General features: G+C 42.2%; 3 protein-coding genes across 3 annotated transcripts; 2 read left to right on the top strand and 1 right to left on the bottom strand.

Moving 5' to 3' along the window:
• The first annotated feature begins 10772 nt into the window (after positions 1-10772).
• LAMA4 (laminin subunit alpha 4) lies at positions 10773-90124 on the top strand. Its single transcript, XM_028723210.2, has 38 exons — positions 10773-11416; positions 31921-32022; positions 33844-33968; positions 37025-37105; positions 38221-38435; positions 41174-41269; positions 42838-42989; positions 52130-52240; positions 56190-56301; positions 57419-57586; positions 58408-58601; positions 59577-59693; positions 60295-60443; positions 61630-61771; positions 62966-63062; positions 64153-64266; positions 65159-65344; positions 66817-66956; positions 68856-69029; positions 69585-69727; positions 70857-71019; positions 71234-71361; positions 72120-72291; positions 73173-73304; positions 73923-74065; positions 74644-74782; positions 76274-76411; positions 77700-77833; positions 78810-78971; positions 80666-80819; positions 82129-82319; positions 82530-82719; positions 82967-83122; positions 83578-83737; positions 84539-84669; positions 86298-86391; positions 87407-87526; positions 88540-90124. Exons 1-38 carry the CDS (start codon positions 11216-11218, stop codon positions 88683-88685), a joined length of 5472 nt encoding a protein of 1823 aa, XP_028579043.2. The 5' UTR covers positions 10773-11215; the 3' UTR covers positions 88686-90124.
• A 1885-nt stretch (positions 90125-92009) lies between these two features.
• TUBE1 (tubulin epsilon 1) lies at positions 92010-104664 on the top strand. Its single transcript, XM_028723206.2, has 12 exons — positions 92010-92549; positions 92661-92734; positions 94269-94321; positions 95245-95296; positions 96587-96702; positions 99133-99254; positions 100324-100511; positions 100775-100950; positions 101490-101630; positions 101891-102031; positions 103465-103639; positions 104104-104664. Exons 1-12 carry the CDS (start codon positions 92525-92527, stop codon positions 104260-104262), a joined length of 1422 nt encoding a protein of 473 aa, XP_028579039.2. The 5' UTR covers positions 92010-92524; the 3' UTR covers positions 104263-104664.
• Positions 104665-105538: 874 nt separating this feature from the next.
• CCN6 (cellular communication network factor 6) lies at positions 105539-115406 on the bottom strand. The gene is made up of 7 exons (XM_028723209.2): positions 114969-115406; positions 113703-114134; positions 112987-113050; positions 110240-110525; positions 109380-109619; positions 107393-107586; positions 105539-106413 (listed from the first exon to the last, which is right to left on the bottom strand). Exons 2-7 carry the CDS (start codon positions 113768-113770, stop codon positions 106132-106134), a joined length of 1134 nt encoding a protein of 377 aa, XP_028579042.2. The 5' UTR covers positions 113771-114134; positions 114969-115406; the 3' UTR covers positions 105539-106131.
• Positions 115407-134186: the final 18780 nt, after the last annotated feature.

The following is a 134186-nucleotide window of genomic DNA, read 5'->3' on the forward strand; positions in this document are numbered from 1 at the left end:
ATCCATCTATCTCGAGAAACAATGGAGTGCACCTCCAGGGATGAATTGAAACCACGATACCACTTTATATTTTTATGGGGAAATAATTTCAAAGTGTTCTACATCACACTGAAACATCAAATAAAGCAATACAGAACAAAACATTAATGATGAAATTCAATTGTATACATTCAGAGCAGCATAATAAACAGGAAACTAAAATACTATCTTAAAGATTTCAAAATAAAACATTACAAGCAAGGTCAACAACAGAATGCTCATTTAACACAGCAAAGTTAACAAAATAAATATCTTAAACATTCCAAAAGAAAATATTACTAAAGGAAGTCAGATATAAAATGCACATTTAAAACAGCATAATTAACAAGAGAATAAAATATTATGAGCATAGAATATATCTGCTGCTGTTGCTGCCAATCCTGCCAATTGTGGTTCATAGCGGACAGTGGCTGGGGAAGCTCAGGCTTGATGACTTAGGTCTGCCCAAAGACGTAGCCAAATAGTATGCAAATATGTATTATATTAGCAGAAACTGTGTATTATACCAGTGCTACTCAAAGTAGTGGTCCACAGGCCGGTACCAGTCAGTGAGCCATCAGCTGCTGATTCCCAGGAACTCCACAACAGCCCACGTAGGGTGAGCTGCTTCAGGGATCAAATGCGGTCCCAGTCCCTGGCACACTGGGAAGGGGGGCAGAACTGTCAGTCCACCACATCAGATAGCTTGAGAAGCACTGTATTTGACAAATTTCATATAAACATGCATTGATTTGGAGAAATTTGCTCTAAAATACTGGTGAGTTTGCATAAGGTAAGAATTTTCATTTAAAAAAATCAAACCGATTGGGAAATGTGAACTAATGAAAAAATGAAAAACTGAAAAAAAATGAGAAGCCATGAGAAACTAAAATTGGCAGTTTCTCCCAGCTCTCGGGGCAGCAGGTCCAAATGCTCTTGTCTTGGGGTGTGGGCCTTTGGCAGTTGCTCGGCCATGAAGGCATGCAACATTTCAACGGGGGAATTATTTTAGCCTCAGCCTGGCACAGTTAGCTGCACATGAGGATTAGGAAATTATGAATGCACTGTCAGAGGAGGATGTGGTCGAATGATCTCAGAGAGAGTGAAGATATTTGCAGTGGAACTATAGAGATGGAGAGCATAATTGTACAATGATTTTGTTCTATTTATGTCTCCCCAATTCCTCAAAGCCAGTTTGCTGCATGGGGAGGGGGAACCACAGTGTATGTTCAAACATAAAATACGTGGCAGTATTTCTTTAACATTCACTTGACCTTCTAAACCCCCGGATGCCCTGTACTATACAAGCATAAACATTTATACAGGGTGTATATAAAACCTCCGCCTGTATGAATCTTCTTGGGCTTAGGGAGAATAAAACTTGCAAATAGTTAAAGTGAACAAATTTTCTTTTATTGGAACCATAGTTATAATAGAGTGATCGCTCAAGAAGAACGAAACACAAAAATAATTTGTTTAAAACATAATGAAATATTCTCTCCAAGTCCAAGGAGAAAATTAGGCACTTCTTGCTTGCAAACTTTGTAGTCAGCTAGTCCAAAAATTTCTCTCATCCATCATTGTGTTGGGTGCTTCCAAGTTGCTTCTGGGTTTTGCCGCCACTTCGCGTATGTGCAGAAGCGCTCTGCACACTTCGCATGTGCGCAGAAGTGGCAACTCTGTATACGGACTGTTCGGGGTAAGTACAGACCCCCCAGGACAAATTACTTTTATATCCAGAGGGTCCACTGTACTTCATGTGAGGGTGGGATAAATTGGGCCTCTAAATCTAGGGGGCCTCGCCAGCCTGCCATCTCCCCAGTGCCGCAGTCTCCCCTCTCCCAAAATTGCAAACCCAAGACTTCATGCAAGGGCAGGGCAACTCAGGCCCAGCAACTATGAGACTCAGGGCTAGCCAGTGGGGCCCAATTTGAAGCAGCGGGGCACAGCTTGATTTTTTTAAATTTTATTTTTTGTAGGGCCCCAGTTCACAGCCATAGTCTGCAAAATCTCATAGATATAAATAAAATCCATCTAGATTGCCCTGGTGTGGGGGCCCCCTTAGGAGCGGCCCGTGTGGCCCAATTGTTCCAATTGCCTTAAGGTCAGCCCTGATGAGTCTGTGCAGGGGTTGGACTGACAAGCTCAGCACCTTCTAGGTCCCTGGTGTCACTATTCAGAGTACAGACTCAAGGACTTTTAATGGAAATAGGGGGGGCACTTATTGGAAATCAGTTTTGTCACCTCCCTGCCAAACCCCGGGGACAATGAGCCTAGCCACCTTTTATTCACAGTCACATAAGCACTACACTACAGCATGGCCATAAAGCTGTACGTTCAACCGCTGAAATACACACCCAATATGTAGCAATGGAGATTTATGTTACTGCTTTATGAATGAACACTGTGTTTTATTAATGGACTCTGTATTTTTGGAATTACCTAAGAGCTACCAATAGGGAGCTCTAGAATCTGACAGCTAACCATTGGGTACTACCAAACAGCGACCCCTATTGCTGAAAGCAGATAACCAGCAGAAAATGCTTCAGCTCAGCCTTTGCACTGTTGACTGAACACCCCCTGCTGTGCGGATAATGTTATTTATCAAATGAACTATTCAACCTTCAGTCCTTCAAGTTCTCTGAGTCTACCAATTTTTAAATTATTTATAGCATAATAGCCATTTTCAGTGATCTAAAGAAAACTCATCAGCATTGTGTTTTTAAATGCTAGGCTCAATGAGCTGTTTTCTGTATACTATAAGAACAATAACTATAACTATAATTTATATAACTATAATTATTATTATTACTTATTATTATTATTTCCCCAGCCACTCTGTTGCTTTCATTTTCCCCATGAGACATAACCATATAGACCTGCATCTTATAAATGATTTCCCACCCATCTTTCAGTTTTTGTAACACAACAGATGCACTACATCACTGTCCACACTTCCTTTTCCCTTACCGTCTCACGATCATAACTTTGAGAACTCTTGCCAATGTGCAGATGTGCCTTCCCCCCCCCCAGTAAAAAATAACTCATAGAGTTGGAAGGGAGCCCTGAGGATCATCTAGTTCAATCCCCTATGTAATGCAGGAATACGCAGCTGTCCCATATGGAGATCAAATCATCGTCATCGTCATCCTGGGGATGTTCATCAGACTCAAGATAAACAAAAACAAGCCATGTTTTCAGGGCATTGCAGGGAGAGAATGAGCCATAGCTGTGAAAGAAAGAGAAAAACTAGCTTGGTATTCAAAGCATAAACCAAACTGGCCAAATGCCAAAAGTTCACAGTGCAAAGGATTAGAGATGTCAGGGCAAAAACACTGTCATATGGAAAAGGGCAATCAAACAAAGCATCCAAAAGAAGATCAGAAAGAAAGAAAAAAGTAGAACATGTGCTCATGTTTGTTTATTTGCTTGCTTCTTGAGAACTCCAAATATTGCAGCGGGGGGCAGTATTTATTTCATCCAGCTGGATCATTCTACATCATTAATCCCAGCATCTCCCACAGCAGCCGGACCAAATGGTGAAAGTAATACAATCTTGTATGAAAGAACAAGGATAGCAGAAGAAGGAAGTAAGAAGAGAAAATGTTATTTCCCAAGAGTGTTGGCCTAAGCTGTTGGACACATTCCACCCCTAGTTAACTCGAGGACATCCCAATCGCTCCAAAAAGTTGCAGCGTATTCCAAGCCCCTGAGCAAGAATGCTCTTGTCTGGAAAATGGACCTTTGCAGTAATGTTTGGCCCTTTTTCTTTCCTACCTTCCTGAAACATTTCCCCATGGTGCTATATAGTGCTAAAGGGCCCAAGCAATACTTTGCTCTAGCTGTTATCTACTGTAGTTATTTGGTAGCCATTTCATGGACAATCTAAGCTATGAGGAAACACCGGACACTCCAATAGAGTTCTACTATGTATATGGAAGGGACGCGGGTGGCGCTGTGGGTAAAACCTCAGCGCCTAGGACTTGCCGATCGCATGGTTGGCGGTTCGAATCCCCACGGCGGGGTGTGCTCCCGTCGTTCGGTCCCAGCGCCTGCCAACCTAGCAGTTCGAAAGCACCCCCGAGTGCAAGTAGATAAATAGGGACCGCTTACCAGCGGGAAGGTAAACGGCGTTCCGTGTGCTGCGCTGGCTCGCCAGATGCAGCTTGTCACGCTGGCCACGTGACCCGGAAGTGTCTGCTGACAGCGCTGGCTCCCGGCCTCTAGAGTGAGATGAGCGCACAACCCTAGAGTCTGGCAAGACTGGCCCGTACGGGCAGGGGTACCTTTACCTTTACCTTTATGTATATGGAAGATGCCAAACTGCATGTTACAGGAATCACACCCTAACCACAATAATTTCTTAGCCATAATATCTGGAACCTCCTGGTTCAGAAGCACTATATTTCTGAATGCCAGTTGCCTGGAATAAAGAGAGGGTGGCCATCACCTCTATGCCTGCTTGTGACCTTCCAGATGCATCTGTTTAGTACAAAAAAAAAAGTTGGGCTAGATAAACTATGCTATATCTGGGGGCAGGGTATGTGGGGAACACCACTGGAGTGATCCCCACCCACTGGAGCTCAGTGGGGGCTGCGCTGTGCTGCTTGCCCGGCCACACAGTGGGGAACCCTACCAGCCAACTCGGCCGACGCTGCCCTGTTTTAAGGGGTGCACTCATGGCACCCTGTGAGCCCAGTGCTCTTTGCGATACTCGCAAAAGCAGTGAAGAGCTGGCAGGGCACATGCCTGTTGCATCCTTCTCACTCAGAGGGCAGCTTCAGAAGGATGCAACAGCTCACGACACCCTGCCAACCTCGAGGACTGGCAGGGCATTGTGAGGAATGTGCCTCCCCAAAAAAAACTGGGACCAGGTTGAAGGCCCCCCGAGCCCTGACCACGGTATACCTCCTGGAGCAGGAAGTCCCATTGCCTGAGCCAACCACATTCCCAGTGCACATACCCCACTTGGCACTATGTTAGATTCCAATCAAAGTTTCAATTTCTATGTTTTTATCATGGTTATAAGTGAGCTAGAAACTGCCCTGTATAAGGTGACTAACAATGGAATAAGAATTTAGGATGTGCCACTTTTAAGCTGCCCTGAGATCCTTTTGGATGTAGGAAGAAGGTGGGAGTAAAAAATATAAAATTAAATAAACAGTAGCCACTGAATTTTCTAGGGCCTGATTTGACATACAATACAACTAGTAGATAAGTCCAAGGTAATAACTGGCAAAGGTAATAACTGGCAAAGCTCTTTGCTTCGGAACAGAGAACAGCATCATACACAAACTCGCCATTCTCTGTGTGACTTGACTCTGCAGTCTCCTTTTCCTCACAATGCTTCCCAGAGGTATTAATTACTGTTACTGTGGATCATGTGAACTGGAAACCGACAAAAATCATCCACCCACCCAATCTGGCAATAGAAGTCTGAAAGATGCCTGATTGTTGCTTTGCTGCCAGTTCTCAGCAACCTCTTTCCTAGCACTCAGAAACAGCCCTTGTCTTGTCGAACTTCCTCTCTGTTCCTCATATAGGGCCAGCCTACTGATAGACATCTTACAGGGAACATTTTTATTATTGTGTCCCCTTTCGTTCTTCTCACTTTGTAACATGACCTTCCGTGTTTTAAGATCTTATAAGGCTGCAAATATATAGTTGGCCGGGCAAGGAGCTATCAAATGCAATCTTTGCTCCACTTTCCCTAAGTTTTTTTCTTGTTCCAATATTTTTCTAAGCACTTTTCTTTTTCTAAAGATAGTGCTCTAATAGCTTTTATGTTTTGCCCTCTTGAAATAGATCTTGCTTCTTAAAAGCAGTATTAAATGAAGCTCTTAGTGTGCATGTGCTTGATGGTTGCAATAGAGACTTGCCTTTCAACCCTTCCTATCTTTTTCCCCAGACACATGCTGTGATCAAGGAAACCAAGAAGAAAATGGGTATCTCATGCCACAGTTTGCAGGATCCACATGTAGAATGGCACTGCAAATTGCTGGCAAACTGAAAGAGAATTCGAGGAGCAGCGTATGGCCAGTTTCTTTCTTCTTCTTCTTCTTCTTCTTCTTATTATTATTATTATTATTATTATTGCATTTATATCCAACCTTTCCTCCAAGAGCTCAAGATGGCATACATGGTTCTCCCGCTTTCCCTTTCATCCACACAACACCCCTGTGAGGTATGTTAGGCTGAGAGACAGTGAGTGGCCCAAGGTCAACCCACAAGATTTGACTCCTGGTGTCCCAGGTCCTGGAAGGGAAGAAGAGATGGGATGAAATTGTGAGAGAGCTTTGGAGGAGACATGGAGAATGGAAAAGGGCATATGTGATATGCCCTGTCCTGCCTAGATATGCTAAGGCTTGAACCTGGGACCTTTGCATGCAAATCAGGTGTTCTATCACTGGCTACACAAGTGCAACCAAACAAGGCTATAAGACCCTCCCGAATAGGCGGTTCCCAGGGAAGGTGCTCTCCGTTTCCACACAAGGCAAGAAGGGCTTCAGAATGTGTCACAAAACACAAGGGAGCTTATAATAGCTTTCAAAACATCAAAAGACATACCAACAATATGAAGACAACAATCTGTATGCATTGATTGAAAAATGAGTCTGTAGAAGGCAGTGAATGCACTTTATGGCATGTGTCGAGAACATGTTGCAGAAGGCCCTCGCAATAAAACACACGCACACACTTCATGTCCAAGACATTCTACAGCCTGAAGCAGAGCTCATTGCCTTTCACATTCCACCTGTGGAAGCTAACTGGACTAGTGACTGAATTTTTGTTCAGCTATGGCAAAGAGGTAACATATTATACTCAAGGGCAGCAGCTTAGTGTAAGGGGCACAGGGCAGGCTATGTGGTAGTCACAGCTCTAACCTCCAACTTGCTCACCAACAACCAGCATCCGCCACCTGAGACAAGTACGTCATTCTGAGGTAGAGTGGGCCAGGCCAGGACATTTTGCCTCCTGTGCCATGGGTGCAGTGCACCCTCTCCACCACACGGGGCACACCTGTGTTGATGATGGAGTGCGCCCAAAGCAGCAAAGGCAGTGGCAGGGGCAGAGCAGCACACCTGCTCAGATATGCCACCTGAGGTGACCACCTCACCTCGCATCATGGGTGGCAGGTGGCCCTGAACTCATCAAAACCAGTTTCTTTTGAAACTGGATATCCACACAAACATTCAGAAACTGAAAATCAGAATGAAAACTCTCTTCCTTCTAATTCAGATCACAGTCCAGACTGTGTTAAGAGTGGCCACCTGACTAGTGTTTTGCCAGCCTGTCAGTTTTACCATTGTCTAGGGTAGTTCTTAGCTCAGGGTGGTGAAACAGCCAGAAAACCTGGTCAGTGTAAGCATTTCCCTTTCCCTCTTTGCCTTACAGATTAGTGGTGTGACAGCAGCAGAGAAAAAGACCACCCAGAGTCCAGGCATTCCCTCTCCCTTTTCAAGGAAATATGAAGCTGCCTTATACGGAGTCAGGCCATTGGTCTATCTAGCTCACTATTGTCAGCACTGGCTGATAGCAGCTCTTCAAGGTTTCAGGTAGCCCTTCCTGGAGATCCTTACAACCCCCCTCCAACCAGCCTTCAGCCTTGGAAGGGTTAGAATTGCTCTATAAACCAACATTAAAAAAATTCAAAGCATTAATGTCAAAATTCAAGGTAGCAGCTAACCATATGTTTATTTTTGTTGAAATTAAATATTAAGTTTTTAAAGAGCATGTAAAGCAGTAGTGTCATGAACTGGCAGGACAAGGAAGAAGAGGATTCCAGCAAGGGGTGTAGCTGGGACTGGGACACACTGGGGGTGGGGAAGGAGAGGTTGGTGGCGGGGGTGGTGGAAGATGATGAGGGGATTGGGGGTTAATGCACAGGAACCAGAGCAGCAGGACCCATCACCAGAGCCAGATGAGCCCCTTTCCCCATGAACACAGTGGGCTCTGGGGCATAGGGAGCAGTAATAATAATAATAATAATAATTTATTATTTATACCCCGCCCATCTGGCTGGGCCTCCCCAGCCACTCTGGGCGGCTTCCATAAAAACCAAAAATACAGTAAAATCACATGTTAAAAACTTCCCTGAACAGGGCTGCCTTAAGATGTCTTCTGAATGTTAGGTAGTTGTTTATCGCTTTGACATCTGCTGGAAGGGCGTTCCACAGGGCGGGCGCCACTACCGAGAAGGCCCTCTGCCTGGTTCCCTGTAGCTTTGCTTCTCGCAATGAGGGAACCGCCAGAAGGCCCTCGGCGCTGGACCTCAGCGTCCGGGCAGAATGATGGGGGTGGAGACGCTCCTTCAGGTATACTGGACCGAGGCCGTTTAGGGCTTTAAAGGTCAGCACCAACACTTTGAATTGTGCTCGGAAACGTACTGGGAGCCAATGCAGGTCTTTCAAGACCGGTGTTATATGGTCTCGGCGGCCGCCCCCAGTCACCAGTCTAGCTGCCGCATTCTGGATTAATTGTAGTTTCCGAGTCACCTTCAAAGGTAGCCCCACGTAGAGTGCATTGCAGTAGTCCAAGCGGGAGATAACCAGAGCATGCACCACTCTGGCGAGACAGTCCGCAGGCAGATAGGGTCTCAGCCTACGTACCAGATGGAGCTGGTAAACAGCTGCCCTGGACACAGATTTGACCTGTGCCTCCATGGACAGCTGTGAGTCCAAAATGACTCCCAGGCTGCGCACCTGGTCCTTCAGGGGCACAGTTACCCCATTCAGGACCAGGGAATCCTCCACACCTGCCCGCCTCCTGTCCCCAAAAACAGTACTTCTGTCTTGTCAGGATTCAATCTCAATCTGTTAGCCGCCATCCATCCAGTGAGAGGGGTGCTCTAGGAGGCTGAGGCAGGCAAGGGCCCACAGTCCAAACCCTAGCTGGGGATGTGGGGTTTGGCCATCTCTGGGAGTAGCTTGTGATTCCTCTGCTGGAGGAGGCTTGGAACATGTGAGAGTCACATGACTCATCAAGCGCAGGTGCTGCAATCAGCATGCAGAGTATAAAAAGGTGGTGCTGTGGGTTAAACCACAGAGCCTAAGACTTGCCAGTCAGAAGGTCGGCGGTTCGAATCCCCGCGACGGGGTGAGCTCCCGTTGCTTGGTCCCTGCTCCTGCCAACCTAGCAGTTCGAAAGCATGTCAAAGTGCAAGTAGATAAATAGGTAGCGTGCCAGCGGGAAGGTAAACGGCGTTTCCGTGCACTGCTCTGGTTTGCCAGAAGTGGCTTAGTCATGCTGGCCACATGACCCGGAAGCTCCCTCGGCCAATAAAACGAGATGAGCGCCGCAACCCCAGAGTCAGCCACGACTGGACCCAATGGTCTGGGGTCCCTTTACCTTTACCTTAGAGCTAAGGAGCTGTGTCTGCTCAGCTGCTCATGTTGATGGACCTCAGCTTGGATGCTCCAGGGTCTGTGTGGGACTGTGCTTCAGTTTGGACATGTGGATTAACCCCAGACTGGGGACTTGACATATTGACTTGCCGCCAAGTAGGCCAGGAGTTCAGGACAAGTAGCCAGGTAAGACAACAATGTACTAGCCAAGTTAAAAGGTGGATTGAATCATTTTCACCTGGAGATGGCATTTCACAACTGGCATAGAGAAGGTCCAATCCACATTCCCCATTTGCCTAGTCTCAGTAGATGTGGGTAAAGGACCTTGGGCAGTTTCATATGGGAGTAAGTGATTCTCGAGTTACCCTTATTCCAAGCTGTTTTCTAGGTCAACATCAGCACTTGTCACTGAACCTGGAAACAGGGTGCCACTTAACCTGTTACAGAACTGACAAGATATATAGCTACTGCACTTTGAATCACCTGAAATTTCTGATAAATTTTCAAGGGCAGTCCCATGTGCAGCACACTGCAGTAGTCAAGCATGGCTGTTACCTGGGGCATGGGTGACAATGGTCACTTACAGGGTTGTTGGAAGGATGTCTGGGCAAAATCCTATCTCTCCCTCAAACATCTTTGCATGATAGCATTACACCTATAGGCAGTATCTTTACAGTGCTGCTTGGTCAGAGAGTGGGAGAGGACACCTGATCTACAGCACTAAACTGATTAGGGGAGGGGAGAAAGGCTTTGGGGATAATCAGAAGGGAGAAAAAGATCCAGGTAGGAACTGGAATGCTTAAAGGAAAAGGTGACAACCCTGCTTAAGAGCCTTGGAAACATTAGTCCACATGCTGATGTCAAGAGACTTTACAGGGTCCATTCCAACCAGTATAGTTGGCAGGCGTCTATACACTAAGAGCCTTGTTTCAGGGACCTCACAAAGCATCTCTTGAAGAGGAAAACAAGTTGGTCTTTGTAAATAAAAGTTCATGCATTTGCGTAATGAAGTCCCTTTCCAAAACAGTGCTGAATGATACTCTTTTTCTTTTTCTTTTTGCGAGCAGACATGATGATGAGGAGTGGGGCTGAGGAGAATTAGGACGGCTAATTAACTGTGTTCAGCTGCACATTTCCCCGCAAAGTATGGTCTTACGATTCTCGTGAACCTGATCCTTTGGTCAAAAGAAAAGGCGCTTCAACTCCTCCCAACATTTAGAATGCCTAGAATCTCTTCTGCCTGTTGAGACTGCAAACATGTTATTTTTTAATTCCCGTTTTCTGTGACTGAAAGTGCTTTAAAACATTACGAGAGACCATCTGAATCGGGAAGCTTCTTATTAATTAAATCCTGATTGTGGGGCTTGGCAGTAGGAAGAGAGGAAGCAGTCTGACCCGTTGTGTGTGTGTGTGAATGGCAAAGTTTGAGTGGGTGGCGAGGAAGGTGGAAAAGGAGTGATGATAATAACAACTTGAAGGAAGCCAGAGCTTTGAATGCAGCCTCAGTCTGTATCCTGACAGAGTGAAGATAAGGTGGCAGCACAGCTCATGGTGCTTTCCTGGAATACAATCCGCATTTTGACACTCTCTGTTTAAGCACTGCCCATCTGTATGTTATTCAGCCGGAGCCTCTAGGGAGACAGAGGAGCTACAGGCACGGAAAGGCAGCGAGCGAAAGCAAAGGCACTCCTTTTAATAAGGATCTGCTGAAGAGCTGCCTTAGAAGTGCCACCTCTGGAAGCTGGAAGTTAAAACAACTGAGGCGCCACTAAACCAAAGGGTGTGCGATTAAAGCAGGAGCAGAAATCAGTGCTCGGAAGCTGCAGAATCACTGCTGGATGTGAGGGGAGGAGATGGCTTTGATCTTGGCCTGGCCCCTGGTTTCTCCTCTCTTCTTCTGCCTGGGATATCTCTCCCTCAGCTCTGCCTCAACGGAGGGCAACATTTTTCATGCTGACATTGAAGGCAGCTCAGCGGTCGGCAGCCAAGAAGAGACCCTTATCAGAGGGCAGCAACAATCTGTATCTTTTCGAAGTTGGCCGCATTTTGCTGAGGTAGAGTAACTCTTCTGTCTGTTGACCTTTCTCCTTCTTTGTACTGTTTCCAGCACTCCCCCTCCCCTAACCCCTTTGTGTTTTTATAGTGCCTCCATTTGGCTCAAGCGAATGTAATCCACTGGGTGTTTTGAAGTGGGAATGTGGAGTTTTCAGGATTTAAGGCATTTCAAGGGAAACTCTAAAATATGCCCTCCCCCCCCCCCCGTCCAAAATGTACATGTCACGCTGCCTTCTTTGAATAGGCTGCTGTATTATAAAGTCATGTTCAGTTGCTTGGATTTCATGCAAGAGCAGTAGAACGAGTCTGTCCCCCCAAAGCAGAGTTTCAGGTGGATAGATTTATCAGTGCACATTTTAAAAACCTGCTACTTTTTTTTGAGATTTTAATGCCTTTGGGTATCCAGAAAGGAGGAGCTTTTATGGGGGTGGGCAGCATGTGACAGGAGGGGGGCACTCTCAAACACAGTGTCTACAGAGTCTGGGGTGTATTTCAGTGCTTTTGACTGTGCTGATGGGCATGTGTCAATCCCATTCATTTCAGTGTGAAATCATTGATCTATGTCTGTCCGGGCCCACCAATCCTGAAAGTCCCTCTCATGTCTAATCTTGTAGTGTAGGAAAGGTGTGTGTTTTTCTGGATTCTCAGCTCACTTCTCTGCAAATCAGTACTGCTTAAGAAGTCCTTGCATGATAGGAAGCTGGTTGCCAACCTATCAGAAATGCTGTGGCAGTGGATTTTATTGTTTTGCCAGGGGTTGGACTAAATATCCTTTTGAACCCATTTCAATTCTATGTTTCTGTGATCACCACATCCTGCGATCTCTCGGGGACATAGGAGCTCTGGTTATGCACACTTTTCCTTCTACGAGTAAAAGTGTACACTGTATATGCACAAAGTGATACATGTTCACTGTTGCATGTACTCGGTGTGAATTAGGAGCCCTGAATGTATGGGAGTCCTGTACGCACAAACCAATATTTGTATTAGGGTCTATGATTTTAAATAAACATGTTACTTGTAGGAGCATCCCCATGAGATGAAAGCCTAATGAGGGAAATGGCCACAAATCCTGTTGGCTTCAGCAGAATGTTTATGCCTCTGTTAGGGTGCCATACAGGATCCTATAGTTCCTGCAAGAAATCTATATGAAAAAATATGTGCAGCTGGAACTGTTTGTTGACTTGTAAGTAGCTACCACAGAATTCCATGGGGTTTCCTTCTAAGTTAGCGATGGAAAGCAAGCAGCTGAGGAAACACCTGCAGAAATGAAATGAAAAGAGAAGCTTAAAACGCTTTTGACTTTGCCAGAAACAATGGCAATACTTTAGTGATATTTAAAAACAAAAAACAGAAAATGTTGAAGGTGCTCTTACTCTCATGTTTGTGTACACACATACACACTTAAAGGATTATCTAATGTGTCCATGCGGACCTTCCAGCGCATCAATGTGGTTAGAGAAGTGCTGTGCATGGGCACCAGGAAGACATATTAGGCTGGCAAACATGGGAAACAGGGCCTTGTCAGTGATGGCACTTACAGAACTCCTTCCCTCAGGAAATGGGATCAGCTCTGTCCCCATTGTCATTTGTGTTACTTTTTCAGATTGCTTTTAATTGGCAGTGCAGATTAGGTTGCTATTTGTTTCTTAGTAGCCCTATCTTTAATCTTTGTGCAGGAATGGAATGGAATGGAATTGTTATGATTGCTATGATTTTACTGTTTTTTATTTGTTTTAATGGTGTATATGTTTTAAACTAGTTTTTATCAGGTTTTTGTATGGGAAAGTACGTATTATACAAGGTAGATAGCAAATCCATGCACCAACACAACAGATATTGTTGGTGTAATGGATTCCCGCCCACCCCCCAGGCATCCTGCTTGGCAGGATTTCTGCTTGGCAGGGGGTTGGACTCGATGGCCCTTGTGGTCTATTCCAACTCTGTGATCCTATGATTCTATGATTCTATCCCTCACAAAAAAAATATATACTCTGGAGGGTATAGGGACCTTCCAGAGCAGAATTTTGGTAGAGGTGTGCAGTGGTGGAGAGAGGGACAAGAGGTCTAGTCAGCTGCTGTTGGAAGCCACCTATATCAGCTCCCCAAAAGGGTGCTATCTCGATTCTTTTGGACTCCAACTCCCATCAGCATCCGATCAGCATGGTCAATGGTCAAGGGTGATGGCAGGTATAGCCCATCTAGAAACACCATATAATACCCTATATAATAAATACATCATTTGTTTTCTTGAAATCTTAGATAGTTGGAACTCATTGGTTTGGTAGCAGCTGAACAGAACTATGTTGAAAAAACAAGAATTACAAACAAGAGAGCAGCATGACATGAGGTTATGGAATGGGAGTAAGTACCTCCTGTGGAGGTGACTCAATGTAGCAGGCAAATTAAGCCACATAAGGTCATGGGAAAGGAAGGAGTGTGTATCTTGGCGCCAGATCTTGGAAATGAGCAGAGATTAACACAGCAATGTGAATATCACAGTAATGTTCCAGTTACTAGCACTACTACACATAACACTACTGATAAATGAACAGCAGTCTTGGTTGAAGCTCAACATTTTTGGTATTTAATTCATATATAGCATTTTTTGCCTTTCCTCCAAGGAGCTTCAGCATGCATGGTTCTTCTGAGGTAGGTTAGGCTGTGAGATGGTGACTGGGCCAAGGTCACCCAATGAGCATCATGCCTGAGTGGGAATTTGAACCTGGCTCTCGCTGCTCCTAATCCAGCACTCTGACCACTATGCCACACTGGCACGTATAGCTGAATCAAGATTCAACTAAGGGTGAATTTATTAAAAACAAAACTGTCATTCTATTATTCCATCAGGATTTCCTTCCAGTGTGTTCTGATATGTTGATCTCAATAAATATGCCTGTCAATCAAAATCACTCAAAGCTTACCATTTTTGGGTGTGTGGTAAGATATGGTTAACTAGAAAGTAGCCCTGTTCAGGTGCTGGTGTTCCCTCAGAGTTCCAGCTCATGGCAACAGCCTGTGTGCAGGCTTCCCTCTCTTCAGACCTTCTGCCAGTACTTGGACAAGCTAAGGTAGGGGTCAGCCTAGGGTGCAGTGCCAAGGGCAAAGTTAGCACCTATGACACTGCTATGGCTCTCCATGCAATTTGAATCATGTGGGCACTGACTTCAGGATCAGGCTAGAGTTGATAAGGCTAGCCTTAGTCATTTGTAACTTGGAGTAAGGAGTTAGCGATGTAAGGAGAGAGCGATTTCCATCCCACCTTGTGTTTGTTGCAATCAGCACTGTTTCTTTTCCTCTGCAGTTTGGCTTCCACTAAAACATATGTAATTCATCTCACGGGCCGCTATAGCAAAAACTAGCATACTTAATTATGTAAGTAATTTAAGTGCATTTCAAAGGAAGGACAACATTTTTTAAAAAACTGCAAAAATGATGTACAGTGGTGCCTTGGGTTACATACACTTCAGGTTACAGACTCCGCTAACCCAGAAATAGTACCTCGGGTTCAGAACTTTGCTTCAGGATGAGAACAGAAATCGCGTGGCAGCAGCGGGAGGCCCCATTAGCTAAAGTGGTACCTCAGGTTAAGAATAGTTTCAGGTTAAGAACGGACCTCCAGAACGAATTAAGTTCTTAACGCGAGGTGCCACTGTAATTATTTACATAATGTTAGTGTACTAAAAAACCGAAACTTGCTCATATTCACTTTTATGATCTCTGTTCCTGACCAGACAAGCATGCAAACTGTGACAATTTCTGTTCACATTTCAGTTTCTGATGGAATTGTCCAAGATTCCCTAGAAGCGAGCATGAATACAGTCCATAATGTGGTGGGGAAATTGCCTGTTTAGAAGCTTGTTGAAATTAATAGTTAAGACATAGGATCACCACCTGCTGCTTGGTGAATAAAGTATTTGATTTAAGCTCAAAATGTACTTTGTAACCTGGGTGGGACATAAATGCTAGCTTGGAGCAGAGAGTGGTCACAACCTAGCCAAAATTCAAGGGGGGAACTAAACATGTGCTTTAACCTTTCCCATAATCAGTGGATTAAGGAAGGAGTGGAAAGAGCATGAGATCACCCATCTCAGCCCACACAAAACAAATGATAGCTGAGAGCAATCTGGGATTTCTAGCTCCACATTTTATATTGGGCTAGGTTTTACAAAACACATTTATTTTTTTCCTTTAAGGGACATGGTTAGAACCATGCAGACACATCTTCTGTACATTCTTTAATTAGATTGGAATTTACAGTGAGGAAACAGAGTGATTTTTTCAGCGCAGCTTAGGAAAGATCTCCTCATGCTGACCAGTTGTGTACCACATGTAGGTGGCCCCATGGATGTAGGCAAACTGCTACCAAGCAGCAGACAAGATACCTGCCAGCCATTATAGTTCAGTGGCAATTAGCCATGTAGTAGGAAGGACCAATCTGAGTAGTGCAGCTATTGTCCCACCTCGTGCATTGCACCATCTTGAATAGAGCACTGCATGCTTTTGCAGCTTTGGATGGGTCACAAATTGTCTGGTGAGGCCTGCTATTGGCTGAATTCCTGAACAATGAAAGAGAGGGGACTTCCCCACCCCTGTTAAATGACTGATCCTTCTGAGAGATAGACCACAGAAAACCTCCCTCCCTTCCTTTGTATCAAGAGTTGCCATGACATCAATTGATAGATTGGGGATCTCTGTTCATATGGTGAGACAACAAGCCATTGCAACATCTATCTAGGCCATGGGGAGCCTTTGCTCATCCAGCCAACAACTGGACTCCTATGGACAGGAAGGGGTATGAGGACTTCCTGGTCACAGCTGAGCTTTCCTGGGCAACATAGATTTACTGAGCTTTGGTGTGTTATTGTATCCTATGATTGTTATCTAGTCATAACTTCTGGCTTGCTTCTTGCTCCTGCTCTGGACTCTTCCTGATGGATGCTTCCTGTGTTGGCAGCATCTCTGCAGGATTTCAGAAACGACATCCCCAACCCTACCTGAGATGCTGGAGATTGAACCCTGGACCTTCTGCATGCAAATAAGATGTTCTACCACTGAGCTATGGACTTTTTGTCCATATTTGTCAGGCATGATGCCTTGAGGAAGCATCCATGCAAGTTTCATGAAACATTGAGGGGAAATACCCAAATTACTAGAATAGAAGAGGTAAAAAATGAGTGTAAATAAAATAAAAGTAGAACAAAACAAAGACATCTAAACTGAAAGAAGCGCAGCTTGAAAAACAAAACTATTTTTCCTTTGCACATCCCTGCACAAAAATGACTAGCTGTACTCAGCCAAGCCATTCAAGCTCAGGATTGCCCTGTATGTGGAAGTATGCGAAACAAGTCATTTTATGAGCTTTATTTTTATATATATATATATTTCACTCAGAAATCCTTCTTGATTTATTTCGTAGTCCAAATATTGACTTGGGTTGGCCTCTCTCTCCTAAACAGACATAGTCTGTTAGTCATGCTCAGCAGTGCCAGTTTTTATAAAGGGTGGTTTCATGAGAACCACATAAGCAATTCATAGAATGTTCCGAGGTGGACTACAGTTTCTGAAAAACCACTAGGAAAATACAGCACTATATAGTGAAGAAAAGCATATTGAATACATACATAGGCAATTATGGCATGTCAGATGAATGCCACACAGAAATTTTCCTACAAATGATTTGATCATAGACTGTCCATGCTGAAAGCATATTTCATTTGAAATATCTAGTGTGGAATTCTAAACAAAATATACACCTTTATTAGCTAGAAAGGGTTGCTCTTTGATTCTGGTGAAAATATAATATATGCCTGTTAGAGACAAGAAAAGCTGCAGAGAAGAGAAAGATTAAGGAGAACCACCATTAATGTACATCTGTTTCTCTTTTCCCAATGTGATAGTTATTAGTTAAAAGTAAATAATGGGGGGAAATGCAAGAGAGGCAGAGAGTGGTGGATGAGGCCTTCAAGGACATTTAAGCTGTGTCCCACTCCCACAAAGATAGCTCCCCAGCTGTCTGGGAGCCTTGAGGAAGAATGAAGCATTCCCTTAGAAGGGGCCCATTCCTTGAGGGACTCCTCTTGGGCTGAGGAAACTTCTCTGGAGGCTTGGAGCTTGGGTGATTCAACCATTAGGAACATAAATAGTTGGGTGGGCGGTGGGCATATGAATGGCAGGGTGAACTGCCTGACTGGTGCAAAGGTTGTGGGTGTTGCCCTTTGCTTATATAACATGGAAGAGTTATCTGAGGAGGAGTCAGTGGTTTGTTTGTCACCAGTGACATGGGGAAATGTAGTTGTTGAGATGCTGGAAGCCAAATTTAGTTTGCTAGGTGGGAGACTGAGAGCTGAGACCTCCAATGTAGCTTTCCCTAAAATGCTACTGGTTCCACATGGAAGGTTGGCTAGACGGACTCAGGTTTGTAGTCTCAATGTGGATGAGGTATTGGGAAGAGGGGTTTGCATTTGTTAGGCACTGAGAAACATTCTGGGGCAAGCTGGGCCTGTATAAAAGGAACAGGCACCACTTGAACCAGGATGGAACCAGACTGTTGGCACATAAAATCATAAAGGTGTCAGAGCATATTTTAAACCGTTTGAAGGGGAAAGGGCTGAGAAGGCTCCAGTTCAGAATGAATCTCCCCACCTGGGATGAAGATGATAAAGTAGATGAAAATTTAAATGGAGGTGGCAGGTGACTAGGTGTTGTGAATGTAGGAGCACAGGACAGCAATTCAGAGGCGCCAAAGCACTTCAGAACAAAATGCAAACACCAAAGACACTTGAAGAAAGAGACTGCATGCAAGCATTTATATGCTAATGCTAGAAGCTTCTGAGCCCAGATGGGTGAACTGGAACGGAAGCTTGGTCTTGGAGGATGGTATTGATATTTTGGGTATAACAGTAACCTGGTGGAATGGAGAGAACCAGTGGGACATGGTTGTCTCTGGAAATAAGCTCTATAGGAAGGTCAGAGAAGGACATCACAAAGGTGGTGTTGCTCTGTCTGTCACAGAGAGCATTAAGTAGTAAACAGCTCGATAAACATATCAACCCAGTGAATAGCATTTTAGGGATAGTTAGAAAATGAATTGAAGATACAGTGGTGCCCCGCAAGACAAATGCCTCGCAAGACGAAAAACTCGCTAGACGAAAGGGTTTTCCGTTTTTCGAATTTCCCTATGGGCTTGCTTCGCAAGACGAAAAAAATTCTGGGTTTGAATTTCTGTGTGCTGGGTGGCTGGGGGAACAGTTGGGGAGGGGTTTGCAAGAATCTGGAAGCTTGTGTGTGCTTTTTTGAATTTTTATGATTTTCTGTGACCATTGGGCCACTCTGCTGTTTTTTAAAAAAAATTCTGGGTTTGAATTTTGAAATGCTCTTTACAGTATGTGTGACTTTAAAGAGCACTTAATAAACTCTTGTTGTACCAAATTTGGCTTTGTTTGGACTTTTTTTGACCATAGGAATGCATTAATTGATTTTCAATGCATTCCTATGGGATTTCGTGCTTCACAAGACGAAAAATTCGCTAGACGAAAAAACTCGCGGAATGAATTAATTTCGTCTTGCAAGGCACCACTGTACAACGGCCAACATCAAAATGCTATTATACAACTCAGTGGTGCTGAGCTAGATGGGTCATTGGCCTGATCCAATAGGCTCTTATGTTCTTAGCTGGATCAGATTCAGTTAACCTGGTGTGCTAGAAGAAGCCAGTGCAAGGGCTTCTACCTGCCCAATGGGGTTTTCCCCAGTCTCCCCCCCCCCCCAAATGCCGAGAACGGTGCTCAGGGGAAGAGAGAGGAGGTTGTTCCATGTAGCAAGCAGGGATGCTTACGCCGATCAGAAGAGCACAGTGCTGAATTCCTCCACCTGAGACCAAAGTACTCAGGGATGGAGAGCAAGGTGGGAGGCAGGTAGCTTAAAAGTCCACAGATTGTTACAGGTCTTTAATTATATTAAATATGCCATTTATTGAAGGTGCCTACCTGCCTTTTTACATTTCCTTCTTTTATTTCACATCAAAGCTGCTCAACATCTAAGAAACTTGCATGTTTAATTAAATGCAAACCACCCAACTGTCATTTTCTATCTAGTGTGCCCTGTGAACTGATATGAGGAATTGTATATTTACACCTTATATTAATTTTTTTAGCAAGGAAAAGCCCCACCCCAATGCATATAAATAACAACAGAATGACACATTATCAACAGTGTCAAACCTTGCAGGGCACATTGCTATGGATTGCATTTTTTATGATAGCAAGCTTTGGAATTAAACAAATTATGAGGCCAGAAATAATTTATACCCTAGAAATCTTGCAAACAGCAAGCATGTTTTTTCCCCCTTTGTAGGAAAGAATCCCTTTTAAGTTAAGGCTTTGTCTATCTCACTGTATATGGAAAATATGAGTGTGCACTTTTATAGAGAATGCCTAACTGCGAAGTGTTTATACTGGAATCAACCCCATCTCTAAATCACTCTCTGTTGCTGAACGGTATTTTGTTTTGCATTTGAACTAGGAGAGGAGCAGCCATGTGGAAGCTTCGGCAACAGAAGAAAACTAGATTTTACGATAGCAATAGATGATCTGATTTAAAAGCTACCCCCACCCTATATACACACAGAGAGACTTGTGCTTTTTCCTCAACTGCTGTTCAGCTGCATTCAAGTGCTGTGACACACTTCATGATCAGGAAGCAGACTTTGCTCGTAGTACAAATGATAAGCTCATGCTTAATTGATTTGAACAAAGGCAACCTTTTGCCCATTCCCAAGCAGGAAAATTTCCACTGCAGCTTTTATAGAATGCTTGTTGTCATGACCAGGCCTGGCACCCATACTCAGCCAAGCTGGGCATAGGTTGAAAGCCCCAGGGGATCAGAAGGGCTCCTCACCAGTGTGGTGTAGTGGTTAAGAGTGGTAGTCTCATAATCTGGTGAACCAGGTTCACATCTCTGCTCCTCCACATGCAGCTGCTGGGTGACCTTGGGCCAATCACACTTCTTTGAAGTCTCTCAGCCCCACTCACCTCACAGAGTGTTTGTTGTGGGGGGAGGAGGGAAAGGAGAATGTTAACCGCTTTGAGACTCCTTCGGGTAGTGATAAAGTGGGATATCAAATCCAAACTCTTCTTCTTCACCAACCTGACCAAGGAATGTTGACTCTCACCATCCTTCTCACTGAGCCACAGCATGGGTCTTTTGATGTTGGTGTGTGGTAGTGCTGCTTTTGATTGGGAGCATAATTTTGTTTTCCTCTGTGGTTGCTTAATATAACTAAAATGTTGGACACTGCATTTTGGATAAATTAAGATGGTGGGTAGCCACCACTGATGGGAACCAACTTTGGCTCACATTCAAAAGCTTTACTGCCCTCCTGCCCACTGTGCTGAAATGCCATCTGGGGTAGGACAGCAGGGAGGGCAGTTTGAGTGGTGGTGTTGTTACTGCTTTGGCAGCAGCAAAGAAAGTATTATGGCGACATGCATTCATTCATTTATTTATTTCATTTATTTATTTACGGCTATTAGCCCATAAAATATGTACAAACATAAAAGCACAGAGGTATAAAGACCCTCCAACATTTCTCCGATGAAAATAGGGACGTCCCATTCCATAATGATAATTTTAGTATTTACACCCCACACATCTTACTGGGTTGCCCCAGCCACTCTGGGCAGCATAAAAACATAATAAAACATTAAACTTTTTTTTAAAAAAAACCATTCCCTATGAAGTATTGCCTTCAGACAGCTCGGGGGTCAGATAACTCCATACCCTCCAACATTTCTCCAATAAAAATAGGGATATCCGATAGAAAAGTGGGACATTCCAGGATCAAATTAGAAAGCAGGATGGCTTCTCTAAATCAGAGATGTACCTGGAAAATAGGGACACTTGGAGGGTCTGTACATGTGTGGATGTTGGAGTGCGGGGGGCCCACAGGCAGCATTGTGCCTAAAGTGGGCATCAGCTCCACTCATGTGGATAGACTGAACATGTCAGGGAAGGAGCACGATTGTGGTGGCAGACCTTCCTCCTGTCCTTAACATGTTCACCAGTTCTTTTCAACAGAGCCTATGAACATAAAAGCTCTGTGCACCATTGAGAATCCAGGTTTTTCTGGTTCCAAGATTATGCAAATGTGTTCATACAATTTTTGTATGGGTGTATTGATATGTGCAAACAATTTCTATATGGGTATAGGATATGTACAGAAAACCCAAAGAGCTACCTGTTTAGGTATTAGATGATTCATTAGTAATTTTAATAATGGAGATTTGTTTGACTTATGTGAGTGTTTGGTTATCTCCCTTCTTCATTGTAATTGTAATGAAGTTCATATAGAGTAGATAATATGGGCAGCATTCGCCCAACCCCAAGGGCTACCAGTTGCACAATGGGGCTTCCCTCCTCTCTTCTTCCTGAGCACCTTCACACCCCTTGGGGGATTGTGAGTACCCTCAGAACAGCACACAAGGTGAAGGCTTTGTTCAGTCTCACAAGCTGATAAGCTTGCACAGATGGAATGTTCAGTATAGTGTGGTGTTGATTTCCACCCTATGATTATTTGGAATGTCCTGAAGTTGTAAGATATGCCTTTTATATTCCAGTAAAATAGGTCTGATAAAGTAGATTAATAGGTTAATAACCATGAATGCCATTTCACTGGCTAAGAGTTTGCCTATCCAGCGATACTATGATACCCACCTTGAGCATGGTTTTAGCTATGGAAAGATGACATACAAATAAAATTATGTATGTATGTATGTATGTATGTATGTATGTATGTATGTTGTATCAGTATTCCATAGCACATATTTAAATTAAATTATGTACATTATCATCTAACAAGTTCGCTCCTCTTAGACCATTAATCCAGATTCTAAAATTACTTGCCTGAACCACTGGGTGTGTTTAATCATTCCACATAGCGCATGGCATACTGCAGCTGTGAAACAGTAGTAATTTTCATCACCATCAATATACATATTGTGGGATTGTGTTTATTCAGAAAGTACTGGCTTATTTACATTTGACTTTTCAGAACTGAATCCAATGCAGTAAACTGGTTAGTGAGGAAAAGGGGGAAGGGTCTCTAGACAAAAGATATTAGGCACCGGCTGTTCATAATAATAATAAAACACTTTCCAAAGGAAAACTTAGGGCCTCTCTGATGATGAGCCAAGTACAAACAATGTCATTGCGTCAGAAGCAATGAGGTTAGAAATGTGAAATGACATCCAAGCTCTTTTCATCAACAAGGAAAACATTCAATTTAGACAGGGCTGAAAGGTAACCTATAAATAACAAATGTGAATTGCCTGAAATAGAATGGTGAGAAAGTGAAGACTGGAGTTTAATGCTTCACCACCCTGAGCTATGGGGCCTTCCTCTACCTAACAGACCATAACAACAAACAAGCCTCATCACTGCCATGGATGGCTTGGTTACAAGGCATTGCTTTATGGGTCAATTTTGGGGGCCTGTTCCTCTGCAGTAATTTCCCCATAACCACCTTTCTTTTGCAGTCTTTAAAGTCAATGTGAACATGATTCCTCAGAGCAGAACTTATTCATTTACTTCTTCAGTGGTTGTGTAAAGTATCTTGGGAGAAATACCATTTAAGAAACTTCCATAACCACAGCAGAAGTGAACTGGTTATTATTTAAAATGCATGAGTGTCTTGTGCACATACCAAGAAAATTATGCTAGAAGAATACCATATAAGCAAGAATAATAATCAGTTCTCCTTCTTCCTTGAATGGACTTGTGTATGACTAAAGTAGGCATGGCTCGAGATTATTTTTATTCCACAACTTTCAGTATTATATATGACTTTTGTTCTTGATTATCTTTTCTTATTTTCTTTGGTTAACTGGGCTATGGCAATGAGATAATGTAGCTTGTCTTGTAGTGCCCAAGGCAGACGACACAGGAACTGTTCAGGGAGCACCAAATAAGGCAAAACCCCATTCATAAGGGCATTGGGGCCCTGGTGGATCAGGCCAATGGCCCATCTAGTCCTGTATCCTGGTCTCACAGTGGCCAACTTATGTGAAGCCCAGAGACAGAACCTGAGCAAAATAGCACTCTCCCCACCTGTGACTGGTAAAACATAGCTGTCATGAACGTGTCCTGTCCACCATTGAGCAACATATATATCAAGACAATGTTAGAGTTAGATCAGGAATGTGAAACCAGCATATAATGGGTATACAGAATGAATTATAGTTGTACATAAAAGGAAAAACTTGATAGAATCATCATTATGAAATGTAAAGTGTAATGGTTGGAGATGCTATTGTGAAAAAATGAAGGAATGCTTTGAAGACTGACGAACAGAATATAGAAGTGCTGGCAGATGTTCATCCAGATGTCTTGAGGAGGAGGAGCGCTCTGTGTCCTAGGGAAGAATGTATTTGATACAGATGGATCATCCCCCTTAGGTTCCATGTATTTATGATAAAGAATGGGTTGCTGTAAATAATATCAATGAGGAACGACCACTTTCAAAAACAAATAAGCAACAGCATGCAGAAAATAAGTAGTTAAAAGAAGTTAAGATCAGGCTGAGACTGTGCCTTCAGTTTGGCAGTCCCTGCCCTGTAGAACTCCCTGCCAGTTAAGGTTTGGCAGAAATCATTCCTCCCTTCTTTTAAACATCTCCTAAAAACTGTTTTACTCAGATGGGCCTTTGCAATGTGAATACCAACCAGTACAAATTGTTTACTAATCTTTTTGCAAATATTTTTATTTCTCTTCTTGTTGTAATTTTTTAAGCAGTATACTGCCTGACTATATTGTTTTGAAAGTGCAGTCTATAAATATTTTTATAAATTAATATGTGTAGAATGTATGGTTAAAAAGAAAGAAAGAATAGAGGAGCAACAGAGGTCTTGAAATTTAAGCCACAAGATGAAGAAATATCAGAACAGTTGGGAGTAGTTATTATAGCTCTTGTTGTTTTGCAAACTGTTTCCCATCAATCTCCTGAAGAACTGAGTCTTTGTGTTTGTGTTTGCAAAACTGCACTTCTGGACTCCTTGTACTGGTTGGAAATTGAGACAGCTGCTACTTTGGTCAAGATGTGATGGTATTTTGAAATGGTGCAGCATCCATGAGAATAACAAGAAAGGCACACAACACAAACTATTCATATCCTTTAAGAGATGCTAAGAAGTCTCCATTTTTTCTTTTGTACAAATAGTGTTTGATGCTGTCCAGAGCATGAACTTTGTGGTTAGTTAGTCCTTTCTAACCAATAGTTTGGGGTCAATGCCACACTAAGATAACTCTGGAACTTTCATTTAATTTGGCACATTGAGGATTATATGATGACCTCACAACCACCATCTTCCCAGCGGTGGGAGAAACCCCAAAATGAAATGAGCAGGAATGATGGTATGGTGGGGTGGGGGTATGAAGCCACCCTCCCAACAGTGGCATCAGTGTTGCTTACTGAGACATTGCAGCAATGTTGAGGCTCAGTGGGCACACTGATAGATGCTCCAATCTGGTGCTCCCACCAGTGGGCACCCACATACGCCTGTCCTCTCCCTGCTCTCCTCCCTCCCCCTCCCCCACACACACCGTGCCAGTTGTTCCTGATAATAAGGACATGGTTCCAGTCCATTGTTTTAAATCTGTCCATGTAATTAGACCTTCAGAGCATCCTCCATGATGTGGAAGATCTAGAGACCAGTAAGGGGGGGAAAGATTCATTGTCTATGTGGACAATCAAGTTCAGGTCACTGAGATGTCAAAAAAACTTCAGTACAGCAAATGTGTCAATGGTTATATGAAAAATCTGACTGAAGTCATCATGGGTACTACTAAGACTGATATATTACTGCATGTCCCTGGTGGTAAAGTAATGCAACCAGTTCCTTCCAGATCCCTAATACTGCAGTTGCCTCATAAGTATGCTCTACCAAGTATTGTAGTTAGTGAGCTTCTTTATTACTGTAGTGACCTTCTTGTGCTGTTACATGCATTTCTTTTCTTGCATGTATTTTTAACTTTCAAAATGAAATTTCATGGTGAAAATTGGTGGTTACCAAAGTACAGTGTGGCAAAACTGCACAAATCATGTATGCTGTAGTTTAAGAACTGATATGTGTCCTCCAGAAAGAAAGAAACAAGGTAATCTGTATTTCCCCAGCGGAAGGTGCCAAAGCCTCAAATGTGGTATTTCTGGAATATTGTAGAATATTGAAGAACCTCAAGAAGAAACTCTATGAGAGCAAGGCTGCTTACATGTTACACTGAACACAGGTGCAAGCGTCTCCACAGATGTACATTTAAAGAGTGTACAGCTCAACTATCATGTACCCTATACACTCCCTGATTGTGAAGAACTGTACAAGTGTACAAGTGAACTATCTATGTACACAAATTGTGCACTCATTGAATGTGATGTGTGTGTATATCTATCTTGCTATATATCGCTTTAGTCATCTCGCAGTGATGTGCCAGTAACCTGTTTGATATACTTTGTGAAGCACTGCTGATGTTGTAGTTTAAAGATGAGACACCTTCTTTGTGGCTGCAAATCTCATTTCTGGGCATGGAAGTTCAAGCAGAATGAATGAATGAATGAATTTCACAAAAGTTATTCCACAATTAAAGTCAAACAGTCCCATAAACCTTATGTTGATGGGATTAGTTGTCTAGTTTAGACCAGGTGTTGTGGTATGGAATGAAGAACAGAAAATCATGTTTAAGAAGCGTAGCCCCTTTGTATATCATGGCAAAAGCAGAAATCGAGAAACAAAACACCAGAAGCATCTTGAGGAAGAAGGTAGACAATGTATCAGGAAATGCTTTGCTCCCCACGTTTTAGAACCCTGATTTTCCATGGATACAAACAGCTCCCTGCTTCCACATGTTGAAAGGGAACACAGATTGAGCAGAGGGGATGCAGAGCTAGCATGCTCATCCTCACTGACTACTAACAGCAACAACTGAAGAGGCTTTAAGTTGTTACGTTATGTGGTTATCATTTAATTGCTGCTAGAACTGGGCTAGGGTGTGGGTGTAATTTGTTAATTCCAATATTGTTCACAGAATGGGCTTTATTCCAGACTCCAAATCTGGATATAATTAGTACATCCCTTGTACTGCGCACTCCACTGTCTCTCAAGACAGATGGATGCCAACAAAAATGTACTGAAGGCACAAATTTCTTACATGTGCTGCTGTATTATTATCATTTTAAATATGATGTATCAATAAACTGTTGCTGGCACGGGGAGCCCCACAAGGGCGCTCCTCTGCTGCTTTAACATGAAGTGGACATAATGGGTGGGGAAAGCCTGAGCTGAGAATTGAATTTAGAACTGCTTGCACTGACCTTACCATAAAGTGAGCATTTTATCACTTGTTATACAATGCAATGTAAGAGAGCCGATGTTCAAAATCTTTTTCACAGAACAAAACGGGATGGGAGGAATTTTTCCCCCTTTGCCTTTGGGAAGGAAATGTGCTTGGCTTATGATTTGTTTGAAAGAACCAAAAGAAAAAGTATCTTAATAAGCTAGTCATGTTACCATAAAAGCAGATATGCAGAGGAAAAAGATTTTCTTTCCATTACACAGTCTTCCTTTTCCAACAAAATAGAAAGCAGCTGCTATGTCTTATTCCTTTGAATCCATTTAGTCATTTAGAGTTCTGAGCTTTAATTGACTCTAAATGGAGAGAATTTCTTCTGCGGCGGAATTAGAATATAGAAACTTTGTGGTGCATTCATATGGGGTCTTCCAATGATAGCAAAGGTTCCCTCTATGAAGTGCTTGATCTCGCCCCACCAATTGCGAGACATTTGTGTGCATGTGGATAAGGATTACGTGCCATTGGCTCTACGGTGGTCATGTTCATTCTTCACCAATGTGGTGCTGTCAAACTACAACTCCTGTCATCCTTGGCTATTGGTCATGCTGGCTGGGACTGGTGGGATTTAGAGTTGAACAAGATCTGGACATTGGTTACCCCTGCAGTAATGACTTACCTGAAAATGATATTTTGTTCCCTTCCATTGTTGTACCAAAAGGTAACCAAAGCATATACCCTGAGCCTGTTTTTCATTTTACTAACCTATTTATTACATGGATTAAATGCTTACAAAGAGCTCAGAGTAGCTTTCATAAGGTCCTTGGGCAGCTTCCCAAGCTAGATTTTATTAGTTTCAACAGTAGAACTGGATGAGATGCATTCCAATTTTTAAAAGCAATTTCTAACAGCAATTTAATAGCATAAGAACATAAAGAAAGTCCTGTTGGATCAGGCAAAAGTCCCATCTGGTCCAGTATCCTGTTCTCACAGTGGCCAACCAGATGTTCCTAGGAAGCAGGAGCTGTTGTACAGTAGGGCTGTCCCTACTTGCAGTTCCCAGAAACTGGTATTCAGTGGAAATTAAATTACTAGTATTAAAGAAGGTTCTATTGGGGCAACCACAGTCAGCCACCAGCATGCATCTCTATAATATAACATGATGTACCATTTCAAGAACCCTGGCTCAGATGTATTCATTCCACAGGAAAAATACTACCAAACCATGTGCTCATGGTGGTGATCTGCTTACTCTTTTTTCAGTGATAAAACAGAAGGACCAAGGAATATGTTCTTTGAACTTTCTACTCTGTGACCTGTCCTGAAGAGGAGGAGCATGCTGGCAGAATTTATAGGAAGGAGATGCAATTGGTTTCATATATTTCATATATGTTCCATACATTAGTTCATATATTTTGCTAGAGACTGTAGCCCAAACAGAAAATATAGTTTGTATAAAGTTAATGCAAAGCCATGCCTTGCATAACAGAAGTCCTATGGAAGCTGCTCTTCCAGGGTTCCACTCAGTGTGGCCCTAGTAGGATTAGACTGGAGGCAAACACGTTAGAGCAAGTGATGGCAAGGCTATGTCCCATGCCAGCCCATCCCACAGCTTTCTGCTATAGCTTCCATGGCCAATGACAAATTTTACAGCTTGAGCAATACTGCTTTTAAGCAGCGTCTTTTGGGACTCTTCACTTTAGACCAAGAGGCTGAGACAGGGATTCAGATCTGACAACAGGTTTGTTTGACTTGAAGCGACACATATAATGTTTGTAGACATACTGTATATAAGGGCTCAGTATCTCACCGTTGAACAAAATGTGCTTTTTATTGTCAGTTTGAGAATATCATCTATTTTAGTGGCTAGTTTTGAGCACTATATGATTTTATTGTGCATATCAGCTCAGAAGTAATCCCACTGAACTGAATGGAGCCATTCAAGCCCAGGATAAAACACAGTACTGCCAGAGCGCTCAGCCCTTCCCCTGGATGTGTGTTGGAATTTCTGTAAGTTAGACCCACCTTTCATTTTGAGTGCAACAAGCGAAGGGTAAACAAAAACAGCACTACTGCAATCAGTTGATGTTGTCAGATAGTATGGCTGGGGGTAGAAGTTCAATTCACTTCACATTTAAAGGCAAACTTACCTTTCTGGGACTATATATAATTTGCATATCTAGTAATTCTTTGGGACTTTTCTCACCAATCCTTAGGTAGATGTGAACTGAAGTTTCTCAGAGTACATTCTCCTGAGAAAATGTTTGAATTTTTTCTCTCTTTTTCTACTCCCCCCTTCCAAAAAAAGGTTGCTTTGCATTCCCCCCCTCAAGTATTTTCCACCATTTTTTAAAAATTGTGATGGCTGCCGTTTTCTTCCCACAGTGCCCCAGAATGATGCCAAATCACTTGCTGCTGCAGCAGCAAAAAAATAAAAAATAAGTAAAGGCACAAGCCATAGGAAAGAAAGGAAGAAGCTATGCTACTGCCACTTGTATGGGGATTCTGATAGGGCAGGGATAGTCAGTGTGATGGTGTCTACATGCTATTGAACTTCAACTCCCATCAGCCCCAGCCCGTATAGCCAATGATCAGGGATGATAGGTATCACATTGGCTACCCCTTTGTTAGGCCATAAGGCACTGTTAATCCTTTGTCACACTTTAAGGTAAAGGTAAAGGTACCCCTGCCCGTACGGGCCAGTCTTGCCAGACTCTGGGGTTGTGCGCCCATCTCACTCAAGAGGCCGGGGGCCAGCGCTGTCCGGAGACACTTCCGGGTCACGTGGCCAGCGTGACATCGCTGCTCTGGCGAGCCAGAGCCGCACACAGAAACGCCGTTTACCTTCCCGCTAGAAAGCGGTCCCTATTTATCTACTTGCACCCGGGGGTGCTTTCAAACTGCTAGGTTGGCAGGCGCTGTGACCGAGTAACGGGAGCGCACCCCGCCGCGGGGATTCGAACCGCCGACCTTCGATCGGCAAGCCCTAGGCGCTGAGGCTTTTACCCACAGCGCCACCCGTGTCCCTTTGTCACACTTTACTTTTCTTTTAAAAAAGAAGAACTTTCCAGCTCACACACATCCTGTTTTAGGCGGGTTTGCTTTGTTTCTGCTTTGACCATGACACTTCCTTTCCTTTTTATATCATGTTTTGTTATCTCTACGCTGACAGCTTTACGCTATGCCATTAATACTGGCTAATGCAGGATAAAGAAGCAAAAAGGGAAGAGGAAGTAATATCACTTATTGTCTGATTTAGGCATAGCAAAATGCCCAAAGGAAGAAAACAATCATTGCTTTGGCATTATGGGACTGCAGATGTACTATTCTGTCTTCCAACAAAAAATGCAGGTGTCAAAACAACTTAAAATATGTTTCTGGGATTAGTAAAACAACTGTTGAATAAACATGCTTTCTCATTTGTAGACTGGAAAAAGAATCCCAACCCCCCGGGCTTGAACCGACCTCCAGAGCCAATAAGTGTTTTAATCCTAAAGAAACAATTGAAATACAGGCTTGATATTTCAGCCCACCAACTGTTTCCAAAGTTCAGATACAGGCCAGGGAATGGAGAGGTGGGTTAATTGTTGTCCATGCAATGAAGAAAGCCAAGGGCAGTTTGCCAGTTTGATTCAATTCCAGACCTGCATACACACACCAATCAGTTCTTTTATGCACCAAGGAACATTAAGTAAGGCAAATAATTCGGCCAGCCAGATGCTCTGATGATGAGCTTTTTTAGTACTAGAGGCGTAATGGAACATCACTGGTTTGTCTCAAGAAATAAAGACAAAGATAATGACGATAGCAGCCTCAGAGAAAGATAGCATTCTGGACCTGATATTCAGAACTCAATAAGCTTCAACAGAACTCTTCTGCTTTCATCCATTGCAAGGAAAGAGTCATGCTTCTTGTGATCAGTAGTCAACGCAACAACATCAAGAGCAGGTCTGGGGAATCCATATACTGTTGGACTACTGCTCCCATCATCCATGGCCATCACGCATCCTGACTGGGACTAATGGGAATTAGACTGTGTACATATTACCAGCTTAAATGGCAACAGGGTGGCTCTTTTTCTCTATTTCAATTAAAGCTTGTTTGGAGTGGGGGTGATGATCGAAGTACCGTATTTCATAAGAAATGGCAGGATAGATATGGATTGTGGTTCACATTGTGTGTATACTTCTTCCCAAACCAGCAATCAGAGCACACTGGATGCAGAGTAAACAGGAGTGTGTACACAGCCTAAAACTACAATAACTTCTGGAAGACCACATGCTCCCCATTCCTGATATACAAAGAGAGAGAAAGAGAGCTGATAATTTGTGTGTATGATCCTAAACAGCTCTATGCCTGTATTCATGGGTTTTATTGGTTATCGCATAATGTCACCACCCAACTCCTGAAGTCAGTTCTTCCCCTGATATTTTCCTTCACAACCTGCTAAACTGTAAATGTCACCTGAAAGCTATTATTAATGGATACAAATAGCCTACATTCGGATTAGCTCTGCACCCCTGGCTTGTCACTTTCCATATCTTCTCCCATTGTATCCTTATTTACATGATACTGAATCTGAAAGCCTGTTAATCTTCTCACTAATTGGTCATGGAAGTACAAAAATGTCTATTATCTGAAGCTCTGTTATCTGAAATGTCCAGTAATAAGGTCTATTAGAGGCCTGGCTGGTAAAATCCAGTGCACACCCTACCTCATTTCTTTCCCTTGTAAACCTCCTCACAAGTCTCTTCTTCTCTGCCCTTCTCTCAGCACCAACTCAACCATCTGCTCCTCCATCACCCATCTCTGCAGCTTAGGGATAAGAGCATCAGCTTTGTGTGTAGAAGGTCCCAGGTTCAATCCAGAGCATCTCCAAGTAGGCCGGGGGGAGTATCTGCTCCCTGAAACCTTGGAGTGCCACTGTCAGCCAGTGTAGACAATAATAAGCTAGCTGGACCAATGGTCTCACTCAATATCAAGCGGCTTCCTATGTTTTTATGTTGTTGGCCTGCCTTGTAGTTCCTATAACAAAGGGTTACAAAAATGCAAGGTTGTTTTAGCAACAAAAACAACACACACACAATCCAAAACCCTTAATAACCTGTGTGAAACCTCAATCATGTATGCCTACTTAATGTTTTTTTTTTTTCTTGTATTTGTGTTGCAGAGATGCCAGGAAGGGTTTTTCCGAACTTACTCAGGAGACTGCAGCCCATGTGAGTGCAACAACAATGCATACAAGTGCCTTGATGGATCTGGTGTTTGTCTGGTAAGTAGCCTTTTCTGATTACTTGCAGCACAATCCTAGCCATGTCTACTTAGAATTAAGACCTACTGAATGCAGTGAGGCTTAGTCCCAGGTAAGTGGATGCATATTTCGTCAAAAGTAATAATGAATGGTATCTGACTGAAAAGGCAGATCATTAACAGGCCTTCCTCCGTTCTTGATAAAACCTTGTTCTTGCTCTTTGCCTGAGGCTGAACAAATAGAGCTGGTGAAGTGACACAGGTGGGACTCTAGCCTCCTCCCTCCCCCTCTCCAAGGCAGCAACCCACTGTGCTGGAATGCCAAGAGAGCAATAGAAAGCTACCTCAGTGGCTGCTGCTGATTGCACCTGAAACAAGCAGGCTAGCTTAGGGAATGTCAGGCAGGCATTCTCCAATACATTGTCACTTCTTCCCACTCTCCGGTATCTGGTGCCTGAGGCAATTGTTTTGCTCTGCTTAATGTCGGGTTGACCCTGATTCTCACAGATAATTGAGCTTTGTCACAGGAGTTTTGTCACTGGTACTGCCTTTAGCAGCAATAGGCACAGGTGTCACACAGCTATTAGTTGGAAGGCTTGAACATGACACTCAGGGAACATTTGTGGCATGGATATGTATTACAGTAGCAAACACATAAAATTCTGCTCTGCGCTTTCAAATGACTAAAATGCAAAGTGATGTATAAAGTCTCTACAAACTGCAAATAAGTTCTTAAAAAACAAAAATACTAAAAGCTTTCACTAAAGGTAAAGGACCCCTGGATGGCTAAGTTCAGTCAAAGGTGACTATGTGGTGTGGCGCTCATCTTGCTTTTCAGGCCAAGGGAGCCAGCGTTTGTCCACAGACAGCTTTCTGTGTCATGTGGCCAGCATGACTAAACCACTACTGGTGCACAGAGGATCGTGAGAAGTGCCAGAGCTCATGGAAACACCATGAACTTCCCACTGCAGCAGTACCTAATTATCTACTTGCACTGGGATGCTTTCAAACTGCTAGGTTGGCAGAAACTGGGACAGAGCAACGGGAGCTCACCCCGTGGCACAGATTCGAACTGCAAATCTTCCGATCGGCAAGCCCAAGAGGCTGAGTGGTTTAGACCACAGCACTACCCGCATTCCCTTATCACTAAACCATGTTGCTTTGTTGAAATTAGAGGGTTTTTAAAAGATCATTTTCTTCTCTTTCATTTTCTGAAGGCTGCAACAATGTTATGCACCACTCTGTTAAGAATAATGAATATGCAAATTCTTAATAAAGTGACTAACACCAACCTTTCAATCACTGCTAACCTGCAGTTTTCACTGAGACTCCCTTTCAATCATTATTTTACAAAGAAGGACCAGACTTCTCATACCAGTATGCGTCCTCTTTGAAACGTAATAACAATTGTAGGTTCACCGGAATATACAACAGTGACCAGTCTTGAATGAGGAGATATAAATAAAAGGGATTGTTTATTGGACAATTCTGAATGCTAACAACTTCTTTTACTGTAGGAGATACAAAAGTTGTACAGAGTGAGTCAGAACTGCCTCCAGATATATGCCTCCAGAGATAGCGTTGCTCTTGTACGCTGTTTTGTCAAAAAATTCTCTGGCAGTCTAGCATTACTGTTCAAAAGATCTCCATTGGCACTGCACTGCCAATTCGAAGCCCTTTCAGTTTACTCAGTCGATTCCTGGAAGGTTTTGGTAAAGGGCAAAGGTTTTCTCATTCTGCTTGCCAAGGACGTTTATTTTAATGCTTTCTGCTAGGCATGAATTCAAAGTTCCTTCCTTTGATGTTCACAAGTGTCCTCCTCCTTCTTTCTATTTAATTGCAGGATTGTCAAAGAAACACAACCGGAGACCACTGTGAACAATGTCCAGATGGCTACCTGGGAGATGTCACCAGAGGAGCACCCAGCTTCTGCCAACCTTGCCCTTGTCCCTTGCCACTGGTTGCCAAGTATGCTCAATCGATTTATGTTATTGGTTCCAGCAGCTGTTCTCCCTGCTGCTAAGTCATCTTATGGCCAGATTCCATGAGACTTTCTAAGGGAAGGGAGAAATGACAAAAGAACAAGTAATTTTGACCTATCTGCTTTTACTGTCAGCTTGGGAAAATCCAATCGCTTTTCCTTTTTTTATTATTATTACTTCTCCAGTCACGCCGGCAATTCCAACAAGCACACAAAGAAGTACAATTCATTTGATTATCTCCGAATCCCCTTTTCTTTTAAAACTTTGAACTATGTGATGGCTTGTACATTGGCATTGCTGATAGATGGGGGATCAGATGCACAGCTTTGACATGTCTAATCCCTCCAGTTTGGACTCCTGTCCAAACACAACTGGTGGGCGCCATTTTGAGCCCTGTTGTGATATGACATCGGCTGGTTCCCCATTTACCTCTTTAGTAGAATTTAGTAGATTCAGTCCTCACCCTCTCCAATGAAAGAGCTTGTGTAGAAGGGATAAGAAAGATCCCTGCATAAGTCAGTGGATTACTGTTACCTATCAGAGTAGACAATTCTGTACCAGATGGACCAATGTTCTAGTGACCTAAAATAAAGCACCCCTGCTTATCATAGGTATATGTTACTTACAGCAAATCTCCATAATTAGAGCATGGGCATAACATGATGCATGCATTCACCAAAAGCAGTGGAAGATACATAAAGCTGTGTGCATAAATGACAGAATCTATGTAGTCTATGAATGGTTAATATGCACATTTCCTGGTAATTCTGGGCAATTCTATTGCTTTAATATATTCATATCCACTTATCACTGTTTTATATTATTGTGCAGTATGGCTGGTTATGCAGATACTCTATAAAATTAGCCTTTCTAGGCAATGGTAAGGCCTGTCCCTGACCTTCACACATTCACTACATTGTGTGTACCACCCATTGGGAGCCTTGCAAAATACAAGGTTCCGCAAACAGCAACAACATTTATTACAGTGGTGAAGCTGCTTTTCAGCAATATATCAAGTCTAGCCATTCAGAAGCCCTTGGTCTTTATGTGGCATGCCAATGCACATAAGCAAGCTCTTGATAAATCCTTGTTCCTGCCTCCTGCCTGGAGCTGAAAAAACAGAGGATTTGTCAGCTCGGCACAGACAGATGAAGAATTGCATGCAAATGGATGCTGCACATACAATTCCCTTCCGCAGTGTAGCTGTTGGGGCTACATGCTTGTACATCAGCTGACTATGGCAGAGTTTGGGATGCAGTCCTTCATGGAGGTTAAGTCTATCAGTGGGTATGGATCGTGATGGCTGTCTTCTACCTTCACCTAGGAAACTGGGGCAATTGGCAGGCCCCCAGCTGGCCCCAGCCCACCGGCCAGTGTGCCAGGTGATCTCCAGTCCTTGGTGCAGCATCACCGATCTTCAGAAGCTAGGGCACACTACTCGGCAGAGTAAACGCTACGCAACAGAAGTGGCAGGAGAAGTTGTGTGAGCATATTTACAAGAGTTTATTCAGCATACAGCAGGACAAAAGGAAAACATGTCCAATCTCCTTCGTGTCCAAGCAAGACGGCATAAGCAAAAGCTATACACAAATAGAAGTTCCCAGCAAGCTGTGCTGGAGTGTAAACAGACATGTGACATGCAACAATTCCACACATCTGTTCTTAAGGTGGAACGGAATATCTCAACAGGAGGCAGCTGCTGGGAGTGCTTAGAGTGTTGTTGTGCTCAGGTCTTTTTTCAGGCTTCCCAGTAAAAACAGGATGCTAAACAAGATGGACCACTGGCCTGATCCTGTAGGCTTGTTTTATGTCCCCCGGTAATCCCTTCCCAGAAAACGGTGGGTTTTCCGTTTTTTAGAAGGGACCTGTATGCTGAGCTACAACTACTCCACATGTTCTGTTTCATCACAGCTTAATGGCTTCTCTTCAAAACAAGACTTTCTCTGATAGTAGGAAGTTAAGCAAAACACCCAATTTCTGTCTGCCATTACAAGGGATAGGATTTTAGACTTATTAACTTGTAATTAAAAAAGAGTAATTAAAAAAGAGAGAGCCTAGTTCTCCGGTCAGTTAACTGGGTTTGTAAAGGGTTAAATGATTATAATGATTTATTTCCCTTTCTTCATCCCTTTGTTTTATATGGCGAGGGAAATGGAAGCGGAATCAGATTTCATACCTTGAAAGTGTGAGAGGAGATAGGGCTTGCTCTTCTGCTTGCAACAAAGGAACGAGCCCCATGAATAACATGCCAATGTGTTTACGAAGTCTGACAAATACGGTATCAAAAGCTCTAAGATGGCAGATTCATTATATACACAGTTGTTCTTGGGATTCATCTCTGTGGATTTTATTTCAATATTTTTGTCTGGCCAAACAATTTCCATCCATATCTGATATCCTGGGAACTTGTGGAAGAGTTCTCATTAAAAAGAGCTATCATTTGTTTGGAACAACTGGATACCAGCTGCTCCAAACCCTTGCAAATGTGCTTAGGTTTTTTATTCGCTTGGAATTGTAAGACCACTTTATTATTATTATTATTATTGCTTTTTTGTAATGAAACCTCCTTTTAAAGGCTCAGGAATACTTTTGGCCTGTTACTGTGTCCCAAAGAGCGGTTTCTTAAGAAATTAACCCATTCATGGGGAAAATATCTAAAGCTCTGTTGGGATGGTGTCATTGAAATGTTACAGAAGGAAGTGTATGAGTATTGTTTTTCACAAAAATTGCAAACTGAAAACCTCAAATCTCACTGATGCTATAAATGTCTCCAAACAAGGCAAATAAATGCACTCATTTTAACTCTGGAGAATAATTTCATAGAAAAGCAGATGAAAAAACTGAATGTAAGCCAGAATCCTTGATACTTTTTTTCATTTGTGAGGGAAACAATACACAGACCACATTCTTTCTTTGCCTTCTGTTGATTGACTGATCACAACAGTTCTTTTAAAAAAACACACACAAAACCCACTCCAAAATATTTTAGTGGATGGTGGCATAACCCATAATCTCTGATTTATTTTTTTTATGTATGCTTAGCTTTGCAGTTTCCTGTTACAGAAAAAATGGAGTGGTACGCTGTATGTGCAAAGAAAATTATGCAGGGCCAAACTGTGAAAGGTAAGTACGTTTTCAGGTGCAAACGTTAAGGAACCTTTGTGCCATTTATCTTGACAACATACATTTGGTTTTACAGATACAGATTTTATATTCCCTCCCAGCTTTAAATGGGCAAAGAAAGTCTTTCTGCTGTCAGTGACAGTGACAGACCTGCTTGGATTGAGAATGAGAAAAGCTAGCTGTCATCTGAAGGTTATTATGAGAACTTGTCAGATCTGGAAAAACAGTGCTTCGTTTAGCAAGAAATTCCCCACAACTCATGGAGCTACCGAAATTATCCAGAAATATGAATGAATATGGGAGTCCAAAATGGAAACTCAGGAATTATCTTTCATCCAGGGCTTAAAATTCTTCTTTGGTTTAAATTTTGAATTTTGAAGAACACATCAAAATATCTTGATCCAGCATTGGGTGATGCAGAATTCCTGTTGTGGAAGGGCCCAGTACCTGAAGGCGTACATACCCTCTCTGGAGGTCCCAGTTTGTAGTCTTTTGGCTCATGGGTCCCCATGTTGACAGGTTCAAGACACACCAGCTCAGGGCAAGGCATTATATTGGGTCAGTATCTATCCCCCCTTCACTGCCTGTACATCCACATGGTAGGCACAATCACGTGCACTAACCAGTGTCTGTTCAACATCAGAGTGAGATTTGTGCCACTTCCACTCTAATCTTTGTTAATCCAGCTTGCTTCATAGCCCATAGAAAACCAACGAGCCCATTGGGCTCAACAGTGGCAAAGAGGACACACAAGGCAGTTGTGTCTACTGCCCATCTCATTTGCCATTCCACAGTAAGATGCGAGCTTCAAGAGGATTGTCTGCTTTTTCCACTGGGAAAAAACCTGAACATTCAGGAACCTATCAGGTTCCATCAGTCTCCAAGGGTGGACCATCTGGACAGGTCCAGAATCCCTGCAGGGGAGAATGGCCACCAATCCAAAATTTACCAGATCATGATCAGACCTTGACAATTGGGTGCACAGCACTTCCCTGTCTTCAGACTGCCCCTCACCTTACATTGATTTTGTTGACTTGACCACAGAGAATGCCCCCAAGCAAACGAGTTAACAAGACATTGCCATTAATCAGTGCTGAATTTGTGTTTCCTTCCAGGTGTGCTCCAGGTTACTATGGAAATCCCTTGGTGATTGGCAGTTCCTGTAAAAAATGTGACTGCAGTGGCAATTCCGATCCTAACCTGATCTTTGAGGATTGTGATGAAGTGACAGGCCAGTGTCGCAACTGCATGCGCAACACTACAGGGTTCAACTGTGAACTATGTGCTCCTGGTTATTATGGGGATGCCAGAAATGCTAAAATATGCACAGGTATTTGCTATGTTCATATTAAGCCCATTCATTGGTTTGGGGCCAGAGATCTTTCTATTATTGCCAGTCTGCTTTTTGCAGGTTTATAGAAAGGAAGTTGGCTAATGCTGCTCTGACTGAATGGAAAATGATTCTCCTCAATCTCTTGGCAGCTTTCAGTACTACCAGCTATGGTATCCTTCCAGAATGGCTGTCTGAGGTTCTGTTAACAGGGGTTTCCTCAAATTGAATGGATGGAGTGCAACCTATTCTGGATGGATTTGTGCCATGTCACACCCTGAAGAAGCAGGTGCAGAGCTGGCGAGTGCTTCTGGATCCCTTACGGTCCTTGGAGGTGCCTCTGTGTTGCAGAGTGCCTTCTGTCACTTGTGGATGGTAGCCGAGCCATGACTCTTATCTGGATGTGGATAGCCTTGCTACAGTTACACATTGGTAACTTATAGCTTAGATTACTGCAATGCAGTATATGTGGGGCTGCCTCTGAAGATGGCTTGGAAATTGCAGCTAGTGCAGAACTCAGGAGTCCAGTTGCTGACTAGGCCCAAGCCAGACAGAACATGGATTCTGGCTTAACTGCATTGGATACCAGTTGATTTACATGTCCTATAAAGCCTTGTATTGTTTTTGACCCCAACACTTTTCCCCATATAAACCTACTTGGACTCTAAGACCATCATCAGAGGGTCTGCAGAGGGTGATAATGCAAGAGTGGCCCCATGCAGTGGCTGCCCATTGCCTGGGAATTCTCTCCCCAAGTAGGCTTGCCTGGCTCCAACATTGGTTTAATTTTAGGCCTGTTCTTAGTGTTCACCTTTTAGCTGGATGGGAAAGGATATTGGTATTGATTCTTGGTCCATGTACATTTTAGTATGGTTTTATTGCTTTTGACCAGTTTATTGTATATTTATCTTGTAAGTCACTTTGAGAATGTTTTAATGGATATATTTATTTAATTAATACTACTGCTGTTATTACAGTCATACCTTGGAAGTTGAATGGAATCCATTCCGGAAGTCCGTTCGACTTCCAAAACATTTGGGAACCAAAGTGTGGCTTCTGATAGGCTGCCTATGGGTAAGCAGGGGGCAAGCTAGATTGGGGTAGCCCTCCCAACCCCACAAGCTGTTTGTAGGTTGTTGGTTTCTGTTTTGTTTTTTAAAAAGCACTTACTAGGTCTAATGGGTGACGTGGGTGGCACTGTGGTCTAAACCACTGAGCCTCTTGGGCTTGCCGATCAGAGGGTCGAATCCCCGCAACAGGGTGAGCTCCCCTTGCTTGGTCCCAGCTCCTGCCAACCTAGCAGTTTGAAAGCACGCCAAAAACTGCAAGGTACCACTCCGGTGGAAAGGTAAACAGCGTTTCTGTGCACTGCTCTGGTTTCGGTGTTCCGTTGTGCCAGAAGCGGCTTAGTCATGCTGGCCACATGACCCAGAAAAACTGTCTGTGGACAAACGCCGGCTCCCTTGGCCTATAGAGAAAGATGAGCGTGCAACCCCAGAGTCGTCTGAGACTCGACTTAACTGTCAGGGGTCCTTTACCTTTACCTTTAGGTTTAATGACTTACAAGGTCTAATGACACATCTAGGCTGGCCTTAACAATGCCTTTGGAAAACTTAAAAGAATGGCACAGAGGAAAAATCTTCCCATGTTATTTATTCCCACATCTAATACTTAGAGACCTATAGCCTTGGATGTTTCATTTTGGTGTTGTGGCTAATAACCAGTGAAATACACCAATCACTGCTTTGGAGCTACTTTCAGGTAGAGGCTTCTTTTCCCTTTTTGCCACATTAGCTGCCCCACTTTTTGTGTCATTGCAACTAAGGCAGACTAATATGCTCACATTGCTAACCATAAAAGGCTTCTGTCTGCTTTTCAGTGTTTCATTAGCCATGCAATGTATACATTACATGTCTTTAAAACAAACTACCCCTGGGAACAAAGCTAATTTTAGAAGCCATAATAAGATGAAATGGCCAGAAGGTTTTAACATACTCTGGAAATGCAAACTTTAGAAGAGCACAGAATTTCTAAGTGGTGTGTGATATACTGTGGTTCTTAATCTCTGCAGTAATAAATAACAATTCAAGCAGTGAGAGATTTAAAGGACCGTTATTTTACTTCAGTCATGTATAGCAGTAATATGTGCAATTGTAACAGAAAACATACAGAGATATTCCATTTAAGATCTGCCTCCACCTTCTCTGTTGTAGGTCATTAGGACTGTGCTTTATCATTTTATCACTCAAATGTGATAAAGAAATGCTAAATGGCATTGTTATTACACGACAAAACACCTTTGGAATTCTGGTTTTAAATTTATTCCTCATAAGTAATGTATTTAATGTTACTTAGTTACTTTGAATAGAAATTGTTCAGCTATTGCCTATAGCAGTTTGAATTTTTTAACAGTTCAGTTTTTTTATGAGCAAACGAAAGCACATCAGTTTGGCAGAGATCAAAATATCACATGGGGGCAGTAGCTATGCATGAGAGGCTGAGAACCGGAAAGAGCTCCCAGGAAAGGAGACCGTGTAGAGCTATGAAAATACTGAAAAAGGGGACTCCATGTGAATGGTAGATGAAGACAATGTAAATTCAAGGAAAGGATCAGAAGGGGTGGGGAACCAAGAAGGAGCTAAGAAGAGAAGTTAAGTATTTGGTTGTAGGTTTCCAGTTTTAAACAATTACTATAAAATTCTCTCTCTCTCTCTCTCTCTCTCTCTCTCCTTTCCTAGCATGCAATTGCAGAGGAGGACCTTGTGACCGTCGAACAGGGCAATGCCTAGCAGAACCTCCAATGCCTCCTCCAGTCACAGATTGCCCAGTAATCAGTAAGAATAGCAATTATATGAAACATTGGCTGCGCTGTCAACGTCCTCCAGCTTCCCCCTTTCCAGAGCATCTTTATCTTGAAGGACATACATTGAGGGTTATGGTCTGATTATGTGATTATGCTTATTTCCCTCTGTCCCTTTCCCCCACCCTAAAGAAAAAGATTATGCTAGTGATGCTAGTGACCAGTACTGAGGCAGCCATGAAAACATATCTGAAATAATGTTCAGTAGCGGTGTGGGAGAAAGAGCCAGGACAGCAAATTAGTACTTGGGCCTGTGGTAGATGAATTTAATACTTATCCCAGCCCATTATTTACCATGTGGCACACATTAGTCCTACCCTCCAATCATGTGGCTACTCATTTTGGGGCTGGTCATTCTGAAAAAGGCAGGAAGCTTCTCTGTCCAGTAAAAGTCCTGACAGGCCAAATACAGCCTCTTGTATCAAGGATATCAGGAAAGGAGTCAAGAATCAAGCAGGCCTTCTAAACACAATGATTTTTATTTTTATTTTGCTACATATGCTTCATATGAAGCTATTCATAATTTTAATAATAATAATAATAATAATAATAATAATAATAATAATAATAATAATAGCAGCAGCAGCATATCTGCAATAACCTTCACTTGTTAGCCACTGCACTGACTTTGAACCTCAGTGCTCCCCAGCATACAAAACACAGTCCATTGTGGTTATACTGTCTGCCCTTAACTCTAAAAACAAAGACTTGATTCAGTGATACGATGACACAGTTGCTTCTAATGGCAGTGCTGTTTAGAACGAAACATGTAATAATTGGTGGGGTGAGGGATTCCAGAGTAATTTGTAATTTGGAAACCCAGTTCATACATTATCTGGAGCCTTTGCACAGAAGTGGAGCATTGTGTTCCCCACATGTCCTGTTGGACAGGGGATACCAAGCTCCTGGAGGGAGGCACAGATTTGGATGCAGCAACTCTAAACCTGGCACTTCTTTTAGAAATTAAGTCCTGAATATGTCTTTAGCTAGGGGGCGCAGGGGATGCAGCTTTTTCTACATATTTTCATGGCAATTTTTGGGGGGCAAATACATTTTTCACAAAATTACATACAGACATATTCTGCATAACATGACATAATATAAAAAGTGTGTCTATGAAATCACTCTTCAATAGCTAAAATTGTTTCTTTTGTAGAAAACCTGCTTAGGGGTTAAGCCATTTTCCTCTTCTTGCCTGGTATAGTGGACAGTTTCTATATTATGCTAAATCTTGATATTTATTTGGATAGAGTTGTGAGAACGTGCCAGATTACAATGGGTACTGCCTTTCAAAATGCAAAACAATATTGCTATATGGGATTACAAGTGAGGAGATCTTGACAACATAATGAATTGGTTATCCTTATTTGTAGCTTTTCTCTCATCCTCTTGGAACTGTCTTTTCTAATTTCAATTTTATCTTCACAACTGGAAAAGCTAATAGAAACTTCCTTTTTCTAAGAGAAATCAGTGGATTTCAAGATTCCAGCAGTGATGTATTCCCCATTCAACTGCCCATATTTCATTTCATTTCATTGCCAGGTTGTGACAAATGCATTTGGGATTTGACTGATGATATTGGCTTGGCAGTTCGGTCCATTGACGAAAGCAAAGCTACCCTGCAGAGCATCTCCACTGGGGTTGCTGTTCACAGACACTTGAATGACCTCAACTCCACTACTTATGTGCTGAAGGTACCAGTTATACCTTATTTGGTTGTGTCTCTGCTTTTCCTTCAGCATTAATATACTGCAGAAAGGTCAGAGTCAAAGTAGATGTGGTGCAATTAAAAACAGCCATAGAGGGACGCCTCAAATCAAGACTGAGGAAGGAAGTTAATCCTTCCACTTGCTGGCATGTTCCTATTTTAAATTGACATTCCCTGAAGCTATGGCTGCCCTGTCTAGGGACAGGGGTGCAGGGACAGACCCTCCAAGTGTCCCTATTTTCCAGGGACAGTCTGGTTTAACAGGTGTCCCAGTTTCTGATTTGATCCCAAAATGTCCTGCTTTTCCTTAGGATGTCCCTATTTCCATCAGAAAAATGTTGGAGGGTATGGAGTTGTGCCACCCCTGAGCCATCTGAAGGCAGCCCTGTATAGGGAAGTTTTTTAATGTTTTATTATGTTTATATATATGTTGGAAGCTGCTCAGAGTGGCTGGGGCAACCCAGTCAGATGGACAGGATATCAGTAGTAAAATTATTATTATGGAATAGGATGTCCCTATTTTCACCAGAGAAATCTTGGAGGGTATGCAGGGATACAGATATAAATATGGGTAAGGGCTGTGCACCCTGATTGAAATGCATCTAAGGTCTGAGTATTGTTCTCAGGTGCATGTTCATCACTCTGTGCCTCAGGCCGAGCCCACCCATGAGGCAGGTGAAACCAGTGCCATGAACACCCTGCCTGTCCCGCAACCTCTGCCAGTGGCAGAGAAGTGGCACTGGAAATCAGTGCTGATGCCAGTGCCGCTTGTCCACTGCGGGCAGAGGTAGTGGGGAGCGCTTCCCATTCACCACAGGCAGCAAAATGAGACGTTCTGGCCCTGCCATGCCTGCAACATGATACTTTACACATGTGAACAGGCCATCCAAAACCTATCACCACTGTTTTCCATGCAGTCAGTTCTCACATTCTGCTTTCAGTCTTGAAGTGTTTGAATAATTAAGTGTTATAAACTCAGACGGTAGTCATGTGCATGAGTGAATTGTGTAGTGAGGTGTAGTCTGTGAGGTGTAGTGGTTGGAGTGCCATCTTGGGGGAAATGTGGGATAAAATGTTACTATAGAGCAGCATTGTCAGGGGTTCAGGAGCAGAGGCAAGGGCAAGGAAGGAAACAGAGAGCGAAGGGGAGGAGGCAGAAGAAAGGATGAGCGATGACGACGACCCGAGATCTCCGAGTCTCTCCAGTGAGTCGGAGGATTCACAGAAAGGAGCACCAGTGGCCAAGGCAAGGGGGGAGTTTAGGGGGGCACCCCAGGGAGATAGAGCCAGAGGGGAATCAGAGGAGAGCAGTTGGAGATCGGGTCCAGCGTCACCGCCAGAGAACAGGGAAGAGGAAAGGAGCCAGGGGGCAAGCGCTGGCAGCTCACAGCAGGAGGGAGGGCACGAGTCAGGGGTGGCCACACCTCCATCTGGGAGCGAAGAAACGGTTAGACGGAAGGTGGAAGGTTGGGCGCGCGCGCCAAGTTCAAATGCACAGGAAGGAGGCGCAGTAGGCAGCCCGGAAAGAGAGCCGGGTCCTAAAGCCCGGCGCAAGGAGACAGGAGAGTCCGGGGGGTCAGCGTCCGAAGAATCCCGGAAGGAAGAGACCCAGGGGGGCAGAGGGACCCAGAGAAGAACAGTCAGGCGGAAAAGGTGGAGCAGGGCTAGGATATTAAGTTGGTGTACAAGGGGCGGAGATTCAGACGGAGCTTCGCCGATCTAGCTACTAGACGTAGGGTTGCACGCAGCAGCTTGAGAATGGAAACTGTAACTCAATAAAGACTTTTACTTAATGACCGTTGGCTAGCGTGATCCTCTGTGAGCTAGGATCTTGAAGCAACCCTGACAGTAAGCTCCGTCTCCGTATTGTGGGCATCTACAGCCTCGAGGAGAGGAGAGAAGCAGGTGCCCACGAGTGAGCTCACGAACGGCAGCCGACATGACGGCTGAACAGCAGATAGCGGAACTCAGAGAAGCAGTGTCACAGCTGAATGCCGAGGCTATCGCATCCAGGAAGAGAGAGGAGGACGCAGCTGCCGCCTACAGGGATCTCCAGGTCAGGTTGGAAGTGCTTACGAAGCAAGGGCAACAGACACCCAAACCAGAGGGGATTGGGTTGGGGAGACGCACAGGCGGTCTGGTCTCTCACTTCGATGGGAACCTGCAACAGTATCCCAATTTTAAAGCAGACGTACTGTGTGCACTGCAACTGCTGAGTAAAGATTTTAGAGATGAGCAAGAGAAAGTGGGGTTCATCATGTCTTATTTGCATGGGGATGCCAGAGCATGGCTGCGCAATTTATGGAGGGATAACGATCCGGCGCTCCAAAATGCGAATGCCTTTATTAAAGCGATGGATGCGTGTTTTTTATCAAGCATTGACGTGGATCTTGCTCGGCAACAGATTCATGGACTGAAGCAGGGAAGGGCCAGCGTACGGCAGTACCATGCCCGCTTTTTCGCCTTGGCCAGTGCCCTAGAATGGGACAGAGATGCGACCCCTGTAAGAGACCTTTTCTGGGAGGGACTAAACAGCTCTGTAAAAGATGAGATTGCGAGGGGGGAGAGACCCCGGACCACCCAGGAGGTCGTGCAGAGGGCGCTGGCAGTGGGGGTACGGCTGGAAGGACGTCCGTGGAGCAGGGACGAAGGGCGTGGAGGGCGCGAACCAGCCAGGGGCTCCTCCTTCTTTCCCAGAGAAGCAGCACGTACGCAATCCACGCCTCCGCCAGGGGGAGGAGCTGAACCGATGGAGGTTGGAGGTGCCAGGGCTCAGTCAGCAACCAGAGCCCTAGCACCAGCAGCAGTGAAAGCGAAGCCTCCTAGAGGGAACAGGAAGTGTTACGTCTGTGAGGAGCCAGGGCATATGGCGAAAGAGTGTCCCCAGAGGCTCCACAAGCTCACTGCAGCCTCAGCAATGGCGACTGCAGCAACGCAGCAAGGAGAACCACAGCAGGGAAACGACGCTGTCTGGCTGGAGGAAGAGGCACTGGGGCCCAGCCAGACGTATTAATGATGCAGTCCCCAGAGATTTTACAGCCCGTGAACCCCCTCCCGCCCAAACCAGTGGTGAGGCTCACCGCGTCGCTCCAGCTGCCCAATGGCATCACCATGGACGTGCCAATCACCATTGACTCAGGCAGCAATGCGGACTTTATGGGGCAGGACTTTGTCAACCAGCATGCTATACAGTTGCTGCCGGCCACACTGCCCCTGCAGGTGGTCACGGTGGATGGCAGGGAGCTGCTAGGAGGGCAAGTGGTGCAGCAGACGCCACCGATGGTGATGCGACTTGGGAATCACCAAGAAGTCATCAGCTTCAACGTCACTCAATTGTCGGACACGCCCATTGTGTTGGGCATGAGTTGGCTGGACAAACACAGCCCAACGCTGGCTTGGTACCAGAGGCAGCTGACCTTCGGCTCTTCCTTTTGTGCTGAACACTGCATCGTGCCCAGGCAGGAAGGAGAGGAAGAGGAGTCACAGCTACTGCTAGGCACGCTGCAAGCGATTCCCCACAAGTACGCAGAATTTTTGGAAGTTTTCTGCGAGAAGGAGGCAGACAGGCTACCCCCTCACAGGCCATATGACTGCAAGATTGACCTGCTGCCAGGGGCGGCGCTGCCTAAGGGGAAACTGTATTCCATGTCAGAGGACGAGCTGCAAGAACTCAAGGAGTTCATAGATCATAATTTGGAGCGCGGTTTCATCCGAGAGTCCAAGGCGGTGGGAGGCAGCCCGGTGTTCTTCGTTAAGAAGCGGGATACGCCCCAAAAGAGGCTCGTAGTGGATTACAGGACCTTGAACAGTGTGACTAAGCCGTCGGACTTCCCCATGCCCCGAATTGACGACCTCCTCGCAAAGGTGCGGAAGGGCAGAGTGTTCACCAAATTGGATCTGCGAGGTGCGTACAACCTCATTCGCATGCGGGAGGGAGACGAGTGGAAAACAGCCATGTTCACGCCACTGGGGACCTACGAATATAGAGTTATGCCTTTTGGATTGCAAAATGGCTCCCACGTTTTTCAAGCATTCATGCATCACGTGTTGGCGGGACTTCTCTACAAGACGTGCGTCTGTTTCTTAGATGACATCCTGATCTTTTCGGAGTCGCAACAGGAGCATGACAAACACGTCAAGGAAGTACTGAACAGGCTGAAGCACCATCGGCTCTACGCCAAGCTGGAGAAGTGCCAATTTGACGTGACGGAGGTGGATTTTCTGGGCTACAAGCTGTCTGACAAGGGGCTCGCCATGGACAGCGCCAAGGTTCGAGCGGTGTTGGATTGGAAGAGCCCGCGCAACCGGAAGGAGGTCCAACGGTTTGTCGGCTTTGCGAACTTCTATCGCAAGTTTATCAAGGGCTTCGCTATGCAGACGGCGGCCATCACTGACACGCTTAGCTCCAAGAAAAAGAAGTTCATTTGGACAGAGCAGGCGGAACAGTCCTTTCAGGCACTCAAGCGTCTCTTCGCGTCGGAAGAGCAGCTGCTTCATGTCAACCCCAGCAAGCCGATGAGGGTGGAGACTGACGCCTCGGACAGAGCCGTGGGGGCGGTCCTGCTGCAGAAAGACCCGCAGGGGGTGTGGCGACCGGGAGCGTTTTACTCCAGGAAGCTCAGCAAGTCCGAGCAGAACTACACCATATGGGACAGGGAGTTGCTGGCCATTCATGCAGCGTTCAAGGCGTGGAGGCACTTTCTGATCGGCGCCAAGCACACGGTGCAGGTTTGCACGGACCACAAGAACCTAGAGCACTGGCGCACGGCACAGTTCCTGAACCAAAGGCAGATACGTTGGGCTGAGTTCTTTGCGAACTTCGACTTCCGAATAGAGTATGTCCCGGGGGACACCAACATCATGGCGGACGCTCTCTCCCGCAAGCCACAGTATCTGGAGGAAGCAACGCCAGCGGCCGCCATGCACATCTTCGCACCAACAGTGTGGGCGTGCGCCGCGGCAACCGTGGATCTGGAGGCGGTGCGACGAGCGTTGCAGGGGGACTCCTTCGCGCAAGCAAAGATCTCAGAGGTGCAAAGGGGCAAAGCAGCGGCCGACGGTTTCCAGCTAAGAGATGGATTGCTCATCCGTAAAGGGGCCATCTACGTGCCGGGAGACGAACTTCGCGCCAAGGTGCTGCAGCAGATGCACGACGCGCCCACTGCAGGGCACTTCGGCAAGGAGAAGACGGTGGAACTAGTAGCCAGGGATTTCTGGTGGCCTGGAATGAGAAGGGAGGTCGCGGACTACGTGGCGAGGTGTGACACCTGCCAGAGGGCGAAGCCAGTGCTTAGACCGCCGGCCGGACTGTTGGAACCGCTGCAAACTCCGGCCGAACCTTGGGAGAGGGTGGCCCTGGACTTTGTCACGGATCTGCCCAGCTCGAGGGGCAAGACGGCAGTGCTGGTGGTGGTGGACTTGTTCTCCAAGATGGCACATTTCATCCCGTGTGCGAAGGTGGCCACGGCGGAACAAACCGCCAAACTGTTCATAGACCACGTGTTCAAGGTTCACGGTCTGCCACGGTCTATTCTGTCCGACCGGGGGCGGCAGTTCATCTCAAATTTCTGGCAGCGGCTGATGGGCTTCCTGAACGTCAAGATCAACCTGGCGTCGGCGAGACACCCGCAAACCAACGGGCAAGCAGAGCGGGTCAATGCCATCATGCAGCAGTACTTGAGGTGTTATGCAAATCAACAGCCTGCGACATGGGTGGATTACCTGCCGCTCGCCGAGTTCGCTTACAACAACACGAAGCACGTGTCCACGGGGGTCACACCGTTCTTCGCCAACAACGGGAGGCACCCCAGAACCTTCCCGGGACTGGAAAGGCTGGGGGAAGGGGAGCCGCAGACGGCAGATGCGTTCGCGTCGGAACTGCAGGAAGTCCACGATCAGCTGAGGCGCCACCTGGAACTGGCCAAGCACGCATACAAGGTACAAGCGGACAAACGCAGAAGGGTTGGCGAAGAGCTACACGTGGGGGACTGGGTCTGGTTAGCAGCCCACGCAGTGCCGGCCAGGTCGTTGGCCAAGAAGAAACTAGGGCATAAGCAACTGGGGCCCTATCAAGTCGAAGAGCAGGTCAACCCGGTGGCCTTCAGGCTGGCGCTTCCGGAGGGTTCCAGAATGCATCCGGTATTCCACAGATCGGTGCTCACTCCCTACAAGGCACCGCACAGGTTTCAGGAATCCGGAACGGCGCAGAGTCCGGCCAGAGACAGACCAGGGCACGCAGGAGTGGCACAGAAGGAGCGCATCAACGAAGTCACAGAGATTTTGGATTCCAGATGGGGGGAAGAAGGGGTAGAATACTTTCTCGCCAGGGAGGGCACCCCGGCCAGTGCGAACAGTTGGGTGCCGGACTACGCCTTGGACGAACCTCTGCTCAAAGACGAGTTTCATGCCCTCTTCCCACATAGACCGATGCCAGCAGACTTTTTCGACGACTGGCTTTTCACACCCACGCTTTCGGGCAGCACGTTCCGGGGGTTCGACTCGGACGAGGACCCGATACGAGACGTCCGTTCCCCGGAGGGGTCGCCCTCGGGATCTGCCTCAGAACCCTCGTATTGGTGGGACGACAAACCAGAGGAACAGTGGCGCAGGAAGTGGCAAGAAGGTCCAGGCCGAGCAACGCCGCCTGGAGGAAGCGAGGGAGAGACGGACATGGACATTTTCGGGGACGATCCAGGTTTCGAGCACGGCGGCACAGAGATGGAAGCAGAGGTGACCGTCGTCGACGAGAGAAGGGAGGAAGAACCGGAAGACTTCGGAGGGAGGCCCGCTACGGGAACCGAACGGTACCCGACATTCGTCTCCTTGACGCAGCAGCACCCAGCTCCAGCACCGGAAGGAGGGGAAGGGGGAGTGGGGGGCTTCGAGGGGGGGATGGATGTCAGGGGTTCAGGAGCAGAGGCAAGGGCAAGGAAGGAAACAGAGAGCGAAGGGGAGGAGGCAGAAGAAAGGATGAGCGATGACGACGACCCGAGATCTCCGAGTCTCTCCAGTGAGTCGGAGGATTCACAGAAAGGAGCACCAGTGGCCAAGGCAAGGGGGGAGTTTAGGGGGGCACCCCAGGGAGATAGAGCCAGAGGGGAATCAGAGGAGAGCAGTTGGAGATCGGGTCCAGCGTCACCGCCAGAGAACAGGGAAGAGGAAAGGAGCCAGGGGGCAAGCGCTGGCAGCTCACAGCAGGAGGGAGGGCACGAGTCAGGGGTGGCCACACCTCCATCTGGGAGCGAAGAAACGGTTAGACGGAAGGTGGAAGGTTGGGCGCGCGCGCCAAGTTCAAATGCACAGGAAGGAGGCGCAGTAGGCAGCCCGGAAAGAGAGCCGGGTCCTAAAGCCCGGCGCAAGGAGACAGGAGAGTCCGGGGGGTCAGCGTCCGAAGAATCCCGGAAGGAAGAGACCCAGGGGGGCAGAGGGACCCAGAGAAGAACAGTCAGGCGGAAAAGGTGGAGCAGGGCTAGGATATTAAGTTGGTGTACAAGGGGCGGAGATTCAGACGGAGCTTCGCCGATCTAGCTACTAGACGTAGGGTTGCACGCAGCAGCTTGAGAATGGAAACTGTAACTCAATAAAGACTTTTACTTAATGACCGTTGGCTAGCGTGATCCTCTGTGAGCTAGGATCTTGAAGCAACCCTGACAAGCATGTTGTTGTTGTTTAGTCGTGTCTGACTCTTCGTGACCCCCTGGACCAGAGCACGCCAGTCACTCCTATCTTCCACTGCCTCCCGCAGTTTGGTCAAACTCATGCTGGTAGCTTCGAGAACACTGTTCAACCGTCTCGTTCTCTGTCGTCCCCTTCTCCTTGTGCCCTCAATCTTTCCCAACATCAGGGTCTTTTCCGGGGAGTCTTCTCTTATCATGAGGTGGCCAAAGTATTGGAGCCTCAGCTTCAGCATCTGTCCTTCCAGTGAGCATAGAGCAGTATAGGCTGCTGTAGTACTCTGCGCAAAGAGAAAGAAGATAAGAAGTTAATGAATTGGAACTAAGAACATAGGAGCCGACAGGCTCAGGCCAACAGCCCATCTCATCCAGCTTGCTTTTGCCGCAGTGGCCAAACAGTTGTCTGTGGGAAACATGCAAGCAGCACATGAACACAACATCACTTTCCCCACCTGTGTTTTCCAGCAACTGGTATTTGGAAGCATTACCTGCTGCAGTACCAATGAGGAAAAAAGTAGAACAAGTTGGTGGGGGGGAAAACTGTAAATGAGAGAGGGGAATTGCCTCCATTAGATATATAGAAGAGGTTCATAAGCAAGATGGTAGGTGTGTGTGGAGGTTGGCTCTTGCCACATCCTTCTCACTCTAGCACTCAAGTGTTCCCTTGATTGACAGCCAGACCATGCATATCTGTGGGCCTTGACCAAGGCTGAAAGGTGTTCTTATTATCACCTGAATGCCCTATTCCTTTTGGTACTTCCCAGAGCCATTTTCCATCACAGCAGGAAGACAGTTGTTTTCCCTCACATCTAAGAACAGAAAAGGGGGCATTGGACCTAAAGTATAAGAAGCTATACAGTTTAGTGATCAATTTTTTAAAAATCCTGTAAGAATAGCAAGTTCAAATTCCTGCTTAAATTTGGGGGTTATGTTCTGTTTGTGTGCTGCTCCCCGCAGCAGACAAGAGCAGTGCACACGCAAAAGGTAGCAACGCATTGAACTTTAGTAACTCTATACTCATGCTCCCATACCCCATAACAACAAAAAGTGTCAGGCCCCCTGGCCACTTTGCACTGGGATGGTATGCAGAGTGGCATGCACGGTATGGAAAGAACAAACAAGTCCAGACCAGGAATGTGAATCCTCCCTCAGACAATAGGACAAATTCCCTGGGAATCTATGCAATTGTCCTCAATAGACATTTTTAATAAAGCACTAAACAAACATCTGTCAGTGACAATCTGTCAGCCTCACTGCAGTAGGTCAGCCTAGCTGCCCCATGAGGTCCTTCGAGCACTGTGATTCTATGACATTCACTAAGTACTTCATCAGTGTGCTATTTTGATGGTGCTCATTAAATAAAATTGAGGAAATTGGCTTTCACCTGTACTGAATGAAGATGCTTCATTAAAAACAACTCAACCAACCCTTGTTTTTTGTTTTGCATTATTAGGAAGAATTGTCAGAAAAGGATAACCATTGTCTACTGAGGAAGAGCCAGATTGATAATGCTACGATTGAAATGACAGAGCTGCTGAAGGAAATCGACACACTTGATGAAAAGGTTTGCTTGCCATTTTGTGGTTTCATTTCCTTTGATGAAAAGGCCTGTTATAAAGCTTGTTAATTCTATGGAAGTTATTGTGAACTTTATTGGGTAGTAAGGTGGATTAATGCTACATCTTTGGATAGACCTGAGGGACAAGGGTTAACAAATTCCACAGGGGCAGCCATATTCATCTCTTACAGCAAAAAAGGCAGAATCCTGTGGCATCTTAAGGTCTCACAAATTTTATTATGGCATAAGCTTTCATGGAACCCATTTACATCAGATGCATTGAGTGTGATCCTCAGTAATCAGGTATTTTTAACATATTTTTTTTAATTTCAGACACAAAAAATATACAATATAAAACCTCACTGTAGTCAGAACTCAAAAACATGAGTCCCTGCCCCAGCATCCAATGACCCTCCCTCAGCCCATCCCCAGAGAGCTTCATGTCACCAGCACATCAAAAGCATATTCCTAGTACTTGGTTAACAGCAGGAACAGACAAGTAATCAGGTATTTACACATGAATGTAAATGGGAAAACTGTTCAGGTTGTGGTTATGTGTCAACTGGATGCAGAAAATGCAGTCTGTGACAATTGTATTTTTTTCACATTTATGATCAAATAGGTTGCATCAGATGCAGATACAGAGTTAGTTATTTCCACTGGAGGTCTCTGAATATTCCCCCTTTTTCTTGTGTAAATGGGGATGAAGCATTTCTGATTATAAACTGGAACATTTTGGGAATGGGTAGGAAATTTCCTATTGCCTTGCTGCCGGGCCATCAAAGAGTATTTGGTGATTCCCACACTGGTGCAATCTACCCTTATGAGTCCTAGGAGCTCAATGAATTACTAATGAATTATTTAATTTTGCATAACACAAAACACATTATTTTTTAAAAATGTGTGTGCATGGGGAGGCGATGAGGGAGGGGAGAAATGTTCACATGAAGAAAAAAGTTTGGCATAATAGTATGGGTTTGTCCCCAAAACATACATAAAATATATCTTAATGTGGGGCTCCATTTATGAGGGGCCCATGCTTCAGTTGCAGAACATATACTTTACATCAGATGTGGTGAACTGGTGGCTCTCCAGAAGTTGTTGAACTCCAAGTCCCATCAGCCGCAACCAGCATAGCCAATGATCACCTGAAGGGCCACAGCTTTTCTTCTCCAGCATTAAATGCATAAGGTCCCAGTTTCAACCCCTGACATGATCAGTTAAAAAGTTTTGATGGACTCCTGTTTGAACCCTGGAAATTTGCTGCCCCTCAGGCTAGGACAGAGCTAGGTGAACAAGTAGCATAAGGCAAGTAGCTTAAGGTGAACCTGACATAAAGCAGCTTCCTACACATCCTGCTTGTCTGTTATTCACTTGGTGCTCCTTTTATTTTCCCTAATGGAAATATGGCATGCCTACTTCAAATTCTAATTTAAACTGATTACAGTAATAAAGATAAATGACATTCAGTTGCTTTTCTTTCTCTTTTGGATATTTCAAGCTATGGGTGCTGTGCATGGAAGTTTTCGTAGCATTTCCATTAGCACAATAATATACTTCAAAGTCTTCCCCGAGCTTGTCAATTATCAGCATTAATCGTTTACACAGTAAGTAAAGGTAAAGGTAAAGGTACCCCTGCCCGTACGGGCCAGTCTTGCCAGACTCTAGGGTTGTGTGCCCATCTCACTCAAGAGGCCGGGGGCCAGCGCTGTCCGGAGACACTTCCGGGTCACGTGGCCAGCGTGACAAGCTGCATCTGGCGAGCCAGCGCAGCACACGGAATGCCGTTTACCTTCCCGCTGGTAAGCGGTCCCTATTTATCTACTTGCACCCGGGGGTGCTTTCGAACTGCTAGGTTGGCAGGCGCTGGGACCGAGCGACGGGAGCGCACCCCGCCGCGGGGATTCGAACCGCCGACCTTTCGATCGGCAAGTCCTAGGCGCTGAGGCTTTTACCCACAGCGCCACCCGCGTAAGTAGCAGGCGCTTAAATAAGGATCATAATTTTCTGATAGGGATGTCTGATCAGGCATCTTTTGTGGATCACGAAGGGTCAGTATGAGTGGAATTATATTTGTGGTGCAAAAGGCACAGCAGTACAGCTCCTACCTGGAGAACCTGCTGCCCTCCAGATAGTCTTGGACTCCCATTAGCCAGCATCAGGAATGTTTTGATTTGTAGTCTAGTAATATATGAAGTGTCACAAGTTCCCCAGTCCTGTTGTACTTGTTATATCACATCAGACGTTATCAGTCATATAATCTCTGTGTTGGAGCTGAAGAACCACCCCACTCAAGGTCTGCATACTCTTGGTCAAAGGCTGTACACACACAGTTCACACACACACACACACACACACACACCACTAAGCCCCTTCACTCACATCACATTCTCACATACACACCACATATGCCACAAATTCAGTTATAAATGCATGCAGCACAGTTAGAAAGAGACACCTTAGTGGGTTACTTTTGGCCTATAGTCTGGAAGCTCCCCATCCCTAGACTATGGGGTAGCTGTTGAAATAAAAACAATACATGTTACATGTGATCACACACACACATACCTTTATTATTATTTTGCTGTACTGGCTGTGCCTAACATACTGGAAAAGAAGCTTTTCTTTCCTGTATTCTGTATTTCTCATTATAGCAAATACGTTAGTGTATAGTGCTGTTGTTTGGTGTAATATAGATTTATTTATTTCCCCAGCTATACTGTTCCTGTAAATTTCTTTTTTGGAACAGGTCCAGAAACATGATACCCATTTTGATAATTCTATCAAAAGAATGGATTTTTTAATTTTTTTTAAAAAAAGCTCTTCTAAGTAGAGTATGGCTGGAAATTCCAAGGTCTAAAATAAGCCTGGGCAATCTGTGGCCCCCTACCTAATTTCATGAAGCAAATAGTCTGATTTCATCAGAGTGGCAAGGAGGGAAAAAGCAAAGGGAAATGGGATTGCAGAGAGAGAGAGAAGGGAATTGCAGAAAGAGCAAGAAAGGGGGGCTGCCCCACTCCCTCTGACTCTGAACATGTCGACTGCCAGTATACGGCCTCTGACAGACCACTTATGAGGGAATGCAGCCCTTAGCATAAAAACCCTCTAAAAGCAGGTTCCCATAAGCACAGCATTAACAGGAAGAAATTCAGGTCTTCGATCCTACACCAACAAATGTGTTTTAACTGTACATTTCAGTATCAGGAGAGGACACAAGGGAGAAGATTCGTTCACATGATTTGAGGAAGTGGCTATGTGATCTTAGACTCATTTTTTTCCAACTGGTTGAAAGCGCCACCTGGTGCTTCAGCAAGCAAAGCACTGATTTGCAAAAGAAGGTGACACACTGAGTCATGTTATATGGCCAAACTAGACACTACATGCCATGCGGACATGTGTATGTTTTTTTAAAAAGCCTAATGACTTAAAAGAAAATCAAAATGAACATGAGAAGGGGAATGGGGAACAATTTTTCCTGTTCACCATTTTCCTAATCTACTTTTCCACACACACATACATCTCCTCCTTTTCCAAATTGCCTCCTTCAGAAGCTGCTTATTAAAAAGATCATCAAGATAATGTTGCATATGTAGTTGCCAAATGTTTTGTGCAGAAAATTTGCTCAGATATAAATCCCACTATATTCAATGAAACTTCTTTCCTAGGGAAGTTTGCATAAGGATCAGCTTCGGCTTCAGAGTTGGATCAGATAAGTGACGGTTTGAGTGCAGCAAATGACACTGAAATGTGGAGCAGGTTTCCAAAGCCCTGCATTGTAAATACCAAGCAGCTAATGAGATGCAGCTCTTTCCTTCCAACATTGCCAAATATCATTTATACGCTCAATAGACCTTCCTGCACTCATCAGACGGATTTTGCTTACACTAGTCAGACCTGCACATGCCTGGAGATTGAAAAGAAAATCTAATATCGCAATTGCATGGTTTATTCATAGGGAAATCAAGAATCCAGCAAAGGCCAATTGATACAGAAGGAAACCATGAGGAGCATTGACCGTGCTGCTGTTCTTGTGGAGGCACTTGGAAATATGATAGATAATATCCAAGGTAAATCTGTGTTTTGTCCTGGTTCATCTAAATGGCGAGAACAAAATGGCGAGACTCCCAATGGGCAACAGTCATCACAGGAGCAATACAAGTGTGGGAGAAGTAATCAGGCTTTCTTGTACCTCCCCAATACATTTTTGTGCTGAGAGAAGGAAAATAGCTGTGCAAGCTACACATTGGTCTCACAGTTGCTCCTACCAGCTGTGCGGATGAGTGTCTGATGAAGTTTCCTGTGTGAATTGAAACAATACATTCAATTTCCTGTGTAAGAGCAGTGATAATGTGGCTACAGTGAGGGTGTAGCAGGAAGTGAAAAAGGCTCCCTGTGCTGATGCCAATCAGCAGTCCACCAGAATGTTGTGGTTTGTTACTTTCAAACATGGGGGGAAATGCCCAAGTCCTGTCTAGACAACTCTTAGCAAACTTAAGTATTTTGACTGAGATCTTTGAGATCATTATGTCTACGTAGCCATCAAAATACCAGTTGTTGGTTCCCCCCTTCCCCCAACATTTATTATTACTTTATCAGAATACAAACAGGAGAACTAGCTCTGAGTTTCTGAAAGAATAGCGCAGTCATTTGGGGCTGAAAAAGAAACGACCTGCAAAAAAGAATTTAGAGCTGTTTTCCATTTGTAACCAAACACAATAGATGTTGAATTATTAAATCTTCCTGCTGCCCTGGGACTTATAAAACTGCTATTTATTCATACTAGCTTATTGATCAAGAGAGATAGCATAAATGTAGCCCCCTGAAATCATTGCAACTTTGTACAAAAGAGGCACAAGTTCCATGCCACTGGTGTATCGTGAGGTGTTTGCTACTAACTACAAATTCTGCATAATCCAGTGTTCTTATAAATGCAGGTTTGCAATTCTAGAAAACAAGTTGTTACCAACAAATGATTTTTGCAACTGTCCACAAGGCTGTTTCTACAATGCAGAGAAAGAGAACCACATGGGCACAAGAGTTGGGTACCCTGAAGGACCTCAGGGGGAAGGGACTATAAACATATCAATAAAGATATGTCAGAAACCCATGATTCAAGGGGGCTTGTGTAGTTAGTTGTTCAATCACAATTCATTATTGCTATATCTGCCTGGGGTTTGTTCACAGAAGTCAGCAGCAAGGTGGAATACTATGGCATTGAACATGACCTGAGGCCTGAGGATATCATTCAGAAGCTCAAGGCAGCAGAAGAGATGGTGAAGGACATCAAACGTCGCAAGCCATTCACTATTCAGATACCACTTGCATATGAAGAATCTGATGCAGCACAAGAGTGTGAGTTTTCCTTCTGTCAAGATAGTGTAATGTGGCATTAGAAAAGTGCAGTTGCATACTGAAATACATACTCACAGATCTTTATGAGTGTCAGGCATGATGGCACCAATTAATTCAAAATCATGTGCAATTCATATAAAAGAATACAGCCGTACCTTGGATCCCAAACGTCCTGGAACTCGGACGTTTTGGCTCCCAAATGCCACAAACCTGGAAGTGATTGTTCCGGTTTGCAAACATTCTATTGGAACCTGAATGTCTGACGGGGCTTCCGCGGCTTCTGATTGGTTGCAGGAGCTTCAAAGTTCACACTTTTCTGAATTTTGCAATGCAATTCTCCAGCCATATAATGTGTACAATAATGTAAAGTGCATATAAAAGCATATAGTCATCAAAATAATATTTAAAAATGCATTCTATGGGGGGGTTCTGCAGAAATGTGTACATTAGGCAAAATTGCATTCAGAATATATAGAAATAGAAATACTTTATTGTCACTGTACCACTTTACAGTGAGATAAAACGAGCCCGCCTTCCCCCCACAATCTCTCAATCCTTGTTACACTCTGTGTGCTATCGTACGACCACCAACCCCGAACATAGTTTATTAGGATAAATTTGCCCTGAAATGCTAACGAATTTTTACAATTAAAAAAATAGTAATTACAAACAGATATGGAAATGTGAAGAACTGAAGTGAAATGAGAAAATGAAAGAAATTGGCAACAGTTTGTTCATCCCTAACCATGTGTGGCTAAACTTGCTGCAGAAACCAAGAGTAGGGCCATTCACAATGGTTAACTAGCTTTATCTTCTCTTAGTGCTAAAAGAAGTGGAAAAGTGGAGACAGACATACAATGAAACCAGATCTCTGATTCCTGTTGTTTTGGACCAGCTTGGGGACTACAACACCAAGCTTGCAGATTTGCAGAAGGCCCTGGACCAGGCTGTTGATGACATCAAGAAAGCAGAAGCTAGAAATAAAGAAAGCACCGCCACGTTCCGAAGGCAGGAGGTACCGTGCAGTATATTGCACTGTGAATCTGTGAAGAACATTCCCCTCCTCCTGCCCTGATTAGGACAGTGGAAAGAGAGGATGGTGATTTCAGGAACTGCTTCCTTTCCCAGCATGATTCCAAAATCTGCTCCAGAGGTTGGAGTAAACCACAGAGCAGATTTAAGGGTCACGCAGGGGGCATGTGGACAGAGGGGAGGGAGGGGAAGTACAGCTAGAGGTCCTTGCACTGGTGGAACTGTTTAGCTGGATGCTGCCCTATGCGTTTTGTTGCTGCCATGTTTGGCTGCAGAAAAGATCATATACAAAATGGGTTTCTCTTGATATGAAATGTACAAAGCCCTGGCTATAAATGTGCATTCTTTGCCCTGGTATTTGAAAATTGAAGGACAGATTTTGGTGTCCTTCCTGTAAGGTGTTGTAAGGTATCTTTTTTTTATTGTGTTTATTGTGTTTTCACATGATGTAACCTGCCCTGGGACTTTCTGGTTAAGGGCGGGTAAGTAAAACTGCTATTGCTACTACTGTACTACAATGAGGCCAGTAACAACTCAGGAAAAGACACCATCTACCCTTCTTCCCAATCCACTGCTTTTTCAATCTGCTTTTTTTATATTTCAAGTCTTTTCTCAGAAATTGCCTAAGACATATTAACTGTTTCAAGTCTTGTTTCAGAAAGTCGTGTGTGTCGCTCTTGGCAGCGTTACTGAATGAGTAAAAACAGACTGTGCAAAAGTGACCTGCCACAATAGGGGTCAATTAAACTAGCTATTATCTGCTCTCTTTTAAAATTCCATTTTTCTTAATTCAGAACCTCCTAATAACCTCAGCTTCCAAATTTTAATTGGATGACAGAAGTTCAGCAGTGCATTTTTAGGATAGATCAAAGCAACTAACCCCAAAAAATATAATAAATGTATCCAACATTTCTTGGAGCTTATTCATTCATTCATTCATTCATCTATTTTCTCACAGAAGCAACAAGAAGTAGTGGAGGCACAGATTAACAGTGTCAACAGTACCCTGCTGCAGGCAAGAGATATTTTAGATGTGCCTCAGCAACTCAACTTGGAACTGAGCGAGGCAATCAAGGTAACTTCCTTGTGAATGACACATTCCTCACTGACCTTAATCAGAGTTAAGGTGTTGCATCAGCATCAGCATTTCCCATGGTCAACACCAGTGCTTTTTTCTAAAAAAATGTTTAGGGGTACTCTCATTTTCCTACTCATATTGAAATACTGCCCCTCAGAGGTATGCGTACCCCTGCGTCCCCCCCAGAAAAACGCACTGGTTAACACTACCCAATTTTTCTTTTCCAGTGTTTGCTAACCAGCTTCAAATATTGACTAAGAGTAACTTCCCCAATAGCATTAATCATGATGAACAGCAATGCCCAGAAGCAGCTCACCAGGTGGAGCAGAGTCACTGCACTACCTTCCTAGTTAGTGGGATGCTGTTATTTAAAGGGTGGGAGAGGAGGGGCAATGGGGATGTTGGTGCTGTGCAAATGTACTGGCAAAGCCCATCCAATGCTCCTTCTAGTACATTTGTACCATGCCAACCTCCCTACCACCATACCTCTTTCCCTCCTGGTAAGTATTAACAACACCCCTGCTGGGGAAATAGTATCAATTTGTAGAAATATTAACCTTGAATTACTTTTCCCCACTCTGTACTCTCATTTGAACAGAATGCATCAGGGTTCTATGCAGAAATAGATGGAGCTAAAATACAGCTACAGGACAAACTGGCCAATCTCTCAAGGTTTGATGGTGATTTGGTGCAAAGGGCCATGGAATATGCACAAGAGCTTGGTGTTCTTGCAGATCAGCTAGACAGGTAAACTGCCATCAGTTAATATATATTAATATATCATATTAACTGTGCTCTATAAATCAAACAGATGAGCACAATTCAGCCAGTAGCCTAGTTTGCACATCACATTAAGGCAAACCATGGCTTCATATGACTCCACAAGTATGTAGGTTCCCAGAGAGGAGTTTGCTGCCATTTTGGTTATTTTGCTCCTGGTGTGCTGTCTCCAGGACTTGTCCTAGGTTTTACAGCTTGTGATTTGTCCATGAGTCCAGGTTCTAACAACATACTAAGCCAAATCATTGGCTTAGCTCAGTGTGGTGCAGCAGCAAAATGACTGGGGAGAAGCAGCTATTGTCTCTCCCAAACCTTGTGTGTTCACGCTAAGCCATTATTTGCCTGACTGTGATGTGTGAACCAGGACAATGTGAAGTGCATTTCAGCCTTATGGAACAGAATTAAATGTGTGGTTTACTCTCCCACTGAAAACAATGGAACTTAAAAGTGCTTTGCTTTGGCTGGATTGTGTCCAATGTTCATAAAAGGATTGGCTGGTTGGGAGGAAAGTAGAATATAGCAATACAGTAATTGTACTTTGCATTATAGTCTTTTCACCACTGTGCTATGTATACCAGCTCTCAACATAGGGTCCAACTAGATGATCAAATCCACCATTGTATTTTTCTTTCCTTCAAAGCAGCTGTTTAGAAATAGTCATCACACAGTTTTCAGTGAATATCCATTTCACTTTCCAAACCATAAAAAGTCCAATTCTTTTCTAAAGTGAGTTTGCTGCGCTATAACAATAGTTCTTTGGTCCACTTTAACTGTGCAGACGTAAAGTTCCAGTGTGCAGATGAATCCCTTCTGCAAAATCATGACAGTCTGGAAGCAAGTTTAGTGTTTTTATTGCAAATAATGGGTTTCAAAAAGGTAGGCATATCTCCAATCCCTGTTCATGGACAGATTCAGCAGCAGCTCTGCAACTGATACTGTAGCTGACTTGTGCAATGGTGACAGCTGAGCTGCTGGTGAGATCTGTACTCACCTTTTAGCATGCACATGTGCCATTACTGAGCACTAAATAAGTGCACAAAATCATTGTCTCTCAATTACCTGATTCAGCTCTGGCAAATACTCACCTGTTTTCATCTGTAAGTAATTCAGATTATTATTGTTATTGTTATTATTATTTTCTCCTTTGCTGTAGGACTTTGCATGGTGTTGATACAAATGGATTAGTCCAAAAAGCATTAAATGCTTCCAATGTTCATGAAAATATCATTAATTACATTCACGAAGCCGAACAAATCTCTACCTTGGCATTAAACACTACAGAGCGGGTCAGTGATGTAAGTAGCAGCATTATAAACCCGGATCTATGCTCCATGACCCTTGTATCATTGGGATGAAGCAATATTTCCAGCGCCTGCTGAAAACTCTTTTATAGAATTTTTCACATGTAATGTCTAAATATTAGGCTGCATACAAAACACACCAGAAATCATGTGAATGTTATTTTCCATAACTATTGCCCAGTTCACCAAATGAGAAGAAATACATTTCAGTCTCAGTCTCTGGCATAATTCATTTTGGAGCCATTTTCTAATTTTTACTGCAACAATTTCATAATTTCTGTATACTTGCAAAAGTAACAATAGGCTAGATTCAGAGCACCCATGAGTGGAACCTGGGTTGCAGGATGCCTTTGCTGGGCAAAGTGGAGTTAGAGACTTTTTGACAATTTCCCATCCAGCCCCTTTAAAAGTAAAGGGCCAAACCACATGTCACATTCAAGCTCCCAATGTAAATTTTCTTTAGTAAAATCAGCTATATGGGCCGCCTGATTTGGATATGGCTATGTCAAAGGAGAAGGGGGTGGCCTGAGTCTTACACACCTCCTCCAAATTCAGATTACTTACCTTAAAGTGCTATTAGACATGGGACTCAGCTATACAACTGCAAATAAAAAAATTTAATGTGTCATAATGTGCAATATACAAAAGTGACACTAGATGGCCACAGTGAGCTATGCTAAATTCAACGTATTTTTCAATACTTTTTAAAAGCATTTTCATAACGTTTTTTATATGTGTGTAGATTCCACCATGGTTATGGGCTTAATAGCAATTTGTGCTTCATAACCTTCCACTATCTGTTGCAGAAATTACAAGAGAGAGAGAGAGAGAGAGAGAGAGAGAGAGAGAGAGAGAGAGGGAGGGAGGGAGGGAGGGAGGGAGGGAGAGGGAGGGAAAGAATGAGGGGAGAAGGCTTTTTGGTTGTAGCTCTATGCCTGTGGAATTCTCTCCCTAGGGAGATACGTGTAATATCTCTACTGAAACGAAACCCTTTTTTTATTTCAAACTGAGTTTTATTTTAACTGCTCCTTTTTTAGTGTCATTTTTAAATGTTTGGGTTGGGTCATAGTTTTGACATAAGCTGCCTTTTGGGGAGGGGTTGCTCTGGAAAGGTGGCATAGAAATCCTGAACATGAAAAGAAATAAATGAGGTTTTATTCTGACTCTCTTTCTAAAATGAATTTGTAGGCTGTTGTTGGAATTGGCACCCAGATCACTTACCATAAAGAAGAAAGCAAAAAAGTTCTCAATCAAGCCAGCGATCAGGAACAGACGGCACATACTAGTAAATATAATCCTGTCTCTTGATTTGGACATTTCTCTGGAACTATAATAGCTCTGCATATGGAAAGGGAGCATCATGAAGAATGAAAAATGTTGACAGGAGAGAATTAATCATTATATCCCACTGAGAATTCTGTAATTCAAAAGGTTGCCTATTTTCAGTAGAACAGAAGCTGGTCTAATAAACACTCATTACTTTATCCATTTTGTATCTCTTGTTCTCTGGGACCTGCACTGCAACAAATGTCTGTACAATTACCAGGCCATATAGAAGATTTACAGGATGCTGGTACTTCTTTTTCTGAAACTTAAAACTATGGAAATTACTGCTTTTAATCTGTCAGAAGCAAATGCTTTTCACATTTGTAGTGCATTATTTTTCTAATGTAAATGTACTGTCACCTAGCTCAAGAGAATACCATCTGCCAAATTCTTTTTAAGAGGTCCCTGAAGACAATTCAGTATTCCATCAGGAATTGTTGCTGGGCATTGACAAGGAGACTATTGAGAAAGCCAGACTACCTAAATGTGTGTCATTAAATATTTCCTAATTAAATATTGTCGTGATTAGCACCAGTTATACTTACGGTGGAGTGCCTTTTTGATAAAATTAATACTAAGACTAGATGTAGACTGCTTACAATGATAAGCCACAGTGAGCATTCAGCTTGTATGCTTCCACATCCTATTCTGGAATTGCCACAAAAAAGAGTTTAGAAATTTTGCTGCCTTTTAAGACTAACCACAGCTTGTGGTGACATCCAAATTTAGGCAAACTGTGGTTAGTTATGAACTGTGGTTAATTGGAAAAGCTGACTTCAAACCATGGGTTATGAACCTCACTTGTTTTCACTAACCATAGTTAAAATTACCACAGGGATTGGATATAGCACTAAAACTGTGGTTAATCTAAAATGAAAGCAGAAGTGTTTGATCTCATTGTCAAAGCTGCACTGGAAGAGGGGAGGAAGGAAACCACATGAGGCTTATTGCGGTTCATCCTGATAACATGATTTAGCACATGTGTGAACTGGGTCTTGAGTCCTCCATAGTGGTAAAACTGTTCCTTACATTTTATTTCTCCTTTACAGATTATTTAGCTGTTGCTGACGCAGGTCGCCGAGTTAATGGAACTGTTGCCAGAAAGAATAATTGGAAAAGCTATTTGCTGAAAGTCATTTCAAAAATACAGATGTCAGAACAAGGTCAAGAGATAAATACTGAAAATTTTAATCTTGTGAAACTGATTGAAGAAGAAATTTATACTAGAAATCCCCTTAGCGATTATGTCAGGAAGGATTCAAATCAAATCCTACTTTTGCTGATTCTTTTTAATAGTTGAATCACAAAATTGCCTCAGATTTGTTGTGTTTGTTGGGTCTCCTCCATAAAGGTAATTGTTAATTCTATTTACAATTAATTTTGGCAATCTCTGCAATGTTAAAAGGGTTAAGCATGGTGCAAGGCTGCCAAGTTACTTAGATACTAAAATACATTTTAGTGCCCATGCAGAAATACCTCTGAATGCCTACATAGCAAATAGTTGGCATAAGTTATTTAGAACAAACTGAAAATCACATATAATGTAGCAAAACATCTCTGTCCATCCTGACTCACACCTCTGTCTTCAGTGTGTGTGAGTGTCTGCAAGGGGAGACAGAGCTGTATCCTATGGTAGCTTTGCCATAATAGGAAGTATGGAAAAATAGGAAGTTGCCTTGAACTGAACTTGAACTTGTTGTCAGTATTGGCTGACAGCAGCTTTGTAGGATTTCAGGCAGGGGGTCACTCCCAGCCCTTCCTGGAGTAACACAGGGGACCTCTTGCATGCAAATCAGGACATCAAACACCACTAAAATATTTTCCCTTGGGTGAATTGAGGCAGCCAATTTTTGCCATTTCTCTCCTCGCTACTGCATCCCTCTCTACCATTTCTTGTTCTGTTCTTGGTTTCTCCACCCCAGTCCTCAGGTTCACATTTTTAGTGATTTCTTACTACAGAGAATCATTCCCCCCCCCCCCCCCCGTCATTACAGTGTATCTATCCTATCTACTGGCTATTAAGAGTCATTTTTTTTGCTTTTGGTCTTTTAACAGATAATGCAAGACAACGTCTGAACCAGTTGAAAGTCATTACAGATCAAGCTCTAGATACTGCTGCAGCAGTAACACAGACTACTAATCCAATGGCTGAGAATGTGAGCAAATGGTCCCAAGACCTGAAGAACTTTAAGCCTGAAAGAGCAGCCTATGAGCGTGCCACAGTCACAACAAGGGATACAGGTACTGTGATGGGAAACACTAGGATGCAAAATGGGTACCAAAATTGGTGGGATGTTGGGGGAATGTACCCTCCCAACCCCACCAGGTTTTTTTTGGGGGGGGTGGCAAAGAGAAAAGAGAAGAGAAGTCCAGAGGGTGGCAACATGAGAACAGGCCTTCTCTACAGTGGTTCCCCATCTGTGGAATGCTCTCCCCACAGGAGTTCGCCTGGCACCTTCGTTATACACCTTTAGGCGCCAGGCAAAAATGTTCCTTTTGAACCAGGTCTTTGGTTGATCTTATTGACATCCAACACCCTTTTAGAATGTGGCGGGGGGCGGGGAATATTGGGTTACTGCTTTTGGTTTGATTTTATATGTTGTGGTCTTGTTGTGAACCGCCCTGAGACCTCTGGCTTGAAGGCTCAGCCAAGGGTGAATGTTGACTCAGATCAAGAAAATTTAGCATAGATTATCCAGATCAGCATCTTCAGTGCATGAGTGAAAGGAGATTGGAAGTGGCTCCATTTCCACCAACTTTTCTGAGCCACACTATGTGTCAAAACATGGGCAGTTTATTATAGCACTAGCAGAAGAAGCACTACAGCAAAAATGTCCTTTAGAAAACATGTTTAGTTCTTTTCTTACATTTATATCTCACTTTGCCCCTTCATGCATTTCTCACAGAAATACAAGTACATCATTTTTATCCAGTCATTTCTATGGGACTGTAGCATATTTTCCATTTTGGATCCAAACTTTAAATATTGTTACAGTCTGACAGCAGGAACCATTTTCATGCTCCTTAGGGATAAAATGGCAGCTACAAAAATAATGTATAAATTGTTATAGTGGACAAATCTTGCTTGTAACAAAGAGTACAGAGCCACTGCTATATAATATTATTCATAGACGATATATAGATGATAGATAGATAGATGATAGATGATAGATAGATAGATAGATAGATAGATAGATAGATAGATAGATAGATAGATAGATAGATGATAGATAGATAGATGATGATAGATAGATAGATAGATAGATAGATGATAGATAGATAGATAGATAGATAGATAGATAGATAGATAGATATAGATAGATTATAGATAGATACCTCAGGTTACAAACACCTCAGGTTACAAACACTTCGGGTTACAGACTCCGCTAACCCAGAAGTAGTACCTCGGGTTAAGAACTTTACCTCAGGATGAGAACAGAAATTGCGTGGCGGTGGCAGCAGGAGGCCCCATTAGCTAAAGTGGTACCTCAGGTTAAGAATGGTTTCAGGTTAAGAACGGACCTCCGGAACAAATTAAGTTTGTAACCAGAGGTACCGCTGTATAGATATAGCAATGCTTCTTCTTCACTCCTTGCTACAAGTAAGATTTTCTTGTGTTTGTGAGTTGAAGTTTAGAAAAATGTACACAGAATTTTTCACAGAATGGAATTATTACTTTCTCCCCCACCCTCTTCTTTCCTTTTCCATGACAGTGAAGAGTCTCACAGAAGTTGTCCCCCAGCTGCTAGATAAGCTGCGGACAGTGGAACAGAAGCGGCCCGCAAACAATGTCTCCGCCAGCATTCAAAGGGTCAGGGAGCTCATTGCACAGACAAGGAGTGTAGCCAACAAGGTAAAGAGGCTGCTGGAAACTTTACTTGTTCAATTAATATATTAAGCTATTTATTACAAACATCTCCTAAATTTAAACTTGGTGTTCAGTTATATCATCTGAGCTGGATGACCCTTGGCAATATATCAACTGTTAAGAGTTGGAATGGTAGGCAAAAGGTAAAGGTAAAAGACCCCTGGACGGTTAAGTCCAGTCAAAGGCGACTATGGGGTGTGGCGCTCATCTCGCTTTCAGGCCAAGGGAGCCAGCATTTGTCCACAGACAGCTTTCTGGGTCATGTGGCCAGCATGACTAAACCGCTTCTGGTGCAACAGAACACCGTGGGGGAAGCCAGAGTGCACGGAAATGCTGTTTACTTTCCCGCCACATTGGTACCTATTTATCTACTTGCACTGGCATGCTTTCAAACTGCTATGTTGGAAGGAGCTGGGACAGAGCAATGGGAGCTCACCCATCACAGGAATTCAAACCCCCGACGTTCCGATCAGCAAGCCCAAGAGGCTCAGTGGTTTAGACCACAGCGCCACCCGCATCCCTCCTGAATGGTAGAATAGTGTTGGTACTATGCTAATGTTTACTGCCACAGAATTCCTGAACTCTAGGAAACCTCCAGGATGCCCAGAGGTGGAGGGCAGCAGCAGGAGACTATTGCCCTCATGTGATTCTTATTGGTTTCCCAAGGCATCTGGCTGACCACTTTGGTAAGCCAGGATGCTGAACCACATAGAGCTTTGATCTGGTTTAGTGGGGCCTTTCTTGTGTTCCAGCTTCATGACAAATTATTTTGTTTGTGTGTGTAGGTGTAGGGTCATATTTGACTAGTGTTAGACACACTAGTATTAATGAACATGGCTAACTATTAATTTCAATGGGTCTACTTTGAGTATGAGTTTGCCGAATGGATCTAAAGCTCTTCTGTTACACCTTTATCAGAGTGGCAATGTTAGGAAAAAATGTTTTCAAAAAGACATTTAAATCTGTAGATTGAAACCCATCACAGTGTTTTCCATCCACTTTTATTTGTTTAAGGATTTATTTCTCACATATAAATTAAGGATTTATATGTGCAGCTAACAAGACAAAAAAAAATGCTGCATGGTAAACATTAAAATGAATTCTGATGGATAAATGAATACTTTGGGGTGGGTGTCCTCACATTCATTACAGTCTTACACTAATGCAGCTCCATTGCATATATTTTACACCTGAAGTACATGAGTGTGAAACCAAAATGCAGCCCTCTTATATTCAAAGCAAAATACTAATTGCTTTTAATGATATAAATGGCATTGGATATATATTTTTTCATTTTAGAAAATTTCACAGGGCTGGATATCCAGACTTCTCATGAACAAAGTTTTGCTAACAAATACCCTCAGGAAGGAGAGGGTTTCCCTTGATTTCTCTTTCTTCCTTCTGCACCCCCCAGGAAAGCTAATCCAGAGGGTTGAGGGACCCTCCAGAACAAATGGGAGGTGGTGCTGGGGGCTGCAGGAAGAACAGGGGATCAGTGAAAATTGCTTTCTCTCCCCCACCCCCTTCCATATGCAGGCGGTCTACTGGATTGCAGTCCTATTTACAAATAGAAGACCTTTCATTCATGGAAAACCATGTCTGGATCCATCCCATAGTTTATTAATTTTCTCAAATACTTTTTTACACCTCTGACTGTGGAATAGTGGAGTAAAATGAATTAATGACTGATTTACATTTTCTAGTTTATTTTAGTTATTAATCTCTCCCCACACCCTCAAAACACGTGAGCCACCAAACCAGATGCAGTTCATTAACTATGTATCATGCTGTTATAAGGTGTAACTGTTGCCTGTGATTTTTGCAAACTGTCCATAATCTATGTCTCTAAACTAAGCATAAAATCCGACACATTTTATCTTCTAGGTTCAAGTCTCAATGTCATTTGACGGTCAATCTGCTGTTGAAGTCAATCCCCAAACAAACATGGAAGACTTAAAGGCTTTCACATCTTTGAGTTTATACATGATGCTTCATAAGGACAATGCAGAGCGGACAACACCTCAGGATCAGTTTATTCTGTATCTAGGAAATAAAAATGTAAGCATCATTTAATTGTTCTCATAGAAAATGCACTGTTTTATGAATGGTGTGATTTAGGATTTTTCATAAGTACGGTTCTATTTTTTAATGAGATTTTCATAGCAGCATGAACAAAATTAGTGATTTTTCAAACATCCTGTGAACAGATTCTCTTTCCATATTCTTCATTGTGCTCTTCAGTCTCTTCAAATAGCAAATTACATCATCTACTATGGTGTGATACTGAGCTTCCACATTTCCAATCAACTCTCCACAGACATTGAATATATTGAGGAAATGACTCCACTTTAGCTTTTAAGGTTCACATTCAATGAGCAGTAGATTGCTTGCAGTATATACATCAAGTGAATGTAAGAGTTTGTGGTTTTCCTAGCAAACAATAATGGCCTCCCTTGTGCCCCCAGAATGTAGTCACATTCAGTAGCAAAAGATGTCCTAAAGGCTGCATTACAAATTCATAATAGACAGCTCTGAATACTATGCTGAACCAAATGTGTTGTCTGTAGCATATCTTGAAACCATTGTGACTGTCTATTTTCATTCCTTCTCTAGACAAAAAATTACCTGGGTCTTGCAATTAAGAATGACAACTTAGTATACATTTATAATTTGGGTAGCGGTGATGTGGAGATACCGCTAGACTCCAAGCCAGTCAGCTCCTGGCCTGCCTACTTCAGCCTTGTTAAAATAGAGAGGTAATATGATCTTGATCTGCTACATGTTTAATGTGGTTGGATGGGTTGAATAGAATGGAGATGAAATGGGAAACATTGTTTTAAAAAAAAACTTACATTGTGGAGTAATGCTTAAAGGTGTTAATTGTACCTTTTGAACAAACTGATAAGATGGCAATCACCCCTTAATTATCATCAGCACTTACTGCTTCAGTACAACAGTCCCCAGGGGAGGAGAAAGAATGTAAGCTTGGAAATGTTTCCATTCCTTTTTCTGATCACCACATATGCTAAAAAGTGGGGGGGGGGGCGTTCATCCTGATTTGCTTGTGGCTTGTATAAGCACCTTCCCTTTCTTTCTTTCTTTCATTCATTCATCCAATACTTTTCAATGCATCACCATTACCAGTCCTAGCCTGGCCTGATCTTAATATCTGTTCCAACGAGATTTGCATAAACCAGATTCAGACTTTAACTCATGTTTGTTAACATAGTTTGCTACATCCACAACCCACTATCCCAAGATTACACCCCTTGTCTATATGTACATCAAAGGTGAGGGTGCTAAACACCTTGCGTCATTGAGAGATTACTTATGTTCCTTTGTGTCCCGCTGCAACCCAGAAGTACCAGAATGGGTTACTTCCGGGTTTTGCCGCATGCACAGAAGCGCCAAATCACACCACACAGCTGCAATGCTTCAAGTTGCAGGCTTTTCACTTCACGGACGGGCCTCTGGAACGAATCCTCTCCACTGTAGTTAAAACCACTAATCTCGCTGCAGATTGCTTCTTTCTTTTTTTGTCTCATAAGCAGCTTGGAGGTTGAATTGGGTTTTCAAGTGTTAGGCTTACTCATAATATCTGAGAGGAAGACCACTTCTGAATATTCTTAAATGATTTTTCTACCTATAGAACTACAGTTCTTCATTTCCAAAGAAACAAAATTGAACAAGAACATGATCTAGAATCTGTAGTTTAGCTCTTCCTTTCGAAATCTAGAATTTCAGACAACTGTTGCTTTTGTAGCTGACTTCAAAAATATTAACTTAAACTTTACTTTTTGTTTTTGATTGTTTAACAAGTCTTTTGTAATTCAGCTAGCGAATATGACCTTGGGTCCAATTTCTCACCCTACTCTTCTTCAATAGGATTGGGAAACATGGCAAAGTGTTTCTAACTGTACCAAGTCTTAGCAGCACAGCTGAGGAAAAGTTTATCAAAAAAGGAGAAGTCCCTGGTGATGATGCGCTGCTGAATCTGGAACCTAAAAATACAGTTTTCTATGTTGGTGGAGTGCCTCCAGATTTTAAGGTAAGCAAAACAGGATGGAATAATTATTAAGTTGGCACCTTTATCTTGGAAATACCTTTGTAGACAGCTGGTTTGTAATGTATTAAACAAATAAGATTTTTATGTTGTCACCTAAGTCTACCCTACAAAAAGCCTTTTTACAGATGCAGATTGGCTCGCTATCTCATTTGGCATTGACTTGAACATAATCTATTTTGCTTCCTTCTCTCTACAGCTCCCTGCAACCTTGGCTCTGCCTGGATTCACGGGCTGTTTGGAGCTTGCAACTCTGAATGATGATGTCATCAGTTTGTACAATTTCAAAAATATCTATAACGTCACTAAATCAGTACCCTGTGCCAGGTAGGGTGAACTGTATTCACTGTACTTCTCATGATGGAATGGATTTAGCTATATTGCATTTAGCCTAGTGGCCTGGTCACACGTGTATCTACTTGGCTTGATTACACATTGCAAGTTAGCAGGCATTAATGTATCATCAGCCATTAGTTCAGTCGACATCACTTCCTTTCCAGCATTTCTGAGACCCCTGTCTATATAAATAGGAACATGGGCACCCACCTTATACAGAGTCAAACCATTGGTCCATCTTGCTCAGTAGCAGACTAGCAGAGGATCTCCAGGGTTTCAGGCAGGGAACATTCCCACCCCTACCTGGAGGTGCTAGGATAGAACTTGGGACCTTCTGCATGCAAACCGGATGCTCTACCACTGAGCTACAGCCTTTCCTTAGATGATACCTGTACTACATTAGCCTTAGTTTACAAAAATAAAAAATAAAAATCATATACAGCCCCCTCAGTTGATCATACTGATTTATTAACTCCCTTGCCCACTTCACACATTTGCAGATTAGTACAACAAAATGTGCAAGCAAAAATAATGCAAACACTCCCAGTAAATTTTACATAAGGTAGCACTTTAAGTAAACAATTTTACTGAATAATAATGCCTTGGCATTGACTATATTTTGTTCAGGCCAACAACCTCATTTCCGGAGTTCCCCTTTCAGTATTGCTTCCATAATGATCTTTCTAGGTTGGAGAATGTAGGCCTTCAGGCTTCTGATTTTGCTTTGCCTCTTTTCCTGTCCACCCTAGGAATAAGCTGGCCTTTACACAGAGCCGGGCTGTAAACTATTTCTTTGATGGCTCTGGCTATGCTTTGGTGAGGAATATTGAGAGAAGAGGGAGGTTTGGCTTGGTGACGCGCTTTGATGTGGAAGTTCGGACACCAACAGATAATGGACTTCTCCTCCTGATGGTTAATGGAGTAAGTGAAATGAAAAGAAAAGAAAAATCCCTAAAAGTCTTATTTTGAATTTTACTGATGCCTAAGAATTCCTAGTTTCCAATAAAAATCATAGTAAGGTCATCCTGGGACGCGGGTGGCGCTGTGGGTTAAACCACAGAGCCTAGGACTTGCCGATCAGAAGCTTGGCAGTTCGAATCCCCATGATGGGGTGAGCTCCCGTTGCTCAGTCCCTGCTCCTGCCAACCTAGCAGTTCGAAAGCACGTCAAAGTGCAAGTAGATTAATAGGTACCACTCCAGCGGGAAGGTAAACGGCATTTCCGTGCGCTGCTCTGGTTCGCCAGAAGCCGCTTAGTTATGCTGGCCACATGACCCGGAAGCTGTACGCCGGCTCCCTCAGCCAATAAAGCGAGATGAGCGCCGCAACCCCAGAGTCGGTCATGACTGGACCTAATGGTCAGGGGTCCCTTTACCTTTACTAAAGTCATCCTTGGTCTTGGCATTTGTCTGGTAGACTCATAGAAAAACTAAAGGTTGAAGATATTAACATGCCTACAACCATTAGTTCCTCTGGCTGAGATGTCATCTAAGCAAAGAGAAACTTGTTTAAGAACATAAATAGATGGTTGTTGTGAGTAGAAAAGCACATCCACTTGTGCAAGATTGTCTCCTTCTATTGCAGTACCTACACCCAACATTATGCTGTTCCAAAAGGTGGGTGAAGTGGACAGGAGAGGGTATTGCATAAAGGGAACTACACTCGTGCCTCACTTACAGCTATAAATTTAAAGTAATAGGCAGTTGTGCCATATACTGACAAACAATTTGTGAAACCTTATAAATACCTGAAATACAAATCCTCTCAGATAAATCTTACTGGTTTTGTGTGTCTGTTGTGCAGAGTATGTTCTTCAGCCTAGAGATGCAGAATGGGTACCTGTATCTACAGTATGACTTTGGCTTCCCCGGTGGCCCTATGATTCTCGACGATCATTTGAAGAAAGCTCTGATTAATGATGCAAAATTCCACGAGGTATATTGTTGCTGACTTTCTGAAATTGATTTTTTTTATAGTTAATGTATCGTCTCGGTATTATTATCACTATAGTTATCTGCCTTAGGTGCTTTACACGGAAAGACAAGGTGTAATAATAAGAAATAAGTAAATAACTATAGATTATTGAGCAAAATAATGCAACATATTATATTAAGTACCAAAAACCTTTATTGAATGGGAAATAACACAGTTTCCAAGAACAGGTTGAGTGAAGTGGCAACAAACTCTCTGAAAGAGATAGTGACAATGAAACTGCAAACTGAGTATGTCTTCTTAACTACAGTTGCCAGGTAAGAACTGAGTAAGAACTCTGAGCCTTGTGTCTTTAGAAATAGGATCTTCTGAACACAAAACATATGCTTTAACCACTGCCCCAATGGGCCCTCTCCAGTCCACCAAAGTTACTAAGTATATTTGCAAAACAATTACAAATGAACAGTAAACAGACAATAAAGTGTCTTTCTCTCTTTTAAAAGCCCTCTTATTTTACAAACTTTAAATGAATCTTATTTTACAAACTTTTAATGAATCTTATTACATATAGTTATGTACTATATTTACTGTGGTTTTTAACACCCTTTTTTCGCATTTCAGATATCTGTTATATACCACAATTCCAAGAAAATGATCTTGTTGGTGGATAGGAGACATATCAGAAGTGTGGAAAACGAGAAGCAAAGCATGCCCTTTACTGATATCTATATAGGAGGGGCTCCTCCTGAGATTTTAAAATCTAGGTTGGTTTATAATCCACATTCAATCACCATTAATGTTTCAGTAATTTCTCATTTTATATGTTGCAATGAATTTACTGCACCCACATTGCTAAATTAAAACATGTAACCCTGTGGGGAAAAGTTTTTATCCAATAGGACAAATTATATATGTAAGCATATTGTTTTGCAAACATTGTATATTTCATTATTTATTTAAAATATTTATATCCTGCCTTTTGGAGCAAGCCCTCACAAAGTGGTTTACAATTTGGAGAAAAGCAAGAAAGAATAAACGTAAGATTAAAAGCAGTGCTATGCTATTTTTCTAGAAAAAGAGGTGCCAGAACTCACCTTATTCTCTTAGAAGGGCAATGGTACCCACCTGAAAGGTGCCAGAACCCACCTGAGAGATGTTGTAACTGAGTTCCAGTGAGTTCCAGCTGAAAAAGCCCTGATTAAAAGCCACTGCTTACATCTCAGACAGAACCTAGTAGAATGGACATTCATCACACAATATTTCTGTACCTATGACTGTGCATGCTGTGGCTCTGTGTAAGTGGTTAACTGGTTCCCTCTGAACAAACATTGTGTCTTCACAGTAGTATGAGATCACACCTAGCCACCACCACAGGCTTTAGAGGCTGCATGAAAGGCTTCCAGTTCCAAAAGAAGGACTTCAACTTGTTAGAGGAACCAGGAACTCTGGGAATTGGCTATGGATGCCCAGAAGAATCACTTGTAAGTATGGTACATAGATCTTCTGTTTGTGTTTTTCAACATTTATATATTCTGATATTTTCCCCTATCTCTACTGAGTTTTTCCTCAGTTTTTCAAGTGCAAAGCATTATTATTTTTCTCCCCATCTGCTTATGATACTTAGGGGGTAGGAACAGATGATGTTCTCAAAACAATACACACAATAAATTACATTCATTTAGAAATGTAGTGCTCCTTATGTTATGGATTGGGGAAAGTAAATTTGAATTTTAAAAAAACCCAGTGTGGTAGGCCTCCAACACTATGCACCCACTAAGAAATCTGAAAGCTTAATAAATCTTTCTAGGCTTACTTCAGAAGACATATTTTAAACTAACTTTTAATCTTCAGATTCACATACTTGGCATAAACAAGTAAAGTACAAAAATGTATGATGCCAAACAGCAGAATTTCAGCTGCAGAAACCATAAAGCAAAATACAAAACTGAACATAAATATGAGGGCAATTTCTCTCCATCAAGTAAAAGTTCAGTCCCAAACAACTGACTTGTAGAAATATGAGTTGTATCTAATATTAGTCCCACGCAGTGTAGACCCACTGAAATGAATGGACATGACTAACTAAGGTTCATTAATTTCAATAGGTCTAAGGCTAAGAAGTAAACCCTACACAAATCTAGAGTGGAGTCCCTAAGGTGATTGGATGGCGCCTTGTATGCCTCCTTCCAGCAACTCCTGCAGCCAAGCTGGTGCCAAATATATTCTGCTTTCATTTGGACCACAACAGCAAGGCTGAGGGGGGGGTCTTGTCGTGTGGGTGTCCGAGGACCTCCCTACTCACAGCTCAGGGAGGTCATTCTGGTGCTGCTAACACAGCAGTTTGACTTCATCCCCAGAGGCACGCTCCATTGTCTCTTGAGATGGGTGGATACCAGCAACAACCCTATGAGCAGGATTCAACTAATGACTCCCAACAGCAGGTGCCCTGTGCAAGAACTAACACAATAGCTCTTAAAGGTGCCAGCCTTCTCCAGTAGTCTCCTGGAGCCTTGGGCATTTTGCAATCAGAAAACAGCAGTGCCACATCCTGGGGGTGGGGGGGTCCTGCACTGGCAGGTTTATCTGAGAGTGCTTGTTGCGCTGGCACTGTGAGGCCTTCCAGTTCTGCTTCAGAGCCCTTGCTTTCATCCCTGACAATGGGGGATCTATTTCCAGGCCATAACACAGAGGTTCCAAGAGGGGGAACGTATCATCCAAATAGTCCCTTTATTCCACTTGAGACACAATTCATGAAGTACTGTTCAACAGCACTTAAAAGTGAGCTGTTCCCATGTAATAAGAGTTTGCAATATCCTGTAGCAATGACATGTAAAGCACAGGAGTTGCTGGACTTTTATGAACATGAAAACTTACCCACCTGTGGCCTGCATATTCTGTTTCTTCTATTGTTATTTTTTTTTTAAAAAAAAAAAGATCTACAACTACCTCTGTTCTGTTTGTTTGGTGAGCAGATGTCCCGCAAAGCATATTTCAATGGAGAAAGCTACATTGCATCCAGCCAGAAAATCTCCCCCTTTAATGGATTTGAAGGTGGCTTTAATTTCCGAACATTACAGCCTAATGGACTGCTCTTCTATTGTAGTGAAGGAGTAAGTAGAGTTTCCCTATTAAATATAATAAAAACCTGTGTTGTTTTTAAAGAAAATGTTATTTCTAAATAGCTTTGTCAGTAGATATATTTCAGGGCAGCCTATGGGCTGAATGGCAGTGGCAATGACCCAGAGAAACTTGGGCAAAATAAAGTCCCATTGAGATTAGTGGAGCATTATTCTTATTTCAGTGGACTTCAATTCAACCAGCTTTTGCTAAATTGGGGCCAAATTATTTACTTCTCCCTGAGACCTGACAGTGAGTGCAAATGTGAATGTCCTGTACATAAAATCTGAGATAGTACTTTTACAACTGTAGTTTAACTTTGGATGGAATTTATTTGTGGTCAGTAAATATCACCACTTTCAGACTTTTAAATGGTGGTGTTAAAAAATAAATAATCAAAGTGTGCATAGGTCTGGGCAACTGATGCTAAAAAAACAGCTGATCACCCAGAAGCCCAGTTCTCTCTGTGATTTTCTTTGAGTAACTTTTCACAACTTCCTGGAAACTACCTTGCACATTCAGATTCGGTTAGAAGATTTGGCATAATAGTTGTTCAAAAAGGAAATGGCACCAGTCCAGATGAATTTGTTTATTTTAAACATTTACATCCAGCTGCCTTTCCAAGGCAACTTACATAAAACACAATGAGCAGGTTAAACAAGACATATCAAGCCATAATAAAAAAATATGCATCAACGAATTTACAGCAGTGGGTGACAAATCAGCTGCAAAAGGCACTCTGGAATAAATAGGTATTGCATCATTTATGAAGAAGCAGAGTAGAAAGTGCAATTTCAAACCCCCTCTGAAATGTCAATCCAGAGCCCTGGGACAAATGCATTAAAGGAGCCACTCCTTGATGCAGAGGCGGCCCTTCTCCTACCAAAGGACCCTTTCTCTTCTGCCTAATTCTCAACATGGTACATCTGAGCAGCAGTTGTGAATCTCTGAAAGACTGTTAGGGTGGGGGGAGTGTGAGCACATATGCAGAACTTTTATGTCCTTTTGGATCCCAGCCAAGAAAATGACCTCATTTCTCTCTCCACCCCACCCTCACCATCTTTTTTTTAAATGCTGTGATAGGGGAAATGCTTAAGCACTTAGAGACAAAACAGGTGTGTTTACAACATGAGGTTTTTTAACCCCTCAATGCTTTCACACACATCACACCCCGTCCATTTTGGTTCTACCTCAGTACGCTTACTTTGCTCAACTACATTACAAGAATTATTACTAACCGTTCTTTGACTTGTGGGTCCAATGTTTTTCTCTGTGTTTCAGTCAGATGTATTCTCTATTTCCTTGGAGAAGGGAGCTGTTGTTTTAAATGCTAAAGGAGTCAAAGTTCAGGCAAAAGAAAGATCTTATAATGATGGCAAAGCCCATTTTGTCATTACATCCGCCTCACCAGAAAGGTAAAACTATTAAAAAAAAACTATTTTTGTTTCGATGCACATCTTATTACACTCACAGTTCATTACTCCACTTGGATATATTTATTAGAATACAAAATGCACACTAATACATTCCACACTATCTTCTTTAAGAAGGTCAGCATGGAATAGATGTATCCCAAAACTAGTAGGAACACCCTAGCTCAGCAGAAGAGTATTACAATATTTTTATTTAACACAATTAATAAAAAGCTCAGGTCCAGGGTACCGTTGGCCCTCCAGATGTTGCTGAACTATAACTCCCATGATCCCTGGACATATGCCCATGTTTGCCGAGGCTGATGGGACTTGTAGTTCAGCAATATGTGGAGGCCCAAAGGCACCTGAAATAGATCAATATTCTGAATATGCAGCATAGGTTTTAAATGCCTCGTATATCTTTGCGACATTGAAACTGGCTAGATGCTGTGTCGCAGTCCTGCCATGTTAGATCTGTCTCCCTCCCACAACAGCAGCCCAGTGGTCACACACAAAGATTGAAATATCAGTACGAAAGGAATGAGTGGCGGCATGGCATCTGCAAGCTTCTTATTCAGCCATATCAAAACAATGTCACTCACATAAAAACTCAATGGGTTTTCAGTTTCTGCATTTCCTTTGTCTGAGATGCTGCTGTAAGCATAGTGTTATAGTTAGGATTGCACTGTGACAATGATTGACAGTGCAATCCCACCTATCTCTACTCAGAAGTAAGTCCAATTAAATTCAGCGAGCCTTGCTCCCAGGTATTGCAGTTAAGATGTGTGTGGCTTCAGTATTTCCAGGGGTTTTACTGAGCTGCCTCTCATGTCTGAGCACACTCGTGGTTTGATGGTGCCACCTAGTGACTCGTTCATCAAGTTCAACATCACCGAAATGGCTACGTTGCTTGGGTAATATATATTATCGCATGCTGAATTTAAAAGACTCCATGTAAGATGCATTATTTGTTCTGCAGACTTGAGCTTTTGGTAGATGAAGAAAAGAAAAGTGTAGATAATTCAGCATATGAAAGTGAGGAAAAGCCAGTGAGCACCAAGAAATTCTACTTTGGTGGATCTCCCATCACTACTGAGTTTGCCAACTTCACTGGATGTATAAGCAATGCTTATTTCACAAGGTAAGTGCATTTCAACTTGTATATTTAGCTACTTGATACATTTCTATACCACTGTTAATCCATCCTAGGGCAGTTTAAAACAAAAATAAAAGCAATTATAGCACAATAATAACAACAAACTAAAACACCATACCATGAACCACCTGTATTTCTCCAGCATTTGAGTATGTCAATTACAGCTGGTCTCATCTCATAGCCTAGTATATCCTAATGGCCTGGATTATTCTATCAAGCCTATGATGACACTGAAACTCCATTAATTAATACTCTATGTATCTCCAAGGCTAGAGAGTTGCTTAAAAGAGAGTGCCACTACAACAGACCTCCCTGTCTTGCATCACAGTGAGTTAAGCTCATTGGTGGGATGATGAAAAGGGGCAGCCCTATAGATAGCAGCCCGAGCAAGCTGGTATAGAGATGTTCCTTCAAGTATCTGGGTCCCAAACTCCTCCTGATGGGTATATGGTTATTCTTAATGTTACCATTTTTTTGTGTCATGAAAAATATATTTTCTGCTTCAGGTCTTTGGGGCCTGCAGACCTAATGGGCTGTCTTTTCCCAGGACTGCATTGGTTTTGTTTGTTTGTTTTGTTTTGGTAGGCGTTGACTCCATGGTTGTGTGATATGTTGATATGTAGTATTTCCATGTAAGGGTGTGTACTGCTCTGAAAACTACTGAGTACAACTCTGGGGCATCTTAGCTACAGAGGTGCAAAGAGAAGTTTCTGCCACAGAAGCTAAAGTAATGTCATCTGCTAAGAAACAAGATAAGAGAACAACAGTTACCCACTTGTTGTCAAACCTGCTTCAGATTCAATTACTGCCTTAAGGCAAAGGCACAAGGATCTAGGACAGCCCTGTATACCCCATGCAAGGAGCCAGGAGCTGTGTTGCACAGAAGAGAGAAAAATCAGATTCACCTGTGTCAATGGCAGCTTCTGCTGCATAGGCTTTCTGAGGATGTGAGCATGTCTTTTGATAATAGAATTTGGATCTTGATACATCTTTTGAGTAATATGATAACTAAAAAGGAATAAATGAATCTGTTTTTCCTGGCAATGTTTTAAATGTTAATGTCAAAGGATGGCTCAAAGGATTGAGCAGTTATCCTCTTAATATTGGCCATTTTACCTAATGCTGTGTTTAAATTGTTTGGTACCCACCAAGAGCCCTCTAGGATGGGACAGGATTTTAAAATGTAATGAGTGCATTAAAAAATATGCTACTGAGATAAGCTGCTGGAATACTTCAATAAAGTCAACTGTCGATTGCCTGCGGTTTTAAAAGGTTAGCAAAGTCTCCGATCTACAACCATACACTCTTCTGTTTCTGCTTTTCCCTTGAGGATGAAAGGCGATCTAGATCATATATCCCATTTATATTTCCATTTGCAGTCATTTACACACTAACAAACAAACATACAGCCACTCAGTTTGAAATATAATACAAAAATTGCGTATATGAATGATGCAGCAAAGCTTGGCTGTAAGTGCAGCAAAAAAAGTTCTTTCTGCATGTGGCAAAGGGCTGAGTTTCCATGAATCTATTTCATGAGCATGTAGTTCTTACAGACATGGATTTTTTTTAAATTCCTAGCTGTTGTTTGTTTTTGAGGGAAGGAAGAAAATCCCTACATGCACAATCATAGTGGATTGTTAGGAATAACAACTTTATCTTTTTCAAAAACCACACAGATTGGATCAAGACGTTGAGGTGGAAGACTTCCAGCGGTATCCTGAGAAAATCCAAGCATCCTTATATGGATGTCCTGTTGAATCTCCTCCTGCTGCCCTTTTCCATAAGAAAAGAAAGAACTCCTCCAAACCCAAAGGAAGCCAAAAGAAAAGGGTGAGCTGCTCCAGACTTACTCATGGTACTTTCAGACCAGGGATGGAGTGGGCGGGACCCAAGTTCCCTTCAACACTGGCTCTCAATGATGTCTTGGAAGGAACAAAGACTTTGAACACCATTGAATGTTGGACTTGCAAAATACTAGTTCATTTAGGGGAAAGTATTGGTGTCCCCAAACTGTGGCCTGTGGACCACCAGAGGTCTGCATGCTTCATTCAGCTGGTCCACAGCATGTCTGTCAAGAAAGGCAAGCACAGCAGTTGTAGAACGTGGCAGTCCAATCTATCCTGAAGGTGACCAGGACAAAGCAGAAGTGAGAAGGGGGAGAGGCACTTGAAAGGGGTGGAGAGGATTAGCAGCACAAAAGACAGAGCAGCAAGAAGAAAAAGGCAGCAACTTGAAAGGAGTGGAAAGGGTTCTATGGAATTCAAATTATTATACAATTTGTAAGAAATAAAAGAAGCATTAAAATGCAATTAAAAATCATATAGCATCTAGCACAACACATTACAATTGCTACAACAGGCAGAAAAATCACCAGCAATTTTCCAATGGCCCAAAGAGAAAAAAGCTTGGGAACTACTGGTGTACAGTGGTACCTCGGGTTAAGTACTTAATTCGTTCCGGAGGTCCGTTCTTAACCTGAAAGTGTTCTTAACCTGAAGCACCACTTTAGCTAATGGGGCCTCCTGCTGCCGCCGCGCCACCGGAGCACAATTTCTGTTCTCATCCTGAGGCAAAGTTCTTAATCTGAAGCACTATTTCTGGGTTAGCAGAGTCTGTAACCTGAAGCGTATGTGACCTGAAGAGTATGTAACCCGAGGTACCTCTGTAGTTGATAAGTATAAAGTTTGCTTGGTTTTCTAGGGATGAGCCTGTGTATTCCTGTTCTCAGTGCCAAATCTGGAGTGGGGTATGTGACCTTGACTGTTTCCCTTTAAGGAAAAGAAATCGAGGAACCCATCAAATGTGATGGACTGCAGATCTGTTTTGTCTGGTGCAATCATATATAAAGAAGGGCTGGGATATAATTTTAATAGCAAAGGGGAAACATTGGTGAGGGCAGCTGGAGTCTTTCCACATCCTGTAGTGTCTCTCTCCAAGGGCTTTAAATAAATAGGTAGCTGTTTTTACCATGGGCCTGTGCAGTTTTGATTAGAGCTGATTTATATTAGCACTACAGTGAAGATTAGATCTGACCATCTGAAGTAACATCTAGAAGTAGACAGAAGATTGTGCCAACCCTGTAGCAATTATTATTATTATTATTATTATTATTATTATTATTATTATTATTTGTATGAAGGTTGGAAAAGACAACATAGCAGCCTCACACTTTTCAGCAAACATTAAAAGAAAAGGTCAAGAAGAGATCGCTCAAGGGGACCCACATTGTACCTTCCTCAGCAGCCCCAAAGCAACTGAGCATACATATCTGTTTGGAGGAACAGCAAATAGCCGGCAAGAATTTGACTTACCAAAGGATTTCAATGAAAGGTACAGTCAGCTAAGCATACACTTGTAATATTACAAATAAATGCTGATAAGCATTTTTACAAAACTGAAGGAATAAAAACTAAGCTAACTAAAGTAATTTTTGACATTTCACAACTATTTTTCCCTGTATGCATATTCCCATCAAGTTGTGGAAGGCAGGTTGTTCATCAATTTCCATTCACATATTAAAGTGCCATTTTTGTTTGACAGATCTCAGTTTTCCATTAGCCTGAAGACTCACTCATCCCATGGAATGATCTTCTATGTTTCTGATCAAGAGGAGGAAAATTTCATGGCCCTTTTTATTGCCCACGGCCGTCTGGTTTTTATGTTCAACAGTGGCTACCGGAAATTAAGAATTAGAAGCCAGGAGAAGTACAATGATGACCAATGGCACAATGTAAGCAGGAAGAGAAAATATCATGATGTACTTTAGAAAAGTGCTATTCCAAAAAAGCATTGGGGGTTCATTTGGGATTTATTGCAATAAAATACTAGGCTTCCATTTGTGAAGTGGATGAAGAGTTTCTAGAGTAGTGGAATAAATCAAACAGTCTCCTCTAAAATACATATGATGCTATACAATTCTATATTATATACTAGTCTCTGTATGCTAATGTTGACTTCATCTCTGCCTTTTTTTTTAGGTAATGTTTGTCCGGGAGAAAAATATTGGCCGCTTGACAATTGATGGTCTCCGGGTGCTTGAAGACAGTCTTCCTTCTTTTGATAAAGCATGGCAAGTTGCTAGACCCTTTTATGTAGGGGGTGTGGCACCAGGAAAAGCTGCCAAAAATATCCAGGTAAATGTATTTTTCTACAACAAAGCCTGCATATATTAAGATCCAAACCAACATGGGAACTAACTGGACAGGAATGCTTTAAAGCTCTGCATCTATTGGAGATGATTTGCAATGAATCAGAATATATCCTGCATTTGAATCTGTTAACACTAATATATTCTGGATCCATTGGCAATGATCTCATTCCAAATTTCCTACATCAAATGAGATTAGACTAGAACCTCCAGTTATATGATTAGAAAATAACTTATGCTGCTTTGACACTAACAAAAAGAACCAAGCAGACTGTGAGAATCATAGGCCATTTCATTATTACTCCCACTATTCTTTTTGGCCTTAAATTGCTTTTTTGAAAAAGTATCCATAAACAATTGTACACCTAAGCAAATGGAAAAGCCAAAGGCTTTCTCTTTTACTTATTTTACTATTTTGCTTAATCTGTTTTGTTTTATCAGATCAACTCCGTCTACAGTTTTAGTGGTTGTCTCGGCAGTTTACAGCTCAATGGAAGACCAGTCACTTCTCCTTCACAAACTTTTAGCGTAACTCCTTGTTTTGAAGGCCTATCAGAAGAAGGAACATATTTTTCATCAGAAGGAGGATACATTATACTTGGTAATGTATCACTAACCATTGACTCTTCCATCAGACTGATGCCTGAATTGATACCTAGTTGCCTAGTCTAGTGAAGGGGCGGGAGGGGGAGACATAATTAAATTGAAACGAAACCGTTATTTGAAAATTATACTGGGCGCCATGTAGTCTTATTAGCATACAGTAGAATCATTTGCTCCACACACTCCCCGCCTTGCTCCAGATAACCTGCCTCACTGGAGGAAGAGATTCCAGTCATTTCAGTGGCAGCACTAGTGGGCACTAATCAAGTTCAGCCAATAGTCTTTGGTTTTACTGTAGCATAGGAACTGCAGGTGTCACCCTCAATGCCACAGATTATAAATTCATAAATAGTGCCTAGTGGTTGCTCACCTAAAAATGGATAAGCATGGAGCCATGCCCTCTCACAAAACCAGCACATTGCTCAAGTGGCAATGGACTGAAATTCTGCTAATATACATAATATACAGTATACACATTGATACCCACTGAAATAAATGGTCATAACTTTAGCCATGATACTGGCTTAAGTTAACTGGATACTGCCAAATACAAATTCAGGCAAAATATTTAAAGCAAGAATTAAAGAGTATGGCTCTTAATCATCATTCCTTGAGGCTATCGGGGGGGGGGCTCATAATCACAAGATGAAAAATATTTAAGAAATATACACAATTGGAAGCCATAGTTAATCTTTATGTCCTGCAGCAGGTGACTATTTTTTTCCTCAGTTAACTCTGGTGCAAAAACACACACACACACAAAAATCATTCTGTGATTTGTCATGGTTTTCTCCTACAGATGAATCCTTCAGTTTGGGGCTGAAATTTGAAGTTATTTTTGAAATCCGTCCTCGAAGCAGTTCAGGAATCTTGATGCATGCACACAGTATAAATGGAGAATTCCTGAATGTACACATGAAACAAGGGCAGGTATGAAGGACTAATATTTCCCTTTACATTCTTATATGCAGGCCTTTTCAAAAGCTCATTGTGTACACTATAAACCAAAATATGCTTTAATAGCAACAGGTTCTAATTTCTCAAAAAGGGGATCCAAAGAGACACAATATACACTAGTTGTAGTTCTGTTTCAGGTCCATACAGAGTCCACGCAATTAAAAAAAAAAACTTCAGTTGTAACATCAATTTTTAAAAATACTGTCAAGATGAAGGGGGGAAATATTTGACATTTTTGTGTTGCTGCCTTAAAAAGTCAAAATTTACAGCTGCTACCTAAGAACACAGGAAGAGCTCTGCTGGATCAGGCCAAGCATCCTGTTCTCATGGTGGCCAAGCAAATGCCTGTGGGAAGCCCTCGAGCAAGATCCAAGCACACACTCTCCCCTTCTGTGGTCTCCAGTAACTGCTAAGAGACTGCAGGTTAGGAGTTTGCAGTTAAGCCGCAATCCTAACCCCCCTTATCTGGGTGTAAGCCCCACTGAATTCAGTGGGACTCACTTCTGAGTAGATGTGGTTGGGACTGCAGCCCTGGTTAATTTTAGACCCTGAGCTTAATGGTCTTATGAAAAGCCCTTTTTAGATGGTAGTTTGGTACACCAGCCCGGCTGTGTTGTCTGCTGAATGGCCCTGGCGGCACCACTAGGCTAGCTAGGTAATTTTTCTTTAGTTTTGGATCAAGTGATAATTTCTTTATAGCATGCATCACAAATACCATTTCCTGTGAATGTGTTTGAGTGTCCTTGAATAATAAAGGGGGGAGTGACAAAAAAGCCAAAGACCTCAAGAATTAGATAGCTATGAAAGCATTATACGGTCCTTGAGACAAGTTTATTCTGGATAGCAAAGCCTCAGCCTAGAGGATAGTACCAGCATCGCTTAGCTTCAGCGAATGAAGTCCTTCTGAGCAGTCCATCCTCAAAGCTCTGTAACTGCCACCATAGAAACGGAATCGTTTTTATCACAGCAACTGATATTGGTAGAAGCTAAGAGGTTTTGCTATAATTTAAAATTTATGTTTTGTTAGTCACTATATTTTATGTTGGGCACAAGCTTAGGAAAGACCACATTTTTTCCAATGAATTATACAGTGTAATGTAGCAGTGCTAAGTGGTTCTGAGAACCAATTACTTTATGTTATTTATTTAACAAACTGTAGCCTCCTTTTGTGTTTTAAATGCTGGAAATATTTCATCTGAAGGCTATGGTAATGCTGGTATGGTATAAATCCTGAAAGTGATGTCCTGGTTCAAATTATGCCATGGTAAAAAAAAGCTCACTAGGTCCCCATTGGCAAGCCACTATTTCTCAGGCTCACCTCGTGTAGACTTTGGAGGTGGTAATCAACCATCCAGGATTTTTGCAAGCAATCCTATAGACATACCTGAAATAAGCCCTGTGAAACTCAAATTTACAGCTGAGTATACATGTATGGGATTTCACTGTGTGAAGAAATATAGACCTTATGCCTATGGTATAAATTCATGCTGACTCATTTGGAGAACAGTATGTTAAAAAGCCTTTACACCGCTTTATGCATTTTAATTAAATCTTTCCAGTCAAAACTAAGGTTTTAAATGTGAATCAAATGGTTCTCCCAGGTCATTGTGAAGCTGAACAATGGTATCAAAGACTTCTCAACCTCAGTTACACCAAAACAGAATCTCTGTGATGGCCGATGGCACAGAATTGCAGGTGAGTGAACATCTAAAGTCCTGTTCAGTGTTGATTTCTGCTCTTCCCTCTCATCAGTACTCTAAATCAGGGATGGTTGATGGGGTGCTCCCTTCAGATGTTGTTGGGGCACAACTCCCAGCATCCCTGATTATCAATACTGGCTAGGGCTGTGAATCATGTCATGTATGTAAATGACTTAGAATTATAAGGCTATGCATGTGTGGAAATCAGGTAGTGCTTGGTCTGAAAAAGGGTGACAACGTATCCAAAATTCTGTGGTTAAGAGTTTGGCTGCTACTGAAAATGGAAAACATCCAATTAATCTCCTATCATCTTTTGCAATATCTGTCACATTATCTATTTCCCTGCTTCTAGGCTACTTGCATAACAGGATGTGGGGAAGAATGCCATGTTATATTAGGATGTATGTAATTTGTCCTAAGCATGGGAGGGAGGTTAAATGTCATTTCCATTTTCAGCATTTCAGCTTGTCAGACAGCAACGCCCCCCCCCCCTTCCCTCCTCAAATGTGCTGTTCTTGAGGTTCTCGCAAGTCCCCTCCCAGCTAATTTCAGAGGCAGAAGGGGGAAAGCCCCATGGTGAAATTTGAAGCCCTTGCACAGCGTCCACTTACGGGATTTGTTAGATAAATCCTGCCCATGGCTTTGGAGCATAGCTGTCAACCTTCCCTTTTTTTGTGGGAAATTCCCTTATCTCAGCGCCGTTTCCCCGTTGCTATCCCGGATTTTTAGATATCCCATAGACTGTCTCCGGGACAGGTGAGGCTGCTGATCCCTTATTTTCAAATCTGAAAGTTGACAGCTATGCTTTGGAGTTATAAGATCCATGTTGGGACCTACTGAGCTATTCAGATATGAGAGCATATCCAGGCCATGGGAAAATACTCTAGTTCTTCGGGATTTTCATATGTTTATGAGTACTGTATGCTTACATGCTTGTATGCAAGAAAAATCAGAAAGAAGAGTGGTTGACAATATAACAGAATATTATTCTTTTTTGCTTCATATGACAGTTATTAGAGATGCTAATGTGGTACAGTTGGATGTAGATTCAGAAGTGAATCATGTAGTAGGACCATTAAATCCAAGAGCAACTGACCACAGGGAGCCTGTGTTTGTTGGAGGAGTGCCAGGTACGATTATTCTCATTTTAATATTATTTTCAAAGATTAACCGTGTGTGTGTGTGTGTGTGTGTGTGTGTGTCTTAAAAAAAGTATTCTTTAAAGTAATGGTCACATACCTTGTGCTGTTCATTAGCAAAGACCTATAATTTGGGGGAGGGGGTTTTAGATTTTAAATTATTGTACCCCTCCCTCCTTATGCTGGTCTACGGCTGTAATAAATATTTGTTGTTGGAGGTGGGATAAGTAGCTCTCTATACATCTTTGTGCTATATTTTAGAAGGAATAATTTCAATACAAGTGATTGACAATATAACAGAATACAAATATAAGACTAAAATAATTTAGTTTATTGAAAACCTTTATTTGACAACTATTTATAAATTATACACACACACACACACACACACACACATATATATATATAAATACACACACAAATACAAACATATATATATATATATATATATATATATATATATATATATATACATACATATATACCGTACATATCAAAGTAAATAACAGTAACAAGGGTAATACCATTCAAACAAACCACATTCCAAGTTTTACACAGCTGTCTCTTTTAGTTAAACCAGTCCTAGCATGATCTTATATTCAGGGACGCGGACTTATAAAAAATATTGGGGGGGCCCAGGAAAGCTCATGAATAATAAATAAGCTCATGGATATGCAAATAAAGTGGCGCCGCCTCCTCGTGAGCGAATAGGGGAGAGCGTGCTGCGCCTATTAATCAGCTCCAAAGGAAATTGGGTGGAGCTTTTGCTCGGGAGGGAGGGCAGGAGGCATGCAGCCCGCCCCTCCCTGTGCATTTTGGGCTGGGGGAGGGGCGGCGATGGCGCTCTGCTGGAGGGGCGTCGGAGATTATTGGGGGGGTGGAGCCCCCCCCAAACGAATTTTTGAGGGGGCTCGGGCCCCCTCAAGCCCCATGGAGTCGGCGCCTATGCTTATATTGATACTTGAGTTCTTGAATGACTTATATATATTTTTACCTCTCTACAGAGTCTCTCCTGACATTCAGCCTTACCACCCACAGTTCCTTTACTGGATGCATCCGTAACTTTATGATTGATGAAAGACCAGTAAGTTTCAGTAAGGCAGCTTTGGTCAGTGGTGCTGTGAGCATCAACCTATGTCCTGCCACTTGATGAACTGCTAACTGCAGGGGCCTGTACAGCCCCAAAGGAGAAAAACAACTGTGCTACCTTCAATTTTTAGTACCAAGGAAATGAAAATATATCACTCACTATATGTACACGATAAAGCATTATTATTTTTTTCATTGGGAATTTGCTTCCAAAAAAATTATAAGTATGTTGCAATGTGTCAAATTACTGAGGGACATAAGGGCAGCTGGGGAATGAGTATTATGAGTCTAATTCTAAGCAGATACAGTGGTACCTCGGGTTAAGTACTTAATTCGTTCTGGAGATCCGTACTTAACCTGAAACTGTTCTTAACCTGAAGCACCACTTTAGCTAATGGGGCCTCCTGCTGCTGCCGCGCCACCGAAGCACGTTTTCTGTTCTCATCCTGAAGCAAAGTTCTTAACCCGAGGTAATATTTTTGGGTTAGCGGAATCTGTAACCTGAAGTGTATGTAATCCGAGGTACCACTGTATAGGTTCACCAAGCCCACTGAAATAACAGATTTAGGCATGCCCAATTCTGCACAAAATTATAGCTGTTGTGTGAATCAGCAAGGAGCCCAAGCAGAAACCCACCCATCTGTATCAAGAGGCTCCAGACAGAGAACTTCATTTCTTCTATTGTGACACTGCAAATGCCTTGCTCATCATTGCCCAGAAACTGCACTTCAAATATGGATTTCTGCTTCCCCCACACTTAAAATCATTTTGTCAATTCTGCCCCAACTGAGTCTGGGTAGCAAGCCTTTCTAGGTGTATTAAGAGCACTGAAATGTTCATTGGCTATGAACAAGTAAATTAAAATCTTTTAAAAGGTTTAACAGAACCAAAGGTTTTATTTCAGTTCATATGCTGCAGATTTGCTAAAACCACCTTTGGTCACTAGTCAAATCGCAATTTATGCACATTAACCTGTGTGAATTCAGCTTTATGTGCTTGGCCAGGAATTTTTTTTTAAGAGTGCAAGCTCCCAGCAGAAAAAACAATGGCAATCCCACTTGCCATTGCACTTGCCTTGGGAGAGAGATTGGAGATGTAAGGCACGTGAATTTTGACTATACAAGATTTTGGCTTTATACACTATCCCTGGAACATAACTCCTGAGTCAACTGTATTCACTATGGATCTACAACAAATGCATGGAGAATCCTCATCCCATCCTATCTCTCTGCCCAGTGCAGTACTCATGAAGCCTCAATAACTTGCAAGGCACACTACAAGAGGAGTGTTGCCACATGTGCATGTAATTAGATGCACCCATTGGTGGGAAAGGGGGGAAACAGATCTCTTCTGAAATGTATTGGGATCCCTCATGCACAGGTGCTCTGCCTGTGCTGTGAGTGGATCTGTGCTTGTAGTTTGTACTGAATAAATCTGCCACATGTACATTACAAAATAAACTATGTCATGGACATGCTTCACAAGCAATTGTCTTTTGAATCGTTTTGTTTGGTCTCTTTATTCTTCATTCAATTAGACTGGGGAAAACAATTATCACAGGAAAACTGATATTTTATTCAATTTTCATTTGAATGCATTGAACTTACTATAATTCATTTCCATAACTGACAAATGTAATTAATTCCTTAAATATTTTTGCTCATATTAGTTTTATAGATAAATTTCAGTTACATGATTTTACTCTTAGCACTCTTATTAGGAAATCGGATTTTCAGTTAAGGACAAAATGACCTACTAAGTTGGAGGCAGAGTTATGCATTTATCCCTGAAACTAGAAAAAACACCTGAACAATCATTTTCCACTTGAAAAATTCTAATTTTCCAGCCTAGTCTACCTTAAAACAAGCTGTACTCAGCACACTGAATGAGTGTTCATTTTAAAACTATTTCAAATGTTTTAAATTCCAAATGTAATTCTTGTTTCAAATAAAAGAACTACATGCCTCAAATGCTTGTGCCTTTATTTCTCTATAATGAAAGCCAAAACAATGGCAGTTGATTGACCTTAGCAGAATAATCTCTATGGAAATGTAAACAGGAGGAAAATGAGAAAGAATAAAGAAATAAAGCTTCAAATTATATATCTGCTATATACACATTATTTCCGTATAAAGCATTAGCGGCAATACATTTTGCATCAAATATGGAGATTTTTCTTAAGATATTAAATCTCTAGAAACTAGCACCTTATAAAGATGACTGGTACCTTAGGACAGTGCAACCATTTGCCCTACTTTATTCATTTACCAACCATCTTCCCTAGTACAACATATTATTTATCCTGTTTGGTCCACCAGCAGGTAATCTGAACTAAGAATGAGCTTCCCAAGGGTTAGGTAGGAGTACACCTAATGGAATCTTCTCCAAAACAATCTCTAGTCTGAACTGATGGACAGGTCATGCAGAGCAAAGAAGCTTCACCCTTTTATTTGAAATTTAGAGACACTTGACTGTTATGGGGGAAAACACAGCAACATCCGTTCTCGTGCTTCTGTACAAGATACAGAGCCTGTATACAGGTAGAACAGAGTTAATGCATTTCTTCGGGGGGATTATTTAGGGGAATACGATGAAAGGTCAAGGCTGTCTCTTACAATCAACTTGTGTATGCAATCAAGCTTTGCTTCTGCTTCATTTCACCCTCTGCACTGGGGTAAGGGTAAAGGTCAGCAATATACTTCCTATCCGCACGTCTGAAAACAAGTAGAAAGAAAAAATGGAACAGGTGATTGTCTGTTCTATTACTTGAAGGTAATATACCTACAAAATCATGAAGCATAATCTTTTGTAAACTACATATTCTATTTTGAATTAAAAGACTAGCTTTTATTATTTTCACAGGCATTATGAAACTGTATTGACTATTTTAGACACTATTTGCTAAAATGTTTCTTGATTAGAGCGCTATAGGTTCTTGTGACTGTAGTATTACAGCTCACTTCTCAGTGCAAAACTGTGATCTTTATAGAACAATGCACTCCTGTCACAGGAGTGTGATAACCTACCAGACCCTTGTGACTGAGAATTAGTGTGCCTTTGGACGACTGGGTTAAACAATGAAGCAATTTGCTGCAGTTCCCTATTTAGTCCCCAAACTTGTCTCTTTTACAACATACCAACGAGGAGCCCACCAAGTACAGTGCATGGTCCAGGTGGGAGCGTAGGAGGAGGGTCACCTAATGTCTGCCTTTTCAGCATTTAGTAATGTTTTAATATTATGAAATGGAAGGGATGCGCTGTTCAAACAGAACCGTGCATTTTAAACAGATTATTTTGCAATGCATACACAGGATCAAAAAACGCGTTTTGATTCCAACTTTTTTAAAAAAAATAAAATGTTACTCTTGTATTCATACGCGACGTGCTTAACGGAAAGATCCTTTCCCTTCGCGTTTTCTACTCTCTTCCAGACGGTCATTTCCAGATGGTGGCCACATAAGAAGGGAGAGCGATGGGACTCCCGGACCTTTTAGCAGCCGCATGGAAATAAGTTGTCCTGCAGGAGGCGACAGAGGCTAGCGGGACCGACGCGCCGAAATCCCCGCTCTGACATGAGCCTCGCCCTCCTTTGCATCAAGTACGACCGTGAGGTCGGAACAAAGCGAGCCAAGGTGGGCGTGGCCCGCGGTCTACAAACGGATAACTGTCATTAGCGAGGGGACCGGATGGCAGGAAAGCACCGTTTGCGGCGCGGCGCATGCGCGCAAAGCAAGAACAAAACGCTCCACGAGCGTTCGCGGCGCGTCTCGACAGCGGAACGTGCGGCCAGAACTCCTCTCTGCGACACAACGCGGGGAACTTTCCTCACACTCACGCCCGTAGTGGGCGGGGCTACACTTCTCGCCGGCCTTAGAAACCAGATCCGCGCCAACGGAAGACATGACGCAGTCCGTGGTGGTTCAGGGTGAGCGCGCTCTCTCTCCCGCCCCCTGCTCCCTTCTCCCTCTCTGGCCCCTTTTCACACCACTCTGCTCTGTTCGGCAGCTTGACCTCTCTTTGTTTTTTCACCTCACAGTGGGTCAGTGTGGCAACCAGATAGGATGCCGCTTCTGGGATCTGGCACTGCGGGAACACGCCGCCGTCAACAAGGTAACAAGCCCCGCCTGACGACTGGGAGGAGAAATAAAATGCCCGTCAGCTCGCGCATGCTCAGTAAAATGCAAACGGTTCGGAACGTTTTACGCGCATGCCTGCTTGACTGCTCCCTCTGAGGTAGCCGCTGAAAGGTGTGTCCGTTAAACCGCCGCGCTTTGGAATTTGTGGGCGTGGTCTTGGCGCGTGCGCTGGCGCGATTTTTAACGCACTCAGCTAATACTTGTCCCTGAGCTCCGCAGTGGACGAGTTAAAATGGCTGCTTGTTTAAAAGAGCAAATCCTATTCTTAACTCAAGTCATTTTTAGAAATAGCTGCCGTTTCCTTTGTTCTGGCATTCCCGTGTCTTCCTTCGCCTGCTTTAGGCGAGGGACTAAATATAGCCGGTGGCCAGGGGATGCTGTTGGGGAAAACGTGGGAAGATTAATGGGCATTGGAAGGACGAAAGGAATGGCTGGAATGTGGAGCACAAGATCTCCACACAGGAGCACCATTCTTTTAACGCTTGTGTGGCCAGAGTGGCACCATTAATATAGAACAGGGATATGCACAAGAGAACCTCAAGGTTTGCAGAAGGACAGAGATCACTTTATTAAAAAGCTGAAGGGAACGACAACAAAAGGCCCAGTGAGGACTGAGCATGCTTAGTGGAGTGTAGTATCCTAGAAGAAGGGATGGCTAACTAGTTGGAACATTAAACAGGAGCCATCAATAGGTCTAGAGAATCAATAGGGGCATGTTCTCTCTCTCTCCAAGAACTGATCATCCATCAGGATGACCAAGGCAATTTTCCATTACGAAACTGGGCCTGAAACCCGATTGAAATGGGTGTTTAAGATCAGTTTCATCCAAAAGACTCTAGAGATGCATAGCCACCATTTCAAGGCCACTGTAACAAGGAGACATCAGCCACTTCCTGGACCCCACTAGCCAACTCTTTGTCGGCTGTTAATGGCTAAGAAGGGCAAGCGTGATCATTCAAATGGGTCATCTGGGTCACCAGACTACTGATGAAAAAGCTGTCATTTTCTTGCAGAGGAGAAGAGTCTAGGATGAGTTTATCCCAGCCACTTGCTCTGCTTGCAGAATATAAGAGCTTACTGGATCAGACCAGTGGCCCACCTTATCCAGAGTCCTGTTTTCACAGGGGCCAACCAGATGCCTGAGGGGTTGCCAGGGCAGGCTGGACAACCTCACTCCAAATTTTACTAATAAATATTGAGAGCCAGATATGCATTAAAGCATTAATTCATCCTGAAGAAAATCCAAAATTATTGCTTTACTGTGATGCAACTTTCCTTTTCATTAGGATGCTTTCTCTATATAGAGTCATACTCTTCCACTATAGATATGAAATAATTTGTGGATTCCATGTTTTTGAGCGCTACTTGCACTTTAGTGGCATACATGAGGCTTTATATTAGGAGCATGTATAATCTCAGAAGAGTTAAATAGTTTTAAGAATGCATACTTTAAGTTTTAGCACAAGTGTCACACTTTAAGATTTGCTTACTGAATGATTCTTTTTTAGAAAGGAATTTACGATGAAGCATTAAGCAGTTTCTTTAGAAATGTGAATACCAGGTAAGTTTTCTTTTTATGAACAATCTTAAATTATTAAAGATGCCCTTAAAATAAATAACAACACAATATTTGGATCCATAGGGAAATGTTGCTTCATCATACCTTGCACTACTGCCGGCAAGTTAGTTAGCATCTTGTGCTGCGTCACAAAAATAAAATTGCAGTGATCCAGCATTTACTTTGTGGATTTCTTGTTCAGTTTATGCCCCACTTCTTATTTTTATTTCTCTCCTTCCATTGGGTTTTGTAGATACCGTGGGTATCAGTGGGAAGGATCTTGTGTCCAGTCATGTCAGCATACATTACAATCAGTTACTTGTGTCTGACCTGTACTGAATGGGCTTTGGTGCTTGGTGTTCATTGTTTTGGAATAATTCACATTTTGCAGTATCAACTTGCTTCAATAAGATTGTGGTCAGTGTTGTCCTCGCATCCCGAGCCCTTCAGTCTCCAGTTTGAGTTACTAATGTGCCCTTTAATACCTTTGCTTGTCATGTTTCACTATAGGAAAAGTGCTTTATACTTAACCTGAATCTGCTTTTTGCCTTCATGAAACTGTTAACCCCTAGTTTTTTGCAGTTTGCTCTAACAAAGATATAAAATATATAACTGCTTACAATTGGGAGGCATGCCAGGTTTTATTTAATAGTTCTCCTTTGTCTACACAACTGCAGAAATTAAGCAGATGATGTTTTTTCCATCCCTAGGCTAGGAAAAGCCTAATTGACTTCTGCATGGCAGGCTTCTATAAAATGAGCAAGAGCAATGAAATTCATAAAGTGTACAGTCTTTATATTAGTTCTTGTTATTCTGCTTTTCAGTTTAATTTAATTTCAGTGAAAGGGGAAAATTGTAATACTCTGATAGCTTAGGTGTAGTCCTCTTTCATGATTTTTATTAATTTTGCTTCTGTTTTTTTCTAGGACAGATGATAGCGCTGGCTGTAGAGGAAAAATCTATTCCTTAAAAGCACGCGTAAGGGGGAAACATCTTTGATTCTGTCAATTCTTATACTTTGTATGCCTCTGAAATATCTGAAATTTTAGGTTTTATTATATCTATATGTATGTGCACTTGGGTATATGTTTTGCTATTTGTTTGAAAACAAATCCTATAGTTCAATTGTAAATGGTAAACTAAAGATAATGGCTTTCAGAAACGTATATTTTAACAAACAAGAAACCAAGTAAAAGAAACAAATTGCAAGCACAAGGAATATAGGAATGTTGCAGGTTCCTTAGAGACTGACACCGATCCAGCTATAAGACACACAAACCTTCTGAACTGCGCATGCACAGTTTCCCCCCTTCAATCCAACTGTCATTTCCACACTTAAAGAGCCCGGTTAGAAAAATATGTAAAAGCTCATCAGAAGATGAGCAAGTTTGTAAACTAGATTTAATAATTTTCTCTTTATCAGATAGCTAATGGCACAATTGCTGCTTCTCCAAACACGGTAAACATCAAAGTACCGTTAGCAATGCCGTTTTATTTTATGTACATTTAGCTAGTGATAAAGTACTGTTGGCTTCAATGTGTTTAAATTGAAAATACCGGTGGTGACCATTTTGCACGTGTCCAATTGACACATGTTCTTTTGAAGAGGGCAGGGCGGGCTTACGTGCTCTGTGGATGCACACAGGAGTCAGGAACGGAACCCCAATAATACAATAGTGTATCGGTTTCTGCTGTAGTGCGCTCAGGTTACAGAATGTCATCCCCTTGCCGCTTAGCATCAAGTTAAAAACATGGGTATTTAAGTTGCCATTTTGGTTGTGCTAATTATAGTAGGGTCTATCTAGTAGTTAAGTTTATTGTTGGTTGTGATTTTAAGATGTTTTATTCTGCTACGTGTTTTGTGGAATATGCCCCAAGAGCATTTGATACAGGGGAGAAAAGATTGAAATAAACAATAAGAAAAGATTAAAAGTTATGTACCATTCTGAAAAGGAAATTAGCTGAGACATAATAGAAGTCATTCTAATTTGTTTATTTTTTTAGCAAGAGCATGTTTCCTTATGTGTTGCATATGTGCATTTTAATTCTTGAGTTGCCCTAAATCAGGGTTGCCAAAATGATCCTTTATTAAATTTCATCCTGAGGCAAATAAATTAGAGATATTCTTCTGAAGTCTGCTTTCAACAAGGGTGTGCTGAAATTAAAGTAAAGAAAGCATTTTTTATCTTTATCTTTTTCATTTATTTTGCGTAATGTTTTTAAAGACAGACGTTCTCAGTCCAAATTCTTTTTGTTCTGCTCCCTAAGGCTCTCCTGATTGACATGGAAGAGGGTGTAGTGAATGAAATTCTGCAGGGGCCATTGAGAGATGTCTTTGATAGCAAGCAGCTGATAACAGATGTTTCTGGCTCAGGGAACAACTGGTGAGGATAGAATTTTCCCCCCTCAAATCTTCATACAAAAATTTCTTACACAGATTAGATGGAAATTGAAAGCAGAACTCCTACATTTCTGTCTTCCTGCAGTCTCTTGAATAAATGGCCATGTTAATATTTTATTTTATTGTTATCTTTAGGAAAACTTGAAAACACAACTACAGTGGTGCCTCGCAAGACGAAATTAATTCGTTCCGCAAGTTTTTTCTTCTTGCGAGTTTTTCGTCTTGCGATGCACGGTTTCCCATAGGAATGCATTGAAAATCAATTAATGCGTTCCTATGGAAACCGCCTTCAGACCAGGTCCGGGGACAGTCTGTCCCCCGACCTCTTCTGAAGGCTGGGGGAGGGGGGACAAGGGCTTTTCTTCCCACCCCCAGCATTTTAAAAAACCCCGGGACAGCGGAGGACTTCTCCGCTGTCCGGGGCGATCTTAAAATGCGGGCGGGCGGCATTTTAAAATCACCCGGGACAGCGGAGGACTTATCCGCGGTCCGGGGCAATGTAAAAGCCCCTGGGAAGGCAGGCAGGGGGGACAAAGGACCTCTTCTGAAGGCTGGCGGGGGGCGAAAGTCTTTCCCCCCCCCCCGCCTGCCTTCAAAAGCCGTCCGGGACAGCGGAGAAACGCGCTGCCTTTCTCCGCTCTCCCAGGAAGGCAGGCAGGGGGGAGCAAAGACTTTCGCCCCCCGCCCACCTTCAGAAGAGGTCCTGGACCTCTTCTGAAGGCGGGCGGGGGGCGAAAGTCTTTGCCCCCCCCCCCGCCTGCCTTCAAAAGCCGTCCGGGACAGCGGAGAAACGCGCTGCCTTTCTCCGCTCTCCCGGGAAGGCAGGCAGGGGGGAGCAAAGACTTTCGCCCCCCGCCCGCCTTCAGAAGAGGTCCAGGACCTCTTCTGAAGGCGGGCGGGGGGCGAAAGTCTTTGCTCCCCCCCGCCTGCCTTCAAAAGCCGTCCGCGATAGCGGGAAGCGCTTCCCTGCTATTCCGGACTGCTTTTAAAATGCTGGCGGTGGGGAGCAAAGCCTTTCGGCCCCCGCCGGCCTTCCTGGACCTCTTCTGAAGGCCGGAGGGGGGGAAAGGCTTTGCTCCCCACCGCCAGCATTTAAAAGAGGTCCCCGGAGATTTCCCTATGGGCTTTCTTCTTGCGAAGCAAGCCCATAGGGAAATTCGTCTTGCGAAGCGCCTCCAAAACGGAAAACCCTTTCGTCTTGCGGGTTTTCCGTCTTGCGAGGCATTCGTCTTGCGGGGCACCACTGTAACAGCTATTCTGCCAGTATGTCATATCTACATAGCTACTCTTTTTAAAAACCCTTTCGTCTTGCGGGTTTTCCGTCTTGCGAGGCATTCGTCTTGCGGGGCACCACTGTAACAGCTATTCTGCCAGTATGTCATATCTACATAGCTACTCTTTTTAAAAAACCAATTTTGTGAATTTCCATGAACATATGTATCATATTACTGTGTTGGTATTCTTCTACTCCTAGTGTTGTTCATTCAGGTCAAATGGTAATCTAATTACAGATATGAACAGCTGACTAAAGAGAAGAAGGGAAACAGATGGAAATTTAAGTCAAAGAAATCTAAACTTTATAAAAAATGCTTTTGAATGATTATATAATGAAAGGGGAGATTCTGAACAGAAGATCAAACTTGATGATCACAAAGAAGTACTAAAAACTTCTAATAAGTACTTCAGTCATTAGGGAAAAAAGTGTGAACAGATAAATTAATTCTATAATAATACATCTAATAGTAAAAATACTACAAAAGATATACATCAGATTAAAAACAAGTTAAGACAAAGGATCAGTCCACTAAACCTCAGCTTGACAGGTCAAATTCCACTTAGAATAAAAATGTCTTAACCAGGCGGTAGAAGGCCAAGAGAAAAAGGACAAGGCAGTTCTTTAGAATTCTATCCTGGTCACACTGAACACTGTATGGTTTGGTTATACCTTTATTTTCTTGATCTTTTTGTTTTTGGTAAAAAGCTTTTGGTAATATATTATTTTGTTTCATGCTGTTTCACTGATCTCCCCCTGTCCCGTCCTGTCCCCCGGCTCTTTTAACATGAATCCATTATCTTTTTGTTTAGGGAGGCAAAGAGTGTCCATGGACACACAGCTGCTGAGTCAGCCCTGTACATGCCAGAAGGCCTTTCCCCTGGTTGCCTTTAATGGGGCTCAGCCTGCTATTTCCAGCGTAATTAAAGCTGCCTTCAAATTCTCCTAAGTTTCATTTCATTTAATTTTTAAGTTGTAAACCTTTCTACATTGTCGCTCTGTTAAGTCTAAAAAACTCAGTGGGGAGAAATCTGTATAGGCATAAAAATACTTGAACATTTAAAAAAAATTTTTTTAAATAAACTAGAATTGTCAGAGTTGAACTAGAAGGGTAGCATATTAAATGTTTCCTATTTACAGGGCTGTGGGTCACAAAGTGTATGGGTGTCAATACCGAGAAGATATTGTTGAAAAGCTAAGAAAGACTGCAGAGCATTGTGACTGTCTGCAGTGCTTTTTTGTCATTCATTCCATGGGAGGGGGTAAGTATGATAAAAGGTGAAACAAAAGCTTAAGAGTTCATGACCTTAAGGACCGCCTCTAGTGCTCCAAACCCAGCACATGATCAAAGATGGGACCCTCGCCTCTCCCCTATCCTCTGGGCATACTAGAGTACTTGGAGGAGAATTTGTCTGTCTCCAACCCAGCACAAACAAGAATTCCTTTTGACCTCTTGTGTTTGCTGTGTTGTGCAATGAGCTTGGGGCAGGCAAGTAGACCTTCCCTGAATCAAAGCTATAACCAATAGAAATCTGGTGATTGAATTGTGGACCTCCTTATCAGAAAATATTTATATCATGCATCTTAAAAGCTCTGCTGCATATTGACGTGTTATGCACCAAAACTCTTTTGTCAGCATCTTTGTAATTTACATGAGAAGAGCATGGTTCTTGTGTAGCCAGACTCCCAGTTGCAAATCTTACTTGGGTCATAAACTCGTTAGGTGACCTTAGGCAAGTGATCATCATTGAAATCTATGATCTGTGAATAATAGTACCCTATGCTAGAAGATTCTTTTGAGGACAACATTGTAATGTACAGAATACATTGGCAGTTTCTAAATGAGCAATATAATGATGTTTTCATTGTAATCTGACAAAAAAAAAATAATTTCTGCAATAAGTATATTTCTATCACAAGCACAGAACACAACATAAATGTATTTGCTCTGTAAAATACTGTAAATTGGATAGTTCTCATGATGTTGAATGTTTTTACTTAAAATAATCAGCTAGTCGTGATTAGAAAGTCTCAAGGAAATACTGCCTTCAAATCTGGGTTGTCTCTTTAAATCCAAATGTTGGATACCATTTGAGATTGCAGTCCATACTGCAATCTCATTATCAAAAGAAATGATATTGGTGAATCGCTCATAATTTTTCCAGTAGAAGACAATCTTTGCATTTCCAAATCTGAACTTTCAATTGGTGAACTTTAAATTAAAAATAAAAACCTTTCTCACTTGTAAGAAAATCCAAAGGAAGTTGAATACCACACAAGACTTTTTCATGTACTCGTTGTCATTCTAACTATTTGAATTCTTGCTTCTAGGGACAGGATCTGGTCTTGGTACATTTGTACTAAAGCTTCTTGAGGATGAATTTCCAGAAGTATATAGATTTGTTACTTCTGTTTATCCTTCCCGGGAGGATGATGTCATTACATCTCCTTATAACAGTGTATTGGCTATGAAAGAACTCAGTGACCATGCAGACTGTGTATTGCCAATTGAAAATGAAGTAAGAATTTATAATACCGTATTAATGTATTAAAACCTTTCTAGATTACAGTTTTAAGTGCAATGTAGTTATTCTTTGTTTATTCTTCATTTTAAAATTTACCTGAAACAACTGAGTAAAATATTAAAGCTTACCCTTACCTTGAAGTAAGCTCTGTTGAATCCAGCAGACTTTCTGAGTAGTCATGCCTAGGAGTCTGCTGTAAGTTGGATAGCTTTGCGTTCAAAAAAATTTACCAGCTTTTTCACCTATGCTTTTTCCAGTCTTTATTTGACATTGTTAGCAAAATTAATCAGATGACCAACTGTGGAAAGTTAGGATCAACCATAAAACCAGCCAGCTTAGTAACTTCAAGTGCAGGTGGAAGAAAGTGTTCTCGGGAGAAACCATTTGATGCTATGAACAATATTGTGGCCAACTTACTGTTGAACTTGACAAGGTGAGCTTCTGAAAATTTTAATTAGATAAGAAGTGGTTGCTAAAACTGAAATCAATGGATGTCACCTTTAGCTTGTGTAGTAAAATGTCTATGCTCCCCTTTCATTTCTTCTGTTTGGGAGACCCAGCTTCTCTCACGTCTAGTCTACCTCCACGCATTATTGTAGCATACTAAGAGACGTTCCTTTTCCATTCCATAATTGAATAGAAGCTTGTAGTGCAACTGTTATGGTATGATGTGGGAGGGAAGCACAGCAGAGATGAATAGCCCTGCTTCACAAGTACAAAGAGGAAAAGCGCTTGTAGCAGCAGCTGAACACAGCAAGCAATACTCTTGTAGCCCCTAGGGTGTTGTTTCTTTCTATATTGCTAAGGGACTTTCCCCTACTTGAGGCTGGAAAATTAGTGAAAATTTTACAATGAAATGATTGCAACACATTTCGCAGTGTAAGCTTACAAATATTCAAAAGCGTGATTTTGTATGCTGCAATATATGTGTCCAAACTTTTTTTCTATAACTCTTGCATTATCTGTATACAGCTCTGCTAGGTTTGAAGGATCTCTTAATATGGATCTTAATGAAATCAGCATGAATTTGGTTCCCTTTCCTCGACTTCATTATCTTGTTTCCAGCTTGACACCTCTGTATACGTTGGCTGATGTTAATGTGCCATCTCGAAGGTGGGTAACCTTGTTTGACATGTGAATGATAGTTGCTCACTACATGAAGATAAAATGGGATGTGTTTAGTAACACATGATAAAGTAATGGGAATCTTGTACTCTTGTTATTTTTAAATCTTCAACATACTTTTCAATTGAAATAGTGTTCTATTTTTATTTGATGCATATTTAGAATTACTCTGCTGACAAATTATGATTGTGTTAACATTTGCTAAGTTTTCTCAGCTACATATTCTCAGATACTCTTTTTTCTCTTAGGTTGGACCAAATGTTTTCAGATGCTTTTAGCAAAGATCACCAACTGTTACGAGCTGATCCAAAGCACAGTTTGTACCTTGCCTGTGCCCTGTTAGTCAGAGGAAATGTGCAGATTTCAGACCTTCGTAGAAACATTGAAAGGTTTGCACACGTCATACATTAGAAGAGAAACTGCTAACTGCTCATACAGCAAATCTTCCCAGTTGGTGTTCATTTGTAGGATCAAATTCCAGTAAGCTTATTAAGGTTATGTTGATCCACTCCTGCAGGCACAGCTGCATCCAGAGGGAGAGGGGAAAGACCATATTCTCAATAACCTACAGAGACTGAAAAATTAGTCACATATATTTATGTACATATGTATATAATTTTTCAAATATATGCTTTTAAATGCTAAGGTAGCATATTTGCCTGAAAATAGGTATTAACACTATCACATACTATTTAACTGAACATTTAATTAACTTGGGGCTGGATATGGTAATCCAACTTGCCCTGATCTGGCAGAAAACAGTCTGAAGTCTGACCCATTTTGACTGGATCTGGAAATTCAAATATTTGGCACTCCTATTCATGTGTATTTGGAAAACCAAACAACCACAGCATATATTTTTTTGTCATATAGTTGCATGAAATTTTGAGGCATAGCAGTCCCTCCTTGCTACACATTGGACAGGTAGATGAGGGGGATTTTGTGCTAGCAACCTTTTAAAATTTGCTTTTTCTAAACACACTCACACATAGAGAGATGTTCGTGTTTGTGTATGGAAGACTGTACAGTCAGTTGAGTGCTCAGTCCTGCCAATTCTCATGCTCTTTGGCCTGTTCAGCTGCATTTCAGTACAGCAATTCAGCTCACTGTCGGTCTGGCACTGGTTTCTGTGAAGTAGCAGGGCAGGGTGACTGCTCAAAGCTTTTGCTATGATACATTTGTCTCACAAGACCTACTGACACAAACCCACGACAGCCTGTTTGTAAAGACAGACAACAAAATACATTGGATGAGATTCTAATCCTGGATTGGAAGCTGGAGGCCTTAATGAGCAAAGTCTAGCTCCCTCACACCCAGCATTCTTCTGTACAGGCGCACACACCCCATTTACGCACTTTCAATCTGTGCGCAACTGCACATGTACATTGTGATCCAGAAACATCACAAAAAGGGGCAGGGCATGGGCAGAACAGGTTGTTTGCAGGCTTTTTCAGTGGTTTCAAATACATGCTAATTCAATGATGCACGCGGTGCCTCAGAACGTAGCCCCCGCGTAAATGGGAGGTTACCTGTATTTAATTGCAAAACTGGCTCTTAGACGCTGTTTTTAGTTGAAATTGATTCAGATCAACCCAACCCACTCTGTAGTGGTTTGTAGCTGCCTTTAGCCAATCTGGATTTGGTAGAAATTGGTCCAATTGTGTTTAGGATTCAGCCAGATCGGTTGCACAGCTGTAGCTGAAAGCACATGAAAGTGCCACTTGGGGGGGGGGGTAGAGTCGAATGTGCATTTAGGGTTCATGATTTGTGTAGTTTATTTTACTGCTTGCCTTCATGTCAGTCTCATAATTTCATATTGCAGGTTGAAAACTTCACTTCAGTTTGTCTCCTGGAATCAAGAAGGATGGAAAACTGGCCTCTGTTCAGTACCACCTGTGGGTCATTCGCACTCATTGTTGGCACTAGCAAATAACACTTGTGTGAAATCTACTTTTGTAGAGCTCAAGGAGAGATTTACAAGGTTGTACAAGAAAAAGGTATGTCACATAATGAGACGTAATATTGTCATTGTAAGTAGTTCAATTGTACTTATATTACAAGTGGTATGTGGAAATATGCTGCACTAATGGTAGCCTCCCCACATGCTTCACTTGGACTTAGAAGGGGTTATAATACAGTTTGGAGTTAAAGAAATGGTTGGGTGACTGTGGTGCAAATGCACATGGACATGAACTGGAGGAAAAGAGCGAAAGTAGGAAGTCTCTGTTCTGCCCTGTGCCAAATCCCTCACATACCCAACTACAGTACACACATGGTGGATAGATTGTGCGTGATATTCTTGTTGTTGTTATTGTTGTTGTTAACCCTTAATCCAAAAATTACCACAACAGATCCTTACATTAAAGTTATAACCAGTTTTGCACGTGGAATTGGAAGACTTGAATTCATTTGTTCAATGTTCCTGTAAACCATGTGACTAATGTAACATCTACTCTTGCAGGCTCACCTTCACCATTACCTACATATTGATGGGATGGAGCAGTCCTGTTTCCCTGAAGCGCTTTCATCTTTGTCTGATTTAATAGAAGATTATAATCAGCTAGATGCTGCTAACTGTGGGCCTGCTATAGATCCACCAAGACTGAAGATAGCAATGTAGCACTTGTTACAGGGACGGCGTGTGTGTGTTAAAGTTTAGATCACCAAATTATACTCATGCAATCCAGTTAAAAATAACCTGGGACGAACTTACTTTGGCTGAGGTTAGTAAATTTCATTGTCAAAAGATAGTAGAAGTGTTCAGTTTAAGTGACAGTTTCACATATTTGTCATATTGCACAGATGCTGGTTTACGTATTTCAAAAAAGCAGAAGGAATTATAATACTTTCTTATGGTCTACCTCTCTTGATGTAATTTTAACTTAAGCACTATTTTGAAGATACTTTTATATGTAGATTATGAAAACAAACAATTTTAATATAATTTGACCATATCAGATTTTGTCATAAATGAATTTTATTTACAAGATATTTACATAATAAAATGTATAATTTCATAAAATTTGGCCTCGTCCTTGTGAATCCTTGTCTACTACATGCCCCAAACTGTTATACATCTGGTTATCAACTAGTCTAGAGCACCAACTGCAGTTTAACAACATAACATTACTAGCTCTAAACAGCAATACAAGACCTGATATATCTACTACTGTAAACTCAGTACATACCTTATGTTGTAGAGAAAATTATGTTATAGAGATTTTCCATGCAAGCACGGTAACTTTAAATAACGCAGTTATCCGTGAAACGGCATACAAGAAGGTTCTATCCCCCAGTTCACAAGTTGAGCATTTACATTCTTACTGAATTGCAGGCTCTGATACAATATTTTTAAGAGGCATACAGAAATGCTGCTAAATTGCTTGGCTGCTCTGTTTTGTTTTTGTTGAAGAGAAAAGGAAAATACTAACCTGGGAGATCAATATCAAAGACTGTTCCATATAAAATTGCCTGTCTAGAAAACTACGATTTGGTTCCAGTAAACATAAAGGTGTTTCACTATGCTATCGATCATCAAGAAATATGCAATTTGATACATACAATCATGCTTTGTAGATCTCATAAATAATCATAAATAAATGCCCAAATCCTTGTTTTGTGTTGACTCCCTCAGTCACCCTGATCTATCTGAGGAGATGCATGTGTTGAAGTTTATGTACCCATTACTAGCTGGTTTGGATGACAAATTGCACACCACCACATTTTCACACAGGTGCAGTGCAATCCTATACGTTTCGATTCAGATGTAAACTCCATTGAGTTCTTCTTAATCACAAGTTAACACTATGCACATGCATGCAAACTATTTGGATAAATGATTTTATGGGTTTTGAATTCTTACTTTTGCAAGCCGTCTGATACTGTTCACTTATTGCTTATGCGCAAATTTAGAGAAAAGTAAAGGGGTGTGCACACAATGTCCATGCATTGCACACTGATTCAATCCCTAATCATACCTGCATTGAACAGGGAAGATCTTCAGGGAGCTTTCACTCATGTTCAGCTGAACATCTCATGCAGGCTCTATGAGGTCCCTTGCAGACCTGTTCACTGTGGAGATGATCAGGGATTGAGCACTTGGATGTTGGGGAGGGGCTTGTGTACATGCATCTTTGGGCAAACATCCATATGAATCAGTTGTGTATAGGTAACTAATTGATTGAATTTTTATGCATGAAAACCTGCCATTTTTCTGTGGGATTGGTATACCCCTTCCACATAAACTAAGTCTTGCATTTTAAAATATTTAAGAAAATGCTTTATTGCTACAGTATTTAACTGGATTTAAATAGCCACACATTCTGCTTTTCCAAATAAAACACATTAGGGGCAAGCTCTGTCTTGGATGAAAGGATTGCTGTGTGGATTCATTTAAAACCTAAAATTTCAAACACAGCTACCTGTCAGTGGTGTTGCATGAGCAACTTTTCATGGGAACATTTGACCATTTTCTTTCCTGTGTTGCCACTTACAAGAGTTTGAGTTCAGAAAATATGTTTCCTGAATCATTGCATGTCTTCTGACAAACACAAGATGTAATCCACATCAACTTCCACTTAAAGGAGCCTTCCTTTGGACAGTCAAACTGCACTGTAATCATTACAGATTTGTTGGGTATGCAACATCTCTTGTCCAGGCAGATTCCACAAAAGGTTGGTCTATATCTTTGTGTACTTGTGCATCCAGAAAATACTAGTTTCTCTGCCTTGGCAAGCTGGAATGTAGGTCGGCATGTTTTTCCTTTAGGTATCTTGAAATATAAATAAAAGTAAAATCTTGCTATTATGTTCAAAGTGAAGTTTATTACATGCATATTGAAGTAGCAGTGTTGAGGCCATGTTTTTAGCCACTTACAGTGCATGCAAATTTAAAATATAAGTTTAGCATTCTTGATTTTTGTGCAGTGCTGATAACTTAGTTCTACACAGTTAACTCCTGCAGGTTCACTATCCTGCCACCTTCAAGACCACTGTGATACTATATGAGTGGGAAATTTAATCAGTGACCTGTGAGATTCATCCCAGCACTTTACCACCTGACTTTCTGGACACCTGATTTGGGCTAATATAAACATGTGACAACTGGGGGATGCAGTCAGCAAGCACCAGTGCTAGTAGACATGGATTGTACACTGCACTACAGTATATATTTAAATCAGCATGATTCCACTTTAAATAGCCATTGCTTTCCCCCAAAGAAAACCTGGGTTCTGTAGTTTGTTCAGGGTTCTAAGAGTTCCTAGGGACCTCTAGTCCCCCTCAAGTAGCTGAAATTCACAGTGTTTGCTGGGAAGAGATTGACTGTTAAATCACTCTTGGAATTGTAGCGCTATGGGGAATAGGGAGTCTATTAACCACTCCCAGTACTCTGAATATACTACAGTTCCCAGGATTCATTGGAGGAAAGCAATTAATATTTTAAGTGGTATAATTCTGCTTTAAATGAATAGAGTAGATGGGACCTGAAAGAATCTCCTTTGAACACCAGTAGTGCAAAGAAGGGCCCAATAATTCTCTATTGGTAGTTATGTGCCATATGAGCAATGTAGAAAACATTCCATAAGTTTCCATGAGATGATCTGTTCTTCCTGTCTCCCTAATTTTCAAATCCACAACTGAACAGACCAGAACTTCTCTCTCCACCAGCCCCATGGTTATTTAAAAAATCATACATCTAGCAGTTAATACTTTCAGCCTAATGAGGAAATTGTGTTCTGAAATGTGGTTTACCTTTATGCTCTTTGGAAATTTTGCTTGGCATGGTTGAATGTAGCACAGTCTCTTTTCCTTCCTTATTTCACATTTACTGTTTTCATTGGTCACTCTGTCAGATATTCCCATGCCACACGTTCGGGAACAAGGTGTCCAAGGAGTTGCTTGAACCAGGCACTTCTTCTTTAAAACAAGCGGCACACTTCTGAAAGCTAGAAGACAGCATTATATTACATCTTGAGCCAAATATTTTTAAGCCATTTAATTCAGATCAGTTCTACTAAGGCAACCCAAAAATAGCATGGAACATGAGAATTAAGCATGCCAGGTTACCAGGATCACCTTTTGGATTTTACTTGCTTAAATTACGGAAATTGGGTTTAGATTTTAAGAAATAGCTGCCACAAGTTCAATTAACTTTTAGAGGAATTTAGCACCTCATTCTCCAAAGATTTGATTTTATATCTTGGTAATGCTGCTTGTTTGTTTCTTAATGCTATGACTCTCAAGTCTGCCCTAGAAAGCAAGACATTTTCCTGAAAGAGTTCTTACAAAATAGACTGGCTATGTGAAATACCTGTGTTAAAGTGGATATGGGGCGCCTAGGCCAGGCTTTATCCATATACATATGCTGGAAGTTCTGTATCAAATTAGTTTTCTTTAAGAGGATCGGGGTTGAGGGCTTTTATCCCCACATTCCAAAGAGTTGGAGCAGTAATAGCTATAGATCTTAAACCTGCTTTTTACAATCTCCACATAGCAAATCCTGATGATGGGAGTTCTACAGGATGACTGACCAGATTTGAAATGTGCACAGTTTAAGAGGACAGAGCAGATATATGAGGGTACCTGGGAAGTAAGCAGCAGCAGCTTAAAAATCACAGCGCAGGAAGCAAATTTAAAAGCCTGGCACAGATCTGAAATAAATAAAGCAAGGTTACAAAGCTGTGGGTTTATATATATGTGTGTGTGTTGTACATAAAATAATTTCATTGCTTTTACAACAGGGATTTGTTAACTAGGGCAGTGCATGCAGAAAGAAGGAAAGATAGTAAAATATTAAAATTAAGCTTGTTCGGCAAGATACGGAAGGAAAAAACCCTTAGTTTTCAAAATTAATTGTGAGAGCATGCAAACCATGCATTAATAGTGTATAAATCATAAGCTGCTTGGATTGTTTTGGAGGTTCTCAGCATTTTCACAGAAGTAAGATTGCAACTGTTTGTTTTGTCTAATCTGCCTTTTTCAACTTTTCTCTTGTTGCTGCCTAGTCTTGCCCTAATATCTTGCAAGCAACATTACAGGGCATGTTCTACGTCCAATGAGTGTTGCTATCTTCTGAAAAGCTTTTCTATGTTACACAAGTCATTTTGTTTCAGACCCCTACGTTGGCTGGTGTACTTCTGACTATATTGATAATGTAGCTGAAAAATCTGGAAGGCCTGTAAGCATTTAAAACAAAGGGAGAAATCCCATCCTTATCGCAGGAGTGGGGAACTTGCATTCTGGGTCCTGCATGTGGCCCTCGGTGTAACTTCATGTGGTTGGGGTGATAAGAGGGAAGAATGGAGTCAAACAAATGGAGTCATGGAAGGAGGTGGGGGGGGCAGTCCTCCCAAAGCAAGCTGTTCCCATTCTTTCTGGCAGCTTGTGGGGTGGAGAGGGGAGAGAGAGAAAGGGGCATAAAGAGAGAAAAAGGAGTGGCAGAGCTAAAGTTGTGGCTCTGGCACAGAGCCCCCGAAAGATTACCTCTGAGGTTCTTGACACAAAAAAGGTTTCCCAATCCTGTCCTGGAACCTAAGAGTAATCTACAAGAAGAGACAAGCACCTACTCTACCCCAATCTAACAATTATAAATTCAATTATAAAGCTGCCCTACAAGTACCAGAAGTTTCTGTTACCTATTTAAAAAAGAGAAATGCAAATAACTTTATCTGCCTCAAATAATAAGGAAACACCTCTTTAAAAAAATAAATCTATCATGAAGAAGTCTAGCCTTGCCTACCTGACATTAATCTGTAACTGGTTGATTGCTGATCCTGCTGTCCTGAAACACATTTGGATTGTCCAGATTTCTTTCTGCTCTTCGGTGCTGCACATTCACTAGGTGCTGGCTTTGAGATGAAGACAGGTGTACATCCAATTGCACCGTTCACACATAGACATTTGTAAAGAGGAGTGGGCTGGAAGTCATGGCCATTGACATAGTGCACCCCATTGAGCTCACAACCTACTGCTATCATATCTGGGAATAGTGAAGAAAAAAACCAAGTAAACCTGTATGGATCCCTGCAAGAGGTCTGTTCTAGACAAATGGAACGTAAGACTTCCTAGGTGACATTTGTTAATAACAGTAGAGTTTAGCTTTTATGGGTCCTTTGGAGTATTCAAATAACTACATATACTTATTTTGCATATATAAATTGACTGACTACTGTATTAAAAATCCACAATTCAGACTGCTTAAGATTTTGCACCTACTGTAGTATAACCATTGACTATGACGGCAGGATATAATATCACAGTTGCTACAACCATTATTTTATTTGCTGTTTCCCAAAAATCTTCTATAAAAGGGCAACGCCACAAGATTCCTTTCCAAAGCTCTCTGTGGGTGCCTGAGTTCCTAACGGTTAGCAGAGTCCAATTTAGAGCTATAATTTCCAAATTGTTAAACACCAGCAATAATGGATTTCTTAAAAATTTAAGGCTCATTGACATCAAGAAAATACATTTTTTAATTATCATTTAGGGTTTCATCTCCTTTGAAAGAAAACGGGTGTGAAACTGAAGAAAGCAATGGAAGTCATGGTGTTACATTTTATTCCCTATTCCCATAGAAAATAGAAAAAATGAGGGACTTACATGCACACACTCCATTTTCATACCTAGGCTTATCTGCAGAGTAGTCGCAGTATAGCCCCTTGTGGGGGTCACAGACCTCAGCTTCATTACATGTTTCCCCTGACTGCTTGGCACACATCTTGCAGCATCCGCAGCCATCCTTCACCAGGCTCACCCCGGGGCTGCAGGTTGGTACCACTGGGCATCTGCAGGGCCAGTGGCAAAGCTCTCTGCGTTGATGAACCTCTGCAGATTTTTCTCCAGACTTTCCTTGCTTCTGCCTGTTGGTTTGCACCCTGCAAGAAAGCTTTCATATAGGTGGACTTACCTGAGAGCTGGAAAACGTCCAACAAAAATGGCAAATGTGTGTGTATACACACAAACACACTGCTGTTATTCATATTTATTTCCCCTTTGCGCAAGAGATCGTGGCAAGCTACAATTATGTACAATACAACAACAAAATATTTTCCCTTGTAAAGAAAATCTTGTTTAACTCTGTCCTAATTGGTACTGTATAATGCAGTGCTTCTTTCTGGGGGGATTCAGGGGACGCATACCCTTAAACATTTTGTGAATCTTTGTCTTTTGGGCCATTTACTGTATTTATTTTTCCCAATTTGAACTATAAAATGGTGATTTTCTTGAGTCAAAATGAGAGTACCCCTAAACATTTTTAAAGAAAATTCTATAATGCATTTGTCGAGCATGTATTCAGTCTGGTCAGGTATGACTGCCTCCCTTTGTACAGCAGTCTACATTCTTGCTAGGCAAAAGTCAGAGGTATCTACATACACACCATGTACACATGCACACGCACACACACATCTCCATTGAGTCAAGTAAATGGCACTGTACCCAGATGGTACAGTAACACAGAAACTATACAACTATAACTATCCTCAGGGCTATGGTGCAATCTTAGTATCCTTACAACAACAGCTTTCGATGTGGGGCTTGGCTAACAGTGTTTAGCCAGCTTCCTGCTTCAATTGCCAGGTGTAGTTTAGGACCAACTAAACCTGAAACTCTTCACACAGCTAGCAAATGTAGATCACATCTTAAAAGTGAACAACAAGCATTGGAAGGCCCTGATTTGGATCAGGACCCTGGCATGGGGGTAGAGGGCTTTCACCCTTTATTTGTGTGTCCCCACTGTGGTCCTAATCTAAGGTTACCAGATGTCTCTGTTTCCCAGGGACAGTTCCCAGATTTACAAATCAGTTCCCTGACAAAATCCATCTATTTAGTAGGAAGTTGAAAAGTATCCCCGGATCTGGTAACCTTATCCTAATCCAGCCCAGAGGCCCTGAGCTTGCTATTAGCATTGGGGAGAGGAGGCTGGAAATGGTGTTCAGAACCTTTCTTTCCTTTCCTGTGCAAACATTCACAGGTGCAGCACCATCCCACTAACCGATGGCATTATTTGTGTACTTTACGTTACTCAGGAGGTTGAGCTATTCTGGAGGCGCAAGGGAGCATCTGTAAAGTCTTGCGTCCAATGGGAGTACATACAGCACACAAGTCAAATATTTGAGAACTGGGCAGTGGGCACATAGCTGGAAGAGCCTCAGTAATATCCAGTGAGAGGAAAGAAAATGAAGGCCTGCCAGCAAAGGATTTCTTTTAAAAACAGCACATGCGTACATGCATATTCAGCAGATTGGCACTCCTACAAAACAAGCTGCAGGAATCTTTCAGGGTAACACGCTCCATACACAGAAATATTAGTTTTCCCCACTCTACTCCCCAAAGTGCAAACTTCTATAATCTTTAGAAAAACTAGTTCTGCTCTACTCTAAAATTATCTGTTAACCATCCTGAAAAAAGTGTACAGCTAATATTGAACAGTTCTGCTATCCTCATTTCACTGATTATTTATAACCTGCCTTTCCCTCCCAAGAGAATCCCAAAGCAGCTAACAACATAAAGCAATTAATGCAAAATATCAGAATGATAATCAACATTATAAAACAGAGTATATCAAAATACAAGGCAAGTTTTTTTTTTAAATCAACCTTTTCCAGATTAAGTTGATTTCCACAGTTTTATCTTTCTTTCTATCCATAAAGCCTTTTAGGACCGATTAACCATTTCCCACCAAGTAAAAGTGGAGTGCAGAACTGAAAATTGTGTAGCAATTTCTTGCAGCAAAAGTACTATTGAACAAAATACTTGTGATAGGAATCAATAGTAACCTTGCAATGTTATTTTTTTTAACTAGGTGGAAAGGAGATAATCAGTCCTAAAAGACTTTATGGCTAGGAAGAAAGATAAAACTATGGAAAATAACTAGATACAAAAATGGGGATGGGGAAGAAACTGCTTGTGTACTCTACAAATCCCATTTCCATGTAATTTGGGTCATTTGTATTGGTCGATGAAAAACGACTAGATTTAGTTAATAAAATTAAAGCAGTTTTCTAAAAGCAATTTATTTGTAACTCAAGCAGACTGTACCATGAAAGACAACAGGGACCTAAACAGGGGGAATATGCTTGCTTTAAACATAGTAGCAGAAAATAATTTATAAAAATTTCTAGAGAATCCCCCAAAAAACGCTCTAAGAATTTTATAAAAGCATAATGCCATAATAATCTAATCAAGTGCCTTGTGTTAGAATTGCAAATTATGTAAAAAGAAAAAAGAATCACCCACAAGTAGGAACAACTCAATATTATGCACAAACACTTTATTCCCTTAAGTTAATTTCACTTGCTTAAGTTTCAGCCTTTGTTCTGGCGAGGATTTTTTTCTAGAAAACTTACCTGTTGAGCATAAGTGATTATAAGGATTATAAGGATGGTGGGGATGAGGAGCCACTGCATGTTCCTGTGAAGGCAGAAATGAAAAACAGAGAGAGTGAACAGGCTGAGCTGTGTCAGAGCCAACACCATGCACAAAGTCTCCTCTGTCTCTCCTCTGCAAACCTTCTCTCCTCAGCACACTCACAAAGACACACATATTCAGGTTTGGAATCCCTCACAAAAAACTAGCTTCATCCTGAATCTTTCAAATAACTCTTTTTCCTGAGGCTTATTCTCCAAGTTAGGCTATTTGTGCCTGCTCATTACTTTTAGGAATATATTTTTAAATGTTTTCCCTTGTTTCAGAGCATTATTTTTTAATGCAAAGCAGGAGATTGTTCCCTTGCTTCTTCTTTTTTTTTCAAATTTCAATCTAGCAAATCGTGAGGCACTGCTCAGGGGTAGGTTGTGTCTGTCTGAGGATGTAAGAGATGTGGGGGTGTCCATACTGGGTATGGCAGCTTTGAGTTCAGGATTAAAGTTAAGGAACAAGTAGACTGCTAGGATGAGGATTGTCTACAAACCATAGAATCATAGAATTGTAGAGCTGGAAGGGACCCCATGGATTGTCTAGTCTAGTCCAACTCCCTGCAATACAGGAGTCTCAACTAGATCATACATGGCAGATGGCCATTCAACCTTTGCTTAAAAATCTCCAAGGAAAGAGAATACACTACCTGTTGTGGGAGTCTGCTGAACAGCTCTTACTGTCTGAAATATACTCAGAGTCGAGAGTGGATTTCATGCTCTTTATTCAGCTCATAGTGGTGAGGAGGAATGAAAGACCCCCCAAAGTATCTGCTTTATATACATTATTTACACAATGGGCTGCACATGATTGGCTAATTCCGGATTTCTCCTGTAGGCCAATCAGGTTGTGGATTCACTTCCATCTGGAACTGGATTGGGTGGCTCCTGCAGACTAATCATACTGCTGCATTCTGAATCCTATTGTTCTAGGACCAATCAGACTGCTGCATTTTGGATCCTATTGTTCTAGGACCAATCAGACTGCTGCATTTTGGATCCTATTCAACTCAGTACATAAGACTGTCTGACTATTCTTCCTGAAGTTTAGCTGGAATCTCATTTCTTGTAACTTGAAGCCACTGGAGGAGAAAACAAGATGGAATTGGAACATTTGGTTGAAATGGCTGCCACTGATATGAAAATACCAAAGAAGAACTTTTGGGAGGTGTGGAGATGTATGGGAAGTTATTAATTTAGAGGGCAAGGCGATAAAGGTTGGAAGGAGAATGAAGAGGAGCCCAAACCATAAACAGTTATTTGCACTGATAAGTTGTGGAATATTTATGATCAAGAACCCCTAATAGCACACCCTGTGACTGGACTGAACGAGGCCTAAAACAGCTCCCTTTACTAATTTTAGCTCTGTTACAGACTTCAGGAAAGCAGCTGCTTAAGGAAGGCTTGTGAAAGATGATTCAGACACCCATATTTAAAGGTGTCAGTGCAGCAAAATGTTTGTCAACAAATGTCAGAAAAAACAAAGCACTTTCATAGATTCCTCCCTCCTCTCTCCTTCCAGTGTACCCCCCAGAGAGTCATTTCTGCTCTTCAAAACATATCTGAGAGTTTCCTCAGGCTAATCTCTTTCCCAAGAGCTTAAAGCTGAACTGAACCATAAAGTGCCCTGCAGGCTTCTGCTTCCAGTGTTCTCTGCAGCAGCTACATTGGCTCATTGCTCTCTAGCTGAAGCAAGCTGCTGATTGCTACATTTAAGATGCCCTAAATTAGCTGGAGCTGGCTGCCTCAAGATGGAGGAGTTCCAGTTGACAACAGAGTGGTAGCTGACTGTTTAGGGGCACAAAATTCTCATCACTGCAATATTATTAAGGGCTCATCGACAAGGGAGTTTAATGTGGATTTGAAGCTGCTTATGCCTCTCTTTGTGTCACCCACATAGTATCATCCTCATCTACCTGGCAGCCTGCACTTTCCCTCCATTAAAATTGGATTTTCCTGATCCAGGGATAATCCAGCAAGGAAGTATATCCAATGTTAAAATTACATTAGCCACATGTGGATGTTCTTAAATATATTGTGTGGGTGTGTTGACTTTTGGGGTGCTGCCTATCACCACACACCGAAATCCAATTTTATTCCATCGGTCCAACGGAAACAATGCTCCGAAAAAATATAAACAGATTTATTTATTTTTTGCAGAATTGTTCTAGCACAAAACAGCTGCATTAAGAGCCACACAGGCATAGAGTATACATGAATGGGAGGGAGGGAGACATCTTCCTGGCAATGATTATTTAGCTTAAAGAGATGTGACCAATTTTCAGTTACTCAGATCTGCAAATTGCCAAAACAAATCAGGGCCACAAACAATTTAAAAATTAAAGGTGTGTGCACAGATAAACAGGCCTCATGTCAACTCAGAGAAGTACTGAGCAGCAAGGAAAACACACAGTGCAAGAAGCACCCACTAATGTGAACAGGAAGCAATGAGATAGACTTCAGAGGCATAAAACTGCAAGTGCTCATGTATAGATGGTGCAGCATAAATGTAGAAGAAGAAGAAGAGTTTGGATTTGATATCCCGCCTTTCACTCCCTTTAAGGAGTCTCAAAGCGGCTAACATTCTCCTTTCCCTTCCTCCCCCACAATAAACACTCTGTGAGGTGAGTGAGGCTGAGAGACTTCAAGGAAGTGTGACTGGCCCAAGGTCACCCAGTAGCTGCATGTGGAGGAGCGGAGACGCGAACCCGGTTCCCCAGATTAGGAGACTACCGCTCATAACCACTACACCACACTGGCACATGTACACATGTGTACACAGTGCATGGATACAACATAGGAGAGCTGAGACAGGTCTAATTTGTTCAAGAGCATTACTGCTCCAACCTACCTCCAAACAAAGCTGTCCCTTCTTGATGACATCATCTGAAGCCATTGAAGTTTAACTCTTTCTACTATAACAGCCACAACAAAAAGATATCAAAACCATATAACTATTTTCTTTAGAAGGTGACAAGAGGTTTGTCTTTGCTCCTGTGAGAAAGCAATGAAAATACAAAACCTTAACAGGAGAATAGTTACAGGAGAAACTCAGTCAGATGGGTGGGATATAAATATTATTGTTGTTGTTGTTGTTGTTGTTGTTGTTGTTGGAATACTATTTAGTAGTACACAACCTGTGCCCATCACACTTAACAAGAGCAGCAAATTCCAATAGCTGAAACAAGTAGCCTGGTATTGGACAGTATCATCAGGACTACATCAGACAACTTGTAATTATCAAAGACAATCTTTGCTGTCCCTGGTTACAAACTCTACCTGCTGATGGCATAAGGCAGTGGAGATTCTAGCTCCCAGAGCTTTAGCACCTCATCAATTGCTACATTGTGATGTGCACACAAAGACACTTAATATCTTTAATAAAAATACATTTTAAAAATATAAAAAAATAACCACATCCTTCGTTTTTAACCAAACTGGTGTCAAGGACTTGAATACAGCTCTTATATGAGGTGTGTGCTCTGTGAAAGTCTACAAAAAAAGAAAAAAAAAGAAATAGAAATAGGCTTGAATCTCTTTTTGCTTCAGTTTCCCAAAGATGTACATCCATTTACTACTATGATAGGAATGCTATTCATTTTTTAACTCATCTGAGTGAATGGATAATCAAGTTCTCTGTTTCCATGGAAATGCCAGCTGGAAGCTGAGCATAAAAGCATTCCCTTAGTTTCATCTGTTGAAATGGGAGGGGCTGGGGGGTAGGCTTAACCATTCATATTGGACATAGGGTTACTGCCTGTGGGTTATCCTTTGAAAAATTCCCTGGATGTAGAAAGCTGTTGAAGTTATGAGACAAAATCCCAAACTGTTGCCCAAGCCGAATTGGCTAATGAGATTATGGAGGCATTTGGGGATGTAAGGGGTATTTTTGCCTGGCCTTTAGATTTTAAAAGTCCTCAAGACAGCTTATAAAACAAAAGTCACATAAAATTTTGATCTGTGCTTTCTCCTTCTACTACCAACGGAAAGGAGGATGCAAATGGCAGTTGGTCCCAGGAAGGTCAGTGGAGTGGGGGTCTTGTTTAGGGTTACCAGATGTCCCCGGTTCCTGGGGACAGTCCCTGGATTCACCATTCTGTCCCACAGACAAAATCTGTCCCCGGAATGTCACCGGATTTTAATGTCCCCAGATTCATGCCTGGGGACTTCCGGGGAGGCAACATGGTGGACACCATGGCAGCAAGCAGCACCAGAGGTCCCAGCCATGTCAAAGTTCCAGCCAGCCAGTCCGCCACTGGGGCGCGGGGGGTGGGGTTTGAAACATTCTCGGGAGACGGAGCCTCCCTCCCTCCCTCCGCGCCTCCTCCAGCACCAGCAGCCTCTCTTGTGAGGAGGGCTGTGTGCGAGTCTGCTGTTTGTCCACCTCTGGTAACGAGACACCACCATGCCAGTTAAATCTCCATAGAGACTGCACTCACCCTCCAGCAGTCTCCCAGTTATGGGAAGCTGGTGCTTTGTGTGTGTGTTTTAATGCGTGTTTTCCCAAGACCAGCGAGCGCCTTTACTCGATCTCTCCCCCCCCCCCAACCTCTTTGTTTGGTGTTTGTGTGTTGTAGATGGGCTTCTCTGCCTGCCTTGTGTCAAGGTGCGTGACTGACAACTTTGGGGTCCCCCCCTAAAAAAAGGTCAAGAACTCTGAACAACCCTTTCCTAAAATAAAGCATGAAATCCCCCACCCCCACCAGTGTCCCCGGATTCCTTGAAAAAAATCTGGTAACCACAGTCTTGCTGCCGGTGTTGGAGGCCTTGCTACTGATTCTCTCTGCGATCCATGGAAGGGAGGAGCCAAAGAGCAATTGACCCCTCCCAACCATGCCAATGAAGGCAGTCCTGCCGCTGCCTTTCGTCTCCCTCCAGTCATTCCCTCTGGGATTTCAACAAGGCTTCCATCGTGCATCTTCTTGCATGTTTCAATAGCCAAAAGCCTCCGCTTTGGTTTTCCGGCATCCATCTTCCTTGTGGGAAGATGTTCCATCAAGAGAAGGTCAGTATAGCACTTACCTGCACATAACCTGACAACAAATGCATGGAATATCATATGACTTACTAGTTATAAAAATGGGGCCACTTTTCATCTGCTTCACAAGAGAGGGAATGGCAGCATTTTATACATTACATAGGCCCCATCTGGACAACTAAAGCAATATCATTCAACTTTAAACTTTAGTATCTGGAATTTAGTAATCTGAATTACTTTCCCTCATATCAAAGAACCATAGAGTTGGAAGGGACAACGAGGTTTGGCCCAACATGGGGCTCGAACCCACGATGCTGAAATCAAGGCTCATGCTCTACTGACTGAGCCAACTCTATCACCACATGGGACAAGCTGGAACCTGGAGGCACCCTACAATACAATTACAATTTCTTCACCTCCGTCATTTTGACAGAATAAGTCTAATTCTTACCTGTGTCTTGTTGTGCCTCCAAGCAAGTATTCCTCCACTCGTACTCTAAGAATTAGCCCAAATGTGCTGAGCTCCTTGGAATATTTTTCCTGCTGCTCTTGGGATTTTCCAGCTGGCAAATGGGTATGTGTCACTTACAGCATCGGTGACTCTTACATTTGAAATCTATCAGTGATAAAATATAAAATATCAGGAAAAATTTTTACTTAAATTCCCACCACATTAAGTTACGTTAACCTTTTGTAGTGGTTGGTCACCATAGTTAAATACTGTCAAGTCGTTATGGGTTGGAACTAAAACTGCACCCTTCAGCTTGTTCTTGTGGTTACTTTCATTTTATCTATGTTGTACAGTCATACCTCGGGTTAAATATGCTTCGAGTTAAGCGCACTCGAGTTGTGCTCCTCGGCAACCCGGACGTAACGGAGCGCGTTACTTCCGGGTTTCACCACTTGCGCATGTGCAGACGCTCAAAATGACGTCACGCGCATGTGCAGAAGCGGCGAAAGCGATGCATGCGTGCGCAGACGTGCCATCGCTAGATACGTTTACCTCTAGATGCGAATGGGGCTCCGGAACGGATTCCGTTCGTATCTAGAGGTACCAATGTACTGTAATGTGATAGCCTGTTCATAAAAACACAGCCTCTTGTTCTGGCCTACAAAGGGAGTACCCTTGCTTTAAATATAGAAAAACTTAGCACCTTTTCCTACTTTCCCTCTCAAAATTCAGATTCATCATGATAAACAGCATGAATAAGATTATTAAATAAAAGCAAATATAGGCAAGGGGGGAAAATATGAATTGTGGAGAAGCTGTGAGCCTGGAGATTTTTATTTTTTAATCAGCATAAACAATCATCATGTCCCTGTCACTGTCTGTGTCATATACCAAGGCAAGAATTGGCCAGTGAAAAGGAATAATATGCAAGCAAGTCATTTTACATTAGTGTTACCCTGTCAGGGGGCCTCAGTAATAACACTGCATTTATTTTGGAAACACAATAATTCAAGGCAGATAAACAACAGAAAAAGTTTTGAGTGTAGAGAGTGAAAAATCAGAAAGTCTGCAATCAAACACATTTTCTCTTAAGATATAGAATAGCTTCCAATATAATATAGGGCCAGCAGATTTCCACAGGAGCTCTGCAAAGATCTATATATTTGTCATGGACAGAGCAAAAAGTAAATGGATAAAATGACTGCAAAAAGGTGTAATAAGGGGTGGAAAGGAATGCAAGAATGTAGACCTACTTTGGATCAATGACAATGGACATAGGTTAGCCCTACCTTGGACCAATGACAATGGACACAGGTTAGCAGGGCACATGTAATTGTGGCCAGCTATCTCTATACAATTATTGTCACAGTTGGGTTATTAAAAGACATTTTCAGCCACAGAGACTGCTTGAGCCTCTAATGACACTGTTGGATCAATAAGCAGCCCCACATGGCAATCTTTATTCTTTAGGGATGGGTGCAACTCCTTACAGAATGGGTTGAGCACCACTCATCCAAGTAAATGAATCACCTACCAACAGTACAGCTGTCTTGTCTGGATTGAATCTCTATTAACCTCATCCAGTCCATTTTGTCTTACCTTTTGTCTCTCTGCATCAATTTTTGAACTGTAAACAATGCTCTCAGTTGCAGGGTTTCTAAAATTTCAATATTGTTGCTCTTTTGTATATTAAAGAAAACAAAAGAGGAAATGCTCAATAAAAGAATCATTTTAAAAAAAAAGAATTTTAAGGTTTTGCAGTGTTGTGGCTTTTCTTAAATGAAGCCATACAACACTTTTGCTTCTGAAGGACATCTTGGGGTAAATTGGCTGAATAGCAGTTTCAAAGCTTTTCTGGCTACAACTAAACTGCTGTTTTGGGGCTGGGATAAAATTTGCATCATAATGTCAGAGTGAAATTATGCAAAAAGATGGCAGTGTGACTGCCAAAACCATAATAATATGTTATTAAGTGGGATGGGAAATCTATAAAAGAGAGTTTCAAGTGAAAGATAGCTGACATGCAAAATCACATTCAGGGTAATTTAAAAGGCATCATGGTTGGTCTTGGAGTTCATATCAGAGATCTGTTATTAATTGAGAACCAAAAAGGCTAACAGCAAAATGTTTCAATAGACATTTCTGGTTCAAAAAGGCCTCATTCCTAGCATATCTATTCCCATGAGTTTTGCAGCAAGGGAGGCCATATCCTGTGAATAAATGCATGACATCATGATGTCTCCATGGTGACAAATCATTGGCATAAACATGAAGTTTTATGATTTCACAGTTGGATTAAAGGAGAAAAAAAGAAAATTAGTGCAGAGCACAAGGAAGGCTTTTACTTCAACACCACTTAAGGGAATACAGAACACAGCAAAGAGAGAAAATTGCTTTCCATTTAAATGTTCTTTTCTAGTTTGCCCTACAGTGAAAGACCCTTTTTAAGACATATAATTTGGGTAATGATGCCTATCCATTTTGAATATGCAGAATAATAATGATGAAGCTAATCTAGTGTTGGAGGAAAAATTACAGCACTAATACTAGATGCTTTCTAGCAAGACGTTGTTGGCATTTGAAAATACATTAACATTTCTGGTGTCCTAAATGTGTAAAATCCAGATTTTTTGGGGGGTGGGATGGATATTTGCTAGGTGTTCTTTGTTCTGGGTTTTGTTTGGGGTTTAATTTGTTTTCTTCATCCCTGTAAAAACTAAGAATGCACAGTTAAGCTGCACTCAGAACCTTCAGCTTTTGCATGAAACAAAATTCTCCATCATTTTAGAATGCCATAGCATACACGCTGCAAACTATACACTAGAGGTCACTATTATGATAACATAAAAATCTAGATGTTAAAATAAGCTAGAAGCCATTCATCATCTCAAAACGGTAATAGAAAATGAAACACCTGAACAAAAGTTAATTACAAATAAAATTATTTTGATTCATCCACTCAATAAAATATAGCAGTGGCATATTGGGCTATTGCATCTATAATTTTAAATGCTTCTTTTTACTACACAGAAAAAACACAGTCCAATAAAATAGCCTTTCTTCTCTAGCATTTTCAAAAGGTTCTCTGGTTTAGCATGGATTAAGCCAACTTGGATTGCATTCTGGTATGCTAAACACTAGGGAACTGTTCAACAGTGGCCTACAGAAAATTGATTTAGTCATAGAAGTGCCAAGTGGCACAGAATTATTTGTGTATCAGCTGTATCATCTTATATGTGGCTTAACTGCATGTGTATAAAAGCACCTTGATAGACATGGAGAAGGACCTTAGCTCAGTGGCAGAACAAATGCTTTTCATGAAGAAGGTCCCACTTTTATTCCCTGGTATCTGAAGGTGGATGGGCTGGGAAAGCCTTCTGCAATCCTGGAGAGCCACTGCCTGTCAGTGTAGATTGCATTGAGCTAGCTAGACCAAAGATCTGATTTGGTACAAGGCAGCTTCCTATAATAATAATAATATAGTAATAATAAATTATTATTTATACCGCACTCATCTGGCTGGGTTTCCCCAGCCACTCTGGGCAGCTCCCAACAGAATATCAAAAATCCGATAAAACATCAAACATTGAAAACTTCCCTAAACAGAGCTGCTTTCAGATGTCTTCTAAAAGTCAGGTAGTTGTTTATTTCCTTGACATCTGATGGGAGGGCGTTCCACAGGGTGGGCGCCACTACTGAGAAGGCCCTCTGCCTGGTTCTCTGTAACCTCACTTCTCGCAGTGAGGGAACCACCAGAAGGCCCTCGGAGCTGGACCTCAGTGTCCAGGCTGAATGATGGGGTGGAGATGCTCCTTCAGGTATACTGGGCCGAGGCTGTTTAGGGCTTTAAAGGTCAGCACCAACACTTTGAATTGTGCTCAGAAATGTACTGGGAGCCAATGTAGGTCTTTCAGGACCGGTGTTATATGGTCTTGATGGCCACTCCCAGTCACCAGTCTAGCTGCCGCATTCTGGATTATTGTAGTTTCTGGGTCACCTTCAAAGGTAGCCCTATGTAGAGTGCATTGCAGTAGTACAAGCTGAAATTGTTTCCTTTAAATATATGCTTCCATAACTCACAAAACGGAATTCCTGAACAAGAACTCCTCTGACAATTTTTTGTGACCTTTTGGCCCACCATCTTGATTCAAAATTGTGCCTGGCATCTAAACATCAAGGAAGACTTTTGCTGCCACCTCGGGAACCCCTGTACCAAGTTTAGCAACAATATATTGAGAGACAGCTAAATCTATGCAAAAATAAAAATAAAAAATGGCAACATCATGCCAAGGTCATATTCTGGTCTGCCATCTTGATTCAAAATGGCTCCCGACATCCAAATGGTGACGAAGTCCACCACTCACCTCTCAGGAACTTTCATGCCAAGTTTGGTGACAATATATCAAGACACAACTGAACCTATGCAAAAAACCAGGTGAAGCCATGACAAAGTCATGTTTTGGTTTGCTAACTGGATTCAAAGTGGCAGCTGGCATCCTAACGGTGACAAAGTCTGCCACCTACACCTCAGAAACCCTCTTTTCATGTTTGGTGAAAATATATTGGGAAGCAGCCGAAACTATGCAAAAAGAACCCCAGTGCAATCATTCCAAAGTCACATTTCAGTCGGCCATTTTGATTAAAAATGGCAGCTGGCATCCAAAACAAAGAGCACCGCCCAACCTCAGAAACCCTTGTGCCAAGTTTGGTGACAATATCTTGAGAGAGGCCACATACCACTGGTAGGCAGAGCGACAAATAGAGCTCTAACCTGTGTATGGCAAGCTAGTTCCTGCACACGCTCCTCTCCCACTTCCACCCAAACAATAGGCATTATCTAATTTCTAGCCAAGCAAAACCACTCAGGGAGGGTAGGAAGTAGGGCTGCTGAGGGGTGTGGCCTAAGGAGAGGGCTATGATTCAGAAGGATGTGTGACCTTGAGCCAGATAGTCCCAAGGGCCAGATAGAGTCCCAAAGCGCTGCATTTGGCCACTGGGCCTGCTGGATATGAGTCTTAAAAGGCAAGTGATTTCAAAGTGTAGCTCTGAGGCTGTGCATAGAAGGCTTTGATGTTCTTTGAGCCAAAGGCTCCCAGGCCCAGATTATTCCTCTTTGCAACAGAAAGAGCCATGGTATATTCACAGAGCGTATGAAAAGCCCTGTCTATGTCAGTTACACTCTGCTCCCACAGCCTTCCCTTCTCTCACTTATTTGGTGATGAAGCGTGGAAAGGCAAGAGTGTCAGCATGAATTTCCCATGGTCCATCTTTGGCAGGATTTTGTCACAATGATAATGTTCACATTTAACGTTCCACCCTGAACAGATCGCTCCTTTCTTTCCTGACTCAGCAGGGTAACCTGTCTAGGGCCTGCTCTCTGATTATTCGGGACATGCTTCCTGTTTTGTTTCCTCTAAAGCTCTGTGGTTCCTGATGTTTTTGCACATCTTCATGTGGCACATCCTGCTCAGGGATTTCTTATCAGCGGTGTTGACAATGTGTTTTGTCAGCTGCGCCTCCTTGCTCTATCTCCAGCTAAAGAGTGCGGCTTCTTTGCATTATTGTTATGTGGCATCACTTGATTCTGCTCTGTGAAATAGACTTTGTCATTCAATTTGGTCTTCTGCCATGTTAAGTGACAGAGTGAAACTGCAGGTGGAAAGTGTGCTTCCCTACACAGCTAACACGGGGGTGGGGCTATCTGAGCTACAAGATGGCCACATGATTCCTCTGCTCTGCATTCCTCCAGACTGAAAATATTTCATAGAACAACCACAGCTCTCTTACATTACCTTTCTTTCATGCTAAAGCTCACAGGGGATGTTACCTGACATCTTAAGAAACAAGGAAGGTCTTTTTACCAAATACTTTAAGCCTTTAGACACGGCCAGCCTAAGCCTTGCAAAACGACCCAACATCAGCAAAATGGTGCCCATATTGCAGAAGATAGCTAACATAAGAGCATACATATTAGAAAGCTAGGTTGCTTTCTCAAGTGAACAAGTGTACACAATGATCATTCTCCCAAAGATCACTCACTCTATTGATCCTTCTGAGCACCCTAACAGCTAAGCCATAAATTAAACCGGGGGGTAGCTAATATGGTGTCCGTCAGAGGTTTTGGACAACCACTCCCATAATTCCTGGCTCTTGTCCATGTTGGCTGGGTCTGGTGGGAGTTGCAGTCCAAAGCATCAGGGGAGCATCATGTTGGCTACATTGCACTCACCAGGCCTTTGTCAAGCATGACTCAAGTGTTCGGTCTTCATGACATAACATCTAACATACAGGTAGGAAACCTGCAGGCCTCCAGATGTGGTTGGGCTACAGTTCCCATCATCCCTGACTGTTGGCCATGATGGAAGTTGGAATCCAGTAAGGCCCTGCCTTCCTAATCTAAGAGAACTAACCACAGAATGCCCCCCTCCCACTGTAGCAAATGGCATGGAGCCAGACTGGGGGAACTCCCAACATGACGAGTGCTCCAGGGTGATATGGCAGGAAAAAAAGGATTCAGAATGAGAGATAACAAAATATTATATATAGCTATATTCTTAATTGCCTGCATTAGCTTGGAAAGTTACGTAGAAAAGTTTTCAGAAGACATTTAAAGACTAAAAAAGACATTTAAATGAGTGTTTCTTTCAGTCTTTAAAAATTGCATATTATAGCATAGGGTTGCAGAAGCTTCACTTTTTATTTTAAATCGGTTGTGACATATTGAATATTTAAAATGGAAAACATGAAAAACAGATTTTAATTTTTTTTTTAATGACTAGCCACGGTGCAGAACAAATACACTGTTACTGCAGTTCCTGATGAACGCTGACAATAGCCTTGGGAGCCAGCAAGCTGCCCTATAATAGGCTACATTTTTTACATTGTTTACATTGTTTAAAAGCTGAAGCACAAAAGGAGAATCAATATGAGATGAATGCAAGTTCCTTCACCCACACGGCTAATTGAAATAGAGTTTTATGAGAAATGATGAATACAGGACATTATAGTGTATTGTGGTAAAAAATAAAAATACTGTCTTCACACAGTCTTAAATATGCATGCAGATGAAATATTTCCATAATTCTGTTATATATAGTGATGCAGCTTAGTATTTTTAGCCACTAGGGCTTAAATCTTGTGTAAAGGCTGCTTTACACTCCGATTAATTTCATCCTAACTGGGCAAGATTGCCGCTTTATTTCTTATTGCCAGAAGTTAAGGATTACCCTATGTCTGACATTGCCTAGAATCAGTCACGACTAATGTAGGTCTTTCTAAACATTATTTAATAAACATTCTAACTTATTTTGTGGAATTTATTCATGCCATTTGGCAGTCCTTTTAAATTTCATGGCAATACTAATGCATACCCTTCAAAATGAAAATAGGGATATTTCTATATATTTGCAACCTCTTTGGCCTTACCTCAAAGAACAAGGTATTTTTGCAGGGCTACAGAAATATTTAAAAATAAGATGTGCACACCATGCCAAAGCAGGTAAAAGTTCCATCTAATCCATTATACTATTTCTAAGCACTTAGGCAGATGCTTCCAGAAAGTTTACTAGCAGGGCATGGGAGCAATCATCCCCTCATTTAGTTTACCCCTCGGCAATTGCTATTCAGAGGTGCAGTGCTTCTGAACATGAATATACCTCATAGCCAATTAGATTCATAGAACAGCAGAGTTGGAAGGGACCCTGAGGAATCCTGCCTACAACTGTCCCTGGGTGGGCTCAAAACAACAACTTTATGGTTAACAGCCATACATACACACTGACCTATTGCACCACTGGGGGACAATGACTTCTGATAGTGTGTGAAGCCATTGTTGACAGGACTACAGCAGGCGAGAAACAGGCTGAAATTCATGCTCTTCTTCACATGCCATGAAAATTAGAGAGAGAGAGAGAGAGAGAGAGAGAGAGAGAGAGAGAGTGAGAGTGAGTGTAACTTGGGCCTGGGTAATTGTTCAACACCTTCTGCAGTGAAGGAGGTAGAATTCTAGGCATAGAATTCTGTTAGCTTGTTTGTCATTTCAGTTCGTGATTCATGGGAACCGTTTCTCTTCTTTGTCCTGTAACACAGGGGTGGGGAATTTTTCTCAGTCTGAGAGCAACAGCCACATTCCCTTGTGGGCAACCTTTTGAGGATCACATGCCACTAGTGGCTGGGGCAAGAGCGAAATATTTTCAGTAATAGGCTCATCAGATTATTATTTTCTTGCTTGCCTTATTGCCAGCTTACTTTTGCTCCTTGCCTCCTCATAATTTGAACAAGACCAACACTTTCTAAAGGAAGTCCTCTTGCTCATTATGACTTCCTTGCCTCTCTTCATTAATCATGTAGGCATCCTCTTAAACTAGTTTGTGATTCTCTCTGAGCTTATAGTATCATGGTTTTAAATAATTCCCAAGCGCTGGTTTGATTTTCCTAATTCTTCTGGTTTCAATTTCCCATCATTTTTTCAAAGAAATTTAATCTTCTTAACCACTTTTGTCAGGATGCTGTCAGCGGCTCCCAGCTGGTTGCCCAGGAAAGTGTAAAGACAAGGAAAAGTTTATTATAATCCTTTTTTATTTCAAACTTTACCGAGAGAGGCTATAAAGAGAGCCTCTTGGATAATGGCATTGTCCCGAGTGAATCTCCACCCCCCCCATCTCTCCCACTTCCTCATTTGTCATCGCCACCTCTACGGGTGCTGCTAAGTGCCCTCTGTCTTCAAACTCTTTGCTCTCCTACTTTTAAGGCTTGCCAGGTTCTAGGAGATGGTGGGTCTGGAATGCTTTCTAATGGCAACGTGTCAGACAGCTGCTGCTCCAGCTCTGCCTGCTTCTCCTCTCCCATGATTTCCCAACTTTCCTGCTCATCTGCCTCTGAGCTGTGACCTCCCGCACACCACTGTTGTAAATCTATACTGTCTTCCTCTTCCTCCTCCCTGGAAGGATCAGGATGGGGAGGTGGTCTCCACCATTCGTCCTCCTCTGCCTAGTGCCTAACATCTTTAGACTTTCAGGGCAATCTAAAAAATATGTCAGATTTGATGACACTGTGATGCGGTCTAACAACACATTCCCAAGTGGTTCAACGACACATACCTCATTCTAGATTCTGAGTCCCAGATCATGGGATACTTTCATTTGATTTGAATATCTAATGAGGATCTGTGGTCTTCTAGATGTACATGGATTCCAACATCCATCAGTCCCAGCCAGTCTGTCCAATAGTCAGGGATGATCAGAGTTGGAGTGCAACCATTCCAACTGAAGGACCACAGGTTCCCCATCCCTTATCTAAGTCCCAGTTATTTGGCAGCTGCACAGCTCTAATCATTCTGTTGCATCAAGCTATCCAAATTCTAATGGCATCTACTGCCACCTGTGAATATGTACGGCCTTTCTTCTGGAATTAGGCTTAAAGCATGTGAGAACTGCTGAGACGCAAATTCACAAAGACACCACCCTTCCTAAGCAACATCTGTCTTCTCCAAGTAGGTCAGTGTGACAGGCTGTTGCATAAATATATATTGCAGACATGTGATGCTGAATAGGGCATTGGAAGTGCAAGTGCAGACAGTTGCAAGTCCCACTCTGCCTCCTCAGCTGTCAAGTTCACCTCTTCCATATTCTCCTGATTCCCTCAAACATTGGGCTACACAATTTAGAAAATCCGACTTAAGCAAATAAAACCAAACAGATTTTTATTCATGAAATAAAGGCAAAGGAAAATATTATGTTTTTCTTATCAAACCTGTTTTCTAAGATCATAGCCACTTAATTCATTTTTGTATTTGTTTATAGATAGATACAGGATAGGATGAAAGCCAATTTAACCACATCTTTAAGTTTTAATTTTTAAAATGTAAGTTTTTGGAAGCTTGTGTTTCTCATCATCCAGATCAACTGTAAGGTATAGAAAGAGGGTCCCCGCAACTAGTTATGAGGAATAGTGTTCCGATAATGTAAACACTCTCATTGACCAATCATGTATTAATTTGTGGTTGCAATGAGGAAACTTGTTATTGCTCCTTTTTATAATCACATCTTCCTAAAAATCCTGTTGAAAACATTATTTATAAAACATCCTCATATTATATATTAAAAACATCCTCATATATGCAGCTATATTTTAAAGAGGGATTTTGTGTTAACTGAGAACACATTGCAAAGCAATTAACAAATTACAAATGCTTTTGAGTGCAAACACCCAGCTGGTTTTAAAATGTACCTGGATAGCATTTAAATTTTCATTGTTTTGCAGATTTTCAGTATAGAATCTGTCTTGGGCTAGCTCTAGATATGTAATTGATGTATTATTATACCACTTTTCCTCCCAAGAGGCAATACACAATGCAACAAAAATATGACCATATATACTGTGCACTAGTGTATCTAGAATTAGCAGAACAATAATTCTTGCTTTTGCCTGCAGTGCTGTTATAGTTTAGTATATTAAACAATGCCTCCTATCACATAGACCAATACTGCAGAGAAAATCTTGGATACAGTGGTACCTCGGGTTAAGTACTTAATTCGTTCCGGAGGTACGTTCTTAACCTGAAATGGTTCTTAACCTGAAGCAGCACTTTAGCTAACGGGGCCTCCTGCTGCCGCTGCACTGCCAGAGCCCAATTTCTGTTCTTATCCTGAAGCAAAGTTCTTAACCTGAAGCACTATTTCTGGGTTAGCGGAGTCTGTAACCTGAAGTGTATGTAACCTGAAGCGTATGTAACCCGAGGTACCACTGTACATTAATTAGTTAAGTTTATTAAATTTATATATTGCATCATACACTCAAAGGGAGTCCTGAAGCAGTTTACAAAACAATAAAACTCAAAGCTATCATATACAATACAGTATAAAGTTAATTAAAACAGCACATATGTAGAAATACTAAGTGTTCAAAGAAATCATCCTACAACATAAATTATCCACCCACATCCAACAGACCAAAACACCAAACAAAACCCCAACCATTAGTGTTGTCCAAATGCCTAGGAGAATAAAAAGATTTCCACTGAGCACCGAGAAGACAAAGTCAACGTCAGGCAAACATCCTTGCAAAGTGGATTCCTTAATAGGTTGCTGCCACAGAGAAAGCCAGTTCTCTCATTGTCACTCTCCAAACATCTCTCAGAGGGGGCAGAAAGCAAAATGGTCTTGAGAGATCGACCTCAGGGTCCAGGTAGGTTCGTATGGGGAAAAGCAGTCCTGGATGAAGGTCCTGAGCCATGTAAGGTTTTATAGCTCAAAACAACACTTTGAACTTGGCTCAGTAACAAATTAGCAGCCCATGTAGGTGTACCAGAAATGGACTTACATCTTCAGCAGTTTTTACAATGTAGTATGAGGAAAAAAGAGCCAGTCACTTGAAGTAAAATATTTGTATTTTAGTGTGTAGGTGGACCAGAAGTGGACTCACAGCCTCAGCATACTACAATGTAGTATGAGAAAAAAGAGCCAGTCACTCACTGAAAGTCACATATTTTAGCGTGTATTAAGCTGAGCTGCAAACTGTTTGCTCTGTCTCTGCTATGGAAAGTTATATTTGCTATTTTTTATTGTGTTTTGCTGCTTTATTTATTGTATTTTAAAATACTGTATTATGTTTGCTTTTGTTTTGTGGGCCGCCTAGAGAGTTTCATTGATGGGTGGCAATATAAGTTGAACAAACAAATAAAACAGTAAAATATGTATGTTGGCGCTTTAATTTTACCTGCAGCTTTCATGCACCTGTCATCCTTGGTCAAATTATTTTCCACATCATGATAGCATCCCATCAGGGCAGAGCATATCTAAAGGAGAAGCAACAGAATGCTGCTTTTCACATTGCAAGTTTTGTTCAAGGGAGCAGGACTGCAAAACATTTCCATTGCCAAAAAACGAAAAACAAAACACCACACAAAAAACACATCACTTAAATGTGGGAAGGATATACAGTGGTACCTCGGGTTACATACGCTTCAGGTTACAGACTCTGCTAACCCAGAAATAATACCTCGGGTTAAGAACTTTGCTTCAGGATGAGAACAGAAACAGCAGCAGCAGGAGGCCCCATTAGCTAAAGTGGTGCTTCAGGTTAAGAACAGTTTCAGGTTAAGAACAGACCTCCGGAACGAATTAAGTACTTAACCTGAGGTACCACTGTATATTTTTTTACCTTAGAATCCTGGTAAGTTCCCCAGCATACTTGTTCCTGACTTAAAATTGGAGATGGATTTTCCATTATGTTTCCACGTTATGTTTTCCATCAAGGATATAGTTCTACAATCACTGTGAGATGCATCATGGATGGCACTGGTTCAAACCAGTGTTTACCAGCCTAGAGGGATCGTGATGGGGAGTTACCAGACTTTCCTCCTTGGTCACCCACAGTTTCATGCTCCTGTCTTAACTGGGTACATTATAAAGTTGTTTTGCTTGCTCTTCTTCCCCACCCACTCATCTCCTTTGCTCCACAAGCTTTCCCTCTCTAAAGTCCTGCCAAAAGTGAGGCGGAGCAGCTTGAGGGGAATCTGACCTTTTAATATGACAGGCTTTAGCAAGGATTTGTTTTATGTAATCTGATGTGGCACTTCACTTGTAAAAATTATCATAGTAATCATTTGGATTTTTATTTTCACAGACAATAGAAGATTGGACAGCAAAGCTTAGAGGTTGTACTAGATTTGCATAGTTGGCTCTGAATTTTTATCTCCTTTCAAAATATTTATAATATTTTCAAAGTGAAGGCAGACCTATGAAACCTAATCAAATACATGTTTATTCAGAAGGAAGCCCTGCTGAGTTCACTGAGATTTTAGCTTCCCACAATCTTAAGTCCCGTACTTCACATTTTTACATCAATTTACTCTCTCTCTCTCTCTGTATGTGTGTGTGTGTGTGTGTGTGTGTGTGTATTCATATATTCATGAAAAAGTCATTAGCCTTTTAGCATGAATTTCCCCTAATTTTGATATCAAGGCTAGAGCCGTGTAGGTGCAGCAACATGGCCAATCCATCACTCCCGTTGGTGCAGTTGCTTAGCCACAACCTCACCATCACTCTGCCCCACCCAGGTAAGCAGAAACAATGGAAGTAGCACCACTCTCAGGAGGACAGGGGCATGACACTCCCTCATTGCACCAGCCACTCCTGGAGGTATCGCCAGGCTGGGGGAAATCCTGAGGTTTCCAGAAGTACATTTCTTTTAAAAGGAATAATCCCTGAGGTGGGTGGAATTCCAAATAGCACAATGAGAACTGATTGTGCTTAATGAGTGTAGAATTTGGAGTGCGTGTTAGCAGTGGGAGGTATTGGGCATGGGGAAATAGAGGAAGGCATGGCTGGCTGGAAAGGTGAACAAAAGCACATTACAGTGCAACATTTTGCTGCAGATCGCATTTGTGAAACCCTGTTTGTTCTCTCCATCTCAATACCTGCTGTCTTCACGTTGCTCTTATGAAAGTCAAAGGATCTTTGATACGTGGTTCTGAAGGCTCACAGAAACTGTCAAAATACCACATTTGGAATGATGTGTGATCAAAGGGTAAAGATACGTTGCTCAGAAGTTAGAAGGAGCTAGGAATGTGCAAAAAACCTTGGATGTTTTAATTAATTCTGAGATAAAAGGAAAACAGCTATATGAAATTAACAGCCCAGCCATATCCTATGCACAGAAACCTACTTGGGCTGGAGTAAGTCCCACTGACTTCTGTGTAGATTACTTCTGAGTAAGGATTTATTCAGTTGCACTGTGCTGGCGGCTCACATCATTTAAAAAGGAAAACATTGATAGAGAAGGGAATTATTGAAATGTTTCTACACTTAGGCTGCTTCTAGATGGGAAGTGGTATCCTATCATTGTTCTTCTGTTGTAAGCTACAAGGAGGATGACAATAGACTTTTTCTTTGTGTGTATCCTGCTATTTCTCTCATCAGTACTTCAATAACTTGTTTCAGCATTTTACTGATTTGTATTATAATTATGACTTCTTATTGGTATTATTATTTATTTTTACATTTATGCCTCACCTTTTGCTCAAGGAGTTAGTTAAGTCCATTGGTTAAGGCTAACCAATTTGTAGGGTTCAATACATGCTTACCACTAGGTCAGCAAGTAAACCCCATGGAATTCAGTGGGGCTTACTTCTGAGTGAATGTAGGCAAGAGTGTATGTACAGTTACTGTGGCATAAACCCACTTCTGACCATAGAATATTATGTCACAATAAACATGTTTGTTGGTTGTTGCAGATGGTTGACTGTTGCAGGTAGTGTATCCTTAATGAGCAATAGCACAGTCCCTGAAATGCTGAAATATATTATGGAGGAGCACAGGCCTATACATGCCCTCTCAAAATTAAGTCTCATTGAGTTAAACAGGTAAGTGTATAAGATTGCAGATCTACCTCTGACCACAATGCAGTGTCGGGCATAGAATTTAAGAGGCACATAATTTTCTGCACATGTTGAAACAATGAAGGGGTGAGGGAATTAGGTGTTAATCTAATCTGATAGTCTTTAAGGTTCCACAAGTGACTTTTATTCTACACATAGAAATGAGACTATGTTTCTAATTGCATGAGAAGAGGTAAAATTTAATTTGGTGGTTTACTTTTGATATGTTTGTTTTCTGTTTACCTCCAATGTATAGATATCTCACTGCAATCCTACAAACACATCTACTAAGAAGCCAGCCCTAATGAGTTCAATGGGATAATTGTGTATAGGATAGCAGATTACATTACCTTTAAATTATACTTTGAAGACAAGTGCAAATACCTTGCTGTCACTGCTTTGGGGACCACTGTGTGGGACCAAAAAGCGGCCTAGATATGCTATTCTACATAATCATACTAAAAAAAAAACCTAAAAAGATGGAGTGTGTCTGTGTATTCCACCTAACACACACTCATGGACTGCAGTCAGATTAGGAAGCAATTTATTTTTTTCTTTGTCATGTGAATGAAGACCAACAAAGTCATGTTATCTGAACCCACCCACATATTATTGCCAAACATTTGGCAGGCTGAACTGAGGATTTCATAATTCTGCGGGCATTACAAAGTGCAACACTTCAGTGAATTCTGTTTTACTGAAGAATAGGAAACAGATGTTTTATGGTGGAAAGCAGACCTTCCATTCAAGAGGTGAGGTGCTAAACGCCAGTGTTCCTCCCTCCCTAATCGGTGGGAAGGTCAAGGAAACTTTGGCATGGTCAAGCTCCCTTTTGGAGTCAAGAGCACCGGAGATCTACAGTGTAAATTTATGCATTCATTCAGTGGCTGAAAAGGAACCAGCAGGGGTGTAGCACAGGCAGCACCAGATTTTGGTGGCCCCAAATGGAAACTTTGAGCCTCTTTCTAGCATTTGGCCCAGCCCAAACTTAAGTACCAAACCAGCCCACTAGGTCAGTAGAAAACACCTACATTTCTATGGCTTGACAAACTGTGAAAAGCATCAAGTCATTCTGATCAAACTAGCACCACCAGATCCCTATTCACATTTCCTTGGATTGATTCATACAGGGATGCTGGCGCGGATGGTCACTGCGGGCGGATGAGATGACACGCTGGTTTTTCCAACTCTCTGACTCACTCAATTCTTGCAATGCAAAGCCCAGGCATTTAAAAAAAAAAGGAAGAATCTCTCCCTCTGTTCCAGTTTCCTTTCCGTTTCATTGGGCGGCTGGAAGAACCCTTCCCCAACAAAGCGCTCTGTCAGCT

This window comes from Podarcis muralis, chromosome 3, assembly GCF_964188315.1.
Source record: "Podarcis muralis chromosome 3, rPodMur119.hap1.1, whole genome shotgun sequence".
Classification (NCBI taxonomy): domain Eukaryota; kingdom Metazoa; phylum Chordata; class Lepidosauria; order Squamata; family Lacertidae; genus Podarcis; species Podarcis muralis.

Coding starts and splice junctions, on each gene's coding strand:
- LAMA4 (XM_028723210.2), top strand. CDS start 11,216: ATGGCTTTGATCTTGGCCTGGCCCCTGGTTTCTCCTCTCTTCTTCTGC. Junction 38,436..41,173: donor AAATGCTAAAATATGCACAG/GTATTTGCTATG, acceptor CTCCTTTCCTAG/CATGCAATTGCAGAGGAGGA. Junction 80,820..82,128: donor AAGGAAGCCAAAAGAAAAGG/GTGAGCTGCTCC, acceptor ATTTGTATGAAG/GTTGGAAAAGACAACATAGC.
- CCN6 (XM_028723209.2), bottom strand. CDS start 113,770: ATGAAATCCACTCTCGACTCTGAGTATATTTCAGACAGTAAGAGCTGT. Junction 113,051..113,702: donor TCAGCAGACTCCCACAACAG/GTAGTGTATTCT, acceptor CTGCCTTCACAG/GAACATGCAGTGGCTCCTCA. Junction 106,414..107,392: donor AATTTCCAAAGAGCATAAAG/GTAAACCACATT, acceptor TTATATTTCAAG/ATACCTAAAGGAAAAACATG.
- TUBE1 (XM_028723206.2), top strand. CDS start 92,525: ATGACGCAGTCCGTGGTGGTTCAGG. Junction 100,512..100,774: donor TATTGCCAATTGAAAATGAA/GTAAGAATTTAT, acceptor TGCTTTTTCCAG/TCTTTATTTGACATTGTTAG. Junction 101,631..101,890: donor GTTAATGTGCCATCTCGAAG/GTGGGTAACCTT, acceptor TTTTTCTCTTAG/GTTGGACCAAATGTTTTCAG.